General features: G+C 42.5%; 2 protein-coding genes and 1 long non-coding RNA gene across 5 annotated transcripts; 2 read left to right on the top strand and 1 right to left on the bottom strand.

Annotated features, from left to right (window-relative positions):
* The first annotated feature begins 12,671 nt into the window (after window positions 1-12,671).
* On the top strand, window positions 12,672-48,912 carry RPP30 (ribonuclease P/MRP subunit p30). 2 transcript variants are annotated; one of them, XM_081953540.1, is made up of 11 exons: window positions 12,672-12,778; window positions 14,087-14,142; window positions 16,794-16,850; window positions 21,394-21,468; window positions 22,583-22,654; window positions 27,923-28,012; window positions 28,390-28,506; window positions 30,282-30,311; window positions 31,878-31,915; window positions 33,089-33,168; window positions 47,600-48,912. In XM_081953540.1, the coding sequence occupies exons 1-11, from the start codon at window positions 12,697-12,699 to the stop codon at window positions 47,602-47,604; spliced, it is 702 nt and encodes a 233-aa protein (XP_081809666.1). In that variant the 5' UTR covers window positions 12,672-12,696; the 3' UTR covers window positions 47,605-48,912. The 2 variants fall into 2 exon arrangements, with proteins under 2 accessions (XP_081809666.1, XP_081809665.1); XM_081953539.1 differs by lacking the exon at window positions 47,600-48,912 and adding an exon at window positions 34,691-36,491.
* ANKRD1 (ankyrin repeat domain 1) lies at window positions 43,556-82,865 on the bottom strand. Of its 2 annotated transcripts, none has more exons than XM_081953538.1 (9): window positions 82,730-82,865; window positions 59,162-59,341; window positions 54,022-54,159; window positions 53,823-53,930; window positions 52,424-52,522; window positions 49,161-49,259; window positions 48,920-49,018; window positions 47,582-47,680; window positions 43,556-44,481 (listed from the first exon to the last, which is right to left on the bottom strand). In XM_081953538.1, exons 2-9 carry the CDS (start codon window positions 59,339-59,341, stop codon window positions 44,371-44,373), a joined length of 933 nt encoding a protein of 310 aa, XP_081809664.1. In that variant the 5' UTR covers window positions 82,730-82,865; the 3' UTR covers window positions 43,556-44,370. The 2 variants fall into 2 exon arrangements, with proteins under 2 accessions (XP_081809664.1, XP_081809663.1); XM_081953537.1 differs by lacking the exon at window positions 82,730-82,865 and adding an exon at window positions 68,215-68,533.
* LOC309392371 lies at window positions 54,391-90,657 on the top strand. The gene is made up of 3 exons (XR_014175432.1): window positions 54,391-55,547; window positions 88,309-88,453; window positions 90,526-90,657. It is a non-coding gene; the product is annotated as an uncharacterized lncRNA (long non-coding RNA).
* Window positions 90,658-123,590: the final 32,933 nt, after the last annotated feature.

Below are 123,590 nucleotides of genomic sequence, written 5' to 3'. Positions count from 1 at the left end.
TCAAGCACTATGAAAGTGAGCTTTTTGTTTTGTTTTCCTTTAGTTTTCCTTTCTTTCTTTTTACAGAAGAAAACCTCTGAAAAAATTACAAGACAGATTTTGTTAATGGCTTTTATACAGACTGCGTGGGCATTTCTCCTTGTTGATTATCCCCATGCTGGAATTTGAAGGTCTATGGGGACTTTAAATGATTCAGGTTTATACTTCATATACTCCACCACCATCACCTCATTATTACTACCCAATAAATCAGTGGTTCTCAACCTGTAGGTCAGGACCTCTTTGGGGGTCGAACCACCCTTTCACAGGGGTGGCCTAAGACCATTGGAAAACACATATTTTCGATGGTCTTAGGAACCAAGACACCAATTTTATGGTTGGGGGTCACCACAACATGAGGAACTGTATTAAAGGGTCGCGGCATTGGGAAGGTTGAGAACCACTGCATTAAATAGATCAGCAATATCACAGTTTAATAGATAATTTGCAATTTCTAAAAGTCTAAAAGAAACTTTTAATTTGCCTACCAATGTTTCTTTTCTGCTGTAGTCGTGGTAATCAGATATATATTCTGTAAAGCACTCCAGTGCATGAGGGACAGCAATGAAGTTCAAAATGGCTAATTCAGTATATTTAACATGTGTTAAATCAGCAATTGTCCAGATGGTCCTTACCAGTGGCCAAATAATTGAGAATATGAGGCATTGCAGTTCAGCAACATCTGAAGGTCTATAGATTCTATATGCAATAGGTTACCCATCCCTAATGTAAGCATCCTACAGCATCCTTGGTCTATAGCAGTGGTTCTCAACTTGTGGTCTGCGGACGCCTGGGGGGGGGGGGCTGTAAAATCATTACGGGGTCCACAAAGGCTTGAAGAAATGTTAATGATTTAAATCTTGAGTTAAGTCTTGGTGGTCCGTGGCAGAGGTGGGTTCCTACCGGTTCGGACTGGTTCGGTCGAACCTGTAGTGGAACCTGCCATGCCTCCAAACCGATCCCTGGTTGGTCCGGCATGTTTCATTTTTTAATGTTCTGCACATGTGCAGACCCATTTAGTGGACAACTGTGCACATGTGCAGAGCGCACATCTGGCGTGTGCACCAGCAGAGCTAGCACGCTCACAAAATTGTGCATTAATACCGGCACCAACCCATCCCTGGTCTGTGGCCATGGCCTGTGGCTACAAAAGCTATTTAAAGGAAATCTGTGGTGAAGAAAAAATTGAGAACCAATAGTCCACAGCATATACATGTTATAGAAGATTTGAATTCAGTGGGAATCCTAAGTAGATGTGATGTACCTGAACTCTAGAGTGCTGGAAGAATATTAAGTAATTAACCACCAGGGAAAAATGCATATAACCCAGGGGTGTCCAAACTTGGCAACTTTAAGACTTGTGGACTTCAACTCCCAGAATTCCCCAGCCAGCTATGCTGGCTGGGGAATTCTGGAAGTTGAAGTCCACAAGTCTTAAAGTTGCCAAGTTTGGACACCCCTGATATAACCAAAAGAATACAGTTGCCTGGGGTTCAGAGGTCAGATATTTATGCTTGCTAGCAGACTACTTCATTTTGTACTTGAGGGAATAACTAAATTTATTAAGAGATACATGAAGTTAGAAAAGCCTATCTAAACTAAATCTTGAAGGAAGGGAACATTGTGGTGAAGCTTGAAACATGGGAAAGAAAGAGAAACAAGGATAGCTTCTCATTTAAACAAGAGACTCTCAGGTGTGTCTTCCAGGTGTAGTGGGGGAAAAATCCAGATGGTGGCCACTAAGGTGTTGTTGAAGCACAAAAACAGGTGGGGCTTCAATCACATTTTCATGGCCATCATCTTGATGCTGTTGATCACATCCAACAGACAACTTGGATATTCATGTAACTAATGGCCTACATGACATACAAATGCAAGGACAGCCTGTGAAGATTCTTCCTCTCATATCTCTCTTACCACGATCTTGTGGTCAAAGAGATTCACAAGTCGAAAAGGATGAGTCATCCCCACACCCGCCTAATTTCCATGATATGTGGCATATAAATAGTTGAAGCTTAGCTGTTTGTTTCAAGTACTACAGAGCCACTTATAGCTTTCTTAAGGTACGCAATTAATTTGTTTGGCAGGCACACAAATATGGGAAGACCCTGAAAATCAAGAACTTAGATAGCATAATCCATGCTCTAATTAACTGATTACCAGTTTCCAGCAGTGGACAGGTAGACAGTCGTCCCTATATTGATGTTTAACATTAACATATTTTATGCTCTTATCTCAGCATCCAGCTTTATCATTTTATATTTTTTTCTCTGTGTACATTAAGAGTGACCTATTAGTTCCCATTTTTCCTTTTTCCTTTTTAACAGTGTTCTCCCCCACACACACACACACCATTTCATTTTTTAAAGAATAAACACTCTGATTTTTATAGTACCTTTTGAAATTATGTAAGAGCAAGAAGCACTCCAAATAATCAAAACCTCACAAGTCTGTACTTATTGGTGAGCACAACGGTGTCTAAATGTTTACCGCTGTTGTTGGAATCAATTCTGAAGTTATGTCACATTTAATATGATATTGATTCTCAACACAGAGAATTTTTCTTTGACTTGTAGTAAAGCAGTTACAATTGCCTCCTTCTCTGCAATCTCTGAATTTGGTGCAAATAAATCTTGATTTCCTTGTAACCGAAGGAGGAGGATAAAACTCATTTATCCAGTTTTGTCAAAATAAATTGTAACAACTTGACAAATGGGTGAGAAATAAAGCTTTTACTGATATAAACACATTGTGACTCAATATATGTGAAATCAAACTCTCCCTCTGGATCCCTCCCTCCCTTTCTTTGCGGAAAAGTAGTGCAAATCATGGAAAGAAGTGTTTGTAGGCAAGGAAAACGTACCATGGAAATAACCAATATCCATGGTGAGACAGACACTTGCCATATTTTTGCCATAAGATGTTGAAAATTTTGTTTCTCAAAATAAATTAACTGAACTTCTTCTCCATTGAAGCATTCCAGTTTAGCACACACAGGAACCAAAAAAACCCACCCCTTAATACTTTGCCAGGGGAAAACTTAATTTTTTCATGATTGGCTGTTAAAAAAGAATAGCCACTTAAAGCTTCAGTGCATAATTCGACAAAGAAAAAGACACAATAGCCAAAGGTTTCTGTGCACATATGCATAATAAAAAGGCAAAATAAATTATTAACACAAGCTCAGCAAGGAGCGGAAATGGAATGAAGCCTCAGGGTTACATTAAAATCTACAGGCATTCAAGCTTTACATAACAGCTTATTCCAGATACAAAAAGTCAGTTTGATGAAGATCAGCAAAGCAAGATTCTGATGAGACAGGACAGAAAAGAGTTCCAAAGACACCAGTTCTGTTTAATCACACACTTACTCAGGCAAGATGGCTTATTTCAAGGCCAGGTTGATGGCAGCCATCCACAGGCTGCCATCCTCTGTATGGCAGTCACACGAATCCCATTTTTGGGAACTGAAAATTCTCAGAAGTAAAGTCATGAACTCCAGTCCTTGGACTTTCCAACATGGGGCAGTTGATGCTGAAGAAGATTGTCCTGGAGGTTGGTAAGTCCCATGTTTAGGTCCTTCCCCCTACTCTCCTCCAGCAGAGCTCCATCCTTCCATCCTCAGAGATATTTGCGGTTGCAAAATCTAACGAGAGCTCCTTCAGCAGGTCATTCAGAAACAATGAAGTTGACTATAACCTGGATCATAGATTGGCTTTAGGATGTCAATTTAGGCTGAAAATTCAAATGGACTGGTAAAAAATACCAATGGCTTAACACTTTTGGCAATTTTCAAATTATGTCTCTGCAGGGATAAAGGGGAAACGAGCTCTCATTTGCTTGAATGAACAGTAAGTTTTCCAGGTGCTCCAGCCCATTAGGCCTCCACCTCAAATCTTCAGAGAATGTCTGGAGATCAAGGAGAATATGGTAGAAACAGGGCTGGATACTTGACTTTGTTATCTATTCCTGCATCTTCACACATCTATCTGGACATTTAGTTGAAGTCCCAGGTGGCTTCAATATCTTGGAGCACTTTCTCTATTGTTACAGGTATGTAAATAGATATATTGGCACAATTATCCATCAGTAGTGGGATTCACAATTTTTTACAACCGGTTCTGTTGGCTTGGCGTGGGTTGGTGGGCGTGGCAGGGGAAGGATACAGTAAAATCTCCATTCCCTCCCCACTCCGGGGGAAGGTTACTGCAAAATCCCCATTTCCTCCCAATCAGCTGGGATTCAGGGGAATAGATGTCAGAGTTGGTATTTACTGGTTCTCCAAACTACTCAAAATTTCCGCTACCGGTTCTCCAGAACTGGTCAGAACCTGCTGAATACCACCTTTGTTATCCATGTCTCATGCCTACCTCTAGTTTGGATTACCGCAACATATTATGCATTGGATCGCCTTTCAAAATGATCAGATATTGGGATTATCACAGAAAGCCACTCTAAAAGTATACTTTGCAGGAAGGAGGTAATTGAGGACAATGTCTTCTCTATTATAATTTTTTTGTCGACAGTTAGATACCTACCATTTTACTTAGCCTAAGCAGCCAATCTTACTACCACTTTCTGCCTGCGCATTTAGATAATGTCACCCATTTGTTTCTGTCACTTTAGAAGCAGACAAGGAAGCTGGGCCCTTCTCCCCCTAGAACAGTGGTTCTCAACCTGTGGGTCGGGACCCCTTTGGGGGTCGAACGACCCTTTCACAGGGGTCACCTAAGACCATCGGAAACACATATTTTCGAAAAAATATGGAAAACATAACATAATTTTATGGTTGGGGGTCACCACAACATGAGGAACTGTATTAAAGGAAGGTTGAGACCCACTGCCCTAGAAGAATCAGGTGTTTGTACTTCCCATGCCTCTGGTGCAACTAAAGTTGCCAGAGGCATCGAGATGCCAACCAGCCCAACTCCCAAGCTGCATTCTTTTCCACACAGAGGAAAAATTGGCAAATTGCAACCATTCTGACAATGACTTGAGATGTCTGCTTTCTCCAAAAGGTTACAAAATAACCCCCAACTCCCAATCAGTTTTCGTGTGTGTGTGAGAGAGAGAGGGGGGGGGGTGTTGAATGTTCACAGCTAATCAAAGAGAAAAGCAACCTAAGACTAAGGAAAAATTTCCTGACAGTTAAAACGATTGGCACCAAGTGCTGAAAAGGGAGTGTGTGTACAACCCAGAAGAGGAGCTGCCCAGGGGGCATGCACATAGCAGAAAATGAACTTCCAGCGGCATGCACGCTGGCCAGCTAGTCTTTCAGTTACTGGTGTGCATGCACGCATGACGATCAGCTAGTTGGCGCCCATGCTCACACCAGAAAACAGAAGACCAGCTCTCCGGTTTCCGGCACGGGTATAGGGTTTCCGGCCAGAGCATGGATTTGGACTAGAACACTTCCAACTCTGTTATTCTGTTATCCAATAACATAGCTGCAAAATATTGAGATTGAGATAAACACCCCCTGTCTGAGAGGTCCTGGTGTTCTCATTCTTTGAGTGCATGCTGCCCACCCCACTGCAAATACAGCATGGAGTCATGCTCGAACCAGCACCTGTTATCCAGACAGAAGATCAGGATTGCTACATTCATGGTACCTTTGAACCATTGTCTCTCTGCCTGGACAGGAAAAGAATGTTGTTGTTTTCTATAATGGAATCTCTGCTACTATTTCTTAACTGGGCCTGAGTTCTGAGACTGAGTTCACTTTGGTGAGATGAGCTGTGCTCAGATTTCCAAGTCCCTATTAAGCACAGATGAGGAAAAAGATAGAACCTCATCTCTCCAAAAGCTGGTATCAATGCTAGCAGCCAGTCTTGTTTTTTGCCTGATCAACAGAGGCACCAACTGGAGCTGTTTGCAGCTGCCCCAGGCAGTAAACCAGTGAACTGCATGCTTCAGCATCTGTTTGGCAGCTTAGTAAATGATCCCTTTCACTAGGGCTGGCCTGTCTTTAAGATCCTGTTCAGCAGGAAAAACAAAATCTTATTAAGCCTTGAGACTCACGGTCTCCTTGCACTTTGCTAACCCTGAATAGCCTTGGATCTTGGGTCTGAATTTTGTCAGATTGTGACAGAAAAATTGAATCTTACAACAACATAGGAAGCAGCACTCAGTGTAATCAGCTAGGACAGTGATGGTGAACCTTTTTTCCTTCGGGCATCAAAGCATGTGCGCTTGCCCACACCCATAATTCAATCCCTGAGCCCTCTCTCCCCCCCACCCTGCGTGCATGTGCGTGCGACACCACCACCCCTGCCCAGTTTTGGGCCTAGCAGGCGTCCCTGAAGGCTCAGGAATCCGGGAAAAAAGCCCATTTTCCAACTTCCGGTAGGCCCATTTTTCCCCTCCGAGGGCTCCAAAGGCTTTCTTGGAGCCTGGGGAGGGCGGAAATGGCCTCCCCAGCCTGCCCATAGGCCCTCCGGAGGCTGGAAATGCCCTCCCAGAGCCTCCGCACGAGCCATGTACTGCACTGGAGCCAGCTAGGGCAATGGCTCGCGTGCCCACAGATATGGCTCCATGTGCCACCTGTGGCACGTATGCCATAGGCCAGTGGTTCTCAACCTTTCTAATGCCGCGACCCTTTAATACAGTTCCTCATGTTGTGGTGACCCCCAACCATCAAATTGTTTTATGTTTTCCGTATTTTTTTGAAAATATGTGTTTTCCAATGGTCTTAGGGACTCCTGTGAATGGGTCTTTGATCCCCAAAGGGGTCCTGACCCACAGGTTGAGAACCACTGCCATAGGCCATCACAGAGCTAGGATGTTTGCTAATCAAAAGTCTGCACAAAAGATATGTTTTTAAGGAGGGAGACATGACGAAACTTCCAACCTCTCGACCTAGTCCCATTGTGAGCAAAATCTAAGCAACTTTACCCTCCAGAAGTCTAGGATATTCTTTCCCAGCAGCCCTACAAATCATCCTGTGCTTGTCCTTCCCCACCAAGAAATGGACCCACTTTAAAGAGTTCTGTTGGTGTGTTTAGCAGATGTAAGAGCAGAAAACTTTGTTTTGCTGCTCTTGTTGATAGTATATAATCCCTAATGTGGGCTCATATTTGTGCTTGTTTGATTCACTCTTTTTTTTTTATTCTAATGGTGGTCTTGGAATCTCTGCTGAGGTTTCATCTTTGGAAGTTCCTTAGAAGAACACATGAGGATCAATTCACAGAGAGGCATTAATGTTCATTCCACACAGCAACTAAATCTCAAGATACTGGGACGACCCCCAAATTCCCTCTAGGACAGTGGTTCTCAACCTTCCCAATGCCGTGACCCTTTAATACAGTTCCTCATGTTGTGGTGACCCCCAACTATAAAATTGGTGTCTCGGTTCCTAAGACCATCAAAAATATATGTTTTCTGATGGTCTTAGGCGATCCCTGTGAAAGGATCGTTCGACCCCCAAAGAGGTGCCGACCCACAGGTTGAGAACCACTGCTCTAGGACCTGTCAGACTCCATTATTTGCCTAGAGAAGGGGTGTCAAACTCAATTTTATTGAGGGCCACATCAGGGTTGTGTTTGACCTCCTGAGCGGGGGTTGTGTGGCCAAGGGGCGTGGCCAACTTGATGTCACTCATGTTGGGAGGGATGTGGTAGCCCAAGTGCTCTGCAAACAAAAATGGGCTCCCGAGATCCGTTTTTGGCTGCAACAGTGTCTACATGCGGCCCTCACAAGCTTTGTTTTTGCTGGCAAAGGCACCGCGGGCCAGTCCTTTGCTGTTTCCGGGGTGGCCTCGCAGGCCAGATCTAAGCACTCCGCCAGCCGGATCTGGTCCCCGGACCTTGAGTTTGACACCCCTGGCCTAGGGCGAACCTTGCTAATAATTCTTGCTGCATTACTATGGGTGAAATGGGAAGCAGTGCAGATAAGCCTAAAAACAGAGACTGACTAGAGTCCACTGCAAAGGACCAATGGCGAAGTCCTTTACCAACATATCATATCACAATTGCTTGGAGTCAAAAGCCAGATCTAATGCGTGACTCCTAATATGTATTGGGTCCTCAGTCATTTGGGCCAGGTCCGTGGTTGTAAGGTGACCAAACACTGCTGAGCTGCTCCAAGTGCAACATCCTCCAAGGGCAGGTTAAAGTTGCTAAGCTCTATATGCAGGGGTGGGTTGCTGCTGGCATTGCTGCCCGTTTGGTGCCTCAAAAATATTGTGCATGTGTGAATTTGCAAATAAAAAGGTCTGTGCATGTGCAAAACCTTAAAAATGGGGGGGGGATTTTCTACTGAAAATTGTTCTGCGCATGTGCAGAACCAAAAACAAGATGGTGGCCCCCGTAGGAGAAGCGGATTGGGGTTCCAGCAACCCAGGCCACCACACTACTACCAGTCCAAACTGGTATGAACCCACCTCTGTCCGTATGCCTCGTGTCCCACTGATCATCTGATAATGAAATTAAGCATGTCAAGCAGGGATGTCACCATACCACAGGAATTCCTCTTCTAATTTTCAAGATTCTGTATTTACTACAAATTAGCTTTAAAGATGAGACCCTGGTTTGATGTAGTGATTAAGGCATCAGGCTAGAGATCAGGAGACTGTGAGTTCTAATCCCATTTGGGCACGAAACCTCAGTGATATTGAATTAGTCACTTTATCTCAGCCTAGGAATTTGGCAAGGGCCAACCACTTCTGACAAAGCTTGTCAAGAAATTGCAGATATTAATCCAGCCAGGAATCAACATTGATATGAAGTTATCACACACACACACCCAAAAGGAGTAAACATATCTTCCTGAAATCTATGTCATTTTTGCTTCCTTGGTCTTGCCAGCCGTGCAAGACTTGACAGTCTATATCAGTGTTAGCAAACATTTTCGGCACCGCGTGCCAAAAACTGGAAAAGCAGCCAGCGGGTGCGCATGCGTGTGCCAGAATCCGGAAGATCATTTTCCCAGCGCGCGCAGGCTGGCCGTGTGGCTGCTCTTCCGGTTTCCGACACTCCCGCATGGATGAAGACCAGCTGGCGGGCACACTGGAACCTGGAAGAGCAATGGGTAACGGCTTGAGTGCCCGGAGAGATGGCTCTGTGTGCCACATCCGGCATGCATACCATAGGTTTACCATCACAGGTCTTTATATTCTAGAAATAATATGTTAAATATTAAACTAATTCTGTATTAATTTTATATGGATTGTTTTTAATTAAGTTTCAAAACCAAAGCCTCAATGCCTGGCTCTTGATCCAGACTCTTGGCTAGGATATTTGAAGCCCCTTCTGGGCAGTGTGCACTTGCTTCTTACTTTTGTTATCTTTTGTTCCTTGGAGTGGTTTTTTCCCCCCCTTGTTTTTCCTGGAGCCATCCAGAGTCACTGGGAATCAGGCAGGGTAGAAATGTAATGAATGAATAAATAAATACATGTTCCTCATCATTGTGTGCATTTTTTAAATCGTTCTATCATTGTTGCATTATAATTGCTTGGTTTATTATATATTTCGCCCAAAGTATAATTCTAAGGTATAATTAAATACGAAATCATTGATTAATGAAAAACCCATGACACATCACGATGTCAGTGTAGCACTGAAGAAAGCAACAACAATTTGTGCTCTGTTTCTGGATTTTACAGGAAAGGCCATTTCGTGCACTGAAAAAATCACTCTCAATCATTATCACGAACCTGTACTAGGGAAACAACTTGTCCACTCTCCCCAAAGGCAACAACACCATCTGTGGAAGGGAATATTTTGCTTGGGTTTTGCATAGTTGGTAAACTGCTGGTGCATCTTTCTATTGGCCACACGCAGCAGAAATGTGTGAAGTTAATTTAAAAAGCGTAACCACACCATCATATCAGTTATTGGAACAAAGGAGGCAGGGGTGGGTTCCTGCCGGCATTACTGGCGGTTCAGTGCGCAAATTTGTTTGCACGCTCACCCCCGCTTCGCTCATGCGCACGCCAAATGCGCACGCCAAATGCGTGCACATTTGCACCTGAAAAGGTCTACGCATGAACATAAGGTTAAAAAGGGGTGGGGATTAAATTTTTTCATTGAAGATTGTTCTGCTCATGCGCAGAACCAAAAATCAAGATGGCGGCACTGACAATAGAACCAGTTCAGAGGTGTGGCAGGCCGAGTTACTACCTACTCGACCGGACCTGTCCGAACTGGTAGGAACCCACCTCTGAAAGGAAGAAAGATAATTTCAATAAGCTGGACAACTAGAATCTACCTTTAAAGTGCTACGACGATCTTTATTTTAATTGACACACGTGTCATGTCAGTTTCTCACCAGATCTGGCCAAACTAATTCCTGTAAAAATTTGCAATAAGCTGCCTCTAGGAAAAGAATCAAATACAGAGGTGGTTCTCACCTTATGACCAGAAATTTTGTTGGAAGCCCAGGTACCCATGTGACTGAATCTGGTTTTTTAAAAATGTCTTTGTGGTAGTTGTTAAGTGAATCGCGCATCATAAGGCAAACCCATTCTTCTGAATGGGCACTTTTGCAGAAACCAGCAAAAACACTGGAAACCGACAAAAAATTACAAAGCATGATCATGTGACCCCAGGACCTTGCAACTGGTCCTAAAGACAAGCCAACTGCCAAACATTTGAAATATAGTCATGTGACTGAAGGGTGGGGGACATTTTATGATGGTCGGAAGTGCTTTACAGGTCATCAAAAACTTTCATTCCAAGGCTATCATAACTCCCAAGACTAGTAGAACAACTGGTTATAAATCAAGGACTACCTGTATATATTTTTCCATATGTATCATATTCTGTGTTTTCAAAGATAGAATATAATACAATAGCAGAGTTGGAAGGGACCTTGGAGGTCTTCTAGTCCAATCCGCTGCCTAGGCAGGAAACCCTACACCGTTCCAGGCTATCCAACATCTTCTTAAAGACTTCCAGTGTTGGGGCATTCACTTCTGGAGGCAAGCTGTTCCACTGATTAATTGTTCTAACTGTCAGGAAGTTTCTCCTCAGTTCTAAGTTGCTTCTCTCCTTGATTAGTTTCCACCCATTGCTTCTTGTTCTACCCTCAGGTGCCCTGGAGAATAAGTTTGACTCCCTCTTCTTTGTGGCAACCCCTGAGATATTGGAACACTATCATGTCTCCCCTAGTCCTTCTTTCTATTAAACTAGACATACCCAATTCCTGCAACCGTTCTTCATGTTTTAGTCTCCAGTCCCCTAATCATCTTTGTTGTGTGCTTGTCCTCCCCACATATACCCTGCTCCCTGCGCATGCGCAGCAGAAACCCAAGGACCCGCTGGCCAGTAGGAGGCACAAGCGCATGCATGGCGGAGCTGAACTGGGGCGATGGCTCACGTGCCCACAGAGAGGGTACTGCATGCCACCTCTGGCACACATGCCTTAGGTTCGCCATCATGGTCATAGGGTTACTTACAAACTGGCCTTCTCCATGGTTTGTACTTGCACTTTGGAATATTTGCTCTCTTAAATTTACAGGTCATTACTATTATTTCTTCTCAAGCTGTTGAGAAGCTGTGGTCTGTATTTCCCAGGATCAGAAATGGAGAAACGTGTTTTTAGGCAGGAAACAGACTCTCTCTTAACAGCCCCCACTTTCCTTAATGGCCCATTAAAATGCTCAAGCCAGTCTATTAGACATAATAAAGAGTTCTCCCCTTCGGCTCCAGGGGATTAAGGCATGATAATATTAGCCTTCCACAGAAACTCACCACATGGCATCTGGAAACTCAAAACGTGGCCTCATGGGAGTCGGACAACCAATCAGAATACAATTCTTACAGAGGAACAGGAAACAGAGAGGTGGCTGAACAGAGGATATAAAGCCAGGAACTTTCTCTCTTTTCTTCTTCACTTAACATCTGGAAGCATGTGATCCCCCTTTTCAGTTCCCCATCTTTCCAAGCAGCCTCCATGTCTCCAGTGTCTTTTTCCCTTGGAGCTGGACCCAGAAGGACATGTCTACCAACAAAACAATACTAACTCCGTTTTGTTTGCATATGACAAATTCCCATTTTTTCCTCTATTGATTTCTTCATCTTCTTTTTACATTCAACTTGCCTCCAGAAGTTGTGAATGCTCCAACAGTGGAAGTTTTTAAGAAGATGTTGGATAACCATTTGTCTGGAATGGTATAGGGCAGGGGTGTCCAAACTTGGGAACTTTAAGACTTGTGGACTTCAACTCCCAGAATTCCCCAGCCAGCCATGCTGGCTGGGGAACTCTGGGAGTTGAAGTCCACAAGTCTTAAAGTTCCCAAGTTTGGACACCCTTGGTATAGGGTTTCCTGTCTAGGCGGGGGGGGGGGGGTTGGAATAGAAGACCTCCAGGTCCCTTCCAACTCTTTTATTCTATTAGAAATCTATATACAACATATTTTATTCCCAGGCTAGCATGTCTTCCTAGAGTTTCTGCAAAAACAACAAACTGTTTCCCACGGCATTAAAGATGGAAACAACTGCCAATTTTCTGAAAAATATACAAATCCACAAATAACATTTTTATTCCTCCTTTCCTTAAAAAAAAAATAATGTAAATTTTGCTCCGCGCAAAAAGCGAGCACTAGCCCAGACTGGGCAAACTACGTTTTTAGAAAAACTACACTTCCCAACATGCAACGCACGTTAAAGGCGCAAGGCTTATTTTCATTTTGCTCTTGCGGTCCCCACGTGGATGGAAGATGGCCGCGTTTGCGGACCTCAATATCCTCTACTTGCCGGAGAAAGAAGCCTTGCAGAAGTTGGTGGAGGCTGCAGCGCACCGTGAGTTTAGGCGAGGGCAGCCGGGATAACAGGAGACGGTTCTGCTATTGCCGAGTTTAATCGAAATCCATTCACTAGCCTAAACTGGAGATTGTGGGTTTCCTTTTTGCCATTCAAACTCCATGCCACCTTTAGATTGTGCGGCTGATTGTGTAGAATAGGAGGTCTAGGGGGCAAATTTGCTTTCAGTCTAAATAGAAAGGGCGCAGGCATCCCTTTTGAAAGATTGGGACAAGACGAGTAAAGACTCTTGAAATAAAATGCACTGTATGTGAAATGCTTTTGATTGTTACCCATTGCTGCCTATTTCGCCACTGTTATTGTCTTCACAGACTGAAGTGAAATGGTTGCATGGGGGTTAAATTATCTTCCTTAAAATAGTAAACACTCTGGATGTGCTCAGGGACCATAATGTCACACTGATTTTTTTTTTTTAAAGTTATTACTACAAAAAGCGAAAATCACAGCTCTAAGATCTGGTGTAAGTTGGAATAACCTCATTGAATTTGTGAAGATTTGTGTGTGTGTGTGTGTGTGTGTGTACATATTAAGAAAAAGAATTTAAGAAAAAGCTAGATTTTTAATGTGCATGTGTGTATATATAATGTGAAGATTGTGTTAACTATTTAATGTATTATTTTCATCCTGCCTTTTTATTATTATTTTTATAACTTAAGACAACTCACATACCTAATACTCCTTCCTCCTCCTAGTTTCCCCATAGGTAGGTTGGGCTGAGAGATTGACTGATGCCTGAGGCAGAATTAGAACTCCAAATCTCCTGGGTTTAGTCTGGTGCTTTAACCCCTGGGCCAAACAATCTCACAGTTTTAGTTTTAACTTTTTTATCATCATTTGTTGGAATTAATACCTGCATAAAACCAGAACAGAAATACAGTGTTTGGGGTTGTAAAGACTCAGACATGACTTAACAACTGAACAACAAAATACCAAGCATATAATATTGTGCAGGGCTCTTTTAATTAATTACTAACTTGTTCTTGACGGTCTACAAAATGATAGTGAAATTTATCTTAAGCGTCTTGGGTCTTCAGTTGGAAATATTTTTGTTTACAGTTGTGGGTAATTCAGTCCAAAGTCTCCTTTTTTTTTTGGTGCCTGAGAATAAGCAAACTTTGTATATTCATAAATTGTGTAATTGCAATTCAGAATAAGACAGAGGAAATCATCTGGTATACATGGAAAGCAGCATAAGGGTAGCTACCAGCTGCATCAACTAAAATGCTTTTTTTCTTTTTGAATATCCTTCTCTTGATTAACTGTATTATGTTTTCTTTTTTTAAAAAGTTGGATATTCAACTGTGGCAATCAATTATGTTGTCAACTATGAAGAAAAGAAAAAAGTAAGTCTTCTTTCTGAAACGTTTATTCTTTATGACCTTATGGGGTTGATGCCTTTGCAGGCTGTAAGCATGACTTCCTTCTACAAGAGTAAAGAGTGCTAGAGCAGAACAAACACAACAAGAGTAGTGTGATTTCTGTGCATTAAATAATCAGTTTGCTTTACTTTATTTTACAAAAAAGATGCATCTTCATTGAATGGCTAGAAAATTGACCAGGCAGACTTTGCTGGGTTTTTATTTATTTATTTCTATTTCATATTTCTTAACCACCCGTCTCCCTCAGAAGCTGGGTTTTTGTTTTTGTTTTACTGGACAAAAGATGGTGTGATATTTGTGCCTGGGCAGCGATAAAAATTTGTGTGGCAGCAAAATGAGTGTGGCGACAGTTGGAATTAGTCTCTGAACCAGCCTTGAAAATCTGAGGAAATAAACAGCCACTAATAATAATTACTAAGATGTTCTGAATATAATCCCCCAGGATGAAAATAATACATTAAATAGTTAACACAATCTTCACAATATTATATACACACACATGCACATTAAAAAAACCCTCTAGGTTACAGCATTTGGATTTGTTCATATGGGATTATATTGCACAGCCTTGCTTTGTATACAGCCTTTATACCAGTGTTTTTCAAACTTGGCAGTTTAAAAATGTGTAGACTTCAACTCCCAGAATTCTGCGTGGGGAATTCTGGGAATTGAAACTCACACATTTTAAAGTTGCTAGGTTTGAAAAACGGGCTCTATACAGGTACTCTTTGCCAATCAACGATTCAAAGATAATGGACCTCCCCAGAGTTACTTACAACCCGTTTTCTAAGTTCTGAGGGCCTGTGGTCACATGGATTGGATTTGGGGCATTTGGTAACTGGCTTGCATTTCTAGCCATTTACAGTAAGCACAATTTTGGCATGATTACCAGTTCCTTATATTTACTTCCTATTTCTGGCACAAAACTACCCACCTACCCACTGGAGAAACAGATTCACTTAACAACTGCAGTGTTGCTTAACGACTGATATTTATTTAACGACTACCACAAACAAAGGTCATTAAATCCGCCATGGTCATGTGGTACCTGCCACAATTTACCAGTGTAATTCCTGGCTCAATTAGGTTGTAAGTTGAAGACAATCTGTACAAAGTATCTTACATGCACATACATGTGCATACACATACCATTGATGTGACAGAATTCATCTCAGCTAGAGATGATGGAAGATGAACTTCAGGACATTTGGAGGGCACTAATTTGAAGAGGAGCCAGCCAATTCATGGACTGTCAGAGTATCTGCATCATTCCACATAATTTCAAACGGGGGTGGCAGCTGAGCTGCATTTTAGGCTTTTAAGAACTCACAAATATCTACCTTGGCAAATAGGACAGTAAAACTAAAAACAAAGTCATATGGTGGGCATGGGATCATCAGCATTTTTTCAGTCATGTTGGTTGCAGTGAGAAAAAAAAATGTGAGGAAACAGCTGGGTTTTGTGAGGTTCCAGATTCATGAATGTTGGTTAGTAGATTGCCCATTGTGGGTTATTAATATTTCCTTGGAAAGTCCAATGCACTTATTCCAGGCCTTCATAGATGTGGATAGAATTCAACTGTAAAAGAAAGCATTTTATCTTGCAACTATTTCTTTTCTCTAACCAGTGATGGCGAACCTATGGCACGTGTGCCACAGGTGGCACACGGAGCCATTTGTCAGGGCATGCGAGGCGCTGCCCTATCAGCTGGCCAGCGCGCATGCGTGCGCTGGCCAGCTAAGTTCACCCTTTTTACAGCCATTTTTCGCCCTCCCCAGGCTCCAGAGGCTTTATAGGAGCCTGGGGAGGGTGAAAAGAGCCTTCCACCCGAGGCCCCCCGGAGGCTTCATGAGCTTCCGTGAAGCCTCCGGAGCGCAAAAAAACGGCCCTATGGGCAAACTGGAAGTTCGGGAACAGACTTCCGGTTTGCTCGGAGAGTCGTTTTGACTGCTCCGGAGGCTTCAGGCAAACCGGAATTTCAGGAACGGACTTCCGGTTTGCTCGGAGGGTCGTTTTGAGCGCTCCGAAGGCATCAGGGAAGCCTCCTGACAGTCCCTGAAGCCTTCGGAGCGCTCAAAACGACCCTCCGAGCAAACCGGAAGTCACTTCAGGTTTGCTCAGAGGGTCATTTTGACTACTCCGGCGGCTTCAGGGAAGTCTCCTGAAGCCTCCAGAGGGCGTCCGGCGGGGGAGGCGGTTTTCACCCTCCCCAGGCTCCTATAAAGCCTCTGGAGCCTGGGGAGGGCGAAAAAAGCATGTAAAAATGGGGGGGCGCCTGTAGTGCTTGCATGCGCACTGGGGGGGTGTCGCGCATTGCATTATGGGTGCGGCACACCCGCACACGACCCCCCTGCGCTCCCCCCACTTATGGCACGCAAGCCAAAAAAGGTTCGCCATCGCTGCTTTAAACAATTGTTCAGTGGTTTGCAGAATTGATTAATACAGATCAACCATTAATGGCTATGAAAAGAAAGTGTAGCCTATGGAAATAGCTCTTTGTGTCAGTTGGCTTTTTGTTGTTTATTTCACAAAATAATTTTGCATGCAAGTTATCTGGGTTTTTTTTCCCTGTTGGTGGATATATTTGTTTTTCCCCCTTTTATATCTGTTCCTAGGAAATTGTCAAGCCAATAACTCCCGCAGAACTGTTTTCATCCTTGCCTCTTGTACAGGTATGCTTATGTATTTAAAACTATTGTATTCTGAAAAGCAGATATCACCTGGTAGACTTCATTGAGACTGTAACATTATTTTGCTTCCTTGAAATAAATTCCATTGAACTTTCATGCCCAGGAATTATGGTCTGGTTGCATACACAGCAAACAAGTGGAATGAGCTGAATGTGCTTAGAATGTGGAAGGTATGCTTTTTTAAAAAAGTTGCTCAGAGTTATTGTGATTGAAGTGGTATGGAATCATTCAGAATAAACAAATTGCTTTATTTAAAAATATCTGAAAATCCAAACTTAACTATCTGAGAACCTAGGTTAGCTGCTTCCCTCTTACATTATTCCTGATTTATTATTTGTTGCTTGTATGTACACTGAGAGCTTATGCACCGGAGACAAATTCCTGGTTGTGTCCAATCACACTTGGCCAATATACTATTCTATTTGTATGGGGATAATTTTTTTTTTAAAAAAGAGTATTTTTTTCAGTTCAGCTTATAGTTGGATGCAGTCCACATCGCCATTTCATATAACTTCACTCTGCATCCTGCATAGTACAGCTGCATTTGAAATTATTTGGAAGATAATTTTTTGCCTAGTTTGTAAGCACAAGGGAATCATCTTTCCCTGAACAATGAAAGCAACCATAATTTCCAAAGGGATTGGTAAGCACGATATCTTGGAATGTCCCTGAGAGGCAGAAGGAAGAGCCATTGAGCGGATAACTGACAAATAAAAGAAATCTCAGCCCACAGAAGGATGGAGCGTGTTTCAGAAGGGACTCTCCAATATTTTAAAGAAAGTAAGAGGAAGAGAAGGGCAACGTAATTTCAGTCATTCAATGTTATTTTAATGCAGGGGTCGGGAATGATAGCGCTTTTATGACTTGCGGACTTCAACTCCCAGAATTCCTGACCCAGCATGACTGGCTCAGGAATTCTGGGAGTTGAAGTCCACAAATCAAAAAGGACATAGTTCCCCACCTATGTTAATATAATCTTACAATAAAGATAGAGCTAGTATTCCTGCTTGTACTTCTTGTCTGGACTATTTTGCAGGGCCAACAGCATGCATGATTGGCCGCTTTTCCCCTAGGTGAACATCCATCCTACTGGTGGAAAGCAGCTAAATCCCGCCTTCCAGTGGATATTTCCCTTCTGCAATGCATTTTGTGAATTACCATATTTTTCAGAGTATAAGACGCACCAAGATTTTGAAGAGGCAAATTAAAAAAAAAAAGTTTTGCACTCTGCAGACCTCCCAAAAATGGGCACGTTTTTTGTCCAAAAAAATGGGCATACATAGCCTTTAGGAGGCTTGTAGAGTGCTCCGGGGGGGGGGGGGGGACAAGCAAAAACTGGCCCGTTTTTTGTCAAAAAAAAAAGGCATGAATAGCCTTTAGGAGGCTTATAAAATGCGAGGGGGGTGTGGAAGGGGGGGCAAAAATAAGTGAAAAATGGCCTGTTTTTCGCTCATTTTTGCCCTCCCAGCCCTCAGGAGCACTCTGGAAGCCTCCTAAAGGCTATGCATAGCCATTTTTGCAAAGGGAACGGGGTTTCGGGAGGCCAAAAAAGCTGTATTCAGTGTATAAGGCACACCCAGATTTTCACCCTCTTTTTTGAGGGGAAATGGTGCATCTTATACTCCAAAAAATACAATACTGCTTTCAGAGGCTTTGCACAGCCATAGTGTTTTGGTCAGATTTATGTTTAGGGTCATAATGGGGAACTGTGTAATTGTTTTCCAAATTAAATCATACTCAGGCAAAGCAATTCCAAGAAGGCTTTGAGTCCACTAAATTACATAATACATTTTAAGGCTGTTAGTCCCCAAGATGCCAGATCTGTTTCCCATAAGTACTAGAGACAGTATTTAGGACATTTTAATTTGAATATAAATTTTATTGATATTAAACAAAACAAACAAAACAACCCGTGGTTGTTGTTTTGTTCCTGATTTACTTGATATTCAAATAATTTATTGATATTCCCCTCCCCTCACATTCTAAGGAGGATTCTTGCAAGATTCTGAATTTGTACCTTTAGATCCTGAGAGGTCTTCAACATTTATTTGGTTTTGTCTTGTATGTTTTAATCTAATGTTATCTGGCCAGAATCCATTAGAACTGAGGCAAAATGTAAATACTGGAAACTAAATAAAGTAAATAACTGGCACAGAACACCTCAGTATATGTCAGCTCAGGTATGATCTATTTAGGATATTTCCCTCATAGAAAACTTGGACTCATCCCAGGGAAGCATTAGCTGGTGTACTGGAAGCAATTTATGGACAGGATAACATTTTAATTTTTGAAATGTCCAGCCTTTAAGGTTAGATGAAATTCATGTGTATATGTGCTTATGGAAGAATTGTGTAAAGAGTAAGGTAGTTGTCCTTGGTAGAGATATCCAGGAGCCATTACTTAGCCCAAAGGAACTGAAACCTTTTTTAAAGTCCAGATAACGTTAGGAAGTGGCTGAAGCAGACATCTCCAAAATTCATTTGCATATAAGGAGGAGGAGGAGGTGTAGCACATAATCATACCTGCAAAATTCTGTTATAGCCTATTTCAATAAAAGTAGATGTAGCCTTCCTCTGGAGTTGAACTCCTAGTCTGGTCTAACTAACGGGACTGGCAAATTCCCTGCATTGTATCATTTATACCAAAGCCAAAATAGATGTGAATGAGATACCACTGATGGGTCTGGTCCAGATTCATTTTTTTTTACTACCGGTTCTGTGGACGTGGCTTGGTGGCCGTGGCAGGGGAAGGATACTATAAAATCTCCATTCTCACCCCACTCCAAGGAAGGTTACTGCAAAATCCCCATTTCCTCCCGATCAGCTGGGACTCAGGAGGCAGAGAATAGATGAGGGCTGGGACAGTCAGAGGTGATATTTACCGATTCTCCAAATTACTCAAAATTTCCGCTACCGGTTCTCCAGAACTGTTCACAACCTGCTAAATACAACCTCTGGGCTTGTCCCATCGTTACGTAAAATAAAGCAGTTGTCTCTGATGGGAAGTTTCAGGCTTGTGTGTGGTAGGAAATAATTTGCTTTATTGTGGTTTTACTTCCACAGATAAGAAAAAAACTTGTGAGATCTTACTACCTTTACTGGTTCCAATTCAGGGGGGCATTTTTTGTTGCTTTGCTTCTCTACCAAAATGTGCACCGTGCTCAAAAGAATAACTCTTGTAGAGCATTTATTATTACCATAATAATTACTAGGCCTGAATACTAGGCTTTGCTGGTTGGCTTTGGGACCCAATAGGGAAATAACCACAGTGAGCTGGGTATTGGACAAATTAGCTGACCCCCCCTCCTCGCTGTGCTTCCTACTACTCTTCTGCCCATCTTTTTAATTACCGTATGGTAATAAAGTAGAGTAGAATAGAATAGAATAGAATAGAATAGAATAGAATAGAATTCTTTATTGGCCAAGTGTGATTGGCCACAAGGAATTTGTCTTTGGTGCATATGCTGTCGGTGTACATAAAAGAAAAGATACATTCGTCACGACTCATAAGGTACAACACTTAATGATAGTCATAGGGCACAAATAAGCAATCAAATCATACTAGGAAACAATATAAATCATAAAGATACAAGCAACAAAGTTGCAGTCATACGGTCATAAGTGGGAGGAGTTTATAGTTTATTTCTATTGTTTCATGGCTTTGCTATTATTTTTGCGTTTTGCTTTATTTTATTTTTTTCTGTTTTACTGTTGTAAGCTGTCCAGAGCAGCCCTACGGCAAGGTTGGTGACAAATGGATTCAATAAATAAATAAATAGGAATGACCACTTAAAACCAGAAATATCTATGGGTGGGAGTGAAGATGGGAGACAACTGTGTTATTAAACTGCACCCTTTTTTTATATGTGCTCAAGTGTGACATATAAAAAGGGGCGAAGCTATGTTGTCAGCATCCTCTTGTCCTGCTTGAGCTCTCCTGAAAACACCAATGAACAGAGCAACTTTAAGGAATCTTTAGCTTACACACGCATATACAATCTTGATATATTTACTGAATAACAGGAGTGGAAAACAAATTGAAAAGTTAGTAGTAAATGATAATGCGGAAAATGAAACAAAATAAACCCTAGAGTAATTAAAATGTCAAACAGCACCACCTCTATTAAAAATAACCTATTACAACTGAAGAATATTGATTTACTTATTTAATCAAGTTTATATCGTCTCCTCATTTCACAAATGAGGTGGCTTAGTGGTACTTTCCTAGCTGTGGTATCAAAACGAATTGAGGTTGTAAAGTAAGACAAGAAAGTTGTAGACTTCCTTGTCTTACTTACATAGAGTAAAGTAACACATAGAGCTGTGTTTGCTTTCAAGGTGGGCCGTCTGATTAAGAATCCTGGAAGAGGCGGGAGGTGATGTTGGTTTTCTGAATTAAGGAAAGGACACATCTCTGGTGATGAAAATTTGTGTAGGCTCCTATTGAGAATAAAGTATCCTCCTCCAATAATGAGTAGGCGTCTTGTTGCCTAGATTTCTTTTCCCACATATTTTTTTCTTTACAGGGGAAATCCAAGCCAATTAAGATTTTATCAAGGCTGACACTAGTGGTTTCTGATCCATCCCACTGCAACGTTCTAGTAAGTTTGTAAAGCAGTTTTTGCAAGCTCTTTTGCTTCCCAATTCTTTGTTAAGGAAGGGATGTGGGATATGTCTTGCTGCTTGGTAATAAGAGGGGATAGCTGAAGGCTGTTTGTGTTTTCTCGTACTGGTGACCAGTGGAACTCTGTTCCACTAGAAATAGGAAAGGGTAAAATTTAATTTATTATTATGGTTGCTGTTGCTATTATTATTATGGTTAATCTCAGTCCAAACCAAGGACCTAAGTAGCGTCTGAGTATATAGGCAGTTCCGAGTAGGGTGATGTTTTGCAAAGTCAGGAAATTCTGGTCTAAAAAGTTCAACATTTCCATGTATCTAGGCCAGTGATGGTGAACCTTTTCAGCACCCGAGTGCCCAAACCAGAAAGTGCTTGTATGGATGTGCATTTTGCACGCCAGAGCATCGGAAAACCCAAAGACCAGCTGGCCGGTGCGCATATCAGCGCCGGCCAGGTGGTTTTCAGGTTTCTAGCACTTGCATGCATGCTGGCCAGCTGGTCTTCGCACACCGGAAACCCAAAGACTATCTGGCTGGCGCATGCATGCCTGAAAACAGCCCGAAACACAGCCCGAAAATGGCCTGTTTTTTTAACCATTTTCAGACCATTTTCCAGCACCCACAAAGATCAGCTGGAAAACAGAAGAGCAACTGGTGACAGCGTGCATGCCCACAGAGAGGGCTCTGCGTGCCACCTCTGGCATGTGTGCCACCGATTCGCCATCACGGATCTAGGCAGTCCTTTAGGTATTGCTCCAAGGGATGATGATGACTATTGTTATTAGATTAACCATAGTTCTACTCCTGCCTCAGATATGAAGACTGGTTGGGTGACTTTGGCTCAGTCATTCACACTGGGTTTATTTTGAGTAATTGAAATCCTAACAGTTTGACAAAGAGTCTTTGTTCCATTTGATTGATTTCACAGTGCTAGCAACAGTTCTGATATTGAATGGAACAGCATAAGCTGCTGTCTGTTGTTTGGCCACTGAATTACTCAATATTTGTGCATGCTACATAAGACACAAGCGTTCTTCCTTTTTAATCTGATAACAGGTTATATTTCTTTTGGTTTTTTTGTTTTTCTATATCCAGAGAGCGACGTCCACAAATATCAAATATTATGACATCTTTGCTGTATTTCCTAAGAATGCGAAACTCTTTCACGTAAGTGGGCCTTTCCCAGGCATAGGAAATGAAATATAAATGTGAGGGCAAAGGAAGAAATATAGGAAGAAAGTTTGTTTGCTAATACCAACTACAAGTAAGACTTGGGTTACGATCCTAATTTATTTGTCTATTTTATTTATTTGTCAACAAGTACAAGAAAACAAGTATCGGTAGAGACACAGACATGGACACATGAAAAAAATGGCACAAATAAATGGATATAAATAAGCAAACCATAGTCATAAACACATAAAATGAGTACATATAAATGGGGACAGTAGGACAGGGATGGTAGGCATGCTAGTGTGCTTATGCACGCCCCGCTTAAGGAACGCATGAGGTCCACCGTAGAGAGCTTAAGGTAAAAGGAAAAGGGGTTAGAGGAACTAACAACAGGATCAAGTAAAGTGTTTCACACATGTACTACTCTATTGCTGAAATCGTTTTTCCTGCAATCAAGAAGAGAACAGATTACATTTAGTTTGTATCTCTTGATAGCCATTAATATTCATATTAATTGTGGCTGGAATTTCCACTACTAAGCAAAATAGTAGTTAAGCAAAACCTCACATGGAGAATTGGAAGGGTGGAGGTGACAAGCATTGACAGGGCGTCTCCGGCAAAGACATGCACCCCATTTTGGCCAGCAAAGTGCTGCAGGAGGCCATCCAGGCTGAAAACGGGGCATGCGGGGCCCTGCACACACACACACACACACACCGGTGCCCCATTTTGGCTGCCAGAGGCGCCATGGGTTGATCCTTTGCTATTTCCAGGCCAGCCCTGCGGGCCATATTTAAGCAGCCCGCAGGCCAGATTTGGCCCATAGGCCTTCAGTTTGACACCCCTGCCCTAGCAGCTTCCACCATGAGTTGCAGAGCTTATATTGGACTTCCAGGAAGCCTTCATCCCTCCACTTCCTTCAGCTCTTACTCCACTCCAAATTGCACCTGTCCAACATTTGCAACTTTTACTCAGAGCTGCCGTTTCTCCATCCCATTGCACTCTCTGTACTCCGTAAAATAGAGTCTTGTGCTGGCATCCGGAAATGAGGCTTTTCTGCTTAGACCACCAGTTGGCTTTCGCCAACTCCGTCCTGCTGCCTCTTCTCTGGCCAGCCCCCAATGAGCCCCCTTGGTCAGAAGAGGGGTTTTTTTTTAGAAGTTTTTTATTTTTATGCAAACAAAAACAAACATATAACATAAAAATATCATCACTTACATGTGTGTTTAGCATGTCGTTTGGTCACAAACATTTGTGCATCACCACTTTCAATTGTGTTTAAAATCAGCAATTATCAACCCAATATACATAAGTGCATTGTTATCATTGTAAATCGTATGTTCAGTTTACTCTTATAATTCCTTCATTTTAGACATGTATTCTAAGAATTAAGTTCATATGTATGCCAACTATCTGTTACATCATTATAAATCTATTTAATAATAACATATCTTTATAGTATCATCTATCTTATTTTGGTATTTCTTGCAGTATATATATAAAAAAAAGCTTCACCAACATTTTATATTTGTGTATCATTACTTTCAATTGTATGTAAAATCATAAAATATCTATCAAATGTATATAAATACATCTTTATCACTGTGTCTCATATATTCAACTACAATTATTCTTTCTTCATTTTAAACAAGATATTTTAAATATTCATCACATACATACATACATACATACACACACACATACATACATACATACCAATATCCCATTACATTGTTATAAACCTATATAATCTGTATGATTGTTTCAATTTCAAGTTCCTGTATGTTACAAATCAGTTCCATTGTAGCCCACATCATGTCAGTTCTGGAATATGATAAATGTCTATTTGAATAGAAAGTGTATTGTTGTTGTTTTTTTTGTAGGATTTCTTTCTCTCCAAACATCTTGAAGATTTATTTCATCTATCATTTTAAAAAAGGATTTAGGTAGTGGTTTTCTATTTATCTTTGTAGTTTTTTCTGTTTTATAGTCCAAATTCCATTAAAATTTCCCATATGCAAATATCAGCATAGTCCAATTCAATTATTTTCCTATGTACTTTTCTGTAAAATTCATCTTGTTTGTCATTGGGGGCATATATTGCAATTAAAAGTATTTTATTTGAGTTGTCCATAATTTCCACCATCAAGATTCTTCCCTCATCGTCTGTATAAATTTGTTTTGCTGGAATTGTATCTTTAACATAAAAGATCATTCCTCTTTTCTATAGGTTGCCAAAGCTGTGAATATTTTCCCCAATTTTGGTTGCACCAATAAATGTTCATGCTGTTTTTGAATATGTACTTCTTGTAAGCAGATTATATCCAATTTCAATTTTTCTAATTTATGAAATATTCTTCTTTTTTTAATTGCTGAGTCAAGTCCATTTATGTTAATTGAGATCATTTTTTTCTCTTCCATGTCTATATTTTATAATTAGAATTTATAGCTCTAGTTGATCTCGGTTCTCGTTCTCTGATGTCGACAGAACCTATAGCTCCCTCACCTGTTTGAATCCCACCTACAGCACCTTCAAGTTTCTCCATGTCAACTGTACATGCCTCTTGAAAGTCTACCAATAGATCTTTCTTCCAGTCTTCTCATCCTTTCCTTTCAGATGTTCATTGAAGAATGCTTCTGCCTTATCTGTTGTGTCAATTCTGTATCTTTGTCCTTGCCATGTAAATATTAAACCTTCTGGTATGAGTCATCTGTAGTTGACGCCTTTTTAAAGTAGAATCTTAGTCAGAAATTGATATGTTCTTCTCGTGTCTCTCACTCTTCTTGGAATTTGTTTCAGCACTACAATCTCCTTCCCCTTATATTCCAATTTTCTATCTCTTGTTTTCTGTAGAATTTGTGATTTAATTATTTTCTTGGTAAATCTTACGTGAACTTCCCTTGGGAGTCTATTTCTCACTGCATATCTTGTGTAGACTCGAAACACCTCGTCTATGCCATCTATCATCTCTTGGGTTATCTCTAACACATCTTTCAATAATTCTGATATTATTTGCGCCAAGTTCTCACCTTTTTCTTCTTCTGTTTTGGAATCTTAAAAAGAATTCTGACCGATCCATCTCCCATCCCAGTATTCCGCTGTTATCTTTTTCCACTGTGTTCAATCTACTTTCAATATTATCCATTTTTGGGTCAGAAGAGGCTTTGATACCTTGCTGTGCTTACCTTGTGAATTCTGGGGCAGCACCTTCACCCAGTGCCTGGATCCCGAACCAGCAGTGGGAGGAAGACGCCACCGAAGGTCAATTGAGGGTGGTGGAATTCAGGGTGTCCAAAGGACAGAGATGAGGAGAAGGTAGTTGGTAGTTTGCCTAAGGCAGGAGAACATGACTGGAATTTTGTAACCAGTCAGAAATACAGGCTGATCACTAAGGACCCAGTTTGATCACATGACTGTGGTGGCACAGCAGTGGTCAGAATGTCAAGAACCAGTCATAACTTCCCATTTATTCACCTCTATACGAATGGTCATATCCTGAGGATTACCTGTATCTGTAGATATTTCTTCAAGTGGAATACCAGTATCCATTGAGACCTTTTTTGCAAGCCACCTAATGGGTTCCAAGCCCTTGTCCTCAAGTGGAATGAAGTTCTCTAGAAGGCTGTAAAATTAGGGGATGTTTGGATTTGTAGATAGGATAGGCAAGTCTTTCTGCACTAATGGCTGTATGTAGCAAGTGGAACAAAATTTACGTCTTTTTTTTTATGACTTCCATTGGAAACTACCTAGCAATTTGCATGGCAATTAAATATAGTTAATACAATTGATCTCCAGTCATTTTAATTATCTCTAGGTCCCAGGGCACTGGAAGGGAAGATATTGGTGGTGGTGCATATACATTTTGCAAGATGGCAGACACAGATCCGCAACCAGAGGCCCACATCTTTTCCATTTGCTTGAAGCTTTAAAAAAAAACTTTTTCCAGACTTCCTAATTATACAAATCTAGCTGTGGTTGTTAAATCTTTAAAACACACATCACACACACACACACACACACACACACACACACAGTAGCTGCATTCTGGGAGATATCAATGCGTTTTGTATGTACACTGAAAGCTTATGCACCAAAGACAAATTCCTCGTGTGTCCAATAAAGGATTCTATTCTATTCTCTAGTCTAGTCTAGTCTCTTCTATTTTCTATTGTATTCTCTATTCTATTCTCTATTCTTTATTTTTTCTATTCCTATTCTATTCTCTGTTCTATTCTCTATAAGTATAATTTTTATTGTCATTGTACTTAAATACAACGAAGTTGATTCTATTCTATTCTCTATTCTATTCTATTCTCTATTCTTTATTTTTTCTATTCTATTCCTATTCTATTCTTCCAGAAAGTTGGGTCTTTTGCATAGCATCTGTCCTAGAGCTAACAATCCACTCTTCAGCAGATGGCGCTCTTGCTTTGATTATGGAGACTGGAAATTGTCATTTATCTCTGGTAATAGTAATAAAGAATCTTTCCCTTTCTTTATGCTAAATCCATTGTTTATATTTCTGCAGGATATGGAGATGGGGGGAATCCGGGCCTTTGTCCCTCAAAAGTTTTCATAGCATTTTTGATCTTGGCGAACATTGGGTTAAAGTTTTGTTTTTAGTGGCAGCTTTTTACTATTTCTAAGAACCCTTTCAGAAGACTGGCTCTGTTTTTCTGTGCTGATTTTTTAAAATGTCCTCTTTTTGAACGACGATGCTGATAAAATGTCAGAGAATGGCAAGATGTATGTGGCAATCTACTTTATAAAGCTCTAAGTGACTCACGGGGAACCAAGAAAGATTTCTTTCAATCTAGCTAACAATAGCAACCACTAAAATATATCTTTCCCCTAGATTAGATTGCTGATTAGGAAAGGATTTTTGTATCTAAGTGACTTGTGAAACAAGTCCTACCACTGACCACAAATTTCTGGGCTAATCCTGTGTGCAACCTTGTACCATTTTTTTAGTGAATTTAACTCTGCCTTCACAAGAATATAGAGGAGGAAGTATCACAAAAATCAAGACAACAGCTGCATCAGGTTGGGTGCAGCTGGCAAGCTGATGGAAGCTGGATGGTTTATAGCCTGTTTTGCAGTAGAAGATTTGAAACTCCAAATTTGTGCAATATAACTTTGGTCTTTCGATATTGTCCAACTAAATATTGTGCTGATCCTGCTGGAAACACAATTATCATTTCTGCATGAAACTGTTTCTTTTGAAGTGTACTGCCTGACCATATGCTTTCATGATAATTTAGGTGGCGTGCACAACCTTAGATGTAGACTTGGTGTGTGTTGATGTGATGGAAAAGCTGTCCTTCTTCATCAAGAGACCATCTGTCAATGTGGTAAGGGAGTCCTTTAATAAGTGTCTTGATATTTCTCTTTGTGGGTTTATGAGGTGGATAAAAACTAACACTTTACTGGCACTTTTACATGTAGCCGGAAACCTTCTGATTTAGTCAGATTCAACATGTTAAATTCAGCACTACACCTGGGAATAAATTACATGGTATTTTCAATAGCCAACTTCATTTAGTAGCCAGAACTTGTTGTAGCTTACCAATTCTGGCTTGTTTTGTTTGTGACTTGTTGTCCAAGTACTGAAACCGGTCTGGTGTCATGTTTCAGACAATTACTTCATCCTGTCACATGGCTGTCTCTCTTTTTTTCCCTATCCGTCCCCATTTAATTCAACATGATTATTTTTCTCTTTCTCGTAAAGGCAATAGAGCGAGGTGTCTACTTCGAACTTATTTACGTTCCTGCCATTAAAGACTCCACAATGCGACGGTACACAATCTCGAATGCCTTCAGCCTGATGCAGATCTGCCGTGGAAAGGTAAGATCAAAGGTGTTTGCGCCATGTCTTCCGTCCCTAGAATTTCTAGTTATCTGGTATGAATTAATGTAACGTAACTTGCTTACCTACCCCTATATTTTGGAACGCTGAGGGGTGCAGAGGTGGGGGATTTGAAAAAATCAGAATGGCAGCCAGACCATGCAGCCAAAGCCTCAGCCATTCTAATGTGTTGACACATGCAGGAAGGAATGGGGCTTCGATCATAGAGTTGCAACCGTCATTGTGATTTTTTTTGACACCCTACTACTCCCTAGGTACCCCTGCTACAGCAATGATAATAAATGGATTTATCAGCAGTCATCTGTTCATTACGTCCAACTAATCTGTGTTAAGCGAAGAGGAGAACGAGTTGTTTGTCATGACTTTCTACCTGAAAAGCTAGCAAAATCCTGAAGGAAATCAAATGCTTATGTAGATTCTCAATCATCCAGTTCATGGTTGTCCCAAAGACACTTTTCAAAAGGCAACTGGACTTCCTTGGGTTTTTTTTCCCTTGAAAACATTTTGCTTCTCAATCAAGAAGCGAAACATTTTCAAGGAAAAAAACAAGAAAGCCCAGTTGTCTTTTGAAAAGCATCTTTGGGAAGGAAATCAAATATCTAACCAGTGAGCTGCATACAGGGCCTTTTGGCAAAACCTAAGTTGCTGAAGCGAACTTGAGCACTTGCTACCAAAAAAGGGGAGGGTTGCGATTAGCACCCATGCATGTATAAATATGGGCATGCCCCCGGTCTCCCCAGGAATGCTGCTAGAAATTTCTGAAAAAGGAATAAAGAATCAGTTTCTCTTCCAAGAAAATTGCCCTGATTTCCTCCGCTGGTGCCAGAATGAATTGCCAGAATTTTACTTAATTATTATGTTTACATATACACAATTAACAAGACGATCTTTAATCTTAAAGAAAATTTAAAAAAATAAAAATGCAAACTGAGAAAGGAAGAAAAAAGCTGACCTTATATTTTAAGGGGGAAGGGGAAATTTCTCAAATGCTTGAAGAGTAATCTCATTAGTGGTATTGTTTTAATTTAACATTGAGTTTCATTTAATATAATGGGATGGCTTACCAGATTTAGGTTTTGTAGTTTCTTTTAATGAAATGGACACAATATTAAAACAAACAGGAAGGAAGGAAGGAAGGAAGGAAGGAAGGGGAAAAGAAAATTAAGGCGAGAGTAGGAGCATAAAAAAAAGGACAAAGAACAATTTGAGGGTACTTACGCATGGAAACGTCTGGTGGAAAAATGGATATTTTTCCGCCAGACGTATCCACTTTGATTTGGCCTTGGGAGCTACCACTGCCACTCCACTCAAACGCTATTTACTCCCACCCAACCTACATGCACATTAATCCCTTCTAAAGACTAATGTTTGAGTCAGCTTTGATTCTTTTACCTTGTACTCCGTCTTCTCGATTTAAACTTGGCAAGGAATGTCCCTTCCTTCCTTCCCTCTTCCCTTCCTTCCCTCCCTCCCTCCTTCCTTCTCTCCCTCCTCATTAAAATAAGCAATAAATACATGAAGAAAAGAAAGCTTCTAGAGAGTGACAGAAGAACAAGGTTTTTTTTTCCGTTTTATTCTTCAGTTAATTTCACACAGAGTGCTCAGTGTTTTAGCTTTTGTCCTCCAAAAAAGAACATCCTGACATTTGGTCAGATGGGAACGTTCTCTGAGAATGTGGTGCTCTAACAGTTCGGTCCAATTATGTGGATTCAATGCCTAAAATAAATAACAATTGCATTGTTCTTCTTTCCTAGAATATCGTTCTGTCCAGCGGAGCTGAAAAGGTAAGGATGGGCTTGGGGGTCACTCTGATTCTTTAAGGATCAGCAATTGTTTGAATAGATGCCTCCTCTATTTAAAGCAGCCCATATTTGATTCATCCAATCCGTATTTAAGGTTTAAGGTTTAAGGTTTATTTAATTTATAAACCGCCCCCTCTCCCCGTAGGGACTCGGGGCGGTGTACAGACCGTTCAAAATCAAAACAACAAAACATAACATAAGACATTGAACAAAACAACACACACATACTGTCTGTATATAAAACCCCAAAACCAATTTAAATAATTAAAAACAATTTTAAAACCCGTTTAAAACCCCAATATAAAATTTAAAAAGCCATCCAGGAAAGATAGTGATAGATGTTCCCTTTGTAAATACAATTACGATTATAATTAGGCCAGACCAGCTACTCGAAACAGGTGGGTCTTGAGTTTCTTGCGGAAGGAGCGGAGATCAGAGGTGGTTCTAATATCGGGGGGGAGGTCGTTCCAGAGGGTTGGGCCCATCACAGAGAAGTCCCTACTCCTAGGCACCGCCCGCCCGCACTGTTTAGCGGAAGGAACCCGGAGGAGGCCCTCTCTGTGAGAGTGGATTGGTCGCAGGGATGTATGGGGTAGAATGCGATCTCGCTTCCGCCATTAGTCCTACCAGAGTGGTACTATTTATCGACTTGCATTTGCACGTTTTTGAACTGCTAGGTTGGCAGAAGCTGAGGCAAGTGATGGGAACTCACCCCGTCATGTGGTACTAGGCCTCAAACTGCCGGAATGCAGAGAACCTATCTTTTCCACCTTATACCGTATTTTTCGGAGTATACACCTTTTTCCCTAAAAAAAGAGGATGAAAATCTGGGTGCATCTTATACACTGAATACAGCATTTTTGTCCTCCTGAAACCCCACCCCCTTTGCAAAAATGGACGTGCATAGCCTTTAGGAAGCTTCCAGAGTGCTCCTGGGGGCTGGGGAGGGCAAAAATGAGCGACAAATGGGTCATTTTTTGCTCGTTTTTGCCCCCCAGTCCCTAGGAGCACTCTATAAGCCTCCTAAAAGCTATGCATGCCCCTTTTTTGACAAAAAAAGGGCCATTTTCACAAAAACTGGGCCATTTTGGGGAGGCCTGCAGAGTGCAAAAACTTTTTTTTTAATTTGCCTCTTCAAAATCTTGGTGCGTCTTATACTCCGAAAAATACAGTAATTCCAGTGTCTTTAAGCCACTGAACCAATACACCTCTAAACTTAAGCCTGCGCATGTGATATTTCACTGCCCATGGCTTTGGAAACAGCAGAACGTGATAAATTCTCTTCTATTACACATATTTTGGCAAAAATTGAATATTTCTTGGGTGGGAGAAAGCTGATGTTGTTACATAAAATCTTGACTATTTAAGTGGTAATTATATAATCCAGCTTGTCTCCTGTCAAAATTAATGACCTGTTTGATGGCTGGAGGAAGAAGGCTTCTCTAGTATGATCCAAGTATTGACTCTCGGAGTGCAGTGCTTTAATTTGCATGTATGTAATTAACAATTTATGATCTGCATCTGTATTCATCTCTTTCCTCTCCCTAGCCTATCCAATTGCGAAGTCCGTATGATGTGGCTAATTTGTATCCTTTTAAAATGAATCGAGCCCCGAACTGTGAAAGATGCTATGATACGTATCTGAAAAAAGGGACAATCGGGCATAGAATAGCATCTCTTCCTTGAGTGATGTAAAAGCTTTGGACAGGAAACGGCATATGAAACAGGGCTATCAGGATACTAGACCTTGGTATTACTGATACGTCAGCAAAACAGGCTAGAAAAAAAACAGAATCTGCCTTGGTTTGAAGAATAGAACTTGCAGGGGTTTGACCTTAAGTGCGTAAATACTGACTCAGTTTAGAATGAAAAAGAATCAGGGAAATAAAACCTAGATTTTCTGCCAGATATCAGATACATTTAATACCGAATGCCTATGGCCAGAAAAGGATGTAATAAGAGGAATCCTTCCGTTGGCCAAGATTTCTGATCTCATTTTTTTTCTCCCGCCCTCTTATTCCAGCACAGGTAGATAGGCAGAGTGTTCTGACCTAGGCTTCCCAAGAGCATGAAGCAGACTCCTCGTCCCAATAAAACCTCTTTTATTTAGGTTAAAGGGAATTCCTCTCCAGCAAAGTCCTGGCAAACGTGGACTTTGATGAGATTTCACAACTACAGACCTTTATTAGGCTTGGAGAGTTGCTAGATCGATATCTTTCAAATATCACGTTGTAGCAGCAATTACTTGGCAAGAAGTCAGGAACAGATCTTCACCCTAACGAATTGAACTAATTGTTTCCTGCAAACTCCACTCCCCTTTAGCTCCTCTTTATTCCCTCTGGAAGTGGCCATTCACCGTCCACTTGTGCCTTTACTACCGAGTCGTCCCTTGTTCCTTAGCTGTCCCTTCTCCTGGGAGCTCTGCATATGTGCACATTGGAAACAGGCTCCAGCTGTTCTTCTGCCCCACTGATATCCGATTCCAAAGGCAGATGATAACTGTCGGATGGCTTTGGCCCCATCTCTGCCTCCAACGCAGAGCTCTCGTCTGAGCCTTCCCCAGACTCCAGGACTGGCCCATGTTCCTCCCCAACCTCCTCACTGTCCGAATCAACTGCCAGCTCTGCTGGCCGTTGGTGGACCACAACAATATTGTTGAGTTCTTTCTTTCTTTTCCCCTGAATTGCATTCACTCTTGTCCATTGATGAAAAACATGCTTATCTTTTGAGACATGAAGAATCCTTAATGAAAATTGCAGAGGTTGGTTGTTTGGCCTTTCAGAAAGCAATGGCAAGGCAGCTGTTTCAACCAACAGCCGAGCCGTCCTTCTGCATGGAGGTGAGTCCAAACAGTGATGAACTTTGTACAAATAGTCCTCGTCATTCGACCACAATTTATATTGCTAAGTGACCTGGTTGTTAAGTGAATTTAGCTCGATTTTACAACCTTTCTGGCTACCATCTTTAACTGTGGTTGTTGTTAGTAGCATGGTTGTTAAATGAATCACACACACACATACACACACACCGATTTTGCTCGTCGGAAAGTTGCAAAAGGTGATCACAAGACCCCAGGACACTGCGACCGTCATAAATATGAATCAGTTGTGAAGCATCTGAATTTTGACCCCGTGACCATGGGAATGCTGAAATGTGAAAAACGGTCATAAGTCACTTTTTTTCAGTTTCGTCATCACTTCGGATGGTCACTAAATGAACTGTTGTAAGCCAAGGGTCTACCTGTATTGTAAGGTTAGTGCATTACCAATATTGACAGATGTATAATACAAAGAAGCGATGATAAACATTTCCCTTATTTGTTCAGTTGCCTTCAGCAACTGTAATTACTAGAGGAAAAAAACAGATTTCTTTTTGAAGATAAGTTTTATATTGTTGGTTTTCAATTGTTATTTTATTCCATTCTGATTGGTTTGTTTTAAATGGCTTTCGATTGCAAGAAACTTGTATTTATCCTTATTTGGAAGATTCTGGGTTGAAAAAGATGGTCCTCTCCTATTTTTCTGAACAGGCAGTTGATTTGTAAGCATCTTCTTGGATTAACTAGAGTCCTTCACCATATAAATTATAGATAACCAAGAAGGTAGGGAGTGATTTGTACCAAGCTAGCTTCTGGGGCAACTGCAGAATTAGGATGAGATAATCTACCCTAACCCACAGATTCATTATGGCTTAATACCACATTATTTATTTATTTTTACATTTTTTTTAATTTTTTGTTACAAATTTTAAAACCTCTTTAGAAAAATATTGTTGACTGGGTTTTTCTCCCCTTTTTACATTCTTCTTAACAAAATCATTTTTCGCCCTGACATAAAAAAGTATTCCGACTATTATCATTTCGTTTTCCATTGGTTATTTCTAGTTTCTATATGCAGCTTATATCACCGAATTCCATTTTAATGTAACAAGCATTTTGTTTAATTGGTTATCCACACTTAACAATAATATCTTGAAAAATGATATTGTGAATGATATATAAGATAAGATATTATTGCTTAATACCACATTATGGCTTGTGATGCTGACCTTTCTTTTCGTCTGCATAAGACTGCTATTTGGCCCCATAATGTTGCATTGGGTAATTCAATTCCATGTTGCATTGGCTAGATAAGGAGTGGGAAACTGACGACCCGTGGGCCAGATGCGTCACACGTAGGCCACGCCCACCCCAGCTCCACAAAGGAAGAAAAAACATCATGATATGTCACATAATGGCAACATGATACAGCGAGTTTGACACCCGTAGGCTTGAATGTCTGCATTAAACAGGTTCTTACATCACACATCTCGTCATACTTTTCCATTGGTGGGGTTTGTAAAACATTCTTTTTTAATTTCAGAAGCCAGGAAGACCGCCTGTGGAGTGGTGTATACAGTGAAGAAACCTCAACCTCCAGAAGATGATGAAGATGAGGATGAGGATGGTGCTCCACTCAGTAAAAAAGCCAAAACAGATTTGTGAATTGCAAGTTTACTTCTCTGATACCCATGATCAGCCCAAACCTCCAATGCTGTCTTACCTTACCTGATGAAGAGGAGGAATTTCTTATCACTCAGTTGACACGAGTATCTACTTAGGTGAATTCTCTATATGGACTTTAGGAGAAATAGATGATACTCTTGAATATTGACTGGTGAAACATGGTAATACAACATTTGAAAGAAGTGGGAGAACTTGCATATACACTTTATTGCCAAAAGTATTCGCTCACCTGCCTTTACTCGCATATGAACTTACTCTAAGTGACATCCCATTCCAAATCCATAGGGTTCAATATGACATCGGTCCACCCTTTGCAGCTACAACCGCTTCAACTCTTCTGGGAAGGCTGTCCACAAGGTTCAGGAATGTGTTTATGGGAATTTTTTACCATTCTTCCAGAAGTGCATTTGTGAGGTCGCACACTGATGTTGGATGAGTTTACGTGGCCTACCACTTCGTGGCTGAGTTGCTGTCGTTCCCAAACACTTCCACGTTCTTATAATACAGCTGACAGTTGACTGTGGAATATTTAGGAGCGAGGAAATTTCACGACTGGATTTGTTGCACAGGTGGCATCCTATCACAGTTCCACGCTGGACTTCACTGAGCTCCTGAGAGCGACCCATTCTTTCACAAATGTGTGTAAAAACAGTCTCCATGCCTAGGTACTTGATTTTATACACCTGTGGCCATGGACACCTGATTCTGATTATTTGGATGGGTGAGCGAATATTTTTGGCAATATAGTGTAGCTTACTCTCTTTTATAATAAATATATCTTATCAAATACAACTTTCACTATCTGTTTGCCCACTCTTATGGTGAAAAAAAAAAGACTTGACATTCTATGTATGCAACCTAGTTTGTTTGTTTTTTTAAATTGTGTTGGCTTTTATTAATCCGACTACACTTGCATGCTGAAAATTGTTACAGTACTGTAATTTCATTACTGGATTATAATGTTAATGGTGAATTCCACATCTGAGTTCCTGTTTACAGAGACATTAATGCAGCCTACTGTTAGAAATTGCAGCCTTAGCTATGAGCAACGTTTTTGTCACTTTACTCACAGCTATAATACTGGAGCATCCAGATTATTTGTGCAATTTAAGCTGGCAAGGCATGGTTAAAAAGTAACCATGCCTTGCCAGCTATAGTATGAGAGAAAATGAGCTGAGGTCTGAGGCAATGTGTATTTATTTGAAACAAAGCAATAAACATGTAATGTAGTACATGTATGTAAGACTTGTTTGCCCATTTCCATTTTAGGAATGTTATATATAATTCTTACTTTCCATTTCCAATTCCCATTCTAATGGCTTTATTACTTCCTGGCAAGATGACAGTAAAATGGTGTTCTAGAAGCTCCTAAAGCAGTGGTTCTCAACCTGTGGGTCGGGACCCCTTTGGAGGTCGAACGTCCCTTTCACAGGGGTCGCCTAAGACCATTCGAAAGCACATATTTTCAATGGTCTTAGGAACAGAGACACCAATTTTATGGTTGGGGGTCACCACAACATGAACTGTATTAAAGGGTCGTGGCATTGGGAAGGTTGAGAACCACTGTCCTAAAGGATTACACTAAATGAAGAATCTTAAGTAGATGTCACAGTAACAGTTCTGTGTTCAAGTATATACATTAGATCTCAGATGGGAGTTAAAACAGTGGTTACCAACCAGCGGTTCGCAGAAATTTTTTTGCATTTTTTATATTGCACTAAATCAGAGATTGTCAATCTATGGCCCGCTAAAGCAATTAATCCCGCTCGCTGACGAGATGGGGTCCTTCAGGCACTTAGCTTGACTGCCGGTTTAGTAGCTCCAGCCCCTCCTGCCCTGGGAGTCCAGGCACTTCAGTGAGCAGCGCATGAAACTTCAGCTGGGCTTCTTGAAAGACAAAGAGTTTTCAGTGGGCCGATCTAGTGTCCGGGCTGGCTATAAGACAAACATTCATTTTTGGCCATATTTGACATTCCTAGCTGCAATGGACAGCAAAGCTAGGGTTGACCCCAGACACTTCTCTCCACTAACAGGCAGCCAAGCTAAGTGCCTGAAGGACCTCATCCCATCACTAATTCATATTAGTGGTCCAGGGGATTTAAAGCAGTGACGTGCGGTGAGGTTTATGACTGGTGAGGCACTGACACAGTGCTGAGTTTCAAATATTTTTAGACTTGTGGACTTCAACTCCCAGAATTCCACAGCCAGGCATGCTCAGTTCCAATTTAAAGTGACAGCATTTGTTTTTCTCCTTTGCTCCTTCTTTCTTTTTCTTTTTCTTCTCCTTCCCCTCCTTCCTCCCTCTCTCCCTTCCTCCCCCTCTCTCAAACACACACACACACAAACACACACACACAAACACACACACAGAAGTTGGATTGGACTATCTCTCCTACCCCTTCCCTCTCTCACTCACTCTCAAACAACCCCTCACACACACAAAAGTTGGATTGGATATCTTTTCCAGTGGCTTGAAAGCAGCTCCTCTGCCATCCCCCCCATTCCCCTGCTGCCTTTCCCAAACACCTCCACCATTGCAAATGCAGCTTGCTGTCTGGGTGGGAAATGCCTGGAACACAATAAAGCCCACCCACCACCTCCTGCTGGCAGGCTGGGGTGAGAGGAGAGGCAGAGGGGAGCTGAGCCGAGCCTTCCAAAAGAAAGAGGCTGGGGGGAAGTGTGTGTACTACAGCATGGCTCTTTGCCTGGCTTCCTGCCTCCTCCTGTGGTCTCCTCAGTGCTCGCTTGTGCTCTCCCTCCCCAAGTGTAGTTTGATTGCAGGTGGAGCCACGTTGCCTTTTCAAACTTGTAATCAGTGAAGCTGGGCTAGATTTTTATATAGTTTTATCCAGCTGTGTGTGTGAGAGAGAGAAATGAATGGGGGCCTGGGGAGGAAGTCACTACATTTGGGGAGGGAGAGCACCAGTGAGGTTAAGCAGAGTCATCCACGGTGAGGCAGCAACTAGCTCAGCTTTTTCCTTTTACTTTTTTTTTCATGATGAGAGTGGTGAGGCTGTGCCTCACTTGCCTCACCTGCCTGCACGTCACCGATTTAAAGTTATGAATTTAGTGGTCCCTGAGGTCCAAAAGGTTGGTGACCCCTGAGTTAAATGTTGGTTCTGTTCAAAGAATGTTTTTTTTCCAAAAAAATTTATTGGTTTTTACACATATATGGGGAGAGGTAGGTGGATATACAAAAAATATTTTGGCAGCTCCCACTTTGGTGTTAGTAACCCATCCAGCACTCATAGTTTTTACAATCTTAAAAACAAATACAAAAGATAAGCAGAAAACAAGATCTTATTCTATAATGTTAACCATGTGTTCATTCATTTTCCTTTGTCACTTTCTAGAGTATCACCAATTGCTATTTATTTCAAATATTTTTATTTTTGTGATCTGAGCTTTTTCGATATTGCTTCTTCCTCCCTGTCTCCAGAGGAGCCTTCAGCCCCCCCCCCTCCTTCTTATCCTGCACCATCCTGTCCCTCCCCCCACCTTTGCTATGTTCGTCCTCTAGGAGGGGAGAATTCTTTTTGATGAAGGCTTCAGCCTCCTGTACTGTGTTGATTCTAATCCTGTTTCCCTCCCAGAAGATCAACATTCCTTCTGGCAATAACCATCTAAACCAGATTCCTTTATTATATAATTTCTTTGATAAGGAGGTATACTTCCTCCTTCTCTCTCTTATCTTTTTTGGAATCTGCTTAAGAATGGTGATTTCTTTGTCTTTATATATCAATGGTCTCTCCCTTTGGGTCCCAAGTACCTCATCCCTTGTGGTCTTCCTGAGAAATTTAACATGTACCTCCCTTGGAACATAATGACTTCTAGCATATGCTGAATTTATCCTATAGACTAGATCCATATCCCACCACAACTGATTTTTGTCTCTCTTAATATAGTCTGCTAATATTGTGCTCATGATATCTTTAAGGTCTTCATTTACTGTCTCTGGTAGGTTCTGGAATCTAAGAAAAAAGGACATTCTTTCAAATTCTATTTTTTGCCAAAAAGTTTTCCAAGTCTGCATTTCCCTTCCGTATTGTTTTAATTTCTCCCCCCAGCTCAGCCGTTCCCTCCTCTAACACCAAAATTCTTTGTTTATTTTCTGCGATATGATGTTTAACGTCTCTGAGTTCTTCTTTAAGTTCTGTCGTTTCTTTTTTCAAGTCAATTCTGCCCCCTCATCAATTCTTGAAATATTTGAGTAACAGATAGTTCTTTCGATCCCTCTCCAGCCCCCCCTGGCTCCAACAATGATGTAATCTTTGTCTGTTGCATGCTGGGGCTTGAGGAGGCAGATGGGGGGGGGGCTGAAAATGACTTGCCCGTCGGTGGTTTCTTTGGCCCCATTTGTTTGAAGTTCAGAGATGTCAGTCTTTTTCCAAGGAAGTGGCATCTGAGGATTGCGCAGCTGTGCCAGTCCCCAAAATACAAAACAATGCCGAAAGTGTCCGTTCACAGTTCCAAGGCACCGAGGCAAACCAAATGCAGGATATCTAATAGGCAAAGTTCAGTAGAACCACATTTTGGGGAGAAGGTTTCGGTTTCCTTCAGAGAGAATAATGCGGCTGAAGGTGGTTTCAAAGGGCAGCTTCATTTATAATTAGACAAACAGAAGGGCGGGTGCCATCTTAGCTCATCTTTCCACCGGGAGAAAGAAAACAGAAATCTCTATCCAGATTTTTCAAGAAGAAAGGCTCCACAGTCATTCCTGGCAATCGTGATAAAGATCTTTCACCATTGGCTAGCTCGAGTGACAGCTCAACCTTTGTTGTCTCTCTTTTAAGGGAGATCGTTCAAATGCCACTTATTCTGAGGGGGGGTTAAAGAAAAGAAACACTCCCCTCTAATCTCCATTCAAATAGGATGAGCACAAAACTTACAGGAGACTGCTGCTTTCCCTTTGATCGATCAGAGAGTTCAGGATGGGTCCCCCCAACACCAGGATCCTGCCGCACTTCTCCAATTACATTTCCTCCTCCAGGTCCATTCGGCAAAGAGGTGGGCAGCACAGTGCTGTCCCTCGCCCCCCCTCCGCTCCCCGGCCCCTAGGCGAGGCTGAAAAGCACCCCCGCCGGCTGCCACCTTTCGGGGGGCTCCTTCGGCAGGGAAACCCCTTCAGGGCCCCCTGTGCTCCTTACGGAGCCAGCCGGGGAGACGAGTGGCAGACAACACGTCTGTTGCCTTCAAGGACCGGAAGTCATCCTGTTCAAAGAATGTTGAATAGAAGGAAGATACCCAGATATCCAGCATATCAGAAAACCAAAGCTGGGGATACAGCACCCCAACATCACCTGCAGCCTCTGCTCTAAATTGCTCCTTCAACTTTCTGCTCTGTACCTACTCAGAACATCACACAGTGGTGAAATTCAATTTTTTTTACTACCAGTTCTGTGGGTGTGGCTTGATGGGCAGGGGAAGGATACTGCAAAATCTCTATTCCCACCCTACTCTGAGGCCAGCCAGAGGTATATTTGCCGGTTCTCCGAACTGCTCAAAATTTCCACTACTGGTTCTCCAGAAGCTGTCAGAACCTGCTGGATTTAACCCCTGACATCACACATAATCTATAGCAGAAAGATTGTCTTACATGTAATTAGATCTTGACAATAAGGTTGTGGAAAGTGTGGAGCAGTTGTTCAGGATCCAGGTTTGCCAATCTTGAGGCCATTGAGTGGGTCTAACCCTGAAACCAGCAATCACTCGGTAGCAATTGCAGTGTTGGCCAAGTGTCTTGCAATTTGATTTCATGTTTCCTGCTCCTGAAACATTTCAGGTAAATGTTGAAGTTGTTCCATAAAAATTTGAATTAGGGCTTTATTTTTGTTTCTATGTCCATGCAATGACGCATTTGTGCCATTTTCTTTTGGCCTAAGCTATGTCACATAAAATCCTAAAGAAATAGATATAGCCAGAGACAATGTGATGAAAGAAAAGGAAGTTTAACTCTAGTTTATACCAACACGATTCACTACATCCCTCTGTATGTTTCTGTCATTGCAAACCATCTTTCCCTCCACCATCATACATTGTTTTTACGCTCCTTTTGAGGATCTCATCCAAAGTACATATAGCTGCAACGTTTAGCAATAGCACTTAGATTTATATACTGCTTCACAGTGCTTTCCAGCTCTCCAAGCAGTTTACAGAATCAGCGTATTGCCCCCAACAATCTGGGTTCTCATTTTACCAACCTTAGAAGGATGAAAGGCTAAGTCAACCGTGAGCCAATCAGGATTGAACTGCTTGCAGTTGGCAGAATTAGCCTGCAATATGGCATTCTAACCACTGCACCACCATGTGTCAGGCCTGCAGCCATATTCCTTTTGGATCTTTGGCCTGCCACATTTTCTATTATTCTACTATGCTCTTTGATTGTGGGAAAATGGGAGGGGGGATTGTATGGAGTTACCGTATTTTTCGGAGTATAAGATGCACCTTTTTCCCCCCTAAAAGAGGGTGAAAACCTGGGTATGTCTTATACACTGAATGTAGCCCCACCCACTCATAGGCGCCAACCCTTTGGCCTCTGTCTTCCCAGCAATTTACCTCCTTGCAGCAAACGGCAGCTTGCAGAGTCTGCAATAGGCTATAGTAATCCCTACAGCCTGAAACAGCTGATGATCAGGAGAAACTGAAAGTGAAACTTGCTTTTTGCTTCACAAGGCAAATAGCTGGGAGGCAGAGGCAGATTTTTTTTTCCTTGTGTTAATCAGGCTGTTTGCTGCAAGGAGGTCAGTCAGTAACTATAAATGCCCATAGAATGTTCAAATTATTAGACTTATTTTTTAAAGACTGCTTTATTATTGTTCTAGACAACTTAACAAAATGAAGCTTTTTAAAATAAATGCTTTATCTCAGGGGTGGGGAACTGTGGCTCTTTTGCGACTTGTGGACTTCAACTCCCAGAATTCCTGAGGCAGCTATGTTGGTTCTGGAATTCTGGGAGTTGAAGTCCACAAGTCGCAAAAGAGCCACAGTTCCCCACCCCTGCTTTATCTGAAGAGGCCCAGTGCTATTGTATCTTCTTTTAAATAGCAGAGAATAACTATACTTCCAGAAAGCACATCAATTTTAACAGCATCTGTACAAGTATAGTCTGAAATGTAACACTACAAACAGTGTGTATTGTCTGTGCTGTTGCCCAAGGAGGCAAATTGCTAGGAGGCAGAGGCAGATATTTTTCCCTTGTTTTCTTCCCCAAAAGTTAGGTGCATCTTATACTTCGGAGCATCTTATATTGTAGATACTATGTAGCCTAAACAAAATTCCTTTCTGAGAGCCAAGGTCATCCTTTCTCTGCACCTCTGCACCTGACCGGAATTGGATGGGTAGAACTGCTAGCATGGCAGTGGAACATTGGACCATGTGATGGGCTGGTGGGTGTGGGGCAAGTTTGTGAACTTTCAATGGGGTGGGGAAAACCGGGAAGCTTTCAGATTCGGGTTTTCCCAGATATGCCAACATGGCTCTCTTAATAAATTGGAACGTTGAGCAATACTTTGCCTTGGACTCTGATTTAATTTTGGATGCTATTTGGAACCCTGATGCCATGACTTCTTTTATTGGTCTTCATCTCAAACTGATGCATTCATTCAAATGCAATTCATTCATTCCCTTCCATATGGCCAAGCCATCTCAATGTTGAACATTGGGCACTATCTAATAAAATGAAATTCAATGGTGAAAAGAGTAAGGTTCTACATTTAGGCAACAAAAACGGAATGCACAGGTACAGTATAGGTGATACCTTACTCAGTAGTAGTAACTGTGAAAGGGATCTTGGAGTCCTAGTGGACAACCATTTAAATATGAGCCAGCAGTGTGCAGCAGCTGCCAAAAAAGCCAACACAGTTCTAGGCTGCATCAACAGAGGGATAGAATCAAGATCACGTGAAGTGTTAATACCACTTTATAATGCCTTGGTAAGGCCACACTTGGAATACTGCATTCAGTTCTGGTCGCCACGATGTAAAAAAGATGTGGAGACTCTAGAAAGAGTGCAGAGAAGAGCAACAAAGATGATTAGGGGACTGGAGACTAAAACATATGAAGAACGGTTGCAGGAACTGGGTATGTTTAGCTTAAGAGAAAGAAGGACTAGGGGAGACATGATAGCATTATTCCAATATCTCAGAGGTTGCCACAAAGAAGAGGGAGTCAAACTATTCTCCAAAGCACCTGAGGGTAGAACAAGAAGCAATGGGTGGAAACTAATCAAGGAGAGAAGCAACTTAGAACTGAGGAGAAATTTCCTGACAGTGAGAACAATTAATCAGTGGAACAGATTGCCTCCAGAAGTTGTGAATGCCCCAACACTGGAAGTCTTTAAGAAGATGTTGGATAGCTATTTGTCTGAAACGGTATAGGGTTTCCTGCCTAGGCAGTGGGTTGGACTAGAAGACCTCCAAGGTCCCTTCCAACTCTACTATTGTATTGTATTGTATTGCTGGTTTCACGCTGATTAGTGGTGACTCGCCTTGTATTCCGTCTGCTTTCATTCATCACCCATTCAAAACTGCTGTGGGTTTTTACCACTCACTATGAGAGGCAAACAACAGTATTTAGTAGCTATCGTGGCTAGCCATGGTTTGTTTAAACTTTAATTACGAATGCACCACCATTGGTTTTGTTCATGTAACTTAAGCATTTTTCTGTTAGCTGATGGAACATAGTTTTCAGACAAATAAGTAAAGTATTCAGGCAGAACAAACCATTCTCTTATTTAAATCTTAAAGGGAATTTAATACAAAATGTACATAAAAAGCCATACAAATATACAGAATTTTTCTTCCATTACCGAGCATGTAAAAATAATTGCATTTTCTTCTACTTCACTTCAACACTTTCCTTTACGCAATATTCCACTTTGAACTTCGTAGTTCATTGTCCACTATTTTGAGTAAATCTGGTCTACTCTTCGTAATAAACTTTAAAACAAACCAGATCTGTTCCTTTTTTTCATTCTACTTCCGCTGTTCCTTTCTAATGTCATTTCTTTCCATACCTCTGTTCTCCAGCCCCCATTCTTTGGCTTTAACAGTTTACTCTGATAATAGCAATTTCAGCAGAAATGTTGGGTGACACCTAAAAATTAATTATGTTGGGGTTAAGTTGGGAAGAGAGAAGCTTGTTGTGAAGCTGCTAATACATTCAGAAACGTGATTGCCTTGTATAAATACTCCTGGCTGATTATCACTTTTACAACTCTACTATCAACAGGACGATTTGAAAGATCACCAGAGAAACAACAGCCAAAGAAACTATATCCAAGAAAAAGGGAAGAATGGAATACAAGATATAAATAGGAATAAATTAAAAAAAAAACCCTTGAAACTAGTGGAATTGTAACACTCAAGCCGTGCTTTTGAACCTTTTATCCTCAGACTTATTCCAAAGGAAAAAAACACTAGTTCGATGAGGCAAAGATGGCATCACATATCCAGGAATTCTTCTTCACATTGTTCTTTTCGCTGATAGTGGTGCCACCTGCAAAGAAACGGTCATTCCCTGAAGCTTTCAATCTGGTTTTCAGAACGTATCTATGGGAGAATTCTTATAAGTGTTCTCCTTCAGGCTATTGAAGACTTCCTTGGTGCCGTTTTGCCACTGTAGAACAAGATCCATCGGAGTTTTCCCTTCCTATGCAAAGACAGCCAAGAAAATGCAGTTAGGCTTCTTGGAATGCGATTTTTGCTATCCTTTATTTTTATTTCACTTGATCGATTTCTTGTAGGGCAAAAATGAGGGAGAGCGGTCTGGTCGCAGGATTTGAATAAACATGTTCAAGAAGATAGGTGCTTCACACGTCTAGAATTCATGCTAATATGGAATTCAATCTGAACAATGAATGTGCTTCCAGCATATGTGTTGTAGCTTTGCCATAAATTCTTATTCCATCTATCGCACATCATCATCATCATCATCACTTAACAACCCATAATCCCTTGCGGGGGGGAGCCTGGGCAACTGAATGGGGTCTAGGAGAGTGTTTTAATGGCCAGATGCAGGGGTGGGTTCTGGCAGGCAGTACTGCCAGTTTGCTTGTGTGTACGCTAAGCGTGCTGCATAAACATGCGCAGCGCACTTGCATGCACAGTGCAATTAAAATTGTTCTGTGCATGCACAGAACAAAAAACAAGATGGTGGCACCTAGGGTGCCACTGGGAGAACCGGTTCGGCAGGCCGCCAAACCACTACTGGTTTAGTAGGAACCCACCACTGACCAGATGCCCTTCCTGTCGCCAGTGCGGAGCTCCACCTCTAGGGTGCCGCACCACTCTTATTCCATCTATCACACGGACTTCACCCAAAACCCACAATAAATATAATATCTTTATTACAGCTAACCAAAATACCACAAAAGAGTATCTTCTGTTTCAGATGGCCAAGCCAGATCCCACCATCAGTATCCAATAGAAAGTCTAATTGTTTTCTCATAAACCTGCCTACTTAATCATTTTTTAAACTATTTTATTCAGTTACTTATATTACCCTTATAGAGACAGACTTGCATAATTGTTTAAATCTAGAAAGGTAGTGAGGCACTGAAATATAGAAGGACATCAAATAGGAAGAAAGGGACCGTGGCACCGTGTGTGTATGTATGTATATATGTATGTATGTGGATAGATAGATGATGATAGATAGATAGATAGATGATAGATAGATAGATAGATAGATAGATAGATAGATAGATAGATAGATAGATAGATAGATGATAGATAGATAGATGATAGATAGATGATAGATAGATAGATGATAGAGAGATGATAGATAGATAGATAGATAGATAGATAGATAGATAGATGATAGATAGATAGATAGATGATAGATGATAGATAGATAGATAGATAGATAGATAGATAGATAGATAGATAGATAGATAGATAGATGATAGATAGAAAGATAGATGATAGAGAGATACACACACACACACACACACACACATGCAGGTCTTGGTGTATTCGGGTCTTTTCCCATGTAAGATTGACAGTATCTTGGCGACATTTCGACGAGGTCACACGTCATCTTTAGTCTGGTGCCTTTGGCTTCGTGCTTGTGCGAGCAAAACGTGATCGGAGCTGCTGTTTTTCTCGCACAAGCACGAAGCCAAAGCACACTGTTTTTCTCGCACAAGCACGAAGCCAAAGGCACCAGTCTGAAGATGACGAGTGTGACTTCATCGAAACGTCACCAAGATACGGTCAATCTTACATGGGAAAAGATCCGAATACGCCAAGACCTGTATACCTATACCCGTGAAAATCTACGATAACAAATTATTTATATATATAATGACCAGCTGTCTGCAAGGAATATAAATCCTTCCATTCCCCACCATCCAGTCAGAGCTGAAGGAGCTTCTTGGATGAGAAGCGAAACTTCTTCAAAGAAAAAACAAGAAAGTCAAGTTGCCTTTTGAAAAAAGCACCTTTGGGTTCTCCAAATATGTTTCTCCAGGGAATGAACCATGAAAAGGGTTGCTTTTTTAAGGAGGTGATAACAGAAGAAGCAAACATCCACATCTCTTCTGATACACCTTTTCGGCTTCAAAGCCAAATAGATTCATAAGGTTAGGCAAGGGGTTTCTTTGCACCCTACATCTGGGATAGTTTGCCCAAATTCTGCCATGCTCTTGTAGAAATCTATCCTATGCTTCCCTCCAGAAAATATAGGTAGTCCTCGAATTACAACCATTCCTTTAGTGACCAAAGTGACTTATGACCAGGGGTAAAAGGCTACTGGTTTGGACCAGTTCGCTTGAACTGGTAATAAAAATTGCTACTGGTTCGCCCAAACCTGTAGTAAAAAAATGCTACCGGTTCAGGCATTACTAGTTCACTTCGCATGTGCATGCAAAGTGAACTGGTAGCAGACTTCAGAGCATTTCACCCCTGCTTATGACCATTTTTCACACTTATAACCACCGCAGCAGCCCCATAGTCATAGGATCAAAATTTCAGATGCTTGGCAACTGACTCATATTTATGACAGTTGCTATATCCCGGGGTTATGTGATCACCTGTTGCGACCTATTGACAAGCAAAGTCAATGGGGAAGCCAGATTCACTTAACAACCGTGTTACTAATTTCACAGATGCAGTGGTTCACTTAACAACTGTGGCAAGAAAAGTCGTAAAATGGGGCAAAACTCACTTAACAACAGTCTCGCTCAGCCACGGAAATTTGGGGCTCAACTGTGGTCGTAGGCCAACTATAGCATTGAATTCCATCTTTGAAATAGCCTGTCTTTTTGGATTATAACATTAGAACAGGGGTGTCCAAACTTGGGAACTTTAAGACTTGTGGACTTCAACTCCCAGAATTCCCCAGCCAGCATGGCTGGCTGGGGAATTCTGGGAGTTGAAGTCCACAAGTCTTAAAGTTCCCAAGTTTGGACACCCCTGCATTAGAATCAGTTGAACAAAAAAAATCAACTGAAGAAAATATTTGAAAACAGTAGGAAGGTTTTTTTGGGGGAGAGAAGCCTTGTAATGCATTCATTTTCCAGTTTGTTAGTAATGCGTATAATCTGACATGTAATTTGCAATTTGTGAGCTTGATCCATCATATTTAAAATAGACGCAGTAAAAGCCATGAGATTCAACTGAATCACAGTTACTATAAATAACATTGATTTCAGTGCATTCATATTGTCTGATTCCAACTCAGAGCTTTTACGTGACTTCAGTTTCACAACAGTGGGGGAAGGGGGAAACCTGCACATGGAGTAACTTACAATGTTCTTTACATTCAGGTTAGCCCCATAGAGAATCAGGAGTCGAATCATTTTATATCGATTTAATCTCACGGCATCGTGCATCGGAGCATCCCCCTCCTAGGAGAAGGAAGGAAAATTGAATATGACAGACTTGGAGGCTGACCGTAAACAATATTGGCAATGCTCAACAAAGGATATCAACATGTTGCAACCGAAAGCTGTTATCTAAGTGAAGAGAAGGACCAGGGGTGACATGATAGCAGTGTTCCAATATTTGAGGGGCTGCCACAGGGAAGAGAGGGACACCCTATCTTCCAAAGCACCTGAAAGTCAGACAAAGAACAATGGGTGGAAACTGATCAAGGAGAGATTTAACCTAGAAATAAGGAGAAAGTTTCTGACGGTGAGAAGAATCAACCAATGGAACAGAAGTTGCCTTCAGAAGTTCTTCATCACTGGAGACTTTCAGGAAGAGACTGGACAACCACTTGTCAGAAATGGTGTAAGGTCTCCTGGTTGGGCAGAGCGTTGGGCTAAATCACCTACAAGGTCCTTGCCAATTCTGTTATTTCTAAGGTGCTTTTTTTTCAGAGGTATGAAATCATGGCATTGAGTTGGAATGACCGGATAGAAGGCATCCTAAACACTGTTGTTATCCTGATAGAAAAGAACACTGCCATTCCTTAAATATCTAGAATTCCTAAAGGGAGGGAACAAGTAGGTATGCATCACTTACTTAGCCTGCATCACTATGCTAAACACTCTCTGTAAACTAATATCAGCTTCAGAAATTTTGAGTTATTCACTAATGGCATGCAATCTAGACAAAGAGCGAAGGGAATATTTTCTATACCTAAAAACAAGTTGGGTCATAAGCTTAGTTCCTGTACTATTTTGGGTGTGCTATACCTTTTTTTTTGGGGGGGGGGTGTTATGGGCTTGGGTCAGGCTGCAGACTGAGATATGGGAAAACATCTTCACTTTCAGACATTTAGTTCCTTATTCAGCAGATTTAGTGACATGATAGTAACCCCCTTTGCTTCCAGTCACAATGACTTACAATCGCAATTCTGGCCTTAGTTACAGTTGTAAGTTGTACCTGTACTAAAAAATTCATGGCCCTTGTCATAAAATATAGAAAGTGGTTATGTCTTGTTGATGGTCACCTCTATTCATGGTACTCAGGGGACACTATTCAGTAGCACGAGAAGCCTCTCTTCCTCTATATTTGAGTCTACTTTTACAAGCACAAAAAGCCACCATTATACCAGGTCCTTCTTGTTCAATATGCCTTCTGATGGGCATTCTAACCCCACCTACTCTATCCCTTATCAAGGAAGGAGATGATATACTTACTCTATCTTTAGCATTCAGATCTGCTTCACATGCAATGAGATGTTCTCCACATTCATACTGGCCTGTCCTTACTGCCACATGCAAAGGACTGCTGAGCAACTAATGGAAAAGAAAAAGTGGAAAAAAGCATTATCCATAACTGCAGACAATAAACTTGGATGGAGAAAAGAACTTCATACAAGCAGGTTCCAGATTCACATCTTCCGTAAATCAAAATTTGGGGACAATTATTGTAAAATACCTTGTCTTTGGCATTTCTGTTTATCCCTTTGTTTAAGAGGAATTTCAGGACATCTACGTTTCCACCTCGGCATGTCCAATGAATAGCCGTTGATTCGAGCTACAGCAGAAGAAGCAAAACAAAAGACCAGGAGATTCAATAATGGAGGAATAATGAAAGCATAGACCTGTTTTAAAGGTATTCAGACTCTTGGCTGGTTATCCTTTCGATTGGCAAAAACTTTTCAGCTTCCTGGACTTACAGATTCACTAAAACTGAAAGATCTTTCAATAAAAGATCCAGATTTTTCTGGATACAAGCCAACAAGTTAAGAAATGATTCTAAGATCATGGTGGCTCCTGCATATAAACAGTAATTCCTAACGATCAAGACTTGATTAAGTTGCATTCATTGAGGAACATAAGCACAGCTTTATTCTGGGTTATTATTTTCTGTTTTGACCAGTAGCTACAGGTAGTCCTCAATTTATGACCACAACTGAGCCCAAAATGTATGTTGCTAAGTGAGAAATTTGTGAAGTATTAAATTTTGCTCCGTTTTTACAAACTTTTCTTGCCGCCTTTGTTAAGTGAAACGTTGCCGTTATTAAATTAGTAACCCCGTTGTTAAGTGAATCTGGCTTCCCCATTGACTTTGTTAGTCAGAAAATTGCAAAAAGTGATCACATGACCCCCAGGATACTGCAACCATCATAAATGCGTCAGTTTCAAGCATCCGAATGTAAATCACACGGCCATGGAGATGCTGCAATGGTCATAGGTATAAAAAAAAATGGTCATAAGTCACTTTTTTCAGTGCCTTCAAATGGTCACTAAGTGAAGTGTTATAAGTCGAGGACTACCTGTATTGGTTCCTAATGTCAAAAGTAAATGTCATCTAGTTCTCTATATAAAACATGCATTTTATTAATAAGCTGCAGTCCCCCTTTAGACTAACTCCTCTTGTACTAATTTAATCAGAAAGGCAGTAGGTCAGAAAGCCCTTCCACTTGACCAGAAGAGCATAACTTGGCATGGATGCTGAGAAAGTCATGTGTAAATCATTGCAGCAGAAGCATACCCTTAGAAGGCAACTTATCATGAAGCCCCTTTTATGAATTGTACAGTGCAGTAAACAACAGTCCCCTTAAGCAATTACATCTGACCAGAGGCATGCATTGCTAACATGAATAACAGGGCTGGAGGAGCCTTATCTGCTGGCCCCACTCCAAACAACTCACACCCCCTATTATCCTGCTCTCTTCTTCATGACAACTGGAAAGTCAACCTGAGAGGAGGGCTTGTTGTCTACAAAAGTTTACTTGATGTGATTGAGAATATGAATGAAGCAGAAATATATACATTATATATATATTTCTATATATATATTTCTATATTTCTATATATATATATCTATATTTCTCTCTCTCTCTCTCTCTCTCTCTCTCTCTTTATATATATATATATATATATATATATATATATATATATATATATATATATATATATATATATATATATATATATATATATATATATATATATATATATATATATATATATATATATATATATATATATATATATATATATATATATTTGTAGATTTTCACGGGTCTAGGTATGCTGGTTTTGTTGTATTCGGGTCTTTTCCCGTGTAAGGTTGAGATTGTCTTTGCAATGTTTCGGCAGGATCTCACCTGCCATCTTCAAGCTGTGGGCTTAAAATGTGATCGGAGCTGCCGTCTTTCTGTAAGTCTTGGTGGGAGGGGATGAGGTGCTGGCTTTGTTTCAGTAAGTGGAATGATTGGTTGTGTGGTTGTATCATGATTGGTAGATTGGTGCTGATTGGTGCAGGCTGTGTGTGCATTGTTGTTTTGTATTTTAACGGCTTGGGTGGTGGGTGGTGTTCGTTTGTTGGCTAGGGCTGGTTTCCAGATGTTTGGTAGGCGGGAGGTATCCTCACGTTTGTTCATGTTGTGGGGGTGTTTCTCTATTTCGATGGCTTATATATAACATATATATATGTTTTCGTAGATTTTCACGGGTGTAGGTATGCTGGTTTTGTTGTATTCGGGTCTTTTCCCGTGTAAGATTGAGATTGTCTTGGCCAAAACAATCTCAATCTTACACGGGAAAAGACCCGAATACAACAAAACCAGCATGTATGTATGTATGTATGTATGTATGTATGTATGTATGTATGTATGCATGTATGTATTGTGTCACAACCTCTGGTATGCCCAAATATGGGAGGGAACACACTGCTTCCCTTTTCTGTCTTTCTGCTCACTCCAGGAGACCATCCAGGCAGAAAACCATATTTTTAATGTTGCCTTTTTATATTTGTGTTGTATTTGTGCTGATAAATAAATAAAGGGAGACTAGTATAGATCTATTTCAAGCTATTTAGCTCTCATCAGCTAACCATATCCTTACTGGGATTTGAACCTGGGCTGTATTACATATTAGGCAGATGTATATATATTTGAACCTGGGCTGTATTACATATTAGGCAGATGTATGTGTGTATGTATGTGTGTGTGTGTGTGTGTATATATATATATATATATATATATATATATATATATATATATATATATATATATATATATATATATATATATATATATATATATATATAAAGTTTTTTATTTCTTCATTTTCATAACAAATAACCACATGTATACTATTACATAACCAACATCGTATTATATTATTAAATATTTACATCAATTCATCTTACCATCAACTCCCAAAACCAATTCTTGGCTCTTCTGCTCTCCATACACCATATTTGTACCTTATCCATCACTTTCTTCTCCCTCTCTCCTCCTCCTCCCTACCTCCTTTCTTCCCTCTGTCATCCTTCCCTTCTCTACTTCCCCTTCCCATCTCCTTCTCTTCTCTCCCCTTTCCACTCCTTCTTTCTCTCCTCCTCTCCCCCCCACCCCCCGCCCTCTCTCCTATCCCTCTCTTCTTTCCTTACCCCTCTCCTCTACTTCACACTCTCAATGGAGCAGATTTCTGATGTGGCTTCATTCATAGTCAAGTTAATTTTAAAGACACCTCCACCACCACCATATGACACAAGGAGAACAGGCATGTATGAGACAAGATGACATGTTAATTCTGCCTCTTTCCTTGTGTTAGCATACTCCTATTAAAAATAATAATGGATAGGCAAAACGGGCTCCTTCTCGTTCTCATAATTCTTTCAGGCCCTTTACATGTTTGTGAGAATCAATCTGAAGGACAGTGTAAGTGCGCAGAGTTTTTGCTTACCATATCTTGGAATTCAAGTTGAGCCCCAGCTGCTACTAACTTTTCCACAATTTCCAGATGTCCTTGTGAGCAGGCCCGGTGCAAGGCTGTACGCTTGTACTGTCAGGTGGAAGACAGATAGCACAATCAATAATAACCAACTGCCTCTTTTTACTTTTAAAGCATTATTTCTCCCTCCCTCTTTCTCCTGGTGATTTTTCTAATCTATAGTCTTCAGATTTCCTGGTGGCCATATACAGTAAGTACTAGCAGAGGCGACACTGTTCAGTTTTCTTGATGAGCCTGATAGTAACTAAGTATTGCCACCTAGAGTGTGTGTGTGTGTGTTTATGACACCAGCCAGAGCATAGAACAACTCAAAGAAGAAGTGCAACATTGGAAGATGTGGAGAGATTTGGTCCATATAATTACTAAGAAGGGGAGGGGAGGGAGGGAGGGCGGGAGGGATGAGAGACAAATATTAAATATTGGATGTAACTGTCTACAGCAGGGGTGTCCAAACTTGGGAACTTTAAGACTTGTGGACTTCAACTCCCAGAATTCCCCAGCCAGCATGGCTGGCTGGGGAATTCTGGGAATTGAAGTCCACAAGTCTTAAAGTTCCCAGGTTTGGACACTCCTGGTCTACAGAGACAGTTGCTAACGTGCTTTTTCAAGAGGCAAGTGGACTTTTTTTCTTTTTCCTTGAAGATATTTCGCTTCCCATCCAAGAAGCTTCTTCAGTTCTGACTGAATGTTGGGAAATGGAAGGATTTACAGTCATCTGGTTATTAGCACTCTTTTTGAGAGCCTTTGAAGCACTTGAAAATTTATCTGGGCCCTCAGGACCGCCTGAAGAGTGCAAATGGGTGTGGAACTTCTTAGAACTGCTGAACTGCTACTGGATGTAATGCTTAAGTCAGACCAGAGGTAGTATTCAGCCAGTTCTGACAGGTTCTGGAAAACTGTAGCGGAAATTTTGAGTCGTTCGGAGAACTGGCAAATAGGCTGGCCCCGCCCCCACTGCCTCCCAGCTGAGCTTCTTTTGTTGCCCTGAACAGGAGAACTGAGCTGGAAAGCAGGTTAGTGGGGTGGGGAGGGAATGGGGATTTTGCAGTATCCTTCCTCTGCCACGCCCACAAAGCCACGCCCATTTGAATCCCACCACTGAGGCAGACTTTTGTTTTTCCGCAGTGATGGTGGAAGAAAGACTGGATTACACTCTAAGAAAATGACCCTCTAAAAACTATTTTGAAAGTTGTTGCCTCCCTACCCAGAAAAACCTGAAAACTGGAGGTAGAACGCTTAGGATGCTTCAAAGGCAATGATTCATTAAGCTACAGCGTCTGGTATCCTTTGGGGGGAAACTGTTCAATTAGGATCAAACAAATAGTACAGAAATCAGTCAAAGCCAATGTACCTCATCACAAGCATCTGGGTCTCCTTTGTCCACTAAATACTTTTCAATTACCGGCATTTTGTTCTCCAAGGCGGCTTTTAAAAACGTGGGAACATCTACAGTTCCTGTCTGAGATAGAATCAAAAGAGCTCATCGTTAATGGGAGATGCCACTAAATGCAGAACAGAAGAAATTAAAATACTTTGTCGCTTGAACGTACTATAACTTCTTGCTCGGGCTCCTTCTCAGCTGGGATTTTGACCTTCTTCACTTTTTTCCTTTTCTTCAGAGTGATGATTTTTTGAAGGTCTTCCAAATTGTCAAGCTTTGTTCTTGCCTCTAGTTTCTTTTTCTTGATCTGGACAAAAGGAACGAACAATACAGTAAGAGAGTTTGTGTCAGGGGTCCAAACAGCATCCAAAAAATAAATCAGAGTCCAAGGCAAAGTATTGCTCAAAGTTCCAATTTATTAAGAGAGCCATGTTGGCACATCTGGGAAAACCCAAATCTGAAAGCTTCCATGTTTTCCCACCCAGTTGAAAGTACAAGATCTTCCCCCCACACCCACAAGCCCATCACATGATCCAATTTTCCACTGCCATGCTGGCAGTTCCACCCATTCAGTTCCAGTCAGGTGCAGAGGTGCAGAGACAAAGAATGACCTTGGCTTTCTAAAAGGAATTTTGTTTTGGCTACATAGCATCTAACTCCATACAATCCCCCCTTCCCTTTTCCCACAATAGAAAAAGGCATAGTAAAATAATAGAAAGTGTGACAGGCCAAAGATTCAAAAGAAAGATGGCTGCAGGCCTAATAGCCCAAAAGAAGCACAATATAGAATTATTAACATAGGATTCACAAGAAATCTCAAGCGTTACCAACCGTGTTAAAAAGAGGAAAGCCTTCATCCCCAGGTCTGCAGCTTTTTACTCTCCCTATCTCCCCCCCCACCTCGCTTCAGAGCAGTGTACAGCTGTTAAGTCTCATAGTGTTCAATGAGCACATTTCCCCAAAGCAGGGGTCCCCAAACTTGGCCACTTTAAGACTTGTGGACTTCAACTCCCAGAAAGGAATCCAATGATTGCATCAGTTTTAATTGTGTTTTGATAGGTGAAGGAAGTTAGCACCCAACCCCCTCCAAGAAAAATGAAATATCCTAGGAAACATTGAAAAGGCAGAGTGTTTGATATTTCCCTAGATGAGAAGTGGAGAGACATGTTTTTTTAGGCAGGAAGTAGACTCACTCTTAATAGCCCCCACCTTTCTCAATAGCCCACAGCAGATGTCCTTAAGGGAAAAAGAGATAGCTAGGTCTATTTGTGGGGAAATGCCCTCACCCAAGATCCAACAAAGGTAGGATTAGCCCTCTACCCATCTCATCACATGGCACCTGGGAAGATTACATCAGCCAGCAAAGGCTCAAGCAATCCTGGGACACAGACAGCCTACAAAGCTAGCTATGACTTCCACCCCCTGGGAGTCTGACCACCAATCAGAATACATTTCTTAAACAGGAACAGGAAGCTCATAAGGTGGAGCTCAGAGAGGGCATAAAACCCAGGGACTCTTAGCATCTCGCCCTTTTTCCTTCCTCAACATCTGCGAGGCGTGTGATCCTCCTTTTCCCCAGGACCTCAAACCATGTGGTCCTGTCCATTAAAACCTTCTTTCCAAGCAACTTCCATGGATCCGGTGTCTTTTTCCCTACTTGGAACTGAACCCAGAAGGACATGTCTTCCAACACAGGTGAAATTACTAAGATTTTTATTTGTGTTTATTGTAGACTAAGCGTAGGAATGAGGCTTGACACGTCTGAGGTGAATTAGAGTGGTTTATTTGCAACAGGCACAAACGAACTATTTACAGGAGAGATTCAGCACCTTCCTTGCTTGACAGCTATTTATACGGAGCTGTCAAGCAGGGCAGCCAATGAGAACGAACTAAACAGCCCGTGCTCAGCCAAGCCGTATCTTAGCCAATCAGGCACGACTTGGCTGTTGCTAGCTGTCAGGCAGGGCAGACCGGTCATAGGTCGAGGATAGAACAGTTACTTAAGCTCAGTAGCCATATGCTTAGGTGTCCAGCTGATGTGCAGGAGTGCAGAAGCCTGGCACTCTGACAAATCAGCCATCAACAGACACATACTGTATACATTAACAACATCTACAGACTAAGCAAAAGAGACAATCAATCAGCCCAAAAGAGAACAAAAACAAGACTCCAGCACCTCTCCACCAGTGATCAGCAACCAGATCAGCACAGATTAACTCCAAGGTTAATAACAGACCAACAGTCAAGTAAACAATGCCCCAATCAAGAAACTGCCCAAGAGCCATCAGTAAACAGCCCAACTGAAGAATTTCTAAGGCCGTCTCCACCCACACATGGGCAAGTTAACTGACAGCAAACAGCACTCCTTATTAGCACTGATGATATTACCTAGTTAGGTTAATAAAACGTCTGCAAGAAAGCTCAGAGAGCACCAAAGACCCACTCAGTGCTGATTTTACAAGTTACGTTATCAGTAGGCGTGCAGAGAAAATAGCCTTGAGAAGTAGAAAACAGCTAAGGGTTTTGTTTCTGCAAGTCACTTTCTTCCTGAGATCTCAGTAAAGAAAATGTTGGACAAAATGTATCGTGTAATAGTTATATTTGTACATCTGTACCAGTGGTGGGTTTCAAATTTTTTTAGAACCTCTTCTGTAGGTGTGGCCTGCTTTGTGGGAGTGGCTTGCTGGCCATGTGACTGGGTGGGAGTGGCCAACTTGTAAAATGTGGTGAAACTCACTTAACAATGGTCTTGCTTAGCAGCCAAAATGTTGGCTCAGAAACTCTGGCATTTGAAGCACGCAAGTCTTAAAGCTTTCAAGTTACAAGACCCTTGCACCCCTAACCCTTTAGAAAAAAAACCAGGGGTGTTCAAACTTGACAGCTTTAATACTTTAAGGTTTAGATAGGACTCTTAGAGGCAGGCGGGGCGATTGGTGAGCCAGCCAATCAGTCAGCGGTGGGTGGGGCAAGCGTGGTCCGGACGGGTGGTGGGAGGGAGCTGGAACCGGTGCTAAACGGCACTGTAGATTTGTGGAACCTCTTCTATAGAAGAGGTTAGAACTGGCAGGAACCCACCTCTGATCTGTACTGCTAATCATTACTCCACTAAACACATTAGAAGGTTGAATACTTGATTGCACGGGTAAATTCACTGTATAAAAAGTTGTGATAAGAGTAGCGTTTTGAGGGAATCTAAAAGGAGAGTCGAGAGTCAGTTTGATTTATTGGTTAAAGGTGTTAGGCTATAAAGTGAGAGAGACTTGTGTGGACTAATCCTGCCTTAGGCCCAAAGCCAGCTGAGTGACTTTAGGCAGTCCTTCTCTCTCAGGCATAAGAAGAAAGCAATTTCTGCTAAGAAAATTGCGTGGACTTGTCTATGCAGTCATGAGGAATCACGACTGGTTTGAAGGGGGAGGGAGAGAGAGATTGTAGTAAAGATGCATTTTGAAATTAGTCGATCAAGAATTACTTCCAAAAGAAATGATGCGAAGGGGTTGTTGGTGCAATAACTATTATACATTATGGAACAGGTTGTCACTTGATGTCACACTCATTAACACCTCGTGAAAAGTCACTTGAGCTGCTACCCTGTACGAAGGATGTGTCAGCTTGTATTTAAAGCAGAGGCAACATACTCCTAAACGGTTCTCAAGTAACTCATAAATGCATCATGTTTGTTGCCACTTACTCATCTACGGATCTTACCTTTGAAGGACTAAGCAGGAGCATGTTCTAGCAAATGTATGGCTCATTTGGCTGAATCAATACATTTTTCAATTGGTTCGGCTGCCACTATTAATATGTAATGTAACACATAAAGTCCTTCATGGCGCAAGGTCTGGTTCAGTGGTGGATTGCCAATTTCTTTTACTACTGTATCCATTTTGTGTCCATTTAATTTGTTTCCACTGTTCAGGGTTGCTACTTGCTGTTTTTAATTGTGTGTGCCATCCTATGTTGCATGTTGACTGGGTGTCTAGGTAAATTGATTTAATACAATAAATAACTAAACAACACGAAAGATGCATGTGTGGTTCTTGCACGTTCTTAGAGGGAGAGTAGAATAACCCGTACAAAAATCCTGATCAGTTTTTTTCTCTTCCAATGATACTTTTGGATCTATCCAGGGAGGTCATATCAGATCCTTTGCCATGGGTTCAAACATTATTGATTATGATTCACATTATGTTCATTAACATTAAATCAAGAGCAATATCAGTTACATCAGCAGGATAGGTTTTTTCCAGCAAAAATTTCCATTTAGGTTCTAGCCTGATGATTTGCTACTAAGGGCTCTAGTTTCCCTCTAGCTCACCATCCTGCAGATGTGAGGGGACATCAACTTCTTGAGCTCCATTCTCTTGAGACTTCTGGAATGTTCTGACCCAACATGTCTAGAGAATGCTAGTTCGAAGAAGATTGCCCTATCGAAACTTGGTTTGTTTGTTTGTTTTGTCTAAGGCAGGGGTGTCAAACTCAAGACATGGGGGCCGGATATGGCCAACAGGGTATTTAGATCCAGCCTGCACACGGTCCTCCCAAGCTCCTTTTTCACTGACACAGGGTTGCAGGAGGCCGTGGCAGCCGAAAACGGAGCTCGGGAGCCTGTTTTCACTGGCAGAGCGGTCGGTTCACCACAGGCGCCCTCAATAGGAGTGACATTGAGCTGGCCATGCCCACCCTGGCCTGACCCACCCTGTCCCCCTGAGGTCAAACACAACCCTGATGCGGCCATCAATGAAATCGAGTTTGACACCCCTGGTGTAAGAGTACCTGGACAATCATTTGCTGTATGCCAAGAGCAGAACTACAAGCATTTGAGTTTTCTAATCTGATATTCCTTTTTATAGGTAAGTAGATGAGAAAGCAAATAACTTGCCACCACCTATAGCATCTGAGAAATTTGTTTGAGTGATGCTCATAGGAACCAGTATCATGTAGTTTCTTTGGTCAATCCTGTCTAACGCTCCATGAGTAGTCAACATTGTCTAGATTTTCAAAATAAAATTTTCGCAACTTTGTTCCCCAGCTAAAATTTCCTTGAAAGTGAAATTGTGTTACATCATGAATGCAAAGATTAAGCACTCCCCAGGGATTCTTAATAGCTGGTCCTTTTAATTTGTTTCAAATCTCAACTTCCTGGTTTTCTCATTATAATTAGGTTTGACTGAAGGTTTTTTTCCCTGATCCTCAGCATAGTTATACCAGATTATGAAGGCTTTTTCTAATATGATTGTAGTATAGAACAACAGTAAATTAAAACAGTGGTGATATATTCCCAGAAGATACATAAAAACTCACTATTTTACCTCAGCTTGCAGCTCCTTCTCTTCTTGGTAAGTTAGAGTGCGCTGTGTTACTGAGGGATCAATGACCGTCTTCAGGTCTTCTTGTTTCTCTAATCTCACTTTAGCTTCATATTCTCCATCTTTGAAGTCCTCTGGAAGGAAATCCCCCGTTTCTCTACCTTCTGTCTTTTTGCCTGTCATCTGTCAAAGAAAACATGTGTCTTAAGAATAGAGTTCCAAAACAAACCAAAACATGGAGGAAACTTATAAAAAAACAGATTCTACAACCACAGAAAGAACTTGTTGACAAAAAAAAGTGAAATTGATGTCCCAAGATCCTCATGACAGACAGAGCCTTGAGGAAATGGTAAGTGAACTGATAAGAAACCATGAGCTGTATAGTTATTGCTGAGGGCAACAGTATTGTTAGATTGGGTAATGGATAGGCACACACAGGCTTAATGGTAACAACAGCTCTTTATTAAGTACAACAAGTGAGAACAATCCAGCGAAGGCTGAGTCTGACAGCAGCCCTTTTATAGGGAGCTGTCAGACCCTTCGACCAATAGGATTAAACCTCTGTTCCCGCTGGAAGAGAGGACCTTGGTGGAAACCACTGTAGTTAGAACAAGTATCTAACAACCAACCCCTGTTGGGTGGAACAATCCTACTTGTTACGTAGTCACGCAGGTAGGCAGGCTTTTGGGTAGCTCTGCCTGACCTGCGCAGTTTAGTAGGAGAGGTTTCCTTGGACAGGACAGATGGTCCTGTTTGCTCCGTAGCTCCGCTTGGTGGAAGCTCCTGGAACCTTTCACAGGCCGCGCTGGAGCTTCTAGAGCCAGTTCACTCAGAGCTCGCTGCGGGCCTGCAACATAACCAGATACAGTACATTTCCCAGTACCCTCAGGCTTCAGCTGGCCGTGGAAGGAGTGATTGTTTGCTCAGTTTGGGTAGGGCTTTGGCTAACTCGTGCAGGAGTTACCTCTGGTTGTCGAAGAGTGGTGTTGGAGAGTTCGTCACGGAGTTGGTCAATATGCCTTCTCCAATTCCTACCGTCCTCGAGCTCTAGGAGGTAAGAGTGAGGGCTGGTGATGCCTATCACTGTGGCAGGAATCCAGAGTTCCCCCAGTGTAGTTGTGAGCGTATACCGAATCCCATACTCTAAATGTCCGAATCTTGCTTGTGGACTCTGAGGGGCGATGAGGCAGAATAATTGGGGTGTAGCCGATCTAAGTGGGACCTTAGCCGGCGACCCATGAGAAGCTCAGAGGGGCTTCTCCCTGTAGTGGCACTGGGTGTGATGTGCTGAATTAGCAAATAGTGGTCAGCCCATGTTTGTCAATGTCCCGGGCTCATCCTAGAGAGGGCCTCTTTTGCAGATCTCACCATTCTCTCCGCCTGAACTTTGGAGGTCGGATGGAATGGCGCGACCAGGGCATGCCTGATTCCCTGAGCTGCTAGGAAGGTCTCAAATTGCATGGCCATGAATTGGGGCCCGTTGTCAGAGACCAAGATGCCGGGCAGGCTGTGCATGAAGAAAAGTCTCCATAGCACCTTCTGCCGTAGTGGAGGTCATCAGGACTACCTCTAACCATTTTGAGTAGGCGTCCACAACTACGAGAAATGTCTGGCCATGAACTGGGTCAGCAAAGTCAATGTGCACTTTAACCATGGTGCTTGAGGTCGCTCCCACTCCTTAGCGGGCTTCGCTGGGGGAGCTGGTCTGGACTCCTGGCACAGTGTGCAGGTAGCCACCCACTCTTCTATCTCCCTGTCCATGTTAGGCTACCACACGTAACTCCTAGCCAAAGACGTCATCCTGACAATTCCAGGATGCCCTACGTGTAAAGCCTCTAATACTGCAATGCGCAGTTTGTGTGGAACAACGACCCGGTCCCCCCACAGTAAACAGCCATTTACAACCGATAACTCATCACGTTTGACAAAATACATTTTGAAATCAGCCCCAACAGGCCCCTTGGGCCACCCCCTCCACCCCCAGTTCAAAATTTGTTTGATGGTGGAGTCCTTTGCAGAGTGACGGGCAACGCCACTGGATGAGACAGGGCCAGTCTCAAGGCAGTCAATGAGGAGGACTGGTGTCTCAGGGGTCAGGTCAGCAAGAAGTTTGGGCAGCGGCTTTGAGCATCCGCGTGCCCCAAAGTGGAGCCTGGTCGGTGGATGAGATGACAGAAGTAGACAGCTAGGAAGATGATCCATCTGGTCATGCAAGGTGATAATGACACTGGGGTAGTTCGGTCCTCAGCCAGTAAGCCCAACAATGGCTTGTGGTCCATAACCAGCTCGAAGTCCCAGCCATATATATATTCATGGAACCTCTTTACTCCAGCCACTGCAGCCAAAGCTTCACGGTCCAGCTGGCTGTAGTTCCGCTTTGCGGCAGACTAGGTCCTGGAGTAAAATGCAATAGGGGCTTCAGTTCCATTAGGCATGCGGTGGCTGAGGACGGCACCGACGCCGAACGGGGACACGTCGCAGGTAAGCACCAATGGCAGGGTCTGGCTGTATTGTACCAAAAAGGAGTCCGCCGACAGGAGTCATTTTACTGCGGCAAATGTGGCAGCCTCAGCTCTGCCCCAGGACCACTTCACGTTCTTAGCCAGGAGACGGTGTAAGGGCTCAGCAACAGTGATTTCTGTTTAAGAAAGACGCTGTAGAAATTAAGGAGCTGGAGGAACGCCTGCAGCTCGGTTTGATTGGAGGTGTGGGGGCGTCTTGAATTGCTTTAATTTTTTGTATGGTCAGGTAATCCCAGAGCTATCGATTAAGTACCCTAAGAATTCAACCCTTAGCACGTTAATTTGGCATTTCTCTTTCTTGAGACGGAGGCCTTTGTCTCTAATTTGAGCCCAAACTGTTTGTACACATTTGAAAATTTGTGCCTCATTTGCAGCTGATACCAAGATGTCATCGAAATAGGGGACGACTCCTGGAATTCCCTGCAAAAGCCATTCCATGAAGCTTTGGAACAGTCCAGGGGCGATACTAACGCCGAATTGCAGGCAGTGACATTTGAATGCACCTCTGTGCATCACAATGGTTTGGGCCTCTGCCATAGCGCCATCTACAGACAATTGTTGGTATGCCTGCGCCATGTCCAATTTTTTTAGGCACTTTGTTGTAGCACTTTATTTATTGTGCACTTGTAGTCCGCGCAGATGCGGACAGATCCATCAGATTTGACAGGTGTCACTATAGGGGTCTCCCAGCGTGCGTGATCGACTGGCTCTAGGATTCCCTGGCCTATGAGCTTGTCAATTTCCCTATCAATTTTGGGGCGGAGAGCAAAAGGTACTCTCCTGGGTTTTAGCTTATTGGTGCTATGTTGGGATCCAAACTAAAGGAAAATTGAGTCCCCACATACTTAACCAGACTGGTGCCAAAGACGTCCTCGAACTCCTTAAAGATGGCTTCAGCGCCGTCGTCTTTCAATGCGTTGATACCGGTCACTTCTAGGCCCAGAGCTTGGAACCAATCTAGTCCTAGGAGGCTCTGCAGGTTGCCGCTGACCACTGTCACTGGGAGTTTCCCGCTGGACTGCTTGAACTTCACCTGGAAGATGCCTTGGCCCACGATGGGGACCCGATTTCCCTGGTAATCTCATAGGCGGATGTCAGGGGTGCGAAGATATTGCTTCTCTAGGCTAGGGATAGCCTCCTTCAGGGTAGACCACGGCGTGATGGCCAGTGATGACCCGGTGTCAATCTCCATCTCACATAGAGAGTCCTCGATGAGGACTGTGACCTTCAGCTTTTTTGGCTGCCTGGTGCAGACTTAGCCGATTGACGTATGGTAGGTGACTCTATTGTCGCCCTCTGAGCCCCATGGTGGCTTCTGCCAGGCCCCTTGGTTGGGCCTCTGTTGGTGGGTTGGTGCGCTTCTAGGCTGCCAGGTAGTGGCAGGGAATTCGCTCCGACACATCTTGGTGATGTACCCCTTTCGCTCGCAGTGCTGGCAGGTTGCGTCACGGAAACGGCAAGCTGATCTGGCATGGTCTCCTCTGCAGCTAGCGCAAGGCGGGAGATGCAGTTTGAATTTGTGCACCGGCTGGGCGCGGCTACTGCGCATGCAGCAGCTTCCACGCCCTCTGAGCTCTCAGCTCTGCAGCCTCGTGATGAACGTGTGTACTCTTTCATGCATCTTGTGGAGCGCTTTGGCGCTGCAGAGTCTCAGTAGATTTGATGGCTGATTTGGACGCCCTGGCTTCGTCCAAGGTGATCGGCAGAGTGAGGTTAGCTTTAGTGAGTAACCCCCTCTGTAGGTTAATGTCCCGCACGCTGCAAATTATGCAGTCCAGAATCAGCTCGTCCAGGTCTCGGAATTCGTATTACGCTGCGGCCTTGCACAGCGCTGTAACATACTCGTTAATCGACTCGCCCTCTTTCTGGTTCCTGATGTTAAACTCATGCCGGCGAACGTGCTTGGACGGCTCCTCAGCGTCTGCTGGAGCATGGACCAGGTAACTGGTTGTAACGATGTTGGCTCAGAGAGGTCTTTCGCCATCTCGAACACTTCCCGGCCACAGTATCCGAGGAACATGTTCTTCTTGCGGCCTTCAGAAAGGCCCATGAGGTTGTTTGCCTCAAGGAAGCAGTCAAATCGTAGCATGTGTGAATCCCAGTGCTCGGTGACTGGGTCATACGGAGTCGGTGGGGCATGCATGGCCATTTTGTGTTCAGAGGGCATTTTGTGTTTGCCGTTCAAAAATGGCTGCTCGAAGTCGCGCTGAGCTCCGGGCTGGATGTACTTTCTGGATTTCTATGCTCTTTTTGGTTCACCTAGTTGTCTTCCAATCCCATCCTCATTGCCAGTGTTAGATTGGGTAATGGACACACAGGCTTAATGGTAACAACAGCTCTTTATTAAGTACAACAAGTGAGAACAATCCAGCGAAGGTTGAGTCTGACAGCAGCCCTTTTATAGGGAGCTGTCAGACCCTTCAACCAATAGGATTAAACCTTTGTTCCCGCCGGAACAGAGGACCTTGGTGGAAACCACTGTAGTTGGAACAAGTATCTAACAAGTATATTTGCAATTAAGTAATTGTGGTAAAGATTAGCCATCGGGATATTCAGAAGCAAAGGGGCTGGGGAAAAAAGGAAGCAGTAGAGGCAATATCCCAAAGGTGCTTTTTTCAAGAGGCAACTGGACTTTATGGTTTTTCTTTGAAGGCGTTTCACTTCTCATCCAAGAAGTTTCTTCAGCTCTGACTGGATGGTGGGGATCAAGAAGCTTCTTGGATGAGAAGAAAAATGTCTTCAAAGAAAAACCAGAAAGTCCAGTTGCCTCTTGAAAAAAAGCACATTTGGGGCAACTATGACCTGGATGATAGAGGCAGTAGATTGCAAAAGAAAACCGTGAAGAAAAAGTAGGTGATATTGAGACTTGGAAAGAGCCAGAATGAAAGAAAGAAAAAAGCAAGAAGACAATCATTATTCCTTAAGAATAGCGTGCTCAATTCTGTTGGGAGGTAGGACAAAATAACACTAGTAGGATAGTTATCAAGAGACTAAGCGATTTGAGAAAAATAGTTACCGTATTTTTCGGAGTATAAGATGCACCTTTTTCCCTCAAAAAAGAGGCTGAAAATCTAGATGCGTCTTATACACTGAATACACCATTTTTTGCTTCCTGAAACCCCCCCCCCCTTCACCAAAATATCCGTGCATAGCTTGTAGGAGGCTTTCAGAGAGCTCCTGGGGGCTGGGGAGGGCAGAAATGAATGAAAAATGGGCCCCCAGGAGCACTCTATAAGCTTCCTAAAGGCTATCTATGTCCTTTTTTTGACAAAACATGGGGCCGTTTTCGCAAAAAACAGGCCATTTTTTGCTCCCCCCCCCCCAGCACTCTACAAGCCTCCTAAGGGCTATTCATGCCTTTTTTGTTGGAAAAAAAATGGGAGGTTTGCAGAGTACAAAAACCTTTTTTTAAAATTTGCCACTTCAAAACCCTGGTGTGTCTTATACTCCGGTGCGTCTTATACTCCGAAAAATTCAGTACGTTTTGCAGCAATTTGAGAGACAAAGTCAACAGATGTAGTGAAATAGAGAAGCCCTGAAGAAAACCTATCAGTTCTCCCTCACTCACAAAGGGAAGGCTGGAGATAGGACAGTAGTCTGACTAAGGAAACTGTAGACTGACTGCTACTGTGGACCATGAATGTATTGGGTTGCAACATCTGACACTCACATTAGGACGTTTGCCATCGTAGCAGCAATATGACCTGCGACAATGAAAGCCCAGAAGCACTGAAGGATGTCAGAAAAGATTTTTATATATCAATTGGAATTAGCCATAAAAACTGCTTAGCTGCGAGCAGCTGATCATCGGCTAATACCAAGAATACTACAGGCTGTCCTCGACTTATGAAGACAGTGAAGCAGCCAATGTTTCTGTTGCTAAGTGAGACATTTGTTGAGTTTTGCCCCATTTTACAACCTTTCTTGCCACAGTTGTTAAGCGAATCACTGCAGTGTCTAAGTTAGTAACCTGCTTGTTAAGTGAATCCAGCTTCCCCATTGACTTTGCTTGGAAAAAGGCTGCAAAAGATAATCCCCTGACCCCAGGACGCGGCAGCCAATATGAGCTAGTTGGCAAGGTTCTGAATTTTGATCCTGTGGCCATGGGGATGCTGTAATGGTCGTAAGTGTGAAACACTGTCATAAATCACTTTTTTCAGTGCCGTTGTAACTTCAGATGGTCACTAAATGAACTGTTGTAAATCAGGGACTACCTGTATTGTAAGATTAGTTTTACTAATATTTACCAATATTGACAAATATATAATACAAAGAAGGGATGGTGAGCATTTCCCTTATTTGTTCCACCTGTCACCTCCAGCAACTGTAATTACTAGAGGGGGGAAAAACAGTTGAATAAGTGTGTGTGAATAAGATAATAAATCACTTTTTTCAGTGCTGTTGTAACTTCAAACAGTCACTGAACGAACTGTTGTAAGTTGAGGACCACCTGCAGTTGCCTACAACCAAGCAATTGTTGCCCTAATGATCTGATTACTAGTCACTTCTAACTAAGCACTGGCCTCAGAACGAACAGACAGAAAAGGGATTGAGCTTGAATTAGATTTAACATGTAGAGGGACGGCAATACATTAAAAGATCTGGATGCTAATGAGCTCAGATACAGAATATCTTACACTGAAGGATATGTGCCCAGGTGGGTTCCTACCAGTTCGGACTGGTTCACCCAAACCGGTAGTGGTTTGACGGCCTGGGTCGCTGGAACCGGCAGCAACCCAGGCCTGCCATGCCCCTAAACCAGTTCTCCGGGCGCTGCCAGAGGCGCCACCATCTTGTTTTTCAGTTCTGTGCATGCGCAGAACAAATTTAATTACACTGCGCCTGCGTGCGCAGTGAACACGTGAGCAAACTGGCAGTAGTGCCTGCCACAACCCACCCCTGTGTGTGCCCTTAATACATTCAATTAAATTTAAAATCAAGTCTGCAACAGTATGCAAGCAGCTAAAGTTAGAGATTGCTACATCTCACTGAAATCACCGAAACAGCTCAACGTGACTTCTATAAATCCCAATGCTTCCAGTGGCTTTTAGTCACGACTATGTTTAGCTGGATGAAGAGAAATGGTGGATAATCCATCCAAGAATGTAATGGGGCATGTTTTTTTTTAAAAAAATATCCTACTCCCTTGTTCCTCCCTACTCTCTCTAGACTGACAGACTCCTATGCCATCTGCTTTTGAAATCCTTTTTGGCTTAGAAGGAGCTTCAAGTGACTTGGGGGGTCCTGCTATTGAGAAATGGAAAAAATCTCCTGGATTACCCAAAATTTACCACGTTGATCTTGAGTTCGTTCACACCAGCTTTGTTTGCGAGTCGCTGACAAACTATATATACATTGAAAGTTACAGAAATCCACATTTTATGAAAGAGATTTCATAAAATGAAATCTCTTTCTGATCAAACCACAGTAGTCCATGAAAAAGACTCACTCCTATCCATCCACTTAAATTCAATAATACGCTTAGGAAATTACACAGGGTTTACTCATATACTTTCACTTTTTATTTTCTAGACCTAAGAAACAGCCATCCAGATTGTCATACCCATATTCAATGACAAATTAAGCTCAGAGGGGTAGAATAGCTAAAGGGCTCGCTTATTTGCCAGTACAAAAATCTTGTGCTATAATTACAGCTAAAGTGTTTGAGATAAGCAACTATTTCAGAATCACGTCTATTTTCTTTCCATTCCTTCACTGTCATTTGCTGCCATTAATAACACAGTCATAAACAGCAGAGGTGACTAGAGGCCTATTAAAGCTGGGTCATCTAAGTCCTGTTTTAATTCTTTATTATGTTGTCTGGAATGGAAGTTGGAGCCAGACTTGTGTGCTTGGCATAGTATAAGCGTAGTTGAGAATACTTTGAATCACAAGGGCTGTTTTAATAGCTGTGAAACCCATCACTCTTCTACAGTTTTTGTCGTATTTTCTTGTGAACGATCTCGAAAGTCTCAAAATGGCAAAAGATGGCATATAATAAATATCCCCTTTTGAAAATTTTGTTGACACTTAAATATGACCAAGTTTTTTTAAAAAAAAATAGTTTGCAAGCTAAACTACAGTACAATGTAGTGCTACATAAATTACTGTTATTAAATGTATGACGCATTTACATGAAATATGTTTTCAGTAACGATTTCAGCAATAAATAACCCTTTCCCTATTCATTCATCTTCATAATAATCTTTAAACCTAGGAGAATATCATTATTGTCCCAAAAGTTGCTAGTGATAAAAACTATTGGACATCAGCTCAGCTAAAGCTGTATTCACATGTGAATCGAAATTCAAAGAGTAGATATTGTCTCTTTGTTCTGCTTGCTTAAAAGGACCACACCCATTCCCCAATGACATTTTCATTCCAATATAATTTTCCCTTAGGTACCACCTTCAATCAAAAGAAACAATTTGGTCTTAGAGGTAACCATTCCTTTGACATGGTGGTCAGCCCACATGCTATTGAACTTTTCAAAAAAAAAATAATAATTATCACACAAGGTAGTTTGATACTTACCAGATCTTCTACCAGTAGCATCATCATCCTGGCTGTTGGCTGTATCAAAAGCTGATGGTACAAAGGAGTATTCCTCTCAAGAAAGATGCCTTGACGGTCCAAGGCAATTTGACTGAGACATGCCAAGCTCTGTTAGTTTATATATCTTTGCAAAAACTTCTTCTGAGTGAGATAATCTTCCAACCTGGGAATCCAAACAGTTCAGCAAAAGGTGTTTTCACATTCCAGGCATATTAACTAGCCAGATCTAGTGTCAAAGGATAGGAATTGGAGGGGGGTGAGTTGGGTGAGGGAGGTGGAGGGGAAGAGGAAAAGTCCTGCGATGTAACGGCACCGAATATCTGAATCAGTATGAAATACAAGAGCTTCATTCCATTGGCAGTGACCACATAGCTCAGCAATGCTAACCATGCTGGCTGCCCGGTGTCCATTAAGACAGCTGTCTGCAGATACCACCCTTATCATAACTGGCTCCCACATGAGCAACAGACACCAGGAAGGGGGGGGGAGACAAATCAGCCCTTGTTTTGTGGGTAAACAAAGAAGTAGGTCAACTGATGGAAAAATAATTATTTTGGCGATAGTATGCCCTAGGGTTTATAAATAGTTCTGTAGAAAAATACAGTATATTCTTCCCCTTGCTCTCATCCCCCCAGTCTCTCTCATACATACACAAACTTATCATGATGTCACCTGTCTATATTTGTCAAGGAGAATTTTCTGAGGGAATTATGAAGCCAGAGTGATGTCTCTGGTGCTAAAAGGACTGGGTGACATGTTAAGTTACCATCAAGATAAGAACGCAAAACTCGCCTGCTTTTCATTTTCTCTGGAATCTGTCACTGCTTATAAACAGGGATTGTGAGCTCTGATTTCAAGGGGCAGGAAGGTGAAACTGCCATTTAGTGTAGGTAAAGACTTACAACGAAATTGGAAAAGACAATACTTTTTTTTAAAAAAAAATCTAACTCTTGTCCAAGGTATGCCTTTTAATGAGGAGTTTACGGTGGGCCTTGGAATTTTTGCCCTTAGGAAATACAAAAGATGCAGCAAATCGTTAATATCCTGATCTGATTAATCAGTCCTCACTAAAAGCCATTTCAAAAGTTAATGTATTGGTTTCCAAAACCATATTCCATCTGCAAGTGCCCTAGGCCAGTGATGACAAACATTTTTTGCCTCAGGTGCCAAAAGCACCTGAGGCACCTGAGGCTATCGTGCATGCGTTTGTGCCCACCCCCATAATTTAATGCCCCCCAAACTGTACCCCCTGCGCATATGCACGTAACCCCTTCCCTGCTGCCCCACACATGCACACATGACTTTCTTGGAGCCCAGGGAGGGCGAAAAACGGCCGAAAATCAGCTGGCCAGCTCGCGCATGCATGCTGGACCTGACAGGGCAAGGCCTTGTGTTCCCTCAGAAATGGCTCCACATGCCACCTGTGGCATGCGTGCCATAGGTTCGCCATCACGGCCCTAGGCAATGTGTAGCTTTAAAAATAAAACTCCTATCCTTAAAAGAAAATCAAAGTATAAAATACAGATGTAGCATGCTACAGTAAAGAGAAAGAAATCTATTAAAATCAATAGTCATATTAGCAGCAGTAATTTCAAATGAGTATAATAATAATAATAATAATAATAATAATAATAATAATAATAATAATAATAATAATAATAATAATAATAATATATTTAATTTGTTAGCCGCACCCTCTCCGCAAGGGACTCGGGGCGGCGTACAATAAAAACTTACATACATACATATAAACATACAGATACACACATATACATACATATACATACATACCCGGAGGAGGTAATAATTAAATATACAACACATTAATAATAATAAAAGATTGCCATTAAAAAATACCCCATAATAATAATACAATTTAAAAAGGACTGTCATCCTCTGTATCCTACTTTACTGCACTACTATGTAACATTGCTATATTAAATATTCTTTGGATAGTCATTTCCTTACCAGATGTACTCTCAGGAGGAAATACACTGAAATATGGAGGGAGGCAGAGGATGTGCTTAAATTGGTTATTTAGAAATGGAGGAGCGAAGTCAAGGGCAAAAGGAGGAAATGGCATTTTATCCTTCAGAAAAATATTGGAGGACATTCCGTGGCAGAGAAACAGACGCTGGGCTAATGTTACACAGGGTTAGTTAGAACATGGACATGGCCTTAACAGAACTTGATTATTTTCTTCAAAGAGAATATATTTAAGCATGTTTTTCATTTGGATATCATTTCTGGATTTTGTGCTTGTGATGAAAAAAATATGAAACTTTGACTTTGGTTTGTCGATTAGATAGATTTGTCATTATAGAAATGGTTAGTTACATATTAATGTGTAAAAGCAAAAATTTGAAGCTGGAGTGTTTTTAATCTTACGTTGTGCTAAAGAGTCGGAAGTCCATACCTTTTTTTTCACTTTTTTCCCCTTGTACATTACATTTTCTTTTCTCCTTTCTTTTTCCTTCCCCTAATTTCCCATTTCTATTTCTCTTTGTATTTTATATATAGATAAAATAATAAAAGCCAAAACAAATTAAAAATTAAAATTAAATTGAAATAGGGAAGGAGTCAGAAGATGTGCTTAAAGTGGTTGTTTAGAAAAGGAGGAGTGAAGTCAAGGGCAAAAGGAGGAAATGGTATTTTATCCTTCAGAAAAATATTGGAGGACATTCCGTAGCAGAGAAACAGACGCTGGGCTAATATTACACAGGGTTAGTTAGAACATGGACATGGCCTTAACAGAACTCACCAGTAGGGGTGAAGTCTTTTTATAGATTTACTAATTTGCAACAGAGACACAATATCAAGAAATAATGTTGATAAGTGAATAAAGGGAATTACTACAGCTTTACAACTGGTCCTCAATATAACATTAAGAAAAAATCAATTAAACATTAACAAGGTACAATACATTGAGTTAGTTTATGGTATAAAAAAAGAATATAAAACTTCGCGCTTAGTGCCAAAATCTCCTCTAAGGAGGGGAGAGGGGGAGGGGGAGGAGGAGGAAGAGAAGAAAAAGAGGAGGAGGAGGAGGAGGAGGAGGAGGAGGAGGAGGAGGAGGAGGAGGAGGAGGAGGAAGGGGAGGAAGAGGAGAAAATATAAAATGTTCGTGTACTTTGTGCACATAACTGTCCATTTCTCTGTGTGAAGTTGAATAATATTTCTTGAATTATAATTTTTTTTCCATAAATGTGACAGCTGCACATCATTTGTCAGAAAAAAAGCAGGAAGCATGAGAAGCTGCTTAGCCTGACGTTTCCTGTATTGCATTGTCTGACTGATTGATAGTTGTTCTCAAAGTTTCAGACTAAGGGTTTTCCAGGGATGAAATCTGGAATGGAATGCTTGGCAAATGAATGCATTTGGGTCAATATTAAAGATATTGCCATAGGTCTATACTACAGGTCACCCAACCAAGCAGAGGAAGTAGATGAACTTTTTGCTAGTCAGCTAACTAAGATATGTAGGGAGCACACCATAATAGTAGTGGGGGATTTTAACTACCCTGACATCAACTGGGAAACAAACTATGCACCAAGTGGAAGATCCAACAGGTTCCTAACAAACCTAGCAGACAATTTTGTTTCTTAAAAAGTTGAGAAGGGAACAAGGAGATCAGCCATATTGGACTTAATTCTCACTAACAGAGAGGAAATGATAGAAGGTGTTGAAGCCACAGGAACCCGGGGGGCAAGTGACCATGCAATATTGGAATTCAACATTATGCAAACGCAAGTAGTAGAACAAAGTCAAATTAGAGTCTTGGACTTTAAGAGAGCTAATTTTAATAAACTTAGAGAGAGAGCTTGGGAAAAATTCCATGGATGAGAATCCTCAAAGGGAAACAACTCAAGAAGCTTGGGAAATTTTGAAAAATGAGATTACAAAAGCCCAACATAGCACAATACCAATGAAGAAGAAAAATAACAGCTCCCAAAAGAAACCAGCATGGCTGCATAAAGAACTATCTGACAAATTGAAAGACAAAAAAGATAAGAATAAAAAGTGGAACTAAGACAGAATATCAGCAAATAATCCAAGCATGTAAAGATGAAGTGAGGAAAGCTAAGGCTCACAAGGAAGAAAGGCTTGCCACAAAAGTAAAAAAATAACAAAAAAAGCTTCTTCCAACATGTTAAAAACAAGAAACAAGTTAAGGAAACATTGCTGGGAGAAATGGCAAGAAGGTGACAAACAACAGGGAGAAAGCAGAACTATTTAACTCGTGTTTTGCATCTGTCTTTACACAAAAGGATAAAGCAGTCCAACCTACCAAAAACAGCAGCACAAAAATCAGATAAGGAACACAAGTTGAAATAGGGAAGAAAATGGTAAGTGAGCACCTGTCTACCCTAGACAAGTTCAAATCACCAGGACCAGATGGATTACACCCTAGGGTTCTGAAGGAACTGGCAGATGAGATCTCAGAACCACGGAACTATATCTTTCAGAGATCCTGGAGCACCGGGGAACTGCCAGAGGACTGGAAAAGAGCTGATGTGGTTCCCATCTATAAAAAAGGGGAAAAAACAGACCCAGGAAACTACAGACCTATCAGCCTGACCTCAATACCAGGAAAGATTCTGGAAAAGATAATCAAGCAACGAATTAGCGAACACCTAGAAGCAAACAAAGTAATAGCCAAAAGCCAACATGGGTTTGTCAAAAACAGATCATGCCAGACTAATCTTATTGCATTCTTTGATAATGTGACAAAATTAGTGGACCAGAGGAATGCGGTCAATATAGTTTTGGACTTCAGTAAGGCATTTGATAATGTAGACCATAACCTACTACTAGATAAAGTATAAAAATGTGAGTTAGGCAGCATCACCACCAGTTGGATTCGTAACTGGCTGACCTACCACACTCAACGTGTAGTCCTCAATGGAACTGCATCTACATGGAGGGAAGTATGCAGTGGAGTACCCCAAGGCTCTGTTTTGGGCACAGTACTCTTCAACATCTTCATCAATGATTTGGATGAGGGAATAAATGGGGAACTCATTAAATTTGCAAATTACACCAAGCTGGCAGGAATAGCCAACACTCCAGAAGATAGGCTAAAGATACAGAAGGATCTTGACAAACTTGAACATTGGGCACTATCTAATAAAATGAAATTCAATGGTGAAAAGAGTAAGGTTCTACATTTAGGCAACAAAAACGAAATCCACAGGAACACTATAGGTCCGTGATGGCGAACCTATGGCATGCGGAGCCATTTGTCAGGGCACGTGAGGCGCTGCCCTGTCAGCTGGCCAGCGCGCATGCGCGCGCTGGCCAGCTGAGTTCACCTTTTTAAAAGATATTTTTCGCCTTCCCCAGGCTCCAGAGGCTTTATAGGAGCCTGGGGAGGGCGAAAAGAGCCCCCCCGCCCCCCCGGAGGCTTCAGGGACCATCCCTGAAGCCTTCGGAATGCTTAAAACCACCCTCTGAGCAACCCGAACTTCCAGTTTGCTTGGAGGGTGGTTTTAAGCGCTCCAAAGGCTTCAGGGACCGTCCGAGGCTTCCCTGATGCCTTCGGAGCGCTTAAAACGACCCTCCAACAGTCCCTGAAGCCTTTGGAGCGCTTGAAACGACCCTCAGAGCAACCCGGAAGTCACTTCCGGTTTGCTTGGAGGGTGGTTTTAAGCGCTCCGAAGGCTTCAGGGACCGTCCGAGGCTTCCCTGATGCCTTCGGAGCACTTAAAACGACCCTCAGAGCAACCCAGAAGTCACTTCCGGTTTGCTTGGAGGGTGGTTTTAAGCGCTCCGAAGGCTTCAGGGACCATCCGAGGCTTCCCTGATGCCTTCGGAGCACTTAAAACGACCCTCAGAGCAACCCAGAAGTCACTTCTGGTTTGCTCGGAGGCTGGTTTTAAGCGCTCCGAAGGCTTCCGGGACTGTCCGGAGGCTTCCCGGATGCCTTCGGAGCGCTTAAAACGACCCTCCGAGCAACCTGGAAGTCACTTCCAGGTTGCTCGGAGGGTGGTTTTAAGCGCTCCGAAGGCTTCAGGGAAGCCTCCGGACAGTCCCTGAAGCCTCCGGAGGGCCTCCGGGGGGTCGGGGGAGGCTCTTTTCGCCCTCCCCAGGCTCCTATAAAGCCCCTGGAGCCTGGGGAGGGCAAAAAAAATGTAAAAATGGGGAGGGGTCGCGCGTTGTGCGCGCATGCGCACTGGGGGGGTCGTGCATTGCATTATGGGTGTGGCACGCCCGCACTTGACCCCCCTGTGCTCCCCCCACTTGCTCAACAGTAGTAACTGCTATAGGTGGTACCTTGCTCAACAGTAGTAACTGTGAAAGGGATCTTGGAGTCCTAGTGGACAACCATTTAAATATGAGCCAGCAGTGTGCAGCAGCTGCCAAAAAAGCCAACACAGTTCTAGGCTGCATGAACAGAGGGATAGAATCAAGATCACGTGAAGTATTAATACCACTTTATAATGCCTTGGTAAGGCCACACTTGGAATACTGCATTCAGTTTTGGTCACCACGATGTAGAAAAGATGTGGCGACTCTAGAAAGAGTGCAGAGAAGAGCAACAAAGATGATTAGGGGACTGGAGACTAAAACATATGAAGAACGGTTGCAGGAACTGGGTATGTTTAGCTTAAGAGAAAGAAGGACTAGGGGAGACATGATAGCATTGTTCCAATATCTCAGGGGTTGCCACAAAGAAGAGGGAGTCAAACTATTCTCCAAGGCACCTGAGGGTAGAACAAGAAGCAATGGGTGGAAACTAATCAAGGAGAGAAGCAACTTAGAACTGAGGAGAAATTTCCTGACAGTTAGAACAATTAATCAGTGGAACATCTTGCCTCCAGAAGTTGTGAATGCTCCAACACTGGAAGTCTTTAAGAAAATGTTGGATGTCTGAAACGGTGTAGGGTTTCCTGCCTAGGCATGGGGTTGAACTAGAAGACTTGCAAGGTCCCTTCCAACTCTGCTATTGTATTGTATTGTATTGTAAATGTGTAGACGACATGAACTAGTTGAGAGGAGACTGTTAATGCTTTAGAAGGTAGAAACAAAATTCAAGAATATTTGATAAGTTAAGGAAATGAGCTGAAAGTTCCTTAAGTTAAAGATATACAAACAAATGCAGAGATATAGATTAGCAATAATACTTCTGAAATCAATTTTAAATTGTAATTGATTGTGAAATTAAAATATGATCAATCATTCTTTTAGGTTGAACCAATAGAGATAGTAACACTGATTTCCAAATCAAACAAATAATTCCACTGTATCCATAATACACTGGTTAAATCCTACTTCAAGTGTAGTGACAGGCCCTGAACATCAGATTTAAAGTCAGGTTCTAGAGAGCCAGCAGCGGAAATTTTGAATAGTTCGGAGAACCAGCAAATGCCACCTCTGGCTGGCCCCAGAGTAGGGTGGGAATGGAGATTTTGCAACATCCTTCCCCTGCCACGCCCACCAAGCCACACCATGCACACCAAGCCACGCCCACAGAACCGGTAACAAAGAAATTGAATTTCACCACTGGTTTTGTCTTGAGAAAAGATGGCTGGGGTCAGGGAAAGAGTATTTACTTGCTTATTTGACTCATATGTCTACCTAGCTTATGAAAGCATGATTCCTAATGGAATGTCACATAGAAAAAGACCGTGATTTGTTTCAAAAAATTTCAGAGGACAAGATATGGAATAACCTATTTCGAAAGTTTGGTAATAATATGAGCAATTTGATAATGGAACCAATTTCCTAGGGAGGATAAGATATTTCCTTACTGGAAATGTTTAAGCAGAAGCTGGATGGTCATCTTTGGAAGATGCTTAAATTTGGATTCCTGCAATGGTCAGAGGGCTGGACACATTGGATCCTTTTTGATTCTATAATTCTTATATTACTTCAGTTATTCGTAAGATGCCAGGATAAAAATTAGATAGAAAGCAATCAATATAATCTACTTTAATTTGTTATATCTTCTAGCTCAGTGATGGCTTTTTGACATTGGGTGCTGAAAGCATGCATGCCCATGCCCGCCTCCATAATGCAATGCACGCATAACACCCCTCCCTGTGCCCTACCCCCTTGCGCATGTGCGTGTGACCACCACCCCCCGCAGCCCATTTTGGCCTAGTAGGCTTCCCTGAAGCCTCCTGGGACCAAAAACAGTACAGGGGGGAGCGCCCGCACTCTCCCTGCCCCCACACAGGCATATGCAGGCCCCTGCCCCATACATGCATGTGCATTTCCTGCATGTGCCCAACCCCCATGCATGCACAGCAGTAACTCAAAAATCAGTTGGCCGGTGGGAGGCGCAGGCGCATACAGGTGGAGCTGAACTGGGGCGATGGTTCGTGGGCCCGCAGAGAGGGCTCTGCGTGCCACCTGTGGCACACCCACCATAGGTCCGCCATCATGGTTCTAGCTGAATGTTGAATGATGTCCAATGGATATCTAAAATTGATTGAATGAAAATGAAAGTATGCTCAAAAGTGTCCTTCAAACTTAGCCATCTCGTGCTGAAATCAGTCACCTGAGGCTATTCAAGGATGCCTTTCTTTCCTTACAACACAACTGTCCTCACTCCCACCAACAAATATGTAGGTTTGTGTGCATGTGTAAATGTGTATTTGTATCCTATTAGAATGTTGGAGGCAGTGCAGAATGACCATCGGAATTCCATTAAAATTTTATAGACCCCATAATAATTTAAATTGATCGTATCATTTATTACTCTATTAAATAAACTACCTGCCCAAACTTTTCAGAAATCTTTGTTAACTTGCAGTTCTCAAGACATTTTCAAAAGACTGATTATTAAGTTCTTGGAGCTTCTGCATAAATAGCAACTGTCCACTGATCCTCAAAACATTAAGCTCACAGAATCAATAAATATTAACCTATTCTATTTACAATCAACTGAATGAATATATTGCTGGATTTGTTTTTAATAGACATTCAGCTAGGAAGGTAGATTACGGGAGTATTTGCTTTGTTACTGTCTCTTTCTCTCTTCATAATTATTTTGTTGTGGTTAATTTAGAAATCCACTATATTTACTATATCATATTAAATTTAATTTAATTAAAGACAACTTGATATGGCTTCTTTCAGAATTCAAAAAATAAGAGGCAAAATATATATTTTTGTAGAATATTTTTATGCTTCCCATATGGAAAACCCATTTTCAAAACAGCTTTCATATAGCAAAAGACTAAAACATTTACAAAACTAACATAATACAAATGTTGGAACAATTCCAAATTTTTGTAATCACCCACAGTCCTAACAAAAAACCTGTAATGTAGATTAGAACAGTAAAACTATTCCAGAAAAGGCTTTGGAAAAGTGAAAGGTAGGAGTTTGTTTAAATGTATCTATATTTTGTTATTGGATTAGTCAGCTGGCAGGATTTGCAAATTTCTCAACCTATCTTATTTTCAGATGGAATTTGGAATTTCAAATTAACAATGCTATGGGCCAAATATCATATTTATAGCATTTAGTGTTAATTAAATATAAAGGTAAAGGTTCCCGTCGCACATATGTGCTAGTTGTTCCTGACTGTAAGGGGCGGTACTCATCTCCGTTTTAAAGCTAAAGAGCCAGTGCTGTCTGAAGACGTCTCCATGATCATGTGGACTAAACACCGAAGACACACAGAATGATGTTACCTTCCCACCAAAGGTGGCCCCTATTTTTGCTACTTGCATTTTTACATGCTTTTGAACTGCTAGGTTGGCAGAAGCTGGGACAAGTAACGGGACCTCACTCCGTTATACGGCGCTAGGGATTCAAACCGCTGAACTGCCAACCTTTCTAATCAACAAGCTCAGTGTCTTAGCCAGAGCCACTGCATCCCTTAATTAAATATACATTTATTTTAATTTAATATTTTGTCTGGCCCAATCATTGTTAACTTATATCTTTGCATGTTCTCAATCATAACCTATGCTCCAGAAAAAATTATGAGGAAGTCTGATGCAATGTCCACTTGGACTAAAAATGTCAGAATGGAAGAAAAGTGGTATGGTCTACCACACAACGACACATAGATGGTCAATGCTTAGACCGTAACCCTGTCTAAGATTCTGCCTGGTCATTTGAGTGGGACATTATTTGAAAGCATAGGCCCCGTTTGGATAGATTAGGGGTGGCAAACTCGATTTCATTGAGGCCCACATTAGGGTTGTGTTTGACCTTGGGGGGATGGGGTGGGTGGGCGTGGCCAGCTCAACATGACTCCTGCTGGGGGGCCTGTGGTGGCCCAAGTGCTCTGCTAGGGAAAATGGGCTCCTGAGCTCCATTTCTGGTTGCGACGGCCTCCTGCAACCCTTTGCCAGCAAAAATGGAGCTTGGGAGGGCCGCACGCAACTGTCCCGAGTTCCATTTTTGCTGGCAAAGGCAGCAAGGGCCGGTCCTTTGCTGTTTCCAGGTCAGCCTCGCGGGCCAGATCTAAGCACCCTGTGGGCCGAATCTGGCCCGCGGGCCTTGAGTTTAGCACCCCTGGGATAAATGCTTCTATTTCTGTGTATCCAAATCTAGGACGAAGACCTCTGAGAACTCCAAACTCAATGCAGACTAGTCTAGAATTTATTGGACAGGTTTAGAGATGCCGGGACAGGAAGGTGTGCAAGTCTCACACTTTTAGAGTCTTTGTATGTAGTTTGGAATCTACTTTCATTGCTGGAGGTGATAAATAGTGCTGTTTGTCCACAACAGTGATATGGCAGAGTGGCCAAGATATTCTTGCTGCCTGAGATAAAGGATAAAATATATTCCCATACGAATGCATGACACATGCATAAGATGACTGGACTTCCAGTTGAACCTCCTTTGAACACTAGCAGTGGGGCAACATCCCTTCATTGGCCTTAGATAGTGACATGCTAAGGGGCACAGGACACAGGAGCTATGACACACATAGCTCCCATCTCCAATTAAGAGGACAACCAGGAGAAAAATCCAGAAGAGATAGTTCTTACATTCATTCATCCATACCAGCCTTGGTCACCTGATACCAGCATTCTGAGGTAGCCATTTATAGATTGCAGATTAACAGAGTTGGAAGGGACTTTGTAGGTCATCTAGTCCAACCTCTGCCCAAGCAAGAGACCCTACACCATTTCTGACAGATGGCAGTCCAGTCTCTTCTTGAAAGTCTCCAGTGATGAAGCTGCCACAACTTCTGAAGGCAGCTTCTGCTCCACTGATTGATTGATTGATTGACAGACTTGACAGACTTTAGGTAGTTCACGACTTATAACCTTTAGTGTTCATTCAAAGTTACAATGGCACTGAAAAAGTGACTTTTCACCATGTTCATACTTACAACCATTGCAGTATCCCGGAACAAAATTCAGATGCTTAGCAACTGACTCATATTTATGACGGTTGCAGTGTCCTGGGGTCACATGATCTCGTTTTGTGACCTTCTTACAAGCAAAGTCGATGGGGTAGCCAGTTTCACTTAACCACCATGTTACTAACTTAACAACGGCAGTAACAACTGTGGCCCAAAAGGTCACGAAATGGGGCAACATTCACTTAACAAATGTTTCACTTAGCAACAAAAGTTTGTGGTCGTAAATTGAGGACTTGAACTACAAAATCCAGCTGTCCACTAGATAGATATAGAACACTATAACTCTTCACTAACATCTTCTGGCTGTCCAGATTTGTTGCAGGACCTACTGTTTGATGTATAAGGTATTGAACTACAAGTAATCCTCAACTTATGACCATTTGTTTAGTTCAAGGTTATGAAAACCCTTGCTAGAAAAAGGTGACTTCTATAGAAGAGGTTCCACAAATCTACAGTGCCGTTTAGAACCGGTTCCAGCTCCCTCCCCCCGCCCATCTGCACATCATCAAGATGAAAAGCAAGAGGAGGAATTCTGGGAGTTGAAGTCCACACGTCTTAAAGCGGTCAAGTTTGAACACCCTGGGGTTTTTTTTCCAAAGGGTTAAGGGTGCAAAAGTCTTGTAACTTGACAGCTTTAAGACTTGCGCGCTTCAAATGCCAGAGTTTCTGAGCCAACATTTTGGTTGCTAAGCAAAAGCTTTGTTAAGTGAGTTTCACCACATTTTACAAGTTGGTCACGCCCACCCAGTCACATGACTGCCAAGCCACGCCCACTTGGTCACATGACTGCCAAGCCATGCCCACTTGGTCACATGGCTGGCAAGCCACTCCCACCCGGTCACATGACCAGCAAGCCACTCCCACAAAGCAGACTGTACTTACAGAAGAGGTTCTAAAAAAATTTGAAATCCACCACTTATGCACGCGTACTCGCCAGCCATTTCCGCAGCCCGGTTGCAAACCCCTCACGGCCCACAGTTTGGGGATCCCTGACCTATAGCACCAGGGAGACTCAAGTTCATATCAGCTTTAGCCATGAAAATTCCCTCAGTGTCTTGGGGCTTGTTAGCATCTCTATTTTTCTCAGCCCACCCTACTTACCTCATGGCTAATCTTTTTGCCATCGCGTGGCAAAAGCGGGAGAAACGTGGGGTGGGGCTCATACGGGCGCATGCCCATACCCATAATTCCATGCGCTCTCCCCCCATGCATGTGTGCACAACCCCCTCACGCTGCCCCCCCACTTTTGGCACGTGATAGCACAGTGGACCCGTTTTTCACACTCCCCAGACTCCATACCCTTTCTAGGAGCCTGGGGAGGGGAAAAAGGCCTTCCCCACCCACCCAAGGCCCTCTGGAGGCCGAAAACGACCCATTTGCCGACATGGTCAGACCGGAAGGCCCGTTTTTCACTCTCCCCAGGCACCAGAGCCTTTCTAGGAGCCTGGGGAGGGCAAAAACGGCCTTCCCCATCCCCCCGGAGTCCCGCCGGAGACTGAAAACAGCCTGTTTCCTGACTTCAGGTAGGCCCAAAAATCAGCCGGAACTGAGCTTGCGTGCCCACCGATATGACTCTGCATGCCACCTGTGGCATGCGTGCCATAGGTTCGCCATCATGGTCACAGAGAAATGGGAGAAGACATCCCCGTATACCCTGATCTCATGATCCTGAATGAAATGGGATAGAGATCTAACCAATCAATCAATAAATTCATTAAACACACAGCTAGTTTTACGATGAAAACTGAGAGGATTTTGCTTCCCTATAAGAATTTATTTCTTTTTAAAAGATGAATTTAGAGCCCATGGACATCAGTTTGGTTTTTTTACACCCAGTGCAAGATTAGCTGCAAGGAAACACATCTGGATTGCCTCTTGGTGGGGCAGGGATGACATTCTCAGCTGCTGCAATGTGGAAGAGCTTTGCCTGAAGTGACACGCTAGCTTGCTTCTCAGAAATCTCCTAGATCTGTTAACACTTTCATGAACCTTAAAGATGGAGACAGGTGATGATTCAACTGGATGCCATTGTTGGATTAAGTATTTCTCAATCTGAAGCAGCATCAAACCCCACAAGCATCACAAACATGACGAGAACAAAACACTGTGGAGAGGGAAAGAGGGACATAAGAGATGTCATTTTACAGTAAATATTTTGAGTCACACAATTAGATAATTTGGGAGGAGGTCTTTGGAGTTTGAGGGGGGGATGATGACTTTCTGAATCCATATCATGCCATTAGAATTTGATTTACATAAATGGGCTTTAGATCACACACACCACTTCAGTTTGGAGGCAGAAAGTTTACAACATAAATTCAGATACAGTTTTACTTACTTATTTTTAGATTTAAATCTTGCCTATCTCCCCATAAGAGCACAAAAATTATGAAACTGAAATAAGTCTGCCGCACTATAATTCAAAGTCAAAAATTGGCACACCTGATTTACCTCATCATTATAGACATTATCACATTATTTGACATCAAGTCAAATAATACAATAAGAAACAAATTATGGCACTGCTTGTAGAAAGCCAGCACCTCCTTCTCTCCTAGAAGAATGAAATATTTTGGGAAATATTTTTTTAAAAAGGCAGACTATTGTATTTCCCAAAAGAGAGAAATGGAGAAACATGTTTTTTAGAGGCAGAAGCAACCTCAGCTTTCCTTAATAGCCCATGCCCACAGCAGAAAGCTTATTGAAAGAAGCCTACTGTCTAGATGGCTCTATTCATAGGCAAAACACTGCAGGCAGAAATCCATTCAAGACAGGATATTTTAAAACTCCCTGCAGCGAAGTCTGAACAAAGGCAGACTGGTAGTATTAGCGGACAATGCCATTAAGCCATAATAGGAATCGCCCAACATCCTTTCAGAACACAGGCCCCTTCATTGCATCATCTCAGAGCAGTCCAAACTTCAACCAAACCTGGGAGCTCAGACAAACATCTAGGATTTGCATTTCTTCTTTTGCCTATAAAGCCAGCTCTGTGTTCTGATCTAGGCTTCCTGATACAATAAAAAGCACACAATTAGGTCCAAAACCCTTCGTTTTATTTCAAAGGCTGTGAATTATATTCATTCACAGCCGGTAATGAGTCCCAAATAGTTGGAAAGAGTTCTACAGTCCTTCAGAATAAGGCTGATAAGCACCCACCTTTATTTTCTTTGAAAACACTGCCAAAGATTTAATTAGCAATTAGCTTGGCAAGGCCACACGGAGCAAAGAGTCCAAACAGAGTTTCAAAAGGTAAACTGACCAGCATGAAGCAAGTTGCTTCCTGCAAAGGCTCATGGGCCTTTGCTCCTCCTTTATGTCCTATGGGAGGGGCCATCACCTCAAACCTTACTCCTGAGTTGTCCCTTCTGTTTGAACTGTTCTTGCCTTCTGCCAGCTCTGCGCATGTGCGCACTGGGAACAGGGGGAGCCTGTTCCTCTGCCTCACTGCTGTCCGACTCTGGGGGCAGCACATAACTCTCAGATGGCCCTGGCCCTCTCTCTGCCTCAAACGCAGAGCCCTCGTCCGAGCCTTCCCCAGACTCCGGGACTGGCCCATGTTCCTCCCCAACCTCCTCGCTGTCTGACTCTGTTGTGAGCTCTGCAGGCTGCTGGAAGACCACAACACTCTGAACCCTACCTAACCCCTACATGACCCCCTAGGAATCTGACAACAGCCAATAGAAGACATGTTCTTGTACAGGAACAGGAAGCTCAAATACAAAGTCCAAAGAAAGTATTAAAAAAAAACCACTATCAACTCCATTTTGTCAGCTGCCCAGAATCACAAATGTAGTTGCTTTATCAATAAGTCATCTTTCCAATCAGCCTCTTATGTTTCCAGCCTTTCTCCCAGCTTGGAACTGAACCAGGTGGATATTTCTTCCAACATGCTTACATTGGCCTCCCCACAACAAGGACATTTGAATGTAGCAATAGCACTTAGACCTATATACCACTTCACAATGGTTTACAGCCCTAAGTAGTTTTCAATGTCAGCATATTGCCCTTCAACAATCTGGGTCCTCGTTTTACCAACCTCAGAAAGGCTGAGTCAGCCCTGAGCCAGTCGAGGGAATAGAGTTACTTGAGAGCAGACAGCCAAACATTAATCTTGGTTTCCCAAGGCCGGAGTCTGGGAAATGCCATTCTCCTGTTACCAAATAGGTTCTCAGTGATGATGTCTTATATGTCATGGTGTCATTGCACCAATAAGAAAAATTATATCCTTCATATAATTTGGATGAGGATTTAATGATGCATGAAATGTCACATGCCTTCCCTGGACTCTTGCAGCACTGGCACTCTAGCTTATGTTTAAGTTGGAGGGATACAACATAGAAGTTGCCAACCCAAATTGAAACTGCACCATCTGTGCATACCTCCAGGAGGAAAGGGAGGGATGAGAAGCCTCCCTTCGAAATGTATGCAACGCTATCAACCCTGGACATGGTTCAGCATCTTTTGACAGGATGCTGAGTTTGTCTATACTACTCGAGCCAATAAAATAAATGATTAATGATACCAATTTATAATATAAATAGTATCCAATTATATATCCTATCATATATCATAAAATGTATTACATAGCATCCGGGGACGTAGAGCTAAAATTGAACCCAAGCAAAAGAGAGCTACTGTTTCTGCACTGAGATTCTGGTCAGGTTTTTGTCCTCTTGATGGGAGAATTTTGGGATCCTCCTGGACTCACACTGTAGCTATTCCCAATTGGGCAAGGAGAGACCATGGCAGGGAGACTTTTGCTCAGCTTCCATTGGTACGTTAGTTGAAGCACTACCTGGCATAAGGAGACTTTGCCACAGTAATTCATATGTTTATCACAAGGGTGGGTTACTGCCAGTATTACTGCCAGTTCGCCACACAAAAATTTTTGTGCACGCACACGCACATGAAATACACACTCCACGTGTGTGCACATTTGCATCTAAAATTGCCAAGCACAAAACGTTAAAAAGGGGGGGAAATACATTCATACGATGAAACTTGTTCTGCTCATGCACAGAACTGAAAATCAAGATGGCGGCACCATAGGAGAACCAGTTCGGGGGCGTGGCAGTCCTGGGTCGCTAACGGTTCCAGCAACCCAGACTGCCAAGTTACTATCTATTTGGCCGGACCAGTCTAAACCAGTAGGAACCCACCTCTGGTTTATCACCACTTGCAATGCTCATAGGTCTGCCTTTCAAGACCATCCAGACTGCAGTTGGTATAGAATACAGACGCTCATTTCATAGCTACCAGATATTATAAGAGCCGAGGTGGCACAGTGGTTAGAGTGTAGTACTGCAGGCTATTTCATCTGACTGCTAGCTGCAGTTCAGCAGATCAAATCTCACCGGCTCAAGGTTGACTCAGCATTCTATCCTTCCGAGCTGGGTAAAATGAGGACCCAGATTCTTGGGGGCAAGATGCTGACTCTGTAAATCGCTTAGAGAGGGCTGTAAAAGCACTATGAAGCGGTATATAGGTCTAAGTGCTATCGCTATCAGGAGCCCATTATACGAGTTCTGGATTAGTTTCCAATGGGCTTCCAGATGCAGTTCAAAGTTTCCACTTTGTTTTATACAGCCCTTTCTGGGTTGCATTCTCCAGCCAGACTCTTAACTATCATTATATCATCACTAGCACTGATGATGTTACCCAGTTAGGGTACTCAAACATCTGTAAGAAAACAAGCAAACTCAGAGAGCACTAAGAATCTTAACAGTCTGTCCAGGGAAAAGTTAAGAGTTGTTTCCAACAGATCACTTCTGGTTTCCGAAGGCAACGGATGTTGGTCCGCTGTTCGCTTCTCCGGTGGGCTCCTTTGAGGAGCACAGGCGGTCTTGGAGGGACCACCTGCCGTAGAGCGGCTTGCTGGAACCCCCCCACGGATAGGCGACAGCCATGGGGGGGTCTCCAGTTTCGCCTTAGGAGCTGGGGAGCGTAGGGGGTGCATAACAGCACCTTCGCTGAATGGATTCCAGAAGGAAAGAGTTAACTACATGCAGTGGCTGAAGTGCTGGAGGTGAGAAATTCACTCCAATCTCCTTAATTGCTTTTAACTGACGAGTAACAGCTTTTTTACAAGTTGTGGATTCAATCTGTTTGAAGTAGGAAGATTGGAGGGGGGTTGCTTTTTTTCTTCTACCCCTCTCAGGCAAAGCGACATTTGGACTGTCTCTCAATCTCGGAATGGAGATAGAGAGCAAAAAATTGAATTAGCCACTTGAACTAACTATGTGAAAAGATTTATATCATAACTGCAAGAGCTGATTGCTGAGTTGTTTTGAAAGCTTTATGGAAGTTTTTAATGTTCTGCTCCTGATCCTGAGGAGGAGCCAAGATGGTCTGCTTCCTTCTTCTTCGCACTTATAAATGAAGTCTGCCTTTTGAAACTACCTTTGAAGAAAGTCTGGCTTTATATTATCCCCTCCTGAAGGATTCTTGGAGCCTCTCCTGTTACGTGGTCTTTCTGGATTTGGACTATTTGATTTCTTATTTTTTGAGTGACTTCTTGGCTTGGAACTGTGACAGAGGGTTAATTTTCACTTTTGGATTTGCCTGTCTTCTCGGACTCGCTCGGCTGCGCGCTTCACAGATGCCATTTCTTTTGCAAAAGATTTGTACTCTTTCTGAACTTAGACAATGGGGCCCAGAAAATCACCTACAGGCAAAGCAGCCTCAGCACTGACTTTTACTGCATCCAGTCCAACGATTCAACAGACAAAAATTTCATCATTTTTACAAGAAAAGACTGGAGAGAGTTCAAAAGATTTATCTGTTACTCAAATGTTTCAAGCTATTATGCAGGGACAAAATGAGTTGAAAAAGGAGCTAGCAGATATTAGAGATGAGCTTAAAAGTGTGCAGCAACAAATAACAGAAAATAAACCGAGAACTGGTGTGCTGGAGGAGGACGCGGCTGGGCTGGGGGAGGAGGTTAAGGCAGTCCAGAAGGGGAATATAGAATTGGAAAATTTTATGGCAAAGATAGAACTTGAAAGAATGTCCTTCTTTCTCAGATTCCAGAACCTACCGGAGACAGAAGATGAAGATCTTAAGGATATTATGAGTACAATTTTAGCAGAATATATTAAAAGAGATAAAGAACGGTTGTGGTGGGATATGGATCTGGTTTATAGGATTAATTCAGCATATGCCAGAACACATAATGTTCCAAGGGAAGTACATATTAAATTTCTTAGGAAGACCACGAGGGATGAGATTCTAGGGGCTCAGAGGGGGGGGGACCACTAAAATATAAAGATAAAGAAATTGCCATTCTTAAGCAAATTCTGAAAAAAATAAGAGATAAGAGGAGAAAGTATTCCTCCTTATCAAAGAAATTATATAATAAGGGAATTTGGTTTAGATGGTTATTGCCAGAAGGAATGCTGATCTTCTGGGAGGGAAACAGAATTAGAATTAACACAGTTGTGGAGGCAGAGGCCTTCATTAAAAAACATAGTGCCCTCCTAGAGGACGGAAATATAAGAAGTAGTGAAAAAGGCGACAACACACAAGACATGAAGGAGGGAGGGGCTGCTGCTCCGCCTGGGGACAGGGGGCAGGGAACAATAATGGAAAGACTCAGGTCACAAAAATAAATATATCTGGAATATCATTCTAATTGTTGATATATTAGAAAGTGGCAAAAGAGATGATTGAACACATGGTTGATACAATGTATAATAAGATGCTGTTTCTGCTTATCTTTTATCTTTTGTTTTTTTTTTTCTGCAAAAAGTTGTGAGAATTGGAGAGATTCCTACCTCTAGCCCGATGGAGCTGCCCCCAAATAATTTTTTTTGTATATCCACCTACCCTTTTCTCCCAAAAAATTTAAAAACCAATAAAATTCTTTTTTTAAAAAAAAAGTTGTTTCCAACTTCTGTGAAGGAAAGATGGTTGAGGTTCAAATAGAGTGCTTCTCAGCAGCAGGACCTGCTCTTCAGAATGAACCTCTGGTCAATACCAGATTTGTCCTCTCTTTGATTTCTTCATTATTTTGCTATGCTTCTAGTTGGCTAGTTTTTATTATTAGTTTTTTCACTGACTTGTTAACTGTGGGCGTTTTACTGTTTTATTTACTATGGCTGTTTTATTATTGGGCATATTATGATTTTATTAACCAATATTATGTTATTAACCAATCCCTGGAGTTTTAGTGGATCTTGTTAAATGAATGAATGTGTGAGTTAGGTTGAGTATCCAAAGTGGTTAGAATGCAGTACTGCCGGCTACTTCTGTTGACTGCTGGCTGCCTGCAATTTGGCAGTTCAAATCTCAACAAGCTCAAGGTTGATTCAGCCTTCCATCCTTCAAGGTCAGTAAAATGAGGAGCCAGATTGTTGGGGGCAATATGTTGACTCTGTAAACTGCTTAGTAGGGGCTGTAGAGCACTGTGAAGTTGTATATAAGTCTAAATGCTATTACTATTTGATTCTAGCATAGGTAGGCTCATTGCAGCTGTTAGCACCTCCTTAAATAAGTTGAGAGTTTTGGAGCTTGTTTGATGGCTGCATGTTCCCAAGAAACAAACAGATTTGGGTTTAGGAGAGAGGAGGAGGAGGAGGAGGAGGAGGAGGAGGAGGAGGAGGAGGAGGAGGAGGAGGAGGAGGAGGAGGAGGAGGAGGAGGAGGAGGAGGAGGAGGAGGAGGAGGAGGAGGAATGGGTTCTATGACAGCTGCAGCAAGTGCAACCACCATTCTTCTGAATCCCTTTTTCCACTTCAGATTTGAACGGCTGAACATTAATAACAACCATGAAAACACATAATTTGGCACACATCTGTTTGGAGCATCTGTTTCTTCTTGCATCAGATCCTTGAAATAGAGATGAATCACTTGAAGTTGCATCATTTTCTGTTGGCTTTAACAGGTAACCAAGATTTCAGAAATTGTGTGTGTCTCCTTCTGCCACCGCTTTAAGAATCCTTTATCTGGATGTTATCGTAATAGCTAATTAGTTAATCAAAGTAGTGTAAACTAAAGCACAAATGGGAGGAATATAGTTTAGCATATGGTGCAAACCCAGCCATCGTTTTAACATGCTATGTAAACCAGGCCACCACATGAAGACATAATATGGTTTATTTGTGAGTTCATATTATAGGAGCATCCACATTTTGTTTTATTAACTAAATTCAAGGTTTAATTTTCCACTTGGCTTGGACACTATTAAAAGCACAAAAACAAAGTTAGTTTTAAAAAAATAGTTATAAAGCAGAGGCAAGAGGTGACAGTCGTAAATCCAGTCCTACCATTAGACAGCTGCTTCACAAAGGCCACATTATGTCTGGACTGAAAAGATACAGATTAACCCTAGGGGCAGCAAAGAGGCACTCCATATTCTAAGTCTTTGCTACCATCTATTGGTCATCTGGATTTTCACAATCCAGCTATACAAAGCCCTACAAAGAGTTATCAAATTGTCAGCTACGTAATTTATTACCATTGCATTTTTTTTCTGCCATGGAGGGATAGATAAACTTTCTTTGGCTAATATTCCACAAAAGGGGATTGGATGACGGGGCTCAAATGTCTATTGTGGCTGATATTTGTCTCCCTGACTCTCCCTGACTGGTTTTCCTATGACAGCCAAATGAGGATCATGAACATTGTGAAAGAGGATAAGAAACATCACAAATTGTGTACATAATATCAACAAAATTGTCATTTGATGAGGCAAGTGAGAAATTAAAACCGCAGTGTTTGCTCTATCAACCATCCTGGGGAAAAGACCTGCATTATTTCCTTGGCACATTTTATACACATTTGGTGCATACGAATGACAATGTATTCAGTCCAGAAGAAAACTAGGCGATAATGCTGCCACCTGAATTAATCTCATGTAGGTTGCTATGAAACCACCAGGTAAACAAATAGCATATAGGAAGAGGAAATTACAAGCATAAGCTGTTGGTAGAGTGCAGCATTTAATGGTCTGACAGGTTCTGCAAGCATCCAATGTTGGGCTAATACATTAGACCAACCTTTCGGACCCCAGGGATCACGAAATTCATAATTTTAAATCCTGCGGACCACATGACCACCTAGCCACGCCCAGCATGTGGGTGGGCATGGCTAGATGGTCATGTGACTGGATGGGAGTGGCCAACTCGATGTCAGTCACGTTGAGGGGTGCCTCGCCAGCCTCTACTTGCCTCTCCCCTCCCAGCCACTCCTCGCCTCCATGCCCAGGCTCCTTAGGGCCCCAACAGGAAGCAGTTGTTGGAGCTAAGCAGCCACCATGAGAAAAAGTTGGCTCAGCTGACTTAGTTCAATCTGAGTTGGATCTGACCAACAAGAAGGCTCAGCAGAAACACCTCACTGAAGACTACGAGAATAGGCTTTCCAAGCAGAGGGAAGACCTGTGGGAGTGCAAGGCCAGGTACTGGAGCCTGGAGGCTCAGTGGGCTGAGATGGTCAGCCAGTTCCAGGCCATGATGCAGTCCCACCTGGAACAAGGCATTCCGGCTCTTCGCCACCAGTGGCGCTTCCCTCCGGCCTTTGTCCAAAGCCCCACACCAAGAGGCTGAAGCAGACCCCAAGTCAAAATTTCTCCTCGCCTCTGATCCACACAAAAAGATCCCGAAGGGGGAGACTCTCTGCAGCAACGCAAACATTCATTGCACGTATCCAGCCCAGGGGCTGCAGTTTGAAGACCTCTGATTTAGTGCAATATAAAAAATGCAAATAATTTTTCTGTGGGCCCCCAAAATTTTCTCATGGACCACCAGTTGGTGTCCGCTGCATTAAACAACGATCTGCTCTTGGTGGCTTTCCATCTTCTCAGCTAATTCAGAGAATATTGTTAGGCCTGCAATCCATCTTTTCTTTTTGGACTTCAGGCCTGCCACACTTTCTACTATTCATTTTCTATTGTGGGAAACTGGGAGGGGGGATTATATGGAGTTGGGTGATATGTAGCCATAATAACATTTTTTCTAGAAAGCCAAGGTCATCCTTTGTCTCTGCACCTGGCTGGAACTGGATGGGTAGAAGCTGCCAGCGTGGCAGTGGAAGATTGGACCATGTGATGGACTTCTGGTGTGGGGGCAGGATCTTGTACTTTCAACTGGGTGGGAAAACCTGGAAGCTTTCAGATTTGGGTTTTCCCAAATGTGCCAACATGGCTCTCTTAATAAATTGGAACTTTGAGGAATCTTTTGCCTCGGACTCTGATTTACTTTTGGATGCTATTTGGAACCCTGACAGATATTGCTTCTGAGAACATGACTTGTTTGAACAAGTATTAAATTTCTAGAAGCCTGCATCAAAATATTAATGACATTTATTTATTTAATATATTTTTCAAGATTATGCATTAAAATGCATTAAAAATGCATTAAAACCATACTAATATACTGGTAGTCATTGAAAGGGCAGGGGGAGAGGAACTATTTATTTGATGTTCACAGAAAGAAAGCCAAGCTGAAGAAATAGATCTTCAACAGCATCTGAAAGTTGTAGCAGCCAATATCACCAGAATTTCATGGAAGAGGATATTCCAGAGCAATGTTTGCAAACTTCAACAACTTTATGATTTATAGACTTCAACTTCCATCATTCTCTGGGAGCATTTTATAACCGATACAATAATGATCATTCACCTATGTCAAAATGGGAAAGAAGCAACGCACCAATTGCTCAGTTATCATAGTGAGAAAAGACTGTGGGACTCTCGAAAGGACCTGGAGCCTCATGCATCATAGATGGTCCACCTTTTCTCACCAAGGCTTTCCAAGAGCATGAAATAAACTCCTTGTCCCGGCAAAAACCCCTTTTATTAATTTACTGTGAATTCTGCTCATTCACAGCCAGCAAAGTCTTTCAAAGGAGGATTTACGGTCACACACCTTATCTGTCTTGGAGAGCTGACAGGCCAATATCTGCAGAACTTGGCAAGGAGTCTCAGAGAGTCCCGAACTAATTAGCAAACTAATAGTCTCCTGCAAACTCCACTCCCCTTTCGCTCCTCTTTTATTTCCTCGGGGGGGGGGGATTCATCATCTGGCCTTACTCCCAAGTCGACCCCTGTTTTTTAGTTGCTCCCTTCGTCTGGTAACTCTGTGCATGCACACACTGGGAACAGACTCCAGCTGTTTGTCTGCCTCACTGATGTCTGACTCTGAAGACAGCTGATAGCTGGCAGACAGCTCTAGCCCCCTTTCTGCCTCCGACACAGAGTAGTCATCTGAGCCTTCCTCAGACTCCAGGATGCCCATGTTCCTCCCCAACCTACTCACTCCCTGAATCTGCTGCCAGCTCTGCTGGCCTCTGGCAGGCCACAACACCACCCAGATGTTTACACAGATGTCTGGGCAACATCTACATGACATGTACAACATCCAAGAGTGCAGTTGGACAGCACAGTCTCATTCTGCATGCCTGTTAATTTTCAACAATCTCATTAATGTTTGACCAGAGCTCTGAAATAATTCAAATTACAACTTTTTGTTTTTCTTTTCTGAAATCCACAAATTCCTGGTACATAAATAGCTTTTCTCATAGCACCAAGCGAGAACAATGTGGAAGCAATCCAAAGAAACTGTGAGTACCGAAAGATTAGGGTCCCTTATCTTCATCACATTCCATAATGTCATAAGCACTCACGCTAAACGTGTGACAAGTTCAACAAACACCCTTGGTGTGGCAAATAAGGAAAGCATTAACATTTACATATGCAGCATTAAGATTATTCAAACTGATATACCCACAAGATATCATGTCAGCAATTACATGTCAACTTATTAAACACTTCCAGAATTAGGACACACTTACGAAATATTTAAGGGTAGTTATACAGTACAATATGCCATATACCCATATCAGTTAAGCTACTAAATATTTAAAACTTAAGCTATTAAAAATGAAGCAAAATACATCAACTCGCTGGAGGTCATATTGAAGAATATTGAAGGTTTGTGGACAGATTTTGTTTTAGCCCTGCTACAAACATGAATTCTTTTGAATAAAAAGGAATACAATTTAAATCAGTTACCTGCCCTTTAGGTTTTCCTTGTGACTGAATTAGTGCTATCTACCAGCAGTCCTGGAGGGACGCGGTGGCTCAGTGGCTAAGATGGTGAGCTTGTCAATCAGAAGGTCGGTAGTTCAGCGGATAATGGAGTGAGCTCCCATTATTTGTCCCAGCTTCTGCCAACCTAGCAGTTCGAAAGCACTTAAAAATGCAAGTAGAAATATAGGAACCACCTTTGGTGGGAAGGTAACAGCGTTCCTGTGCCTTTGGCATTAAGTCATGTCGTCCACATAACCACGGAGACGTCTTCAGACAGCACTGGCTCTTCACCTTTGAAACAGAGATGAGCACCACCCCCTAGAGTTGGGAACGACTAGCACGTATGTGCGAGGGGAACCTTTACCTTTACCAGCAGTCCTTGCACCATGAAAATATCATGCTAATGTAAATTGGTTGCCCCTGTTGCCAGTCCTTCTATTCTTCTAGAATAACAATGCTGGTGAAGGGAGATGACCTTAATTTAAGGAAAGTGGTGAGTTGCTTCCTTCCTATCAAGTATCACCAGCTACAGTATAGAGGAAGGGGATACTCTTCTCTCTAATGTACTGTAGGGTTGGACAAGTATAGATTGGAAATTAGTACAGAGAATTAACCACTTTTCAACCTAGGTGTTGATCCAACCATTTTTAAGTAATGGGTTGCAGGCATTTATTATTATTACTATTATTCTTTTCATCTTCCCTATTACCTACTCCTATTTGTATCTTATGACTATCACTTGGTTGGTTGTATCTTATGATTTGTGATTTATCACTTCGTTGCTTGCAAGTACACTGAGGGCATATGCACCTGAGACAAATTTGTTGCTCATCCAATCACTTTTTTTCTGTTCTGTTCTACTCCAACCTATCCTACTCTACCCTGCTCTTCTCTACTCTACTCTTCTCTACTCATAAGGGTAGGATCAGGAAAAATACAACAGGATATTCCAATGCTCCTCCTTGGCTTAAGCCCATCCTATTACCTCTTATAGATGAATGGGATGGGATGTTTAGAATCTAAAAGAAATTTTCATTCTGCACACAGATACCTTATTCTCTTATTAGTCGAAGAAAAGAGCAACTTCCTCAGTGCACATAGAGGCTGGAGTGAAGATGCTGCAAAAGTTCCACCTTTGCAGGCCAGCGGATAAAAAGGCTGAAAATGAGAACAAATCACTTATTGTGATCTCTAACCCTCCCAATAAATCTAGTTAAAGAAGCTTCTGTGAGAATCTTGCTTTGGGGTATAACTGACTGTCAAGAATTGATAGAGGGTAGAATATTCTCTTGAAGGAGTGCCAAATTTGTGTGAAGGTAGCTTGGCTGACGAGTATCAGCTGAGGCAGGAGATGTGAGTGAAGCAGGAAAAAACAAATGATAACCGGAGTTTTCCATCCCTCATTAGTGGTACATTACTGGCAGCAATTGACCAATCTATCCAGTTCTTAATATGGAAATTGCCAGAAAATAGATGTGAAAAATACATGTATTAGAATATACCATGATTGACCTGTGTTGTAATAACAATTATCCCTTAGCACAGGGGTGGGCAACTTTGCAATCTGTGGACTTCAACTCCCAGAATTCCTGAGCCAGCCACACTCAAGAATGGGAACATTCTGGGTGTTGAAGTGCACAGGCTGTATAGTTGCCATAGTTACTCTCCCCTGCCCTGGGCCACCATTGCCAGAATGAAGTAAGCAAAACACACCCATCATCTCTCACCAAGAAAGAGGTATAAATAATGAAGGTGCATTGCACAAGCAGTTGTAGAAACTGTAGCAGCTTGAGACTAACTCCCAAGAACACTGCCTGGTTAGGATAAGAGTTGCAATTTTGTGTAAGACTGCGGATATACTGTATAGTAGAATAGAATAGAACAGAACAGAACAGAACAGAACAGAACAGAATTCTTTATTGGCCAAGTGTGATTGGACACACAAGGAATTTCTCTTTGGTGCATATGCTCTCAGAGTACATAAAAAGTCAAGAATCATAAGGTACAGCACTTAATGATAGTCACAGGGTATAAATAAGCAATCAGGAAACAATCAATATCAATATAAATCATAAGGATACAAGCAAAACAGTTACAGTCCTGCAGTCATAAGTGGAAGAAGATGGGTGATAGGAACGGTGAGAAGACTAATAATAATAATAATGCAGCCTTAGTGAATGGTTTGACAGTGGTGAGGGAATTATTTGTTTAGCAAAGTGATGGCATTCGGGGGAAAACTGTCCTTGTGTCTAGTTGTCTTGGTGTGCAGTGCTCTATAGTGTCGTTTTGAGGGTAGGAGTTGAAACAATTTGTGTCCAGGATGCAAGGGGTCTGTAAATATTTTCACGGCCCTCTTTTTGACTCGTGCAGTAAATAGTCATTAGTGAATCAGTAAATAGTGCAACCATACAAACCATCAGTGGGAGCATGGAAGAATTTGTAAAATACGCAGTGATGACAGAATACCTGGCTGGCAGACCTCACTTCTGTTTTGTGGTTTAAATTAATGCTTTAAATGCTTCTCTGCAGCTCACATGACTAGCAGTCTATCAAAACAGCACTGAATTTTCCCACCAATACAGCAGTAGACTGTGAGTTCTAGTCCCATTTTAGGTATGAAATTAGATGAGCGACATTCCCTCTCTTTCAGCCCAACTCACATCATGTTGTGGGAAAACTGGAAGAGGAAGGATGTGTGTTCATCACCTTGAATTATGTAAAGTAATAAAGGCAGGATAAAAATCTAATCAATAAATAAAGATATGCATTTGTGGAAAATGCTGGTCAAGGATTTTATAGCAATTACCTCGGGAGCTCCAGGATTCTGATCTCTCAGCCCAAGCAAAATGGCCATCGACAGTTTTGACGAAGAGCCAGGAGGGAGAGGACATGCCTGCGATGTACGGCCAGTAGGAGCTGGGCAGAACTTAATGGCCACTGCAACATGCCAGGTTACATCCATAGCAAAAAAAATGTGGTGGAAAAAAAGGAAGAACACCATTCTAGACTCTCATTAGCGTACCCCAAGGATGCTTCAATAGTCATAGGGGAACAATATCATATCATTATCAGATACATCACCTTCCAGCCAACAAACGGTTCCATTTATAGTAGAAATTTTGCTGATGTTTAATAATAAAATCAAGCTATTTTTACTATTTGAATTGAGTGGTACCATGTTTTCCCGAAAATACGACCTGTCCTGAAACTAAGGCCTTGCCACATTTTTCGTGTGCACAAAAATATATAAAAAAACCTGAAAATAAGCCCCCTGGACAACCCCCCCCCCTCCGGCCAGGCAGAGCACCGCTCACCGACTTAGTGGTATCCTGAAGGCGCCAAGCCGCGGGAGCCAGGGGGGAAAGGCACTCACATTGTTTGGCATCTTTGGGATACCGCTAGGTTGGGGAGTGGCATTCTGTCTGGCTGGAGGGGGGAATTGCTAGGCCGCTGCTCCCTTGCGAGAGGGCTCCCGAAGACCCAGGCACGCCTCAGGGGTGAAGCAGCCGTGAGGTGACCACGCTCACGAGCAGCCACCCGGCAAACCCCCTCTCCAGCCGGGCAGAGCACCATTCACTGACTTATGGGGTATCCCTAAGCACCAAGCCACGGGAGCTGGGGGGTGGGCAGAGTGCCACGTGGCTTGGCACCTTAGGGATACCCCCTAGGTCAGTGAATGGCGCTCTGCTCGGCTGGAGAGGGGGTTTGCCAGGCGGCTGCTCATGAGCGTGGTCACCTCATGGCTGCTTCACCCCTGAGGCTGTGCCCGGCTCTTCGGGAGCCTATTTTCAGGGAAACATGGTAGAGATGCGTGCCCTGATTCAGATATAGAAGGAGACTGGAAATGTCTACTTTTATATCTGAATCAGAGCATGTGAATGGGAAACTAATCTGGAAATATCCCCAGGATATCAAGTCCTGCTCAAGTTTTAAGCTAGATTTCTGAATAAAACTTGCTTCCAAGACATTCACAATTCTTTGGACTGCAAGCCAGACAAAGAATACACATCCCCATAAAGGAGAAATGCTCTCTGTCAGATACATAGAAAATCAGATACTCCAGTGCTTTCTATCGCTAAAAGTAGAAATAGTTGAGTCTTAAAAAGGAGGGGTAGGTCTGTGTAAGAAAAGGAGGTTTACCATCACCCAGTAACCGCTAGAATATCCCCTAAAGGTGGAAGTAGACCAGATCATTAAAGCAGAGAAAACATCTTTCCCACAAGATTTCTCTTTCTATATAAATAAAGTGATCCTAGTTAGGTATTTATGCCAGATGCTTAATTCATGGGAAGCAGTCTCAATGCCTCATTCTTTCATTTGTCTATAAAATGAAGGAACTGTATGTAATCCCAATCTTTATGCATACTGAAGGCATTATTATCCTTTTCTATAGAATAATCCCGTGATCTGAATAATAATTTTAAACCCTCTAATATGTCTTCTGAGATTCTACTAAAAAAACACTCATTTGTAGCAGACCAGCGCCATCTTGTGGTCTGCCTGGAGCCTTGTCTTGTTAGGGAATATTCTTATTTGATTTATCTACAGCTACTATAGTCTATGATCTGAAGAGCTCTGTGATTTATCTTCTAAAATACTGAATGTTTGCATTTTACTCTTTAAGTTAAAAGGAGGGTTAATTTTAGTTTTATGTTTTAATTTTTGTTTTAAATAATAATAACTTTATCATTTCTCTTCTGGAGTTTGTCAATTTTCTCCCATGAAGATATGGGAAAAGACCAAACATTTTTACACTATTAAGGTTAGTAAGTAACACCAGAGTAATTGTTTCAGCATTTTTTGCTTTTTGATCTTTTATTTGTCAATAAGGCAATTTGTGGTATATTTCTTTTAATACTGGTTTAGGATGAAGGTGCAGGGAATGCTGTTACCTTCCTCCAAAGGTGGTTCCTATTTTTCTACTTGCATTTTTACATGCTTTTGAACTGCTAGATTGGCAGAGGCTGGAACAAGTAAAGGGATCTCACTCCATTTTGCGGCACTAGGAATTCGAATCACTGCCTACTGCCAACCTTTCTGATCAACAAGCTCAGTGTCTTAGCCACAGAGCCACTGTGTCCTTCTCATAAGTACTCTACACGGGTTCTGTTTATCCCTCTAGTGGATTTTGGTACCACATTACTCCAAAACAACTCAAGATAGCTTACAATCAAGTAGAAAACATGATACAAATGCAGTACCCTATAAATAAACAAAATGGCAACTGGCCACTCAATATAAAGATGTACAAAAAACCTGCTGCGTTCGGCTCAATGGAAATTTCCAAGTGGTTTTCAAGGAGAGCACATTAGAATAGTTGAACTATGAGATGATTAGGACATGAGTAACTGTGTAAAAGGCCTCCTAGTCCAGGAAAGAATGTGACTGTCACACAGAAAGTTCTCACTTGGCTACAGCTGCTCCTCATTTTTCAAATAGGAGTGGTGAATCCCAAAAAGGCTTTCCACCATTCTTGAAAGGAAGTGCAGCCTCCAAAAAGATTAAAAATGAACAATTCTTAGATCCCAGGGGGTGGGGTACAGGGTTAATACCAGGGGTGGGTTCCTGCCAGTTCTAACCTCTTCTATAGAAGAGTTTCCACAAATCTACCGTGCCGTTTAGAACTGGTTCCAGTTCTCTCCCCCTGCCTGTCTGCACCACCCTCGCCCCACCCACTGCTCACTGATTGGCTGGCTCATCAATCGCCCCACCCGCCTCTAAGAGTCCTATCTAAAACTTAAAGTCTTAAAGCTTTGAACATCCCTGGGGTTTTTTTTCTAAAGGGTTAGGGGTGCAAGGGTCTTGTAACTTGACAGCTTTAAGACTTGCACACTTCAATGCCAGAGTTCCTGAGCCAACATGACTGGAGGAGGAATTCTGGGAGTTGAAGTCCAAAAGTCCTAAAACTGTCAAGTTGGAACACCCCTGGGTTTTTTTTCTAAAGGGTTAAGGGTGCAAGGGTCTTGTAACTTGACAGCTTTAAGACTTGTGTGCTTCAAATGCCAGAGTTTCTGAGCCAACATTTTGGTTGCTAAGCAAGAGCGTTGTTAAGTGAGTTTCACCACATTTTATAACTTGGCCACGCCCACCCAGTCACATGGTTGGCAAGCCACTCCCACAAAGCAGGCCACACCTACAGAAGAGGTTCTAAAAAATTTTGAAACCCACCACTGGTTAATACCCACAGTCGTTTAGCAGAATTAAATCAGAGCTGGTTTTTTTCCCCCAACCAGATCCATACTGGTATGGGACAGGACCTCAACAGCATCACTAGGCTGGCTTACAGTTGAAATATATAATTGGCTATTGTTGCCATACTAATGATACTGAATGTGGAACTGATGGATATAATGGTATATGGCTATGACTTCAGGGGACAAGACAAAGAGATGCAACCAAGGGAATGGTCAGATAAATGGCAGCTGAGTCTGCAGCAGGAATGTGGATGGGGCAAGAGGCTTAGAAAGGACCCTCCCCAGTTTTGGGGCTGTAAAGGAGATGTAAAGGAATACTTTAGACCAGGGCTGTCAAACTCCTGGCCCATAGGCTGGATGCCTCACGTGCTGGCCACACTGCCACCCAGTTTAGCAAAGGGGGGAAAGTCCCAATACATCACATGACATCTCAATGACGATGTGAGTTTGACACTCCTGCTTTTGTCTCTCAAGATATTAATATATATTTGCAATAAAGTACATTTATATCATCTGTTCATTTTTCCTGTCCAATCTACTGCAGAAGACTGACATCAGTCTTGTAAGACTGAAAGTACATTTCTCTAGCCAGGGCATACTTTAATTGGCTTCTTAAATTCTTCAAAATAGTGAACAATTGGAAGCTTTGACTCTCTGAAACAATTAAGCAGATGCCGCTTTTCTCGGGTTAGAAAAATTAGGAAGCTACTCATAATATATCTTCACATAGGACTGCATATGCAGGCACTTCACGTTTGAATTTGTAGCTTTAATATCCCTTGAAATGAAGAACACCAACATTGCATGATCACATCTCCCAGTGTTGCTACTTCCACTTCCTTGATTAAGCCCTTTCTAATGGTTAGTATGAAGTTAAGAAAAGCTGGTTCACATGTGCTGATTATTAAAATCTGGTCAACAGAAGTGAGGACACCATGGGGCAACCACAAAAACCAACTTTCATTAACTAACAGCAATGCTAAGAACAGAACAACAACTTCAGCACCACATTCTGCTTGACAGCTATTTATACAGGAGCTGTCAAGCAGAGCAACCAATAGGTCAAGGGCTTGCAACCGGTTGTAAGTCGAGGACTTTACACTGGCCATCACCTTCTGAGGAGCAAATTATCACCAAGATAGCTAGGTAATTTCCTAGAAGGACTACACTTGATAGAGTTAGCAGATGATGGCACAATTATGGTAAATTTTCCCATCACTACCCCTTTAAGCCTCTTTGAAAAATATCCAGTTTGATTTTGGAAGGCATCTTCTACATCTTGCCCTTCATTAGGAAACAACAGCAAACACCACTATCCTGAAGATGAAACTTAAATACTTTGGCCACCAAATGAGAAGGAAGGTCTCACTGGAGAAGAGCCTAATGCTAGGAAAGATTGAGGGCGAAAGAAGAAGGGGATGACAGAGAAGGAGGTGGCTGGATGGAGTCACTGAAGCAGTAGGTGTGAGAGTAAATGGACTCCAGAGGATGACAGAGGACAGGAAGGCACGGAGGAATATTGTCCATGGGAATGGGATCGCAATGGGTTGGACACGACTTTGCAACTAACAACAAAAGTGATCACCAACAATAATAATGCATTTATTCATTCCTTCACTTAGCTGGATGCTTTTTACAGTTTTGCCAAGTTTGTTTACTTGCATTTCTGACCATATAATGCAACTTCTTTGCCCTTTCTATTGCTTCTGTTCCCTTTTGAACAAATTGTATTCTTTTCAGCTGCTATATTCCAATCATGGATGTCATTTCCTTCAGGTCCATTATAGCTATGCAATCGTATTTGTTTTCCTGTGCTAAGAGTTCAAACCAATTTTATTTATTTGGTGAATTTATGTGTAGATGATAAAGATTATGGTTTTTATGAGAACATGTTCTTTCAGAATTTTCACAGAGTGGTTTAATAAGTCCCCTTACAGCTATATTTTCACGTACTTCTACAGCATGTACATTTTCATCTTAGGTCCTTATTTCAGGGTTTTCTTCTCTAATTCTTACAAGATTTAGTTTTAAGGCTGCTCAATCAAGCTTACTGTGCTTTAGCCAAATACATTTTTATTAGTCTTTGTGAGATGTGACCTGTTTTGTTGCTTGTGGTTCATCATGAACTCAGAAACCAGATCTCTTGAACCTACCACATTTTCATAGTCGGCCAGTCCCTTGCAAAATTCTTTTTTCATCCTTCTTTCTCCTGAAGTTTTACAACTGTGTCTTCTGCCAGGCCAGACAGGTATTCAGAATTCCAGCAGGACACAACATCCCTACTGTCCCTTGCTTTTGACTTCACTCTAAATAAGAGAAGTATCAATCTCTAATCGTATGAGAAACCAGAACATACAATTTATTATTTTCCCCCAACCTGGCACCTTTCCAGCATGTTAGCAATAGCACTTAGACTTATATATGCCACACAGTACTTTACAGCCATCTTTAAGCAGTTTACAGAGGCAGCATGTTGCCAACACTCTGGGTCCTCATTTTACCCATCTCGAAAGGATGGAAGGATGAGTCAACCTTGAGCCTGGTGAGATTTCAGCTGCCAAATTGCAGGCAGCCAGCAGTCTGCAGAAGTAGCCTGCAGTACTGCACTCTAACCACTGCACTGCACTATACTTCTCATGAGGATGTTAGGATGGCAATTGCAAGAATTTCCAGTGGAAACCCAACTAGGCTGGGGTAAAAAATCCAATCTTTGGTTTCCCGTAATTATTGTTGGACTACTAAGTCACAGCAAATATCATGTTCATTTACAGTTCCTAAGGAGCCATGAAGGCCAGTTGGACTGACTGCATCTAACACCTTGTCCCAAAGGTGCTTCTTCAAGGGAAAACTGGACTTTCTGTTTTTTCTTTGAAGCCATTTCACTTCTCATCCAAGAAGCTTCTTCAGCTCTGACTGGTTGGTGGGGAATGGAAGGATTTATACTCTTTGCAGACAGCTGGTCATTTGCATTCTTTTAGGGGGTTGTTAAGATCACCTGGAGGTTTATCTGTTTCATCAGGGTCACCTGAGTGGTGCAAATTGATGTGGAGCCTTCTTGGAAGTGGAGATGGATGATGTTGCATCCCTCCCCCTCTGTTGAGAGAGGACACATTAGAATAGAGGGGGAGGGATATGTTATCATCTATCTCCAATCTACAACACAGTCCTTGCAATAGTTCCAAGAAAGCTCCACACAAATTTGCACCACTCAGGTGACCTTAATGACCCCCTAAAAGGGTGCAAATGACCAGCTGTCTGCAAGGCCTATAAATCCTTCCATTCCCCACCAACCAGTCAGAGCTAAAGAAGCTTCTTGGATGAGAAGTGAAATGGCTTCAATGCAAAACCAGAAAGTCCAGCTGCCTCTTGAAAAAAAAAGCACCTTTGGGACAATCATGACCTGGATGATTGAAAATCTCCATAGATATCTAACACCTTGTTAGGCTCTATTAATAATAGTCTTTCAGACCATAACACTGAGACAAAAACGCCAAGAGTTCCACAGCCTCCTCACAAGAAGCAGCTGTCCAGAGCATTTGTGGGTGATCTCCCATCCTCTCCTTGTCCAGAGAGGGACTAAAGAACCATCTACTCAACGGATCTTCAGCCTTTGCTGCAGTCATTGTCTCCATCTTTGTCAGAGATATGTTTACTTTGCCACACCTTCCGTGGAAGTCTCATTATATCAGGGTTTTTTTTCTGAAAGAAGGGGGATACTGTCCTCATTGAAGTTATCCCAATAGCTTCCTTTCCACTGGAGCATTCTCACTAACCAAAAACCAGCTGGTGAAACCTTCTGATGTAATCCCTTAAAAGTCCCTTAGAATTTTTTTTTAAAGGCTGCTGCATCTTCTTGGATTGAATGAATACTCTTGATTCCAGTGTCAAAAATAATTCTTGTTAGGTTTCCTCCTTTGCAATCTCACAATTAATGCCTTCTCAGTCTTTCCACTTTTACTGGTGCCACTTAGCCTTTATAGATCAGCTGTCTGCCAGCCAAAAGCAAGTATTTAAAGCACAAGATATTAGCGAGTTAAGCATTGTACATTTTTGTAATGGTAGTAATGGGCAGGGAAATAGGCCAAATTCTCTTTCATCCCGCCAATGTTTAATCAGAACAGTTGCCACAGAATTCTTTCATCCCTTCTAATACATTTCAAGACAAACTTCATCCATACGCTTCTATGTTAAAGTACAATCTCACTGCATCAAAGCATGTTGGAAAATATTCTATAAGTTATATAAAATACAAAGTGTGTTCATAAGATTGGAGGTGTTCAAACCATTTCTAGACTCCATTGTTCTGTCGCCATTTATAATCAACAAAACATTATTGGAACAGAATGCGGAATCCTATCAATTCTGTTCATTTCTAGAATGTATTATACTGCTTCTGAATTTCAAGATTTTGTTTTCTTACCATTATTGAGAGCGATTGAGAGATTTATCAGCCATGAATTTGTTTAATCCTTCTATTTATTTACAAAAGGACTACCCCGCATTTTCATCAGAATGAAGGATATTTACAAAAATTGGAAAGTTCTGCATCGACTTCAATTAACATCATAGAGTTGCCTCAGGCGACCATGTTTTTATTTATTCATGTTATTTATTCTTCAGAACTCATCAATGAAAGGGGGAGTGTCCTATGCTAACTGAAGGTGATTCCAGACAGAAATAGTATTACAAATGTGTAGCAGTCTGTTCTTTGTTTTAGTTTAAGAGGTGACCTCAGAAAGAAGAAGAAAGTTGGGAAAAAGATCATATATAAAGAAGACTAGCTGATAACCAAGCGTTGCCTGGGTATTTATTTATAGGGGGAAAATGTCCAGACCAAATGTAATTTCTAATGTTGGATTTCCCCCTTTATCACCCCCTTGTGGAGTACTGTGAAGCCGTTACCATGGCAACTCCACTGCGCTATACAGTAGAAGCCATTTCAAGGCACAACAGGCTGTATCTTAACAGAACACAAACACACCGAGGGGTTTGAGGGGTGTCTTAGGTGTCTTACCACCACAATATTTTTTTCCAGAGAGTAAGTCACCTGTGTACCAAGTTGGGTTGAAATTGCTCAAGGCGTTCCAGAGTTATGCTAGAACACACAAACACACACACACACACACACACACGAACACACACATTTTTTTATCTAGATAGATAAAAAGAGGTCCCCATTGATTTTGCTTGTCAGTAGCTGACTGGGAAGGTCGCAAATGACAATCACATGACCCCGGCGTGCAGCAATCATCATAAATACATTCTGATTGCCACGCACCCAAATTTTCATCATGTGACCATGAAGATGCTTGATGATCGTAAGTGCAAGGACTGGGTGTAAGTCACTTTTTCAGTGCCCTGCAATTTTGAACAGTCACTAAACAAATGGTTGTAAGTGACAACTATCTGTATCGTATCTATCCATAATACATATGCTCTGGTAGTTTGTTTTTAACTTTTTCCTTTTTTTGTATATGTGGGGAAAAAATTAAAAGAAAAAGAAGGGGAAGGAAGGATGGCAATTGCTGGGTGAACAGAGGCTGGCTAACACTTTCCCTTTAAGAGAAAACAATCAGATCTGGGTGCAAGATCAGTCCTACCTCTAGATGGCAGCAAAGAAATAGACATTTTTAAATAGGGGCCTGAAAATTGGCGATGCCATTAAGCCTCATACAAATTCTACTGGGTCTGCCAATATAGCTGCAAGGAGATGAGGAAAGCCTGCCTGTTTTTTTAATGCATGTCAGTTCCATCACATCATCATAGCTGTCATCTTGACTTTTTTCTCCATACCCCACAGATGCCCTGCCTCAGTGGTGGCGAATCTTTTTTGGCTCACGTGCCAAAAGCGGGGGGGGGGGAGTGCAGGGGGGTCGTGCATGGGCGTGCCACACCCATAATGCTATGCACGCGACCCCAGCACGCAGGCATGCACAACCAGCACTCCCCCCCATTTTTGGCGTGCTTTTTTGCCCTCCCCAGGTTCCAGAGGCTTTATAGGAGCCTGGGGAGGGCGAAAACAGCCTCCCCTGCCCATCCCAGAGGCCCTCCAGAGGCTTCAGGAGCTTCCCTAAAGCCTCTGGAGTGTGAAAAACTGGCCTTATGGACAAACCGGAAATTCAGGAACGTACTTCCGGTTTGCTCCTAGGGCTGTTTTTCATCCTCCAGAGCCTTCAGGGCCCTTCAGGAGGCTTCCCTGAAGGCTCCGGAGGGCAAAAAACAACCCTACCAGCAAATCGGAAGACACTTCCAGTTTACTCTTAGGGTCGTTTTTTTTGCCCTCCGGAGCCTTCAGGGAAGCGTCCGGAAGGCCCCTGAAGGTTCTGGAGGGCTAAAACCGGCCCTACGAGCAAACCGGAAGTACGTTTCCGAAGTTCTGATTTGCCCTTAAGGCCAGTTTTTTGCATTCTGGAGGAAGCCTCCGGAGGGCGAAAAATGGCCTCAAAAGAAAGCCGAAGTGCCATAGGTTCGCCATCACGACCCTGCCTTCTATAGTTTAGAGAGAGAAAATTTCTCTAAACCATAGAAGGGTTATAATTTCATAAATAACTAGAACACTATACCAGAGTACAATGCCTCAGTGGAGGAAAAGCTAAATTCTGAAAAGTTCTGATCAAGGTTAGGGAGCAGGAAACATGCTTTTCCCCCTGTATTTCTTTGCTGCCATCTAGCGGTTGTTTGGGTTTTTTTTTATCCCAGGTGTGTCTATAGACATTCTCAGTCATCCAGGTCATGGTTGTCCCAAAGGCGCAAGAGTTTTCAAGAGGCCACTGGACTTTTTGATTTTTCTTTCTTTTGATTTTTCTTTGAGAACAAACTCATCAAGACTAGATTCAGCAGTCCATCTGCTTTTAAAAGACAAAGGTCACTCTCTTGAAGATGGCAAAGTCCACATTTTGGGCAGAAAGGACCACTGGTTTGAAAGAGGGGTCAAAGAGGCCATCTATGTCAAAATTAAGCAGCCCTCTCTCAACAGAGGGGGAGGGATACGACATCATCTATCTCCAATCTACAACACAGTCCTTTCAGCAGTTTCAAGAAGGCTCCACACCTATTTGTACTACACAGATAAACCTCCAGGTGGCGTCAACAATTCTCTAAAAGAATGCAAATGACCCACTGTCTGCAAGTAATATAAATCCTTCCATTCCCCACCATCCAATCAGAGCTGAAGAAGCTTCTTGGATGAGAAGTGAAATGTCTTCAAAGATAAATCAAAAAGACCAGTTTCCTTTTGAAAAAGCATCAAATCATTGAGCTGAAAATCACCCAACCATCCTGGAGACAAATAAACACATTGACACCCTAGTTTAAATTAGTGTGCATTCAGTAAATGTCTATTATTCAGCTAGTCCTTGGCTTACACCAGTTCATTTTGTGACCTTTTGGAGTTATCATGGCACTGAAAAAAGTGACTTATGGCTGTTTTTCACACTTACGACCGTTGCGCATCCCCATGTCGTGTGATCAAAATTCAGATGTCTGGTAACTAACTCATATTTGTGATGGTTGCATTGTCCCGGGGTCATGTGATCTCCTTTTGCAACCTTCGGGCAAGCAAAGTCAATGGGGAAGCCAGATTCACTTAACAACCATGTTACTAACTTAACAACTGCAGTGATTCACTTAACAACTGTCAAGAAAGGTCACAAAGTGGGGCAAAGCCCACTTAACAGCTGTCTCGCTTGGCACCTGCTGAATACCACCTCTGTTCCTTTCTCTCTCTTTTATTTTATTCTCATTTTCTCTTATAACCTGCCCATACATGCAGAATGCAAATACTTTATACTTCAAAATGCTCCCGGCTGCAGCTGTTGGGGATTCATAATAGATATCTGATTGCTAAAACTTGTATGCTGTTTACAGGGTTGGCTTTCATGTCACCCAGGGACAATTCCGCCCTCCGCATATTTGCCACAGTGTGAACTTTATGCTTCACAATTGTGATGTCTGCCTCTTTGAGATAAGGAACTGAGATGGAGCTCTTCTAAGGTCTTTGCGTTGGTTATTTTAGGTGTACCACTATGGGCATGTTTAAAAATAGTAGATCTGAAATTTCAAACTGGAAATCAAATTTTGGATTTGGAGTAGAAGTTCCTTTTGATTGCCAAGATTTGATTGTTGATTCTTTTGTTTTATGAATATGAAACATCATAATCTCTCAACTTCTAAAACTAAATTCAACTTAATTTCATCATAAATCTCATTACGGAAATTATGATATTCTGACATCAAGACAGATAAGCTGGCAAAATCATTTAGCTTTGCCAGCAAGATTTATCCTCAACAGAGGTTCTTAGAATTCTTAGAATAACAAAGTCAGAAGGGACCTTGGAAGTCTAGTCCTGCTTAGGCAGGAAACCCTACACCACTTCAGACAAATGGTTATCCAACATCTTCTTAAAGACTTCCAGTGTTGGGGCTTTCACAACTTCTGGAAGCAAGCTGTTCCACTGATTAATTATTCTAACTGTCAGGAAATTTCTCCTTAATTCTAAGTTGCTTCTCTCCTTGATTAGTTTCCACCAATTGCTTCTTGTCCTACCCTCAGGTGCTTTGGGGGATAGCTTGCCCCCCCCTCTTCTTTGTGGCAGCCTCTGAGATATAGGAACACTGTTAGTCCTTCTTTTCATAAGACTGGCCTTATCCAGTTCCAGCAACCATTTTTTATATGTTTTAGCCTCCAGTCCCCTAATCATCTTTGTTGCTCTTCTCTGCACTCTTTTTAGAGTCTCAAATTTATTGAGATAGCAAACAAAGCTCCATACTTAACATTCCATTCAGTTCAAATCTGTTGTAAGGGTTTTCTGCCCCAACCTTCCTTACCTGGGAATCCCCAAATGTATAGGATTTTCAGCATTCTTAGCCAACTTGCTGGTTGTGAATTCTGGATGCTAATATCTAGGAAGCATCAGAATGAGGAAAGTTAATTTATGGAGAAAAGACTTTGCTAACAGGTCAGTGTAATATGTGGCAGATAAACAGGACACTAATAAAGTTTGTAAGAAGTATTGGTGGCAAAGAAAAACAAACCAAAATTTCTGTGGAAGCTGAGTGCATAAAATGAAGACCTGAGAAATCTTGGAGTTGTAGAAATGAAGAGCCATGAAAACAATGAATTGGATCATGTATCAGTGGTTTCTCAACCTCAGCCATTTTAAGATGTGAGGACTTCAACTCCCAGAATTCCCCAGCCAACAGAATTCTGAGAGTTGAAGTCCACACATCTTAAAATGACTGAGGTTGAGAAACCACTGATGTAGACTTTTGGCGAATTAGAAAGAGAAATTGATGCTAGAGAGAAGTTTTGAGAACACCTTGGACTTCAAGAGCAAATCATTCAGTACCAGAGAAATAAAACTAGACAGCTTCTTAAAAGCATACATTAGAAAGTGAAATTTAGGAGTTTAGACACATAATGTGAAAGCAAAAGTCATTGACAAAGACTCCACTGCTAGGAAAAATCAAAGACAATTAAAAAAGAGACCAACTAAAGAACAAGATGATCAGATGCCATTACTGATGACACAAACATCATATTAAAGGTAAAGGTAAAGGTTCCCCTCACACATATGTGCTAGTTGTTCCCGATTCTAGGGGGCAGTGCTCATCTCCGTTTCAAAGCCGCAGAGTCAGCGCTGTCCGAAGACGTCTCTGTGGTCATGTGGCCGGCATGAGTAAACGGCAAAAGCGTACGGAATGCTGTTACCTTCCCACCAAAGGTGGTTCCTATTTTTCTACTTGCATTTTTACATGCTTTTGAACTACTAGGTTGGCAGAAGCTGGGACAAGTAACTGGAGCTCACTCCGTTATGCAGTGCTAGGGATTCGAACCGCTGAACTGCCAACCTTTCTGATTGACAAGCTCAGCATCTTAGCTATTGAGCCACCCCATCCTCCCAACATCATATTTTTAAGATCACAACAAAGCAGTTCTTGACAGACAATCCTGGCAAAATGAATTTTTGTGAAGAATTTAATGAAATGAATTAGTGAACAAGGAAATAATTATGCAGAAATCTTGAGCACTGGCATCAGAGGACAATGAACAGATATAACCTCAGAAGGTAATGTTTGTTGACATGGCAGCATGCCAAACTTTTATCTACATATATATGCATTCTCAGTGCTAAGATTTGATGATGACATGATGAGCTATATCAGGGGTGTTAAACTTGCATCATCATGGCGGCCTTACATGATTATCGGGATTTTTTTCCCTCTTCGCTAAACCGGGCATGGGTGTGGACAGCGTGTGATGCATCCAGCCAGGAGTTTGAGAGCCCTGAGCTACATGATCGAAAGAACTATGGTTCCTGATAATGTATTTTAATTTAGATTGCTGAATTCTGGATTTAGTTCCCTGCAAAAATAAACTCCACGGCACGATGTGGGGCGGGGGATTAATACAATAGATTGTGTGCAATAGATTTTACAACCATTTCTTGAAGTTCTTCAAGCTTGCTTTTAAGGAAGGCCAGAATTACCCCACTTTTGCTATTACAATGGGTCTCACCAGACTGTACCCCACCAAAATTTCACCAAAGCATTTTCTTAATATTTAGAATAGAGTTCTAATTTTTTATTTGTTTCCCTTGAGGCCTGCTTTTGGGGAAGATATTCATTAGGGGAGGCCAGATTGATGTAGTGGTTAAGATACCAGGCTACATAAAAAGGAGATCATATATTCTAGCCTTAGACATGAAGTCAGGGAGAAGAAGGGAACAACTCAATTCACTAGCAAGCCTTGCTTTTTATGCTGATATTATAAAGGAATTTTTAAATTTAATACCAAGATATTTTCTGTCTTGTGAAGGGACTCCACTTCCACAGTCCACTTTATAGTTTACGGGCTAATAGCAATGCAAATGGCTGATATTCTAAAATATACTGTGAACCAGTAGTGAAATTCAAATTTTTTTACTACTGGTTCTGTGGGCGTGGCTTGGTGGGCGTGGAAGGGGAAGGATACTGCAAAATCCCCATTCCCTCCCCACTCTGGGGCCAGTCAGAGGTGGTATTTGCCGGTTCTCCGAACTACCATATCTTTCGGACTATAAGACGCACCATGATTTTGAAGAGGAAAATTTTTTTAAAAAGTTTTTTCACTCTGCAAGCCTCCCAAACCCTCTGCACACCTTATTTTTTTGGGGGAAAAAGGGCATCCAGAGCTTTGGGAGGCTCTTAGAGTGCTCCTGGAGGCGGGTGGGGGGGGGAAACGGGCCGTTTTTTGCATACACAAAAAAGAGGCATGAAGAGGCTTTGGGAGGCTTGTACAGTGCTCCTGCGGACTGGGGGTGGGTGGAATGAGCAAAAACGGCCTCCCAAATCCTCTGCATGTCCATTTTTGCAAAGGGTTTCGGGAGGCCAAAAATGTTGTATTCAGTGTATAAGACGCACCCAGATTTTCACCCTCTTTTTTGAGGGAAAAATGTGTGTCTTATAATCTGAAAAATACGGTGCACAAAATTTCCGCTACCGGTTCTCCAGAACCTATCAGAACCTGCTGAATTTCACCCATGCTCTGAACTCTTTGCCTACATTTTGAACAACACAAAACAATGAAACTAATCATTCTCATCCCTGCTACCTCTTTCTGCACTTGCTTTCCTGTTAAGCCATGCCTTCCCTTTCCAAAGACTTGAGTTGTGTGGTCCTTATATTTACAATAATTACATTGAGTCATTTCTAAGATGTCTATATAATCACATGGCCTGATGATGGCTTTGTCCTTCTCACTTGGTAACTAGCACAAAAAAGAAACTTCCTTCAAAATGTCTTATGTTTAATCCCTAAACCAAAGAACCACCTCATCTCACGGTGATATAATTCTTTCCCAATGAAATTCCAGGTTTCAGTCTAGATGGGAAGATCTTGGGCCAGATGGTGCTCTTTAAAAGGATGATGAGAAGCTGCACGAGAGCCAAATATATTATCTGATCGAGCAGTTCTTAGCACTCGGTTTATTCGTCAATGTCAGAAGCAATTTGGCAGGCTGATGGATCTTAAGTAAACATAAGGGAGATCCCATGATCCAAAGCTGCACAGCTGATAAAAGGCCAAATTGAAAGTGACTGAGGCAGAGGTGTTTGTTCAAGCAGAGTCCCCCCCACACACACACACACATCATCTACATTTGGTTCGGAGTTACCATATTTTTCAGACTACTATAAGATGCACCAGAGTATAAGACGCACCAAGATTTTGAAGAGGTAATTTTTAAAAAAAAGTTTTTGCCCTCCCCGGCCCCCAGGAGCACTCTGAAGGCCTCCCAAACCCTCTGTGTGCCCCGTTTTTTGTGAAAAGGGGGCATGCAGAGATTTTGAGAGGCCTGCAAAGTGCTCCTGGGGGCCGGGGAAGGCAAAAATACAATGCATGGGGTGTTTGGAAGGCAAAAAATGGGCCTGTTTTTCGCAAAAATGGGGTATGCAGAGGGTGTGAGAGGCCTGTAGAGTGCTCCTGGAGGCTGGGGAGGGCACAAAATGAGCAAGAAATGGCCATTTTTAAATGAAAATGGCTCTATTTTTTTCCAAAATAAGGGGCATGCAGAGGGTTTAGGAGGCCTGTAGAGTGCTCCTGGGGGCTGGGAAGAGCAGAAAAACTGGACCCATTTGTGAAAAACTGGGCCCATTTTTTGCTCATTTTTGCCCTCCCCTGCCCCCAGGAGCACTTTGCAGGCCTCCCATACCCTCTGCGTATCTATTTTTTTGAGAAACAGGTTGAATGGGGCGGGGTTTCAGGAGGCCAAAAATGCTGTATTCAGTGTATAAGACGCACCCAGGTTTTCACCCTCTTTTTTGGGGGGAAAAAGGTTCTTCTTATACTACAAAAAATACGGTATGTCCCTGAGTCTTTTGGAGATAATAGCTCTTTGTTCCTGTACGGATACTTCCCAATAGTTTTTTTTTAAAATCTGCAAGTGGCGTTCAGCTAAAGTGATAAACCCCTTGGGGACAGATGGCAAATATTTAAATTGTAGAATTTTAAAATACATTTTGCATCCACCTGTGACTTCTGTTCTAAAAATAGATGCCTCCCTTATTTGTTCTATTAGTATCAGAACACAATGTTCAATGATTGCTTTTTCATTAATAACACTGTAGATTTTTTTAAAGGCAAAAGTTAAAGTTCTTTTAAACAAGCAAAATCTGTTTTAAATGTCTTTCAAATGTGTGTGTGTGTATACATACATACACACTACACACACACACGGACATACACACACTATCCAGGGGGCACAATGGCACTGAGCCAGGGGTGGGATCCTGTCGGCATTACTGATGGTTTGGCTCGCTTCGCTTGCACACACGCCAAAAGGGGGAAAAAGTATTTTTTTGCAATGAAAATTGTTCTGTGCATGCGCAGAACTGAAAATCAAGATGGCACCATCACCGATAGAACCGGTTCAGGGGTGTTGCAGGTCAAGTTACTACCTACTCGGCCGAACCGGTCCAAACAGGTAGGAACCCACCTCTGCATTGAGCTTGTTAGCTGGAAATCTGACAGCCCAGATTCCAGACCTGGGTGCTGCACAAAGGCATGAGCTCCCATTAAGTGCTCCAGCTCCTGCCCATCTAGCAGTTTGAAAGCATGCAAATGTGAGTAGGTAAATAGGTATCACTTCCGAGGGAAGGTAACAGTGTTCTGTGCCCTTGGCGTAGAGCCACATGAACACTGTTAGATACTTCTCCCTCTATTGCGGCCAAACAATAGAAGTCTCCACTCAGGTCCTCTGTTGCCGGCGGGAACAGAGGAGCACCTGATTGGCTGAGAGGCTGGACAGCTCCCATTTAAAAGGGGAGCTGGCCGACCATCTCCTCAGTGGATGTTTGCACGTACTTCAATAAAGAGCTGTTATCGCTAGCCTTTTGTGTCTTCCTTTACCCAATCTAACACTGGTGATGAAGGTGGGATCGGAAGGCAATTAGGCAGAAAAAGAGCGAAGTCCATCGGACAAAAAGAGCTAATCGTGCGGCAGTATCTGCCCGGAGCTCAGGAAAGGCAACAGCGGGGCCATCGTGGATTCCCAACAAATTTCGAGTACCCAGAGAGATCGGGATGGCCACCTACGCCCAACCGCCTCCATTCAACCCAGCCACAGATGACTGGGACACGTACTTATTGAGATTCAAAGTCTTCCTAGAGGCGAACGATCTAAGCGGCGTTCCAGAAGTTCGGAAGAAAAAACTATTCCTAGGTTACTGCGGGCCTGCAGTCTTGGAAACGGCAAAGAACCTCTCCAAGCCGGTACCCCTGCACGCCGTCTCGTGGTCCACGCTGCAAGCAACACTGAAAACTCACTACGCACCAAGGCCATTGAAGTACGTTCACCAATACCAATTTAATACACGGAACCAGAAGGAAGGCGAGTCCACAAACGAGTATGTGGCAGCCCTCCAGAAAGCCGCAGCCCACTGAGAGTTCCGCGAGCTGGACAATCTACTCCTAGATCAGATAATACTGGGAGTCCAAGATCAGAGTCTACAGACAAGACTCCTGGCCAGATCCAACCTCTCCTTACAAATCGCCCTCGATGAGGCGAGGGCGGCAAAATTGGCAAACAAGTCTGTGGAGACCCTCCAGTGCCACAACGCAGAGTTGGAAGCGCCCAAGAACGCCCGAGTCCACCGCGAAACCACGGAACCCGAGACCTCCGAGAACGAGGAGGAAAACAGCCATCCCATGCGCAGTAGCCGAACGATGCCGGCGCGAAAATTCAAGCTGCAAAATCTGCCCTGCGCCAGCTGCGGAGGGGATCACATCAGATCATCCTGCCGTTTCCGAGATGCAACATGCCAGCGGTGTGAATGGAAGGGGCACATTGTCAAGGTGTGCCGCAGTGAATTCCCCACAGTCTCCAGCCGACCCGAGAGGACGGAGAAAGGTCCGGGCTGAAGGCAACGTACCAACCAGAGGTACCCCAGGAGGGCAGAGGCTGACGACAGGATCGCCAACCTCAAGTTGACCAGCCGAGGCCACCCGGATTGCACCAAAGAGACACACATCACCATTCCAGTAAGGCACATCTGAACAAGTCAACGCAAGAAGCTAAAGATCACCGTATTCATCGAGGATGCCCCCTGTGAGATGTAGATCAACACCGGGTTGTCCTTAACAATAATCTCATGGGCAGTACTAAAGCAAACTGTGCCGTCTATCCAAAAGAAGGACCTCCGAAGCCCAGACGTCCGCCTTCACAACTATCAGGGCAACCTGGTTCCCCTCGTGGGCCAAGGCACATTCAGGGTGCGCTACAAGATGATCAGCAAGAACCTACACGCGATCGTAGTCAGGGACGACTTGTAAAGCCTTTTTGGACTGGACTGGTTTCAGACTTTGGGGATGGTCATGGTAGAAGTCAACGCCATGGATGAGCAGCAGACAGGAGAAGGGACAGCCGCCGCCACCACCAGGAGCGCTGCTGAAACCATATTTAAGGAGTTTGAGGATGTTTTCGCCTCCGGTCTGGGTGAGTACAAGGAGGACCCAATTTCCTTTAGCTTAGACCCAAGCATAGCTCCAATTCGACTTAAGCCCAAGAGAGTACCTTTCGGTCTCCGGCCAAAAATTGACAACGAAATCGATAAACTGGTAAGCCAGGGAATTGTTGAACCAATCGATCATGCCCCCTGGGAAACGCCAATTGTGACCCCCGTTAAGCCCGATGGGTCTATCAGAATATGTGCTGACTATAAATGCACAATCAACAAAGGATTGCAACAAAGCGCATACCCGGTACCGGTAGTACAGCATCTGTTACACTCCCTCGGTCCAGGAAAGATCTTTGAAAAACTAGATTTGGCACAGGCATACCAGCAGCTGCCAGTAGATGGCGCTTCTGCAGAGGCCCAAACCATCATGACGCACAGGGGGGCGTTCAAATGTAACCGCCTGCAATTCAGAGTCAGTATCACCCCTGGACTGTTCCAAAGTTTGATGGAACGACTTTTGCAGGGGATACCCGGAGTCGTCCCCTATTTCGACGACATACTGGTATCAGCCGCAAACTAAGCACAACTTTTAAAATGAGTATGCGCCGTCCTAAGCAGAATCAGAGACAAGGGCCTCCATCTCAAAAGGGAAAAACGTAAAATAAATGTACCAAAAGTGGAGTTCCTGGGTTACATGATCGATGGTTCGGGAATTCACCCGACTAACCAAAAAATAAAAGCTATTAAGGAAGCCCCCACACCGAGGAATCAGACCGAGCTGCAGGCGTTCCTCAGGCTCCTTAACTTCTATAGCATGTTTTTAAAGCAGAAAGCGACAGCTGCTGAACACCCGCTGCTGGCAAAGAACGCAGAGTGGACTTGGGGCAAAGCCGAGGCCAAAGCATTTGCCGCCGTGAAAGGATTGTTATCTGCAGACTCTTTCCTCGTGCAATACAGCCAGACCCTGTCCTTGGTGCTGACCTGCGACGCCTCCCCATTTGGCGTTGGCGCTGTCCTGAGCCATCAGGTGCCAAACGGAACGGAAGCCCCCATCGCGTTCTACTCGAGGACACTGTCCGCGGCGGAACGGAACTACAGCCAGCTGGACCGCGAAGCCCTGGCTGCAGTGGCGGGAGTCAAGCGTTTCCACAAATATCCGTACGGTAGGGACTTTGACCTAATTACAGATCACAAGCCCCTACTGGGACTGTTGGTGGGGGACCGCCCCACCCCGGTGTCACTCTCCCCCCAAATGACCCGATGGACTATTTTCCTGGCGGCCTATTCCTATCGGCTCATCCACCACCCAGGCACCACACTAGGACACTGCCCCCTACCAGAACTGCTGGATGACCCCACCCCTGAGGCCATGTTACTCCTACTTGACTGCCTGGACTCCAGACCTGTCTCCTCCCGTGACATAGCACGTCACTCCACAAAGGACCCCATCATCAAACAGATTCTGAACTGGGTGTGGAGGGGGTGGCCCAAGGGGCCGGTTGGGCTGGAATATAAAATGTATTTTTCGAAGAAGGACGAATTGTTGGCAATCAAGGATTGTCTGCTATGGGGGGACCGGGTGGTCATTCCTAAACATCTACAAATAGCCGTTTTGGAGGTGCTTCACATGGGGCATCCAGGGATAGTCAAGATGAAGGCACTGGCAAGGAGTTATGTGTGGTGGCCCAACATGGACAGAGACATACAGGAGTAGGTAGCCACATGCACACCCTGCCAAGAATCCAGACCAGCTCCCCCACAAGCACCCACAAAAGAGTGGGAGCGGCCCCAAGCACCATGGTCCAGAATACATATAGACTTTGCTGGGCCAATCCACAGCCAAACCTTCTTCATAATTGTGGACGCATTCTCCAAGTGGCTAGAGGTAGTCCTGATGACATCCACTACCACAGATGCGGTCATCAAGGCACTACGGAAGCTGTTTGCGACTCATGGTTTCCCCAATGTGCTAGTGTCAGATAATGGCCACAATTCACGGCCAGGGGTTTTGAGGAGTTAGCGGCACAAGGAATCCGACATGCCCTGGTTGCACCATTCCATCCAGCTTCCAATGTCCAGGCAGAGTGTATGGTGAGATCCGCAAAGGAAGCCCTCAACAGGATGGGCCCAGGCGACTGGCAAACGCAAATAGACCACTACCTACTAATACAACACATCTCACCCAGCACCACCACTGGAAGAAGCCCAGCCGAACTCCTCATGGGGCGCCATCTCAGGTCCCACCTGGACCGGCTACACCCCACCTATTCCACAGAAACACCCCCAGATTCCACGAGCAAGGTCAGATCATTCAGCATAGGCAACCCCGTATACATGCACAAATGGGGGGGCCCTATGGATACCCATGACCATCGTCGGCATCACAGCCCCAAGATCCTACTCAGTAAGACTCGAGGACGGATGACATTGGAGGAGACACATCGACCAACTCCGGGGCCGACTAACCAACTCCCCACTCTGACAACCAACGGTGACTCCTCCACACCCCCAGCAACACCACTCCCGACTGTTCCAGATGCATCACAGGACTTATCTGACGTCAATGTGGGCCGGGGAGATCCACCACCAGAAGTTCCATCCAGGGACTGTGAAAGGTTCCAGGAGGTTCCACCAGGCGGGGCCGAAGAAATGACAGGTCCATCCAACCTGCGCGAGGGCAACCAGCAAACTGAACTGAGCAAGTCCAGCAGGGCAACGAAAAGGCCCACCTACTTACTGGACTACCTTACCAGTTAGAATGTTCCATCCTAGAGGGGAGGGGTGTTAGATACTTCCCCCTCTATTGCGGCCAAACAATAAAAGTTTCCACTCAGGTCCTCTGTTGCTGGCGAGAACAGAGGAACACCTGATTGGCTGAGAGGCTGGACAGCTCCCATTTACAAAGGGGAACTGGCCGACCATCTCCTCAGTGGATGTTTGCACGTACTTCAGTAAAGAGCTGTTATCGCTAGCCTTTTGTGTCTTCCTTTACCCGATCTAACAAACACAGAAATGTCTTCTTTCATGCTGGCTCCCTTGATCAAAAAACGGAGATGAGTGCTGCCCTCTAGAGTCAGAAACGAGTAGATAAGGGAAACCTTTACATTTATCTTTATCTACTGTTCTTAGACCTACCTTTGTCCAGATTTCTTTTATTATTTATTTATTTATTTATTTATTTATTTATTTATTTATTTATTGGATTTGTCAACCGCTCCCTCTCCCCTAAGGGACTCGGGGCGGTGTACAGACAGAATAAAAACATTATAAAAAACATTATATACAGCAATTACAAAAACCCCATAAAAACAAATTAAACACAAGTCTGTACAATAGTGCATAGATTAATTAATGATTAAAACCAAATTAAAATACCCCAAAATTTAAAATAACCAGTCAGGAGAGTCAAGGGATTAGATCATGATTGCGGTCAGGCCAGCTAATTGGAACAGGTGGGTCTTGAGTACCTTACGGAAGGAGCGGAGATCAGTAATGATTCTAATGTCAGGGGGGAGGTCGTTCCAGAGGGTCGGGCCCATCACAGAGAAGGCCCTACTCCTGGGCGTCACCCGCTGGCATTGTTTGGCGGACGGCACCCGGAGGAGTCCCTCTCTGTGAGAGCGAATTGGTCGCAGGGATGTATGGGGTAGGATGCGATCCCGCAGGTAACTAGGTCCTGAACCATGGAGCGCTTTAAAGGTGAGAATCAACACCTTGAAACGCACCCGAAAAGCCACAGGTAGCCAGTGCAGCTCGCGCAGGAGAGGTGTTACATGGGAGTACCTGGTACTCCCCAAAATTGCCAGGAAAGTAGGCATTTTATGTGTGAAATAAAGCCCTCTGAAGGAGTTAACAGAGGTTAGATTAAACTGAATTGGGGAAGTTATGCCAGGTTTTCCCTTACCTAATTCATTTGATGATGACAGCTTTTGATGTGAGCCTGTTCAACTAAGCACACTTAGAAATTCACCCATAGTTTAAAACTTTAATAAGAATGAATATGCCTGCAGAGTTAAAGCCTTCAGAACTGCAAGGCATTCAGGGATGTTGAAAGTGGCTTTTTCCTACATTCATTTAGCGTTCATAGTTGACTAAAGCCCAGGAAAGATCAGGTAACAATTGCTTCTAATATCTCTCCATAAGGCTTCGTTTATCTCAGTCAAGTTAAACTCAGGACAGTGATAAAGATAAAAGGAATGCTATGCGTAGCTCCTCTGTCATCTCTTTAAATGAAGGTAAAGTACATGGAATCAATAAGGAAAGTAGGCATTTCCCCATGTTACATTATTCAAATATATTCATCGTGCTATGAGCTCATATTAGGACGAATGAGGATAAGCGATTTTGTTACGCATGCATACATGTAAATTGAATTGCTTTGAAGAAGAAACACATGCTACAATTTGAGCAAATCCCATAACAAATTAGACTCAGTGAAAATACCTAACCAAAACAATTACCGCCATGAAGAGAAATAGATGCTCACTTAGCAGTCCAAAATTGTTGAAGAATACTCTAGTTTTCCGAAATAACCTCCACCATGTACTGTATGTGCACGTTTTTTTTCAGAATATTCATTGGTGCTATATCCATTTTTGTAGAACATTTGTAACCAATTATCTTGATGCAGATGGTGATATAATTGAAAGAAAGAAAGAAAGAAAGAAAGAAAGAAAGAAAGAAAGAAAGAAAGAAAGAAAGAAAGAAGGAAGGAAGGAAGGAAGGAAGGAAGGAAGGAAGGAAGGAAGGAAGGAAGGAACCACAAACACACAAAGCTTTTTTTAAAAAGCCATATGGGCTTCCATTGACAATAGGAGAGGGTATCATTGAGAAAATAGCTTTACTATCTTATTAGCTATTTGTGAGAACCAGAGTATCCAAAGTTTTAGGATTGAATCTCTAATCTCTAATTCTTCTCTAATAGAAGTATTGAGATTACAGCTCCCCAAATTCCTGCCACCAGAGCTAACTATAATTGTGAAGACTTTCGTCCCAACAGATCATAAATCAGGCAGCAAATGCCAGCTTTCCTTACACACATCTATGAAAAAAAAGATGAAAAATAACACTGCTTTAGTGCCCTATGGTTATGATACTATTGAAAATAAATAAGACATATGTGTCAGGCATGAAAGACTAAGTCAACAACTGAAGGTTCAATTAAACTGATTTACTGCTAAATAGCCTATGAACAGGAATCTTCTCAACTAATGGTTAGCACCTGCTTGGAGGTAAATAGGAAACCACAGAATTCAACAAGGGTTGGACTCAATGGTGGGTTTCAAAAATTTTCACCACTGGTTCGGTGGATGTGGCTAGGTGGTGCGGGGCATGTGACTGAGTGGGCGTGGCCAACTTGTATCACTGTCACACACACAGTCATATGCCCCCCCCCCCATGCTCACTGGACTAGTTGTGAAAATTTTTAGGACTTTTTCACACTTTGGGTGGGGGGAACCCAGCTGGCCCAGCTCAACGCACCAGCTGTCAGAGGCAAGAGGGGGCACTCCTCCTGTGTCTATCGCTGAAGCCGCCCAGGTGAGCCACTACCCACTTCCCCAGGCCAGGCCCGCAGCTCACGCCAGACTGAGGCTGCAACCTGCTCCCTTTGTCCGCCCAGTTGGCGGGAGTGGCAGTGGCATCAGTCAGGCTGCCGGCTCTCAAATAGGCAGCTGAGAGCACCTATTTCATCAAAGTGAATTCGTAAGCTACTTAAAATTGATCCTTCTTTAACTGATTCCCCCTCACTCACTCTATCTCCTCCATGGGGTTTGGGACAGGGCATCAGATCAGCCCTTTTTCTGCCTCAATGCACATTCATAGGATACCTAAAACTGCTAAGGAGAAGAGCCCAGGCACCCAGAGATTCTGCAGCACTTTGTCCTTAAAGGCTGCTCTGTGCCTTTTGATCTTTCTCAGGCGCAGAGAAAAGCGACCCTGTGAAGGGACTGCTGCTGAACTTGGAAGCTAAGAGGCTTCTTTTCCACCCAGCCGATGGCCTCAGGGTGCCGAATAGACCTCCGGTTGCTGCCGCCATCTTCGCGCATGCACAGCTTTCTTCTCACTGGTTGGAGGACTCTGCGGTGCCCTGTGGCCAGTGGCTGGGTGGAAAAGAAGCCTCCAATCCTCCAGCATGCAAAGAGGTGGCTGAGAGACTTTGTTGCCAGCCAACCGCTTCCCAGCTCCAGTCAGCTTGCCGTCTGATGGACGTGTCGGGTGGGTGAGTGAGTGGTGACCGGGGGACCGGTTTGAGGGTGTGGCCAGCCTGCTGCCCCTACCTGTTTGGTGACCCAGGCCCAATTACCACTACCGGTTCGCCTAAATTGGTGCAAACCAGAAGGAACCCACCTCTGGTTGGACTTAATCAGTTTGTGGCTACATAGAGATTCTAGGCTGATTCCTCTTTTAACTCCACCCCAGATTCTGCCACTTCTTCCTCTACAGTACTACTATATTTATCACTACTATTTCTCAGCATAGGAAAGCATTTAAATTGTGATGTATGAACAAAAGTATGATTAGGATTTAAATCTTGATCTGAAAAATAATCTGGGTGTTTATTCTAGATGTTCTAACAATATTCTAGCAAGTTATTCTTATTCTAACAGTGTTCTGTGTGCCTTCGGTGTTTAGTCATGCCAGCCACATGACCATGGAAATGTCTTCGGACAGCGCTGGCTCTTTGGCTTTGAAATGGAGATGAGCACCGCCCCCTAGAGTTGGGAACAACTAGCACATATGTGCAAGGGGAACCTTTACCATTACCTAACATGAAGTACAGCACTTGAAGATTGCACCCAAACACTTTATACTTTTTTTTTGTTCCTCCCTACCTTTTTTGGTTGTTGTTAATTTTTCTCAGAATTTCCAGAAGATTAACCCACAGAGGTTTTTTGGGAACTTCAAAATTAATGAAGCTATTAAGCCACAAATCAACATTCAGGAGTTTCCAAGGTTTTTGGATTTCAACCCTCATTGTGATTAGAGAATAGCTGTGACAAAAGATTGTGGAATTTATAGTCCAAAACACATGGCTGCCACCTCTAAGACAGGTCTTTGTGTACAATAATCCATTTTATAAAGTCCTTAGGCTAGAATCTTCAACATCTTACAGCGGCGCATTTCTTGGTTTTTATGATGTCATAAAGCTTGTTATGCTTTTCCTCAAAATATCCTGTGAGAAGAAAAGATCTCGGAAGAATCACAGGATGCAATATTATATGAGCAATTCAGTGGATAGTGGCAGCTCTCCATTGTCCTCCATCCTAAAACATGGGCACTTCTTACATAGACAGAAGTTTCACTTATCCCCAAACTGTCAGCCACATTTTTACATTGTTTAATGAGAGCTTTCCCACTGCCTTGCCGATGTGCAGTGTTCTTCATGATATGACAGGACAGGACTTCCTCTAGCTGACATGGGGAGGAGGGTCCAAAAACCAGTACCAAGCCAACTCCCACATGCTACTTATTGTCATCATCACCTCCTGATGTTTCTTTTCACAGCAAAGGAAAAACTTGACACCAAAAGTAGTTTCCGATATCGAATGCATGCAAAATGATTCAAAACTGTGATGGTGCTTGGAGATGCCATGGAGAACCCAAAGGTGCTTTTTTTCTTCCCAAGAAGCAACTGGACTTTCTGGTTTTTCTTTGAAGTTGTTTCTCTTCTCATCCAAGAAGCTTCTTCAGCTTGGACTGGTTGGTGGGGAATGGAAGGATTTATACTCCTTGCAGACAGCTGGTCATTTGCATACTTTTAGGGGTCGTTAGGGGCACCTGGAGATTTATCTGTGTCATCAGAGTCACCTGAGTGGTGCAAATGGGTGTGGAGCCTTCTTGGAACTATTGAAAGGACTGTATTATACATTGGAGATAGATGATGTCTTAACCCTCCCCCTCTGTTGAGAGAGGGCTATTCAATCTTGACATAGATAGCCTCTTTAACCCCTCTTTCAAACCACTGTCCAAAATGTGGATTTGCTGTCTTCAAACAAGTGTCCTGTGCCTTTTAAATGCAGATGGACTGCTGAATCTAGTCCCGATGTGTGTGTTCTCCTATATTGCGCCATGCACTTATGATGAGGTTGTGAATTGAAAAATGCCCCTTTGGGACAATGACCTAGAGGACTGAGAATCTCCATAGACATGCCATGGAGAACTGAAGGAGAATGGAGCACAAACTCTTACCAATGGGAGACTGACCGTGTTGCGTCTTCAGCTGCAAATCTTCTGTGTCACAGTCAATAATCAACAGTTCTAATCCATGACAGCAGAAGAGAATGGTCCATATGGTGAAGCCCCCTAGTTATATAGGAGGTCATAAATTGACCAAGGCTACAGATTAATGCTTGGTCCAGTGGCCAGATTAAAAGTCACTTTAAAGTAGAAGGAAACAAATCACCCTAGAGTATACTCAGAGACATGAAGTCAATTTATAAAGCTACTAAAAGGAGAACTTGTGTCATAAGATGTCGAATTCCTGGAAAGGTCTTTATGACAGATCTTTGCCCTGAGAGAAATGAATAATTAGCTTGAGTCAAGCCATTGCTTCCTAGACTCAGCTACTAATGGTTTAATATGGGATTAATAAATCCCGAAGTACCAACCTCATGATTAGCTTCCACAGTATATGGATCTTAATCTAATGTATTTGTCATGTGGGCAACTTCAATTGTGATTGATAACATCTAGGAAAAATCGTTTGCAGGATAGAAATCTAAATAGTTAGTCATATATAGATGACATAATTTGTGTACAGGTACACATTTGGAGACTGCTTTATATAGTGACAATGCTCTTATGACAATGACAAAAAAGTACCTTTATGTGAGTACCAACCGTCACATTTATGATCTTTACAAATTTGTAAACCAAAAAAAAGTTTAAAAAGTTCATAAGCACAGTTGCAATTTCACTTAGTGATCATCTGGTGAAGTGAAATTTGGCCACTGAACAAATTATGTAGGACATAAACGTTCTTCAAATGTTATTTTGTTCATTTATTTTTTTTGAAGAAATGGTTGGGTTGGATAAATTCGTATTTTCAGTATCATTAAATCTAATGTAATTTCATCTTCATGGGCCAGTTTCAAGGGGAACATTCTTTAGAAACCACATTGAATCTACCTGCTGTGGGTGAAGAAGCATTAAAAATAAAAATAAAAACCCAGACTTCTCTCTGTACCAGCAACAAGATTGAATAAATTACAGATCCAAATTCAGACCTTTAATATCCAAAGATTAAAACTATGGTTGCAGAAGAGATGAATGTACCAGTTTCTGCTTTTGGGTCATTGCGGTGGCGCAGTGGTTAGAGAGCAGTGCTGCAGGCTACTTCTGCTGGCTGCCTGCAATTTGGCAGTTCGA

The sequence above is a fragment of the Natrix helvetica genome, assembly GCF_964273705.1.
Source record: "Natrix helvetica genome assembly, chromosome: 5".
NCBI lineage: Eukaryota > Metazoa > Chordata > Lepidosauria > Squamata > Natricidae > Natrix > Natrix helvetica.
Note: the sequence above shows the minus strand (reverse complement) of the source record. Positions and strands in the feature narration are given on the sequence as shown.

What these genes read in the sequence shown, in the direction of transcription:
- RPP30 (XM_081953539.1), top strand. Translation starts at nt 12,697, where the DNA reads ATGGCCGCGTTTGCGGACCTCAATATCCTCTACTTGCCGGAGAAAGAA. An exon ending in GGTGGAGGCTGCAGCGCACC is followed by an intron (nt 12,779 to 14,086) that starts GTGAGTTTAGGC and finishes TTTTTTAAAAAG; the next exon opens with TTGGATATTCAACTGTGGCA. An exon ending in CATCCTTGCCTCTTGTACAG is followed by an intron (nt 16,851 to 21,393) that starts GTATGCTTATGT and finishes TTTTCTTTACAG; the next exon opens with GGGAAATCCAAGCCAATTAA.
- ANKRD1 (XM_081953537.1), bottom strand. Translation starts at nt 68,241, where the DNA reads ATGATGATGCTACTGGTAGAAGATCTG. An exon ending in AACTTGAATTCCAAGATATG is followed by an intron (nt 49,260 to 52,423) that starts GTAAGCAAAAAC and finishes CTTCTGCTGTAG; the next exon opens with CTCGAATCAACGGCTATTCA. An exon ending in ACCTGAATGTAAAGAACATT is followed by an intron (nt 44,482 to 47,581) that starts GTAAGTTACTCC and finishes GTCTTTGCATAG; the next exon opens with GAAGGGAAAACTCCGATGGA.